Source organism: Phocoena phocoena, chromosome 2 (genome assembly GCF_963924675.1).
Source record: "Phocoena phocoena chromosome 2, mPhoPho1.1, whole genome shotgun sequence".
Taxonomy (NCBI): Eukaryota; Metazoa; Chordata; class Mammalia; order Artiodactyla; family Phocoenidae; genus Phocoena; species Phocoena phocoena.
This window is the reverse complement of record NC_089220.1, coordinates 134,539,269-134,683,447: the sequence shown is the minus strand read 5'-3', so window position 1 is coordinate 134,683,447 and position 144,179 is coordinate 134,539,269. Positions and strand designations below refer to the sequence as shown.

At 41.6% G+C, this 144,179-nt stretch overlaps 1 protein-coding gene across 3 annotated transcripts; it reads left to right on the top strand.

Moving 5' to 3' along the window:
• The first annotated feature begins 46,863 nt into the window (after positions 1-46,863).
• On the top strand, positions 46,864-128,963 carry SV2B (synaptic vesicle glycoprotein 2B). 3 transcript variants are annotated; one of them, XM_065871177.1, is made up of 12 exons: positions 46,864-47,314; positions 75,428-75,608; positions 75,956-76,107; positions 88,998-89,131; positions 90,585-90,674; positions 96,597-96,707; positions 97,503-97,591; positions 109,611-109,775; positions 117,638-117,771; positions 121,079-121,279; positions 125,318-125,477; positions 128,780-128,963. In XM_065871177.1, exons 1-12 carry the CDS (start codon positions 46,864-46,866, stop codon positions 128,961-128,963), a joined length of 2,052 nt encoding a protein of 683 aa, XP_065727249.1. The 3 variants fall into 3 exon arrangements, with proteins under 3 accessions (XP_065727249.1, XP_065727250.1, XP_065727251.1); XM_065871178.1 differs by lacking the exon at positions 121,079-121,279; XM_065871179.1 differs by lacking the exons at positions 75,428-75,608; positions 75,956-76,107.
• The last annotated feature ends 15,216 nt before the right edge of the window (positions 128,964-144,179 follow it).

The following is a 144,179-nucleotide window of genomic DNA, read 5'->3' as shown; positions in this document are numbered from 1 at the left end:
ACTGAGATGACTGGGTTTTTTCTTTTTTTTTCTCTGTAAACATAATTATTTTTATTTCTTTCGTTGAGGTATAGTTGATGTATGATATTGGCGTGGACATATATACACTACCAAATGACTGGGTTTTTAAGATACCATTGCCTCTTTGATCTACCTCCCTCTCCATGCCTGATGTAGGATCATCTTTCTGAAACACCCATCTGGTTGTGTCACTCTTTTGCTTGAAAATCTCCAGTGGTTGGTTGTGTCACTCTTTTGCTTGAAAATCTTCAGTGGTGAGGAAACTTTGGGGGGAGGTGATAGAAATCTTGATTATCATGCTTTCAGTGGTGGTTAAATGTCAAAACTCATCAAGCGCTATATTGACATCACATCATTAAAAGTGGTGCATTTGTATCACATGTAAACTACACCTCAATACAACAAAAGTAGTCAGGAGCTCCATCATTTGCATGTACTGTTCTTTCTTCTAGGAAAACTCTTCTCAGCCCTTCCCAGTGAGGGGATTTCCCTCTCTCCCTTCCTTTCCAGATCCCCTTTGTGCCAGGCTCTGTGCTGTGCCCAAGAGCCACAAAGGTGGAGACAACGCGGCTCAGCCTCCCTGGGTCACACTGAGCAAGCCGATTTCCTGCCCTTACAGAGAGTTTTTGTCTGAAGTGAGTCTTTTTTTTTTTTTCTACTTCTTCTGGCACATGGGATCTTCAGAACAAAGGGAAAGGAGGGGAGGCATAGGCAGGTAGAAGGGCCTGGATACTGGCAAGTGATGTAAATAAGCTCCCCAAAGCCTCTCTTTTGTGCCTTCTTAAGAAGTCTCCCATCATCCCTGTAACAAATAGAAGCAAGAGAGCAGAGGAGTTAAGAGTTTGGACTCTGGAGACAGTCTTTCCAGGTGGCCAGCTTGGTCCTTACTAACTGTGTGACTTTGGGCAAGTTACTTAACTTCTCTGTACCTTGGTTTCCTATCTGTAAGCTAAAGAGGACAATAATAGTTTTCACCTCAGAGGATTAAGTGAATTAATATATGTAAAGTACTAATTACAGTATGTAGCTCATAATAAAGGTTATATAAATCTTGCTTTTATCATTATTGTCCACCAAGTATACTGAGATGAGTAAGAGCCCTCCTTGAAGGGCCATTATTTTTCTAGTGAAGTTTAGATAATCAACAAGTGAACAAATCAATACCAAGATGAGGCCACATTGCAATAACTGCTATGAAAGGAACAAAGAAGTTAATATGCTTGGAAGTAGTTATTCTTGGAGGAGAGGAGGGACTCTTTGGTTGATGTGGTGGGGAGTGGGCCTCTGTGAAGTGGGTACATTTGGACTAACGCCTGAACAGTAGAAGATTCTGTGGTTGAGAAAGTTTGACTTGAGAGGTGAGAAACCTGGCTTTGAATCTCAGCTTCACTGACTATCTTTGTGGCTTTAGGCAAGTTACTTTCCTTCTTAGTGTGATGGTTCTGGTAAACTGTCTGATGGTGTGTAGTAGGTACTCTATACATTTTTTTTCCATTCCTAGCAGGAAATTGAATGTTGAGTGCTGTGCTATCACTTAATTTAGGGTGAAAATGACTTAATTTAAAGCCAAAGATCACATTCTCTTAATAGTTCAAGCCCACTGCACTATTGCATCCTTCTTTCCTTTATCTTCTCATTAAATCATATTCTTCATTAGATGGGATCCAGTATGCCTAAAGGTGCTGGCTAGCTCAGGTAGTTTATACCTTAGGGAGCAGCCCATGGAGAGGATTTTAATTCAGGGGGCAAAAGGAAGCTTACTGTAGTGATAATGGAAGAAAAGCTTTTTCTAAGATAGTTCTCCAAATTTTTGACACTTCTATGTAGCTCATTAAAAGATGGTTCAGGCCACTGGATGGGCCAGTCTCTCAGCCTTGAGACTTCTGAGCTGACTGATGTCCCCAGTGTAGGATTCAGCTTGAGTTGTAGATGCTGAGAAGAGTGAGGGTGGGTTCAGACCTAGCTGTCTCCATCTGGAGGTGGGGGAGAACTTTCCCATCTGTAATTTGTAGAAGAGATGCCAAGAGGAGGTGGATGGCCATGAAGTTCTCTGTGTTCATTGCATCAGAGAAGGTGAGAATAATGATGGGATAGGGCCTCTGAGACCATGGGTGTGTGGCATCCTCTCTATCAGCCCTGTAGCTTTGTCACCGTAGGGGAACACGTTTCAGGCATGAATATATAGTGTGCTGTTCTGGCATGAATGAAGCAAGTCTGGAAAAGAGTAACTTCCCAATATTATTTGTCATATCAAAAGTAACAGGATCTACTCCCTCATCTCACCTTGCTCCCACTAGTAAAAGTAAGATAAAAATTCCACATCACTGACATGCCACAAGCTGACCTATTGAATGGTTTAGTAAAGGAAAGAGAACACATTTCCTTATTTCCTAGTAAGTGCCGATGTTTTATGTGCATGATTTGGTTTGTTTCGTACCTTATCCCTGTGATGTTGGGGATACTTATCTCCACTTGATAGATGAGGAATCTAAGGTTTAGAAGATTTAAGCCATTTGTCCATGGTCCTGTGACTAGGAAACAGGGGTCGATTCAAAATCCCACCTGTTTGACTCCAGAGACCATGAATTTCCACTCACTGAATTACGCTTCCTACTCATGATAGGAACTTTGGCAAGTTGCTTTCCTGCTCAAGGGTTTTAGGGAGCATCTAGTTAATGGGACTTTGTGACTGGTCTGGGCTAGGTACTGGGGCTACAGAGATAAATGAGACATATATTCTTCAAATTTCTCTCATTCATTATGAGTTCACAATGTTGTGAATGGTAGGTGTTCTAGACACTTCATAAAAGATGAAGGTGGTAAATACAGTAACGTCTTAACAAGACCAGTGATTTAAAAAGTCCTGATGCTATTGCAGTTATTTTTTTGGCCCCAGACAGTTATTTAGGGTGTTAAGCAAGTTGCAACATAAGAGACGTAGAAATAATGAGCAGATGAAATGTCAGCATTTTCAAAGGCCAGGATGAAAATTCAGTTTGTGTTCCATCCTGTCCTTGGTAAATAGTCAGTTTCCTCCCCTTCCGTTTTCCTGTTAATCACAAGTGAATGTGAATCTGGCTTGTTTACTTCTTGGATCTGTTTGCTCACTGACATCCACACAGCTTTGGGACTGGAGTTTTCATTTCCTTTGTCATCTTGATGAATGCCCGCACAATTAATAGCAAAATGGCTGTGAAGTACAATGAAACCAATTCAGCAGTGGAGCTTAGTCTATGGGGAAGGCTAGTTGACATTCTACCAGCGAGCAAATAACCTATGATGGCATCTACCATGTTGTGCAAAGAGTTTTGAAGAAATTTGCCTCAGAGTTTTGACCTATAACAAGTCAAAAATCTTAAGCCGGATCTTAAAACCGGATGTAAGGGCACCAGCTGAGGTGGAGAACCTGAGAACTGTGCATACAGTTGCTGTTGAACTACGTTTCATGAAGAGTCTGTAAAATCAAGGAAAAAGTGTTTTCTGGATAATGGTTTGGTCAATTGCTTTGATTTTTTTCACTTGATATTTCAATAGTTCAGAATAGAAAATAAAATCTCAGTGTCTGGGTAATTCAAATGAAGGCTGACTTTCCCCAATTTATCTAAGCAATTTAATCCCAATTTGTATGGTCAGGAATACATGGCGATCATAGCTATTTGTTAGCTAATTTTCAGCCTTACCCAAAGCATACCTAAAGGCCACCTCCTCTGACTAGGTAGAGGCCTCATTTTTGATAATCCAAATGATGCCTTCTCCTTTGCTTTTGTAGCATTATATATTTGCAACGTCTATCTCTTCCCTAGAGTATGTACTCCTCGAGGACAGGGTCTGCAGTCTCTTCAGCCTTGTCACAGTGCCTGGCACATAGGTGCTCCACAGAGGCTGTTAAATGAGTGCCTGTGAAATGATCATGCACCTCTTAGAGCCCCTGGACATACATATGAGTGATACTTCTCCATGACAGTTTCCAAACTTGACAGTTCTATATGCTTTTGAGGTTGGTTTGTGGTTAACTAATATCCAGCAGAATTGTGGATTTTTTTCCCCTTCACAGATGGCATTTTTAAAGGTGGTAGGGAAAGAAACTTTGGATGAAGTCCTTGAAATGAAGGACCCAAAGAGATCCTCATGACCTCTGCCAGGAGAACAGACCCTTGGAATTGCTTATCCAGCTATGACTCAGTGCTGACCCATCTTAGATGTCCTTGTGATCAGTGGCATGCGTTGGAGACATGGCTGACGGGGCGTAGGGCACAGTGTGGCGGCTCAGAATAACCAAAACTGACTGGCCTCCAGGGGAGTCAAATTCGTGATCTTGGCCTGAAGACGTTCGTCGGTGCTATCATCATCCTTGGATTTATACTCAGGTTTATGATCTTATTTCAGACTCTTGAAATAGGAGCTTCTAGCTTTTGAGCTTTTTGAGACACCTTTTATTTGGTTATTCATGTATGCACGCATTCAACAAATATTAATTGAGCACTTGCTATGTGCCAGACACAAAGCAAGGCACTCCATTCACTGTAGGCGCTCCATCACTGTGGCAGTTAGGTGGATGGTCACACATCAGGTCTTGAGAGGTTTTTAAAAGGAAAGCTCTCCTTGCGTGAACTGATCCTTGCTTTAAATTATTCATAGGAAAAACATTCCTCTTCTGTTTTGTACAAGGCTTGTTTCTCCCACTTGAATTTATTTTGCAGTGTCAGTATGTTTTTCATTTGAATGCATTTTTTTATTAGAAGGCCAGTGATAATGTGGTTCTAGACAATCTAATATTTGAGATATGCAAGTATTTCAAAATAAAAAATGAAAGTGCACAATTCCAAGGGTCCATTTTCTCTCTGTCTTTAGACTTAAGCTCTTAAAAATACCTATGGTGTAAATATACATACACGTCTGCCTGTCTATCTATCATCTGTCATGTCTAGATATAGATTGCAGAGACCTACAGTCTAGTTTGGACTAAAATCTTTCTCCTTCTAAGAGACCAGATGCTACGAAGTTTCTTACGTTAATTTACAAATAACCCAATACAGGTTCAACCATGACGCCCACATGAAAGAAGTGACATGTGACAAGTCCTTTACTCAGGGAAGTGACAACCTCATGATGGTAATCAAACTGATTATTCCATTTGTTCATTGTTATCTAATTGGTTAATTGGGTGTCATTATTTAAAGACAATGAGCTGAAATAAAATAATTTTTAAAAACTTTAGGGTAGTAAGAAGTAGTGTTCCTTGCTTAATTTTGTTCTGAATTCTTGTTTCTTGCTTGTAAATGGCTTTTTTATGGTATAAAGTCAATGGAAATTGCTGTTTGTAAATAAAAATGCTGCTAGAGCAAAAAAAAAAAAAAAAAAAAGAAGTAGTATTCTTTTGTGTGTATAAAGAGGAAAAGGAGAAAACGCTACCTAGCTTAAGAAAGTTCCTGATTCTATGAAATTCTTATCCCCAAGGTTCTGGGACTCTCCTGTGATGTCAGTTCTGTTTTAAGCAAGGTATGGCTTGGTGAGAATTTGAATCAATCATCATATAATAAGATTTTATTACTGAAGGAAGAGGGGCTGCACATGGAATTCTTTCTTTTTCATTCCTTCATTGAGTTGTATGAATTTTTTTTTTAACTTTCAAGAAATGTATTCCATTGTGTATACAGAAGTGTAATTTTGAAGTTAAGAGCATGGACTCTGAGTTACATTTCCTGGTTCATACCTGGGCACCACCATTGACTTGCTACATGTCTTTAGGCAATTCACTTAATTTCTCAGAACTTTAGTTTTCTCATCTGAGAAATGGGGATGATATTGGCTCCCGTATCCTAAGATTAGAGAAGGCTTGTAAAATGCTTACTACAATGCTTAGCACGTAGTAACTTTTCAATAAATGCTACCCTATGCTATTGGGCATCACAAGTGGGTGTCAGATGTTGTGAGGGTTGGTGGTTACATACCAGTTATTTCTTGGGGGAAAAGTTTGACTTTGGTAATGTCCTAAAATGTCCCTTTCTCTTGGCGTCTTCCCAAAGATCCTGCTATTGGAACCTATACTGCCTTCTGATTCATCACCCAACACTTTCTGTTCCCCAATTTCTTTCTTCTTTACCTTGTTTTTTTCCATTGCTAGTCAGCTGTTTCTTTCTTTGTGAGCTTGAAAGTGACTGCTCAAGACTTATCTGTCACTTCAAAGCCATATGCTTCGTTTTATCATTGGGATCCAGCTTATGTATCTGATTTCACCACTTTATTCAGAATTCATGCAGTCAGAGCCACTGCCCTTCATCTCCTCAAATGATTGCTTAAAGTCAAAGTGTTATCATAGTATTTCTCAGACTATCTGGCTTAAATTTACACAAGAGGATCTGCACATATACTTGGTTGATTAATGGTAGTATAATAAAATTGTGATGAATCTACTTCAGTTAAGACAAATATGTATAAACAACTATATTCCAATAAAAATACTTAAAAAGGTAAATATTTATAAAGGTGTCTTTCATTTTTAAAGAGGTATGATATTGGAAATCATTTTATCCTGTCACTGGAACTTTCTTCTGAAACAGGTGTTCTGTCCATCCAGTTGAATATCAACTAAAAGACATTTGAGAAAAAAATTAACGTCTTCAAAATCAAATTTATTTTGTTTTCTAATCTACACAGATGTGCAACACATTTCTGTGTATGTCTGGGTGTGTGTGTCTGTTTGCAATTTTGAACTTTTGCAAAGTTCTTTCGCATCCATGATATGGGTGATATTTTCCTTCCTTCTGTTTAAACAGTCAGTGGGCACTGCTTAACCTATAAGGCACGCAGCTGTCTCCAGTACATTGATGATAAGTGTCTTGGTCTTGTTGGTCCAAAGCTTACAGCTATTTGAGAGAATATTATGATTTTCCCCAGCAAAGCATATGGGAAGAGGTGGAATGGAACGTAGATGTTTCTGCCCTTCACACCCACAGGTCGGTGTCCTTTGAGGTTTCCTGAAGAAAATAATACTGAGCACTTAAGAAGGTCACATTGCTGAACTGGAAAAGTGATATGATGATTAGGATTATGATAATGGCTAGCATTTGTTCAGTTCTTACCCTGTACTCAGGGACTCACTGAACTCTTAGAATACTCTGCAAGGTAGAGCTCATTATCTCCATTTTCCAGATGAAGAAACTTAAAGCTCGGGGGTAAAGTAACTTGCCCAAGGTCATGTTGCTGTGGCCTGGCTCTAAATCACACACTCATAACCGCTTCACCACTCTATGAGGTTGACCAGTGCTTTATCCTCAGTGTATCCTGACACCCCAATGGGTAGGACTAGACCCTTCCTGAGATGGGCTGCTAGCTGTCTGAGGCTGTCTTTGGACAGCCTGCTCCTTCTCTCTTCTCTCTTTATCATTATAAACAGGAGGATTCTTTATAAGAGATTACTGTATTACACCATGATATTTTTTCTTCTTTGAAAAAGGGTGTGGGTGTTGGCATAAAATTACGCATTTACTTTCTCAAAAAAATAGGCCCTGGCCAATCTGCTTATTAGTGAGATGTGTAATGAAGAAGGCTGAGACTGATTTCTTTTACACCCAAAGCCAGTAACTATAGATCCTTAGGAGACCTACTTGACAGATTACTGTCATAAACATGTTTTCTTTTATGTAAATAGAACTAATGATAGAGTTTAAATTTATTTCTTTATGTTTGTCTGTAAGTGAGATAAGCCACAGAGCAAACTTTATTTGTAAAACATTATAGTGGAGCAGCATTATGACAAGTAGGAAAAGCATAATTATACATGGGATCGGTCAAAGCTAGTTTCAAAGCCCAGCTCCACAATTTACTTGCTGTGCATTCTTTAGCAAGTCACTTGACCTCCCTGAGGCTTAGTTTGATAATTTTTTTTTTTTTCGGTACGCGGGCCTCTCACTGTTGTGGCCTCTCCCGTTGCGGAGCACAGGCTCTGGACGCGCAGGCTCAGCGGCCATGCCTCACGGGCCTAGCCGCTCCGCGGCATGTGGGATCTTCCCGGACTGGGGCACGAACCCGTGTCCCCTGCATCGGCAGGTGGACTCTCAACCACGGAGCCACCAGGGAAGCCCTGGTTTTCTAATTTTTAAGAGGAGGTAATCACATCTACCACTGGAGTTATTGAAAAAGCTGTAGAAATGTGAAAAGATCCTAAATGCTTAATAAACTTTAAAAAATAAGAGAGAATTCAAGCCTTTCTTAGGCAGTTAACTTGAAAGCATGATACATCAATCAAATACACAAAAGAGATTTATTTGGGGGAGCTTTATCTTTAAAAATTACACTGTTTTTTTGCATTAGAAAGAGAGGACAGTTTGAACACGCTCTATTCCTATAACGAGTGCAGGAGAAGACCTGAGTCACGCACAAGACATGTTTTTAACAAAAACTGACAAGAATGAATATTTCCCAGGCATCCTTCCCTGGACGCATGAACACTGCATTAAAACAAATCTACCAGCATTACATTTTATGGCATATTGTTGAAGGTGAATAGTTTTTCTGATGTGACTGCTCAAGGAAATATTTCTCCATATTTTGCAAGTGGATTCTTCTTTCTCATTTCTCAGTAGATTTATTGCATGGATAAAAAGAATTCTATAATGCTCTTAAATGTTTCTCAGTAAGAGATGAATTTCAGAGTCTCACATTTAGTCAATAATTTTTCACTTGGCAGCAGAGCGGAGCATTCCAACCAGCTTGGTCTCCAGCATAGGAAAACCGCAGGTAAAGGTCACTGTCCAATGTGCTGAAAAACTGCTCCCGCTTATGGGTTTGTTTTCTAGAAGGCACCTCATTCTAATATATAATCCAATATTTAAAAATACCTCAGAGTAATTAAAGTAAAGCTTCATGAGGCTTGTAGGATAACATCTGTCAACAGATACTGGTTTGATACCTAGAAAAATAGTGTTAATCCTGAAATCATTTGATTTTATCTATGTTTTTTATTGTGGCAACAAATGAAAATTTCTCCTTATTGCAAAGATAAGTGGATTTGTATAATTTTTACTGAGTGTAAATGATAACTAACAATAATTTTCTATATTCGTTTACTAGGAAGCAGCACTTGTGATTTGTGGATTTTCATTTTGCAAAACACTGACTATATTTCTTTTAAGACTGGTGTGCTGGTGCTTAGAGCTTTTGAGAAGAACTGAACCACATATTTGAAAGTTAAACTCGCTTTGATTTACTGTATTTGGATTTAATTTAAAGCTTCAATGCCATAATAAGCAATAATAATGAGGCTATCTTATACGCATAAAATATTCAAATACAAATTACTAAGACATTTGGGACTGAAAGCTTAACATATTTTATTAAGACTATATATTAGCTTTCATTTAATTATTTTATTTTATCAGTAAGTTTTCCTATACTCACCTTATTTAAAAAAGAATAATTACAGAGAGATCAATCAGAGACCAATTAATTAGAGTTCTACAACCTGCCTTCTACAGAGGCCAAGAGGGGTCCCGGGAAGAAGTCTGTCAGCTCACTATGTGCTTTAGCCTCTTGAATCCAGAGAATTTGGAAGCCAAATGAGTGCCTTTTCCTTTGAACATGGATGTGTGGTTTGAATAGTGAAAGTTATCTAAAGACTTTTTGGAAAAAAGTTAATTTGAAAGCTCTAACTTCTATGACCCATCGCATATTCTAGGTTTTCTTTCTTCTTGTTCTCATGATCTGATAGCTTCTAATACTAAGCCCTGGCTTATCTGCATTCTCTTACCTACCTTAGTTTTTTTGTTTTTTTCTGAAAATGTCTTTTTTCACCTCTATTCCTTTTATTGGACCATATTTAGTTCCTGGCATGCTGTCATAATTGATCCTTAGAAAGATGCTCTGTGTTTTGTGTTCATTTAGTCATTGCCAATTTTTTTTTCTAGCTCCATCCCTATTTACCTCCTCCCATAGGCATTCACTCCAACATGCTTAATAAGCCCATTTACATATATTCTTAAAATATATTGTTTTATTTATACATATTCTATACATGGATGACGTTACACCATAGTTTTGTTCTGTTTCTTGCATATATATACACATATATGTTTATATGTATTTCAATGCTTCTGACTTTATAAAGAAGTTAATTTTCTCCAAATTAACTTACCAACACAATCTAATTCTAAGAAAATTCTCCATTTATATATAATGTTGTAATCTCATTACAGGAATATAGTAAATCTCTCCATATAGTCAGATCTTTTAAAAGTTTTCTTTGACAAAGTTTTAGATTTTCTCCATACAGGCCTTGTACACTCATTTTTAGAATAACTCATTGATACTTTTTAAGATTTTTATTGCTATTGTGTCGGTTATCTTATTTCATATTTTATTTTCTTGTTAGTTATTGCTAATAAAGGGAAATGCTATTTATTATAGTATGTTGATCTTTTACCCATAAAAGATAAATTATTTTATCTTAAATAAAAGATAAATATGTAAATAAATTATTACATCTATATGAATAGTCTACATGAGTGATCATATCATTCATCAATAATAATTGTTATGCCTTTTCATTTCCAATGTTTTCTATTTTTTCCTTATTTCTTTTTCTTGCCTAGTTGCATTGGTGGGGACCTCCAGTACTGTGTTGTACAGTGGTGGTAAAAGTGTGCATTTTTTTTTCCTGTTCATGATGTTAAAGTGAATGCATGTAAAATTTTCTCAATAAGTATGATGTTTGCTGGAGGTTTTTAGCAATCAATGTTTATTTATAGTCAGAAATACATACCTCTAGTGCTTTCTTTTTCACCAGTTCTAACTAAGTATCTTCAACTTTGCATTATTTCTTCTTTCTCCTAAAGGCAGAGTATTTCTTAGTTTTCAGACATGTGCTATTGATTTCTAATTTTACTGTTTTATGGCCAGAAACTAATCTGTATTAAACTTCTATTGTGGCCTGGTACATTATAAATTTCTGCAAATGTTTCATAAGTGTCAACAAATGTATACACATGTGTAGCTCTTCTACAACATGATTTTTCTTTTTGTCTGCTTTATCTTTTTCTGAAAAGGAAGTATTAAAATCTCTAGCTACAATCGTTGATCTGTCTATTTCTCCCTATGGTTTTATCAATTATGCTTCATGTATTTTTTTTTTTTTTCGGTATGTGGGCCTCTCACTGTTGTGGCTTCTCCCATCGTGGAGCACAGGCTCCGGACACGCAGGCTCAGCAACCATGGCTCACGGGCCCAGCCGCTCCGCGGCATGAGGGATCCTCCCGGACCGGGGCACAAACCCGTGTCCCCTGCATCGGCAGGTGGACTCTCAACCACTGCGCCACCAGGGAAGCCCGCTTCATGTATTTTGATACTGTATTATTTAGAGCATTATGTTCATGATTGTTATAGTTTCATGATCTAGTGTTGCTTCTACCAGTATACATCATAGTCTTTTTCTTTATGATACTTTTTACCTTACATTCTATTTAGTCTGATATTAAGATTGTTACTCTGAATTTCTCTGGGTTCTTATTTTTCCATTACTTTATTTTCAACTGACAGACTCCCTCTTTGACCAAATTTTTGTCAGGCTCCTCTTAATCCTCTTCTTGACTAGACCTTGACCTTGGCCTGCTGAGTCCAGTTTCAGCAAAGAATCCTTCTAGGTGAGTTTAGGGAGAACCCCCTCCCCCCATCCTTCATATCTGATCAAGTTCCTCATCCTCCATCCTTGGTATCCAAGTCCTTGACCTGCCTTTATCAAGAATCCTGTTAAACCAGTTTAGCAAAAATCCCCCCACCCCTCTTATCTTGCTAGGTTCTTCTTAGTGATTTTCCATTAACTGATTCCCTCTCTCTGCTCTCTGGCTATCAAGCTTCAGCTGTCTTTGCTGCATTTGGAGTTGACCTCAGCTCTACACTGGAGTCTCTGCTCTACTGCAATACCTCAAATAACATTTCTCTTGCCATTGTTAACAAGTGGTGCAAAATACTTCTTTTACATGATCTCTCCCTGCACTTTTTTTTTTTTTTTTTTTTTTTTTTTTTAATTTATTTTTATTTTTTTTTTTGGCTGTGTTGGGTCTTTTGTTTCTGTGCAAGGGCTTTCTGTAGTTGCGGTGAGCGGGGGCCACTCTTCATCGCGGTGCGCGGGCCTCTCACTGTCGCGGCCTCTCCCGTTGCGGAGCACAGGCTCCAGACGCGCAGGCTCAGTAGTCGTGGCTCACGGGCCCAGTCGCTCCGTGGCATGTGGGATCTTCCCAGACCAGGGCTCGAACCCGTGTCCCCTGCATTGGCAGGCGGACTCTCAACCACTGCGCCACCAGGGAAGCCCCTCCCTGCACTTTTATTTTAAATAAATCTCTTATAGGCAACATTTTGCTGGATATTTTTCAAAATACAACCTGAGAATATTTTAATTGCTTTGTTCAACTTTTTACTTTAATTGTCGTTATTATTATATTAGTATATGTTGCTTTATCTTGTCTTCTGTTTTTAGTTTTGCATAGCTTTTGTCTTTTTTTCCTCCCTTCGTACTTTCTAATACATATGTTGAATTCTATTTTATAGATTTTCTTTTTTTTTTTTTGGATTTATTTATTTATTTTATTTTATTTATTTGGCTGCGTTGGGTCTTCGTTGCTGTGTGCGGGCTTTCTCTAGTTGCGGCGAGCAGGGGCTCCTCTTCGTTGTGGTGTGCAGGCTTCTCATTATGGTGGCTTCTCTCGTTGCAGAGCACAGGCTCTAGGCATACGGTCTTCAGTAGTTGTGGCTCATGGGCTCTAGAGCGCAGGCTCAGTAGTTGTGGCACATGGGCTTAGTTGCTCCGTGACATGTGGGATCTTCCCGGACCAGGGCTTGAACCCGTGTCCCCTGCATTGGCAGGTGAATTCTTAATTGCTGCACCACCAGGGAAGTCCCTTTACAGATTTTCAAGTTACAGTTTTAGTTTTCTGGTCGTTACCTCTAGATTATTAAAACTGCAGTTATCTTTACAAACAAATCAAATACATTATCATGGTCTCACCTCAATCTGGTATCACCTCACTCTGGTCAAAATATATATATTTTGAGTCATAATTTATTTAGAAAATAAAATTTGTTAGTATATTTACTCACTTTTCTTTCCTGTATCTAGCAGTGTCCCTCTAGAATTTATTTTCTCTTTTTGTAGCACTATTCCTCTTAAAACATATTTTCAAAGTGAGTCTTTGTGTAATAACCTTCTGAGGCCTTGAATGACTCACAATATCTTTTTTTACTTTTGCATTTAATTGAAAGTTTGGCTGACATAAGATTCTAAGCTGTCTTAGTTTCTTTCTCTAATAAGTCTTTGTCAATATGACTTAAAAAAAAAAATAATTAATTAATTTTAATTTTTGGCTGAGCTGGGTCTTCATTGCTGTGTGCAAGCTTTCTCTAGTTGTGGCGAGCGGGGGTTACTCTTCACTGTGGTGCGCGGGCTTCTCATTGCGGTGGCTTCTCTTGCTGCAGAGCACAGGCTCTAGGTGCATGGGCTTCAGCAGTTGTGGCTCTTCGGCTCTAGAGCTCAGGCTCAGTAGTTGCGGCGCACGGGCTTCATTGCTCCGCGGCATCTGGGGTCTTCCCAGGCCAGGGATTGAACCCATGTCCCCTGCATTGGCAGGTGGATTCTTAACCACTGCACCACCAGGGAAGTCCCAAATATGACTTCTTGAGTGTCTATTGTGAGGACTCAGGTCCACCTTGGAAGTGACCTTTGGTCACTCTGAACTTTAAGTAAAATGGTCACTGAGTTGCCTCTACTATGGCTTTAAAATTTTTGACAAAATTCTTCCCCTTTTAGAAAGGATGGGAAGAAAAGGGGGGAGTAGGTAACATTTCCTCCTGTTTCAAAAGGTCAGGGAATTCACTGAGATTTGTTTTTCCATTTTTAAAAATCACAGAAAGGTTTTCTTGCTGTGGACAGATTAATGGCTTTCAGCAGCTGCTTTTAATAAGGTGGGCCTTAGGGACTGGTGTGTGATTCCTACCTTGAAACCAAGCTGTGCTATTATCTAGGTATCTGCTGGCAGGCTCCGAGGCTGGGCAGGGTGGATGCTGCTCCTGAGGCAGTGAGCTGGCCTGAGCTGTCATTTTCAGTCTCGTGGCTGCTCTCATATCTTACACTATTCCCCCCACCCCCCCCCGTTTTCTTATTTAAAGTGCAAAAAAAGAGAAACAAATCGGGTCACTAATTCATTTTCTGTCTTGTTAAGGCATCTGTTTCTTAGGCATCTGTGATTGCTCAATATCGTACCCTGTTCAGCTCTTGGAAGTGATGGGGGTAGTCAGGAGAAGTGAGCCTGAGAGGGATGGAAAGGAGCCCCTGCAAGTATTGTGGGAGGGGAATCTGTACAGGGAGTATTCGCCATGCCTGCCTGGTACCCCGCCACATAGTAGTGCCTCAACAAACTTTTGTTGAAAAATGTACCTGTTGACCTTGAGGTATATGGTTAGCTTCTCATTTCCAAGGAAGCAGGGTTCACTTGGCTTTGCCCTGACATTTTCCAAATTGGAGATGAAAAAAACCCCCACAACATCAGAGCCAGGAAACCCCCTTAGGAAGACCCAGACTGTCTGTATTTCCTTCTCTTTCCTGGAGCAGAGAAGTTGGTGGCTTCACTTGCCAGGTCTAAGCAAGAGGCAGATCTAAGAGTAGACCCACCCTATGCATTTAAAAAATCTTAGGGCCTTTGAAGACCTCCAAATATGTGAGAAAAGTGCAAGGACGTTTTGCCAACACAGAATGAAAGCAGCTTTCATCTTCTCAATGCTCCTCGTTCTAGGGAGCACTCAGCTTTCATATCGTTCCATTTATATTAACTTGAGGATTAATTCTCAAGTGAAGTGCTCGTAAAATGACCACAAAAGAGATCAATGGAGTAGATTTAAATGCTCTGAATGTGCTTATTGTCTCAGAGACAGCAGGCCAGAAAAAGATTTTGTTTTCCTCTATCTTCCAGCATGTTTAGGTTTATCAAACCTAAATTATAACCATAAGGGCCCACAAAGGTTTCCCCTACTTTTACAGTGTAAATGTGGGAATTGCAAACCTGTGTTGGTATGTGCCAGCTAATCATCAGGGTATAGATGAATCAGAGGTCGTTCTTTCTTATAGGATCCTGGACAAGACACTGAGATGCTGCAGTGGATGGCCAGCACAGGAGAGATTGAATTTAGGCAAAGTCAGCTGGGATCAGTCAAGGGCAGTTTTGATTAGTGTCTTGTACTAGGGGAGCTCGAGAGAGAAGACAGTGTTTCAGTGAAGCAGAAATGGTAGGATGGGGAAGTGGGGAACTCTGGCTCAGTGACTTGAGGAGTGACGGATAGGGTGATGCACAAGTCACTCTGCCTCAATTCTACCTTGCAAAGGCATGACCTTGGGCCAGCCCACACATGTCTCTGGGCCTCATGAGCTTAATTTCCTGTTTTGATAAAGTAGGGATAATGCCTTTGGGTAGAATATATATGTTCCTTGGGTATGTAGGGCCCTGTGGAGTGTAGGGAGGCACAGTATATATATATATATATATATATATATATATATATATATATATATATATATATATATATATATACACATACACACACACACACACACAGGCATTGTTCAAGTTTTTTGAGAACCCTAATACATATATAGTATATATATGTTATATATGTGTATATATACTCTGTCTATATGCACAAACAGGTGGATACTATATCTATCATCTATATCTATCTATCTATTTCACCTATATCTATTTATCTATATCTGTCTATCTCACCTATATCTATCTGCCTATCTATCTATCTATCTATCATCTATCTATCGATTGATCAAATGATTGATGGAGAGAGAAGATTTATTATGAGGAATTAGCTCACAGAATTGTGGAGGCTGAGAAGTCCCATGATCTGCCATCTGTCTGCAAGCTGGAGACCCAGAAAAGTTGTTATAATTCTAGTCTGAGTCTGAAGGCCTGAGAGCCGGGAGAGCCAGTGGCGTAAATCCTAGTCCAAGGGTAGGAGAAGACTGATGTTCCAGCTCAAGCAGGCAGGCAGGAAAGGAATGATTCCTCTCTTCCTCCACTTTTTGTTCCATCCAGGCCCTCAGTGGATTGGATTGGATGGTGCCCACCCACACTGAGGAGGGCAGCTCTACTGAGTCCACTGATTCAGATACTCATCCCTTCTGGAAAAACCCTCACAGACACACCCAGAAGTAATGTTTAATGTGGGCACCCTGTGGTCCAGTCAAATTGACACATAAAATGATCCATCACACCTTATAGGGTGGTGGGCAGGTTAAATGCTGAAGTACAGATAAGGCTTAGCACAGTGCCTGACACGTATGTCCTGGATGAAGTTCGCTTGCTGTTGTTGCCACGGTTGTATTAAGGATGTCGATGTTATTATATAGATACCTTTTCTGTTGGCATCAGGATTGGAGGGCCTGGGGATCAAAGGGTCTAGGGGAGGGCTGGGATTCTGCAATTCTATTTTATTACAACTAGAACAAAATGTGTCTATCTTTTTAAAAAAATCTGCAGGCAGGGAAAATATCCATACGAGGGAAACTGCTTAAGTGCTTTAGACTTTGTGTTCATAATTATTTATTAAAGATCTGCTGCTGAAAGAGTCTTGTTTTTCAAAAATAAATCAATAGTTCACACACAGGCTAAGATACTAAAATTCTCTTCTTCTTGCTAGAAATTAGTCATGGAAAAAAATTACATTTGATGTGTTTGTGAAACATTTATTCACTCTATGTCCCGGGCAAGGCATGAGTATAAGATGAAGCATAAAGTAGGGCCCCTGTGCTGAGGTGCTTACAGTCTAGGAGATGAACACTGTGTACAAAGAATTAAAATAAGATGCTATAACATGGATGGACGTAGAGATTATCATATTAAGTGAAGTAAATCAGACAGAGAAAGACAGATATCATATGATATCATTTATATGTGAAATCTAAAAAAATGATACAAATGAACTAATTTACAAAACAGAAATAGACTCACAGACATAGAAAATAAACTTGTGGTCACCAAAGGGGATAGAAGTTGCGGGGGAGGGGAGGAATAAATTAGGAGTGTGGGAGTAACATGTACACTACTGTATATAAAATAAACAACAAAGACTTACTGTGTAGCACAGGGAACTATAGTCAATATCTTGTAATAACCTATAATAGAAAAGAATCTGAAAAAGAATATGTATATTATCTATCTATCTATGAATCATTTTGCGGTGTACCTGAAACTAACATAACATTGTAAATTAACTATACTTCAATTTAAAAATGATTATAAAAATAGAGTAGGAAAATGAAAAATGCATTTTATAGAATTTTAACAAGTAACCAGCATGACAATTAAAAAAAAAAAATTGGGATGTGGGATGTGGCTAAAGATGAGACGAAGAGCTGAGGTTGACTGTAAGGCCCTTTGCTACGTTGGGGAATTTGGATTTGATTCTGCAGGCAAAGGGGAGACACTGTGGGGAAATACGTATTTGGCAACTATGCCGTGGATAAACACCAGAGACAGAGAGGAAGGAAAATCAGCAAAGTTATGAATTATCCTCTGTTTATAGATCAAGGGAAGTTTCTTGCCTGCTGAATGAAATTGCACTGACATGAGTGCTGTGCCATTGGGCACTGTTAGTGAGTAAAAGTGTCACTGTGGGGTGAGTCTAAAGGGCAGACTGAGGAGGAAAGGGCTGGGATTCTAGCTAAGCACAGGGCCAGGCAGATGATAATAAGAATGATGACTGTTGTTTACATGGCACTAGTCACATGCCAGGCTGTGACAAAGGGCCCTACTTCAGAGGGAGGTTGATACCCAATCCCAGGGCTGTGGGACTTTGCCCTTCTTCTGCTCAACCTGTCAGCTGTGGCAGCCTTCAGCCCACAGATGCTGGTCTTAGATGGAAGCAAGGATATTTACCATAGGATATAACTTATATAAAGTTTAAAAAACACACAAAACATATTGGACATATACATTAATACATGGGAAGATATAAAAACTGGTGAATCTCTGGGAGGAAGAGAGAGAGAGACAACATGGGAAAGGTCTGCGGAGTGCCGGGGGGCACCTTCAAGTTCATCCATAGACCTCCCTTTGTTTTGAAAGCAAAAAGTCCACAAGGTCAATGTTAAAGTAAGATCAGATAAATCTGGGCTGTGAGTTCGTGGTTCTTCATTACGTTGTATCATTTTCTCTTCGTATTTCTGTATTTGAAGAGAAGTTTTATAACACGATTAAATTTTAAAAGGCAATGCTTTAATCAAGCCGCCCAGGCCTACTCCAACAAAGAGATTACTTTTGGCATTGAGTGAATATTCTAGTTGCTTTTTCTTCCCAGTTGACGGCTTTGGGTTTTCATCCACAATGCATGTGTGTGTGTAGGTGTGTGTTTGGAGGTCTGTTAGAGGAGGTGAGCACATTTGTTAAAAGGGAGTATTATCTTTGTATCAGAAACCTAAAAAATATATTTTCTTTACGTGAAATGCAGACTATGCTACCTTAATGATTAGAAGGGCTTATGTTATGGGTGACGGAGCCTAGACCACAGGAGATGAGGACAATTTAAGGGGTAAGTGGGGACGCCATGGGGGAAAGCAATCACTTGGCTGTGGTGGTATTGCCCAAGAAGGGTAGCTGGAGATCTTAATTATAATTTTTTTTTTTTTTTTTTTTTTTTTTTTTTTTTTTTTTTTTTTTTTTTTTTTTTTTTTTTTATGCGTTACGCGGGCCTCTCACTGTTGTGGCCTCTCCCGTTGCGGAGGACAGGCTCCGGACGCGCAGGCTCAGCGGCCATGGCTCACGGGCCCAGCCGCTCCGCGGCATGTGGGATCCTCCCAGACCGGGGCACGAACCCGTGTCCCCCGCATCGGCAGGCGGACTCTCAACCACTGCGCCACCAGGGAAGCCCAATTATAATTTTTAAAGCTATGTGGCCAACCTTGGTTTGACCCAGACTAGTCTTGCTGTGTGCACGTGGCCTGATCTGGTGGAGGGGACATAAACCACAGTGATTCTAATGACGTGGAGATGGTTCTCTAGGACTGGCAGAATCTCCTGTGGTTTTGCATGTGGATTTACAGTTTGAAACAGCATATTTGGCATTATAAAATGTATTTTCTGTATTGAATATAGAACCTTTTTTTTGGCCATGTAAACTACAGAGAGCTAAACTCAACAAATCTCAGGGGAAGAATTTTCAGAAAATAATTTGACTCTTAACTGAGCCATCACTCCCTAGGGGGAAGAATGAGGATTAGGAAATGAATGGCTGTGAGATTTGCTGAAGGAGGGGGAGCATAGGTGATAAAGGTTGATAACATTGCTCTAGGCTGGTGTGCTCAGGGGACCAGCATCTTGGTGGTGGTGATGAGTTTGACAAGCAAAGCATACGCTTCTATCTCCCCGAGATCTCCCCACCTGGAGTGGGAGTGAGTGGGCCTGGGCTCTATTTGTTGAAATCTGCAGTCCTGAACCCTAGTGCCTCTGGGGAGATGTTAGGCCCTCAGCTTCTTGGAGCAGAGTAAATGCTTTGAGAATCCCAGTTGCAGGCCGTGGTGGTGCTTGTTTGTTTCCAAACCTGTCAGTGTTGAATCGGGACCACGAGCAATAAGAGATGAGAGGAACCACCGATGCACCCAGGTTTCAGTGCCCAGGTGGGGCGATAGGTAAGCCAGGTAATGGAGCAGAGGCCCAGTCGAAGTTTCTGGACATTCACCGTGGGGATGAGAGCTTGGCAGGTTACTCTGGGCTAAAGGCTATTAATTTCAAGCCTACTTGCTGATGGGGAAGCAGCTTTAAACTGCAAAGGAGGAAAACTTTTCTTTTCTTCTACCCATTTTAGGTTCATTGGCTGGCGTCCTGTCAATTAGACTGACAAAAGACAGATTAACAAGAGAAACAAACTGAAGTTTAGTAACATGTGCAGAGCACATATACATGGGAACCCTCAGAGATGAGAAACTCCAAGGGGTGGTCAGAACTTGGGCTTCTATAGCTGTTCAACAAAAGAACAATAAATTTTTAGAGAAGTGACAGGACGAAGGAAAAGGACTTTCAGTTTCAAAGGTGGCAAATCGTGGAAAGGCAAATATATGGGGGAGACTAATGGAAGATAAGGGCTAGTTAGGAAGACTTGTTATGTAGGGTCCCCTGATCCTGCCTCTGTGCTCATAAGGGTCTAGAACTTGTCCTTCCTGGTAGAGAGGAGAGGGGGTCACCTTTACACATTTACGTCTTGCTTTCAGGGGATGGCAGAGAGCTTTTCTTATATCTGCTTCTTCTCAATTGTCTTCAGCTCAAAATAATTAGTATGCCAAAGTGATATATTCTGCTACCCTTCAGAACACATTGCTGTCAGGACGGTGTAGCAGCTGGATGGCTAAGTTTGTTTCTGTCTGACTGGGGACTAGCTGGGGCTACGCCTGCAGGCCAAGGGGCTTCAGATGGGTGGCCTATCCAGAGAGGCAAGCTCTGACAGCTCAGAGTCTGGCTTTCTTCTTAACTATCTGTCATCACTCGTTAAGATTTTCCATATTTATGTATCTAAGGTGTATTAAAAAATCCAAGAAGTGCCTTGATCCCACACAAGTTCAAGCCTCTCTCCTGTTGCTTATGTTCTTATATTTGATCATTTACCAAGAGGGAAGGTTTCTGCTGAGGGAATCAGATGCCTTCCTTCTGTGTCTGGTCTTTGTGGTCCATTTCACTGAGATCCAGACAGAACTGCTCTGCCCAAATCAAGCTTTTGACCTTAGAAATGATATTTCTCCAGCAGGATTGATAGGAATGGTAAGGGACAGAGAGTTTCGGGATATTTACTGAGCCATATGGCCTTGAAATCTGTTCACATATAATTAGAAGAAAGGCAAATGCCAGCCCCTGTTGGTTACTTTTTGAACACACTTGCCTGGGGGCTAAGGAAGGAAACTTCCTGCCCCTGTGTAGACAGGGGCCACTGGGTAGCTGTTGGAAGCTCTAACATGTCAACACAGGCTTTCATGTGGCCAGTGGTGCCAGCCCACCACTCAGCAAAGACAGATGCACGAGAAGGTCAGAGGGACTGTACTAGAGTTTATTTATTTTGCATAAATAAACTGAAAGCCATTCTCATTCTCTTTAGACATATGGTGGATTATACAGTGTCAGGGAGAAGGATTGACATAGGTGGCATAAGATAACCATTTCACATTTCACTTTTACTGCATATCAGCTATATTTTCAGGGAAATGGACATGCTGGCCCTTCTGTCTTGAATGCTCCCACTCTTTCCACCCTTTGTCTCCCTGGCTACTTCCTATGCATTTTTCAAAGTCAAGCCCAGGCTTCACCTCCTCAGGGGAGCAAGTCTTCAGATACAGTGAATCACTCCTCCTGGGTACCAACATGTACCTGATGGGGTTCAGGACATGCTCCCCCCAGATATGGCACCTTGGCATGTTGAGTATTTTTAAGCTGAAGGAGTCTGAGTAAAATGGCAGAAGCAGGGAGGTGACTCTGACCATCTGCTGCCTTGCTCTTGTCCCCTGAAATGGGCGATAAAAATCTCTCACGTGAGAGATGTCCTCTCTATACCCAGAGGAAAGGAGCATCCTTATCTCTTAAGGCAAAGGGACCCCAAGAATAATCCCAACAAGCAGGCCTTGCTGAGTTTCCCCCAGTTTACTGCACTCATCTCATACTCCTTAACCTGTCATATTCCTCCATGACCACATACTCTTCATCAAATCCAGTATAGGTCTATGTAGGTCTAACTGTTTCTTTGGGTTTTCATTTCCTTACAAGGGCTCCTGTGTTACCTAAAACTTATATTAAATAAATTTGCTTGCTTGTCTTCTGTTCATGTCTTTGTCATTTTAATTTTCAGACCCAGTCAGGGACCCTAAGAGGGTTGAGGACAACTTTTTTCTCCACTACATATTATATAATTCTCAACTTTGATATTGATTGAAGGCCTAGTTTTTACTTTTAAGCACTAATACGGTGTTTATGAGTCCTTCACACTTGTACATATCTTTCCTCATTTAAGTCTTATAGCAGCCATATGAGGTAAATACAGATATTCTCCCTGTATTACAGATAAGATTAATGATACTCAGAGAGGTGCAGTTAAGTACCCAAAGTCACACAGCTAATAGTAGTAGAGCTAAGACTCAACTCTGGGTAGTCTGGCTCTAGAATATGTGTTCATAACCAGTGTTGGGGAGGAAGACGTTTCCTTTCTTTTCTTCCAGGTTCTATGGCTGGTCTAATAATTAAATAGACATAAAAGAGATTAACAGGAGAAAAATACATTTAATTTCATATGTACCGGAAACCATAAAAAAAAAAGATAGAGAGAGAGACTCAAAGAAGTGGCCAAAACAAGCAGCTTTTATGCCTTTTTAGACAAAGAAACAATAAATTTGTGAAGAATTGACAAGACAAAGGGGTTTGGGGCAGAGTAGTAAATTAGTGAAGAAGTAGCAAGGTTTGTTTACACAGCCTTCTTGGCCTTGAATTCCCTATCTCTGGTGATAAGGATTTCTCTCTTCCTTCTGGTACAGGGAGGGCACCTTTCACGTGGGAGGTTTATTTCCTGCTTTCAGGGGGACAAAGGAGGGTCAGAGTGCTCTTTTTGCCCCAGCTGTTTCTTAAATAACATTAATTCATTAATGCCAAACATTGATGCCAAAGTGCCATATTTTGGGGCAGGCCTGCCCTGAATTCCATCACCAGCATTCCATATTGTCTCTCCCTAAAGGCTTCTGTCTAATCATAGCTAACTTGCATCAATCCACATCTCCTGATCCTGCCCCATCTTCAGCCAAAGCTGCAACTCCTGTAGGTTTTTTTTTTTTCCCACCTCAGTTCATGGCTACTCCATCCTTCCAACTGCTCAGGCCCCAGATCTTGGAGTCATCTGACTCTTCTCTTGCTGTCACACCCCACATCTGATCCATCTGCAAATCCAGATGGCTCTACCTCCAGCATGGAGCCAGGTCTGACAGTTCCTACGACTTCCATCCTAACCATCTCAGCCTAAAGTACTGCTGCTGCTCTGGATTACGGCAAAAGGCCCCTTCCTCTGTGGCTTCCCTGCTCCCTTCCTTGTCTGCCCATCCCAAGTCTATTCTCAACACAGCAGCAGCCAGAGTGATCCTTTTAAAATCTGTCAGATCATGTCACACCTCTGCTCAGTATCTTTCACTGTTCCTGACTTTACACTTGCCCTCTTTATTTGAAATACTTTCTGCAACTACAGTTGTTCCTCAAAATCTGCAGGGGATTGGTTCCAGGACGCTCCGTGGATATGAAAATCCGAGGATGCTCAAGTTCCTTGTACTATAAAATGGTGTAGTATAGCCAGCCCTCCTATATCTGTGAGTTCTGCATCCATGGATGTGGACCCTCCGGATATGGGAGCGCTGACTGTATTTACACAGCTCACTCCTTTACCCCCTTCTATTCTTTACTCAAATGTCAACTTATCAATGAGTTCTTCCCTATTTCTCTACCTAAAATAGCCCATTTTCACTGCTGTAGTCTCCTGTTGCTTTTAACCTGCCTTGGTTTGTATACATGGCACTGTTAAATAACAAAAATTCAACTGAGTAAATATGAAGACCTAATTGGCTTTATTAAAAACAATTCAATTGTTTTTTTTACTGGTTATTTTTTAAAAAATTCTGTCAGTGAGCAGCATTTCCCAGTTGTACACTCCCCGCCCCCAAAGTAAGTTCTTGGCAGCTCCATCAGGTGGCATTGCGGGTCGCTTCTGTGATTAGGGTCCTTGCAGGATGGATATCAGTTGAGCACACTGGAGGGTCAGGAAGGCTGCGTCTGTCCAGTGTCTTGAAGCAGCTGTTGCAGGGGCTCTCCCAGCTAGCCCTGACAGCTTCAATATCACTCACCAGATTCCAGGCCAGGCACATCCCCCAAATGTGTAGCAATGCAATACCTACGAAAGTACCAGCCATGATGATCAAGTTATCCTGCAACCACGTCTCAAACTGGGCCGCACAGCCTTTCGTGTAGATTACAAACTGCTGATCGACTTCTGTTTTTTGCCTGGCATCATAGCCACACTGAGCGTTGATGACACCTTCTGTGGGGTCTTTAGTACAGCAGGAGAATGGCATGCTGCATCGCTCTCGACTTGCATTGGAATCTGTGCAGCTGAAGTAAATATTTAGGTTCCAATCATCAGCTCCAAAAGGCCCGCAGCACTGAATTGGTCAACATCTCATCGAGCAATAGAAAGGAGCAACACTGAGATGCAGAAAAGGAGAGGTTTATAAATGTAGAGAGGGAGGGTGTGGTGGGGTGGGGGGATAGAAATTAGCAAAGAATTCATTGCTTTAGGCAAGGTTGCCCTCCTAAGAGGGGTGGAGGGAGTCTATCAGAGGATTTCCTAGTGCCGATCAGGAAATTCCAGGTCGGCTGGTTAAGGGGCACGTTCCTGGGGAAGGTTGAAACTGTAATTAGGTTAGGTATTAACTCTTGGTGGGGTCTAGCATAAGTGACTCCATTTTGGGCTTCTTTCTTTTTTAACAGCACTCACATGACATTTACATTTACTTGTTTATTTGTATATTTCTTGCCCCTCCCACTAGAATGCTAGCTCTGTGAGGGCAGAGACTTGGACTCTTCTGCTCAGTGGTGTATCTGTAGTGCCAAGAAGAGCACTTGGCATATAGTAGATGCTCAATAAATATTTACAGAATGAATGAAAAACAGTAATGAATGAAGTGAATACTCACTCCGTGCTAGTCACTATTATAAGCATGTTTACATGCATCATTTCTTAATCTTCACAAGATCTCCCAAGGCTACCTGGGTGTCTTGGAAACATTACTTATCCCTGTTTGACTTCAGTTTCTTTATCTTTAAAAAGAGGATAATAACAGTGCTTACTTCTGAGAGTAAGTACATGTTAGTCCTGAGGACAGTGTTTGGCACACAGGACCTATTGCAGGGGGGTTTCCTGGGAAGTGGAGAGAGATTGGTATGCAGAATTAGTGCTCTTGGGAGCAGCACCTAAAGGAGTAAAAGAAGCAGGATTGGCCAGAGGGAGAAGGTGGGCTGCAGTCTCATCTCTCCAGGGAGTGCAGGAGCTGGAAAGACCCATAGAGTTGGCCTGCCCTGCGGCAGGTGGGCCTGGCCTTTGTATGCCCATGTCACTTGGTCATTGGCTTCAGGTGTCTCTGGGAAAAGGGCATGGCCGTGGGTGAGGCCAGTCTCTAGGGAGAAGCGGGGAAATGAAGGCTGCAGACCAGTTGTGAGTGGAGACTTGGGTGGAGCGTGCCAGCACCCCTACAGTAAACTTCAGTAAATGCTGGGAATCACACCTTCTTACTGCACTGCCTTAACCCAGGAATCAGTTCCTTCTAAGCACCTCTAGCTATTCTAGTGCCCATTGAGAACAGAGCACATACTCTTCTTTGAGAATCTTGGCTTGCTTGTAAAGATTCAGGATTGGATTTGGTCTATAAGCTTTTCTCCCTATGGATTTGGTGGTGGTGGTGGGGAGCCTTTACCCAGCTGGCCAGTTTGCTTAGACCATGGTTGAGGTGTCAGCGGGTTCTACCCTATTTCCTGTGATCCAGGTGATTCAGAACAAAATAAGGCTATTTTTAGTTTTTGGAGAAACCTCCATACTGTTTCCCAAAAAACTAAAAATAGAACTACCATATGCCCCAGCAATTCCACTCCTGGGTTTATAGCTGAAAAAAACAACAATAGTAAATTCGAAAAGATACATGCATCTCAATGTTCATAGCAGCACAATTTACTATAACCAAGATATGGAAGCAACCTAAGTGCCCATCAACAGATGAAATGATAAAGAAGATGTGGTATATATATATATATATATATATATATATATATATATATATATATACATACACACACAATGGAAACCTACTCAGCCATAAAAAAGAACAAAATTTTGCCATCTGTAGCAACTTGGATGGACTTGGAGGGCATTATGCTCAAATGTCAGACAGAGAAAGACATATCGTATGGTATCACTTATACGTGGAATCTAAAAAATACAACAAACGAGTGAATATAACAGAAAAGAAGCAGACACAGATACAGACAACAAACTAGTGGTTACCATTTTGGGGGGGCGTGCATTATAAGGGTAGAGGAGTGGGAGGTTTAAACTACTGGGTATAAGGTAGGCTACAAGGATGTATTTATTGTACAATACAAGGAATATAGCCAATATTTTGTAATAACTGTAAGTGGAGTGTAACCCTTAAAAATTATATAAAAAATATATGTAGAGGAAAAACAAGGAAATCAATTTAAAAAAATAAACAAACAGGGCTAGCCTTCCGAGTAGTCTAGGTAACCAGGCAAGTGCACAGTTCCACTTAAAGGCAATTCCCCCACCGCCTGGAGTCCTACTGTTACAATTCCATTCTGTATTGAAGCATTTTAAAGAAGCGTGAGAGTGTTCCGTTGAAACGCAAATAACTCTGTAAAAGTGAGAGACTTAAGCCTCTGTGATGAAATGCCTTTCTATCTTTATTCAAAAACACTATTAACTTTTTTATTTTAAAGTATCCTAAATGTGGTCATCCTGTTATGGTCCAACTTGGGTTTCACATGCCTTTCAGTGAAAACAGTCCAGATGTCTTCAATTTCTTTGAGAAGAGTTGAGATGCAGTAGAAGCAGGGCTTGGGTCTGGGGAGCTGGAGTCTAGTGTGAGGTCTCTTCTAACAAACCGAGAACGTCTATCTAGTCCTCACTGTCTGGGAACTCATTACCCTCTTGGTGAAAGCGGGGTACCTCTAGATCTGCGCTGTCCAACACCAGCCAAATTTAATTCAGTTCCTCAGTCACACTAACCACAGTTCCTGCTTTCAATAGCCATGCGTGGCTGGTGGCTATGTCGTGGGCAGCCCAGAAAGTTCTACTGGACAGCGCATGAAGGTTCTGCCTTCATTTCTTTTAAATATCTAACTTGTTTTAGTTTTGAGTAGGGTTATTTATTTTGAAGAAAAATTAACTCACATTTGTGATGTGTTGAGAGTTACGGTAATAGATCAATCATAGTTATGGAGGTTTACACACATCTGCTGTGCTTATTTATCTACCCACTTACTTTCTTCTATTCCTCACTACCGCCCTATAAGGTAGGAAACACTGAGGTTGAGAGGGGTTAAATAAACTTGCAGGAGATCTGGACTTGGATTCAAACCCAAGTTGGCCTAAGGCTGAAGTGTGGACCCCAGTTTTCATTTTCCGGAAGAAGCATACACTAAAATATTGCCAACTCACTATGCTTCAGAAAGAAGCTCACAAGTCCCTTATTGCTGCTGCTCCCTTTCCTTCTCTTCTTCTAGAAAGTTTCATTGTCTGGGTACAGTGTACCTGATTTCCCTTTCCCAGAGGTAACTACTGTTAATATTTTGTTAAGGAAGTTCACCCTTGCAGAAGGTTCCCCATGCATAGAGCCATATGTAGACTGTTTTCGTATATGTATGGTGCACCGATCCACATAGGGGTGCTCTCCGAAGGCCTCACTATGGTTGCTACTTTGAATTTCAATTCAGTAAAAGTCAGAAACCCCCTCAGGAATTTCTGTGGATTAGAATCAGATGGAACACTTTCAGTTTGCTTGGGACTTGAGGAGAGCTGTCCATCTGGGGGGGTTGTGGGCAAGGCCTGCTTGAAAGCGAATAATCACACAATCATTTTGAGGTAGTGGGGGTGGGAGTGAGGGGGCCCATTCTCACCCCCATCTTCTGGTTTGCTGGCCGATGGGCTCATAAGGATATAAATGTTATCTTTCCTCTTGACTTGCTTGTATTATAGACAGAGTGAGTTTAAAGTCAGGGGTGTCCAGAGGAGGGAAAATGGATCTTCTGATCCATTTAGAAGTTTGAAAGGCTAGTGTTCTGATGTTAGGATCTCTTATTTAACAACATCACCCCAAACAGGAAAGAAGGCTCTGATCCAGCCCTGGGTGTGTGCATCTTCCAGAGAGACCTGAGACAGTGAGAAGGGAGCATTTGGTGGAGGCCCAGGGCAAGACGCTAACTCTATAAAAGTTGTGAAATTGCACCATAAGCAGTTTTCTTTAAAACATTTTTTCTGCTGAAGATTTTAAAAGGTGGGACTGAAGAATTCCTCTGTGGAAAGCCTCCTGTGTCTAAAGCAAAGTATTGCTTCTGTAAGGAATCTTTTTAGTCCCTGTCCCTGAAAATGGCCTGTGTGTACTGTGAGGTGCTCACCAGGGAAGCGATTCATCCAGTTCATGCAGACTGAGAGCTAATTTTTTCGCGGCATGTCCATCAAGTCTGTTTGGCCTGATTGGTATCACCAGTCAAGCCAGGGTCCCTGAGCTCACAGGAAGCAATGGCAACGTTTCTGATGTAGTACAAACTGACTGGTGGCTGAACAGCTGGTTTCCAATACCCCATTTTGCAAAAACCTTTGTATGTACACTTCTATTTATATGCACAACAGCTTGCAAATTACCTCTTTTTTTCCTTAGATCTCTAGGGCAAATCATGACTGTGTGGTTTTTGAAGAAGAGGAAAGTATTTTTATTTTTCCTTCTGAAAGAAAACAACACTGGGTTAGCTGATTTCAGAGGTGAAAGTTTCCAAAGATCATTTTGCTAGGGACAGTCCCATATTCACGGAACACAGAGAGACATGGTGTCTTTGGTTTCAAGGCTCCCAATGGCGGCAGCCGGCAGCTCTGGGGGTGGATCCCGGATGACACCTGAGCAGGAACTGTCCTTCACACAGCATGTCGCAGTGACGCGCCATCTGTTTCTAGGATGATTCCAATAGCTGTTGAGGAGCCCATGAAAATATCCCTGCCAGGTCTTCTTAAAATTCATCTTTTCCCTGTAGACGGTATATGATAACAACCCTCTAAGTAATAAGGTAATTTAGAAACAGGAAGGAAGATACATCTTTTAAAAAAATAAGCTTCCTGTTACCTAGTTTGGTTCCCTCCTACCCACCTCCTCCCTTCTTCTGTCCTGCTCAGGACTCCAGGACATAGCTCTCTCAGAGTTCATTTTGGTATCCAAGGACAGATGAAAGGATGCTCCGATGGGTTATTTGGGTTTCCACTGCCCTGGGCTTCAGTGGGGCAGGAGTCCAATCTTCTCTTTATTTTTCTTTTGTAATAAAGTATTTATTAAGTGCCTTTAGTGCAAAGTCCTGCAACCTACCACCTGGGAGACAAATACAAGGTGGATCCTGCCCTCAAGGTGCTGACGATCTAGGCAGTCAGCTGCAAGAGTGCGTGAGTGTGGCAATACTGCTTCGAATAGCTTAAGCAGAGTTCTTTAAGATGTTGACATCATTTGAAATCTCTCCTTACCAAATAGGTAGGAGTAATTTCAACAGGAAAGCCAAACAGTGGAAAGAGGCATGTGAAGGAATTTCATCACACAAGTAGCCAGGCTTGTCAGGTATCAAACTGAGATAATCTGTGACATTCAGTAATACAGTGGAGAAGCCCAAAGACCACAGCAGAGGCTGCCAGGGATAGACCTGGGTGTGAGTCTGACTCTGCCTCTCTCCAGGTTTGTGACCTTGGGCGATTCTCTTGGCCTCACTTAGCTCCTGTTACCTAAACCCACCTCTTAGGTCTTTGAAAGGATTAAATGAGCTTGTGTGTGAGAAAGCTCCTGACATGTACTACAAGCTCGTTAAAGGGTCCCTTTCTTTCCCCTTTTCTTTCGCTGTTACTCTAGGATTTGGAGTGTAGCCCAGAACTGTACAAAACTCTAGGCTCTAGCACTAAATGTGTTTGCATTCCTGGCAACATTTGAGCTCTTTCTAATTACAAAGTTTATACTTTGCCAAAGCTGAATTAGAGGCGAGGATGGAGAGAAGGAGGACACTAATTACAGAGATGTCATACATTGGAGTGGGGGGCAGAGGAGAACCATAGGGACAGTCACACCCAGAGACTGAGTCACTCCAGGATAATTAGGAGGCGAAGACAAGAATTAGAACGTACTGGGGTAAATTAAAAAATATATATTATTTCAGGGAACTACAGGGGACTGGTAAGAGCAAGATAATCTGGGAGGCCTCTACTTATAGTTTCTTCAAAGTGAGAAACGTGGGGAAGGTTTCCAGGGGCTGGGAGAGCAGCGGGCTGATGGGATGCAGGGTGGAGCCATAACTGGGCAGCAGAAATCAGGGGCCCCTAGCTGAGCAGCGTGTGGTAAGTCCATAGGCCTGAGCTGCAGAAGCTGCTACCTGCAGGCAACCCTAGAGGAGGGATGCTTCCGTGGCTGGGTTATTGCAAGGCTGGAATGTAGCAAAGAGCAGGCTAGTTTTTGGGGTTTTTTTAACTTGTTATTTTATATTGGAGCATAGTTGATTAACAATGTTGTGATAGTTTCAGGTGCACAGCAAAGTGATTCAGTTATACATATACCTGTATCTAATCTTTTTCAAATTCTTCTCCCATTTAGTTTGTTACAGAATATTGAGCAGAGTTCCCTGTACTGTACAGTAGGTCCTTGTTGGTTATCCATTTTAAATATAGCAGTGTGTACATGTCAATCCCAAACTCCCTAACTATCCCTTCCCCACATCCTTCTCCCCCTTCCTGTAACCATAAATTCTTTCTCTAAGTCTGTGAGTCTGTTTCTGTTTTGTAACTAAGTTCATTTGTATCATTTCTTTGTAGATTCTGCATATAAGCATAACATACAATATTTCTCTTTCTCTGTCTGACTTACTTCACTCAGTAGGTCAATCTCTAGGTCCATCCATATTGCTGGAAATGGCATTATTTCATTCTTTTTAATGGCTGAGTAATATCCAATTGTGTATATGTGCTACATCTTCTTTATCCATTCATCTGTCAATGGACAGTTAGGTTGCTTCCATGTCCTGGCTATTGTAAATAGAGCTGCAGTGAACATTGGGGTACATGTATCCTTTCAGACCATGTTTTTCTCTGGATATATGCACAGGAGTGGCATTACAGGATCATATGGTAGAAGAGCAGGCTCGTTTTAAGAAAAAAAACGGACGAGGGCTAAGATGAGAGAAGAGGTAAATAAAGACATGAAGAAGAATTCCTTTAGCCCTGCCAATGGTCCTCAGACTTGCCTTTGGGGCACGATGGGGAGGTCTTGGATCCTCCTGGATATCAACTATATTAATCTGTCCACGCCACTCTTCATTTTCCTCATAGATCTGTATCCACAAAGTTTTCAGTCTTTTAGGAAGAGACCCGAGTTTTCAACCAATGCCCCCTCCCCCAGTGGAGTATCAAACCATTTAAGTTTAATGCCATTTCTGTATTTTTTTTGCGGGGGGGGGGGGATTGTAACACACCAGAAGATGGAGACTATCTTATGTGTGAAGAAAGGACCCTCTTCTTACAGAAATCTGTTGTTCTTAGGGTTAGTAAAATGTCTATGAACTAGACTATCAGGGACATGAGGGCAGGAGCTTGTTATATCCCCCTTGGTGTCCCCAGCACCTGATACAGGACCTGCTGTGTAGTTGGTATGCCTCCCCCGCGAAGTATTTGTGGAACACGAGTGACTATAATGATGACAATTCAGTAAGGCTAGTCCCCTAGGAGGACTCATCAGAAAAGGAGAAAATACAGCTGGGGAGGTGGAGTGGGCATTGTTTAGCGAGGGTCCTTCAAGGCCAAATTTGAGGACAGTGGTTTGAAGAAACCACTAGGAGATGTTAGGCTGTGAGGAAGTGTGCTGACCATGTTGGGGTGATTCAGGTGAGGGATGCTCTGAGGTAGTGTCAGTTGGATGAAGACTTGTCTCCAGACCTTATTTCTTTGGCATAGTGTCAAGATGTAAAGTCTAGTAGGCTCAGCGGGCAAAATCTGTAAACCACACAAGAAGGGGGTCCTGGGTGTTTGGCTTTCTTGATGATGGCCACTGCAGTCTTCAAGCTTATATTCAATTCTGTTATTGGCATAGTGCTCTAAACAATTTGTTTCTTATCTTTAAGCTGCATTTTCAACCAGTAGAACTATTTTTGAATCAAATCTATTTTGAGAAGGAAAATAAAGTGTATTTTAAATGCCCAGCAGGTTCTAATATCTCTTCTTGCTCTGGGAGATGGAAGTCCACCAGCAGTGGGACCGATCTTTAAATGTTCCCTTAGATAAGCCTGTGCTGTGTTCTATGAGTTTCCAGGTAGATGTGGGCAGCACAGAGGGCTCCATTTTAATAGCTCTTACTTTTCGTTCCAAAGGAAATATTGCTTCTCAGAAAAAAACAAAACAAAAATTTTCCAAAAAGCAAAAAGCTTGACCCCATTCCTTTCCTTTCCTCCAGGTTAGTCTAAAATGTACCTGTGCTTCTTCACTCCTCAAACTTCGAGGTGTCAATGAGTTCAACACCCTCTGTTGTCACTCAAGGTCCTTCCTAATCTGGCTCTACCTTCCTTTCCACATATATCTCCAGCTATCCTCCCAAAGTCTCCCTTAACTTCCTCTGGACTCACTGGCCTCCATGGAGATCCCATCATTAGAAAATCTGACATTGCTGAAAGGAAGCAGAATATGCCATGCCAAAAGATTCCACTTTGGCATATTGATTATGTTGAATTAAAGTTACTTAAGAAACAGTCGGTACAAGAAGAACACTATGATCTTCCTTTGTTCCCCTGAAATCAGGAAATAAATCTCCCTCATGAAAGGTTCCTACCCTGTAACAGGAGGGTAGAGAGCATCCTTGTCACAAGAGATAGGGAATTTAGAGCCAAGAAGTCTGTATAAACGAAACTTGCTACTTCTTTATTAATTTACTACCTGAAGTCCAATCCCCTTTGTCTTGGCAATTTTTCATATATTTGTTGTTTCTTTGTCTAGAAGGTATAAAAGCTGCCTGTGTTAGTCATCTCTTTGAGTCTCGTATTTTTTTGAGACTCCTGTATGTATAAAGTTAAATCTGTTTTTCTCCTGTTCACTTGTACTGTGGCAATTTAACTATTAGGCCAGCCAAAGAACCTAGGGAAGAAGAGAACATTTTTCTGCCCCTATGTTACCCAAATTTGCTGTGTAATTTTGTCTGTCTGTGAATTGACTTAGGGCACATCTGTTCCCAAGTGAACATACAGGGATGTTTTCAGTTGTTGCTTACAGTGTACAGTCTTTGTTGAGTGTATTTGACTGTAAGGTAAAGTGGGATTGTGGAGGAATAGAGGATCCCAGGGCCTGGTTTGGAGGGTCTGTGTTATCTGGCAGACAGGCCCTCTCAGTGGTAGTCAACATTTAATTTTTCTTCAAGCTAGCATTGGTTTCTGAGAGGTACCCATCTGGCAGCAGGAGAGGCAACAAGGGTGTGGGGGAGGAAGCTTAGTAAAGATTGAGAGTTTGAATCCTGACTCTCAAACTTACTAGCTGTGTGACCCTGGCAAGTGACTTGACCTCTCTGAGTCTGTTTTCTTATCTATGGAATAGAAAAACAAGCATAACTATAACCCAAAGTGGGATCCGGCTGCTCGCTGCTCAAAAGCCAATAAAGAGGCAAGGTTGGTGGAAAGGAAAGTTTTCTTTATTTTGGAGGCCGGCAACTGTGGGGGTGGGGAGGGCAGACTCCTGTCCAAAGGCCGACTACCCGCCTCCGTCCCCCGCTGACAACCAGGGCACAAGAGCTTTTATAGGCAGAGGGAGGGGCTAGATGCAGAAACAGCACAGTCAGCTCTGACCGTCATCTTGAGATCGGTCATCAGTGGCCTGACCAGCGTCATCTTGATTGCTTTAAGTACAGTTAGCCTTCAGTTCCAGGGTCGGTTTGTTCCATTTCTTTGAGGCCAGTTCTCGGAATTGTGGCAGCTTACATCATGGCTACAGTCTGGTCATCGTGTAGCTAACTTCTTCCACCTGGTGGGAGTTTCAGTATCTACAAGCACACAGGATATGGCTCAGAATATTGTCTATAGCCCTTGAGGAGGAACTAAAGATCCTTGAGTTTGCTTCATGACTAAACTATTATTTGGTCTCCTTCTACTGTTTTCCTTTGTTTCTGCATTTTCTCACTTCTCTGATTAAACTTATTCTTTGGCTAAAGTTTTTCCACAGGCAAAAGGCAGGTGGAGGGCAGAGGGGAATGACTATAGGGTCCTGCTCTGTTTCGTAACTATCTCATAGTGTGGTGAAGTTGAAATGAGATGATAGATCTGAAGTACTCAGATAAGAAAATGTTGCTTTCATTCTGCCTTGAAGGCAGTGTTTTCTGTCTGGGTGGTATTTGTCAAGCTTGCATCATTCATGCATGATCCTCAAGATTTTTACCATATCCCTGGCAAAGATCATACTCTTACTTAATTTTTAAAGAACAGTCAACTCACTCTTATTAAAGGAATACATTTATTTAGGCAGGAAACTATACCACTCTTGTAAATATAGGGTAACTGTAAAAACAAACACAGTGAAAGCAATACAATGTTATGTTGTTGATGTTTAGCCAGATACCGTGCCTTGCTAAAAGCTCGGAATCTAAGGCTTGTTTTCACTTTGTTAAAAAGGGCAGTTAGCAAGTCAGCAACTAGGAGGTAGAGCTGTGCTGGCCCCCCAAAGGAGACTTTTCCTTTGACAATTGAAAGGGATTGAAAGAACATTAAAAATGCACTTTTTCTTTATGTGATTCAATGTTATTTAATGCGATGCTCGAACATATCTTGAAATCATGTCGGATACCAAGAAATGTAGCATCACCCATTCTGGGAAATTGGCCTTGGGCATCAGTCATTTGGAAGTGTCGGGGAAGGGGAAATTTCCCCCTCAATCCCTCTTGAGTCCTTGTGGCTGGACTAATAATAAAAGTGACACACGACAGATGAACAGGAAAAAAAGAAACAAATTTTAATTTGTGCATAAGGGAGTCTGGTAGAAATGCGACCTAAGAAGTGGCCAAAGCAGGCGGCCTTTATACTTTTTAGACAAGAAAACAATGCATTTGTGAGGAATATACAGGACATAAAGACTTAGGTTTTGGGTGCTGAATTAGTGAAGAACCTAGAGTTTGGGCTTGGAGTAGTGACAAGGTTGTTTTACGTAGGCTTCTCAGCCTGAATTCCCTGTCTCTGGCAATAAGGGTATTCTTCTACCTCCAGATATAGGGAGTGTACTTTTTACATGAGAGATTTATTTCCTGCTTTCAGAGAGATAGAAAGGAGGATCAGAGTGACCCTCCAGCATTGGTTGTTTTTTAAGTAACTGTAATTCAAAGTAATCAATATGCCATTGTGGTGTATTTTGGGGGGCCCACCCTGAACCCCAACAGGAGCAAAATATCTGGTGATTACAGGGATGTTTGTCAGGGTTGGGGTCTCCAGAGAGAGGAGCTGGTACAGAGTGATGGGGAGAGGTGGTCAGGACACTGGCCCAGGGGTAAGGATTCAGGGCAGGGCTCCAGCAGACTGGGATGACATAAATCACAGCAAGATGCTTTTTGACCCACCTCCTAGAGAAATGGAAATAAAAACAAAAATAAACAAATGGGACCTAATGAAACTTCAAAGCTTTTGCATAGCAAAGGAAACCATAAACAAGACCAAAAGACAACCCTCAGAATGGGAGAAAATATTTACAAATGAAGCAAATGACAAAGGATTAATCTCCAAAATTAATAAGCAGCTCATGCAGCTCAATAACAAAAAAAGAAACAACCCAATCCAAAAATGGGCAGAAGACCTAAATAGACATTTCCTCAAAGAAGATATGCAGACTGCCAACAAACACATGAAAGAATGCTCAACATCATTAACCATTAGAGAAATGCAAATCAAAACTACAATGAGATATCATCTCACACCAGTCAGAATGGCCATCATCAAAAAATCTAGAAACAGTAAGTGCTGGAGAGGGTGTGGAGAAAAGGGAACACTCTTGCACTGCTGGTGGGAATGTGAATTGGTACAGCCACTATGGAGAACAGTATGGAGGTTCCTCAAAAATCTACAAATAGAACTACCATATGACCCAGCAATGCCACTACTGGGCATATACCCTGAGAAAACCATAATTCAAAAAGAGTCATGTACCAAAATGTTCATTGCAGCTCTATTTACAATAGCCCGGAGATGGAAACAACCTAAGTGCCCATCATCGGATGAATGGATAAAGAAGATGTGGCACATATACACAATGGAATATTACTCAGCCATAAAAAGAAACGAAATTGAGCTATTTGTAATGAGGTGGATAGACCTAGAGTCTGTCATACAGAGTGAAGTAAGTCAGAAAGAGAAAGACAAATACCATATGCTAACACATATATATGGAATTTAAGAAAAAAAAATGTCATGAAGAACCTAGGGGTAAAACAGAAATAAAGACACAGACCTACTAGAGAATGAACTTGAGGATATGGGGAGGGGGAAGGGTAAGCTGTGGCAAAATGAGAGAGAGGCATGGACATATATACACTACCAAACGTAGTAAGGTAGATAGCTAGTGGGAAGCAGACGCATAGCACAGGAAGATCAGCTCAGTGCTTTGTGACCACCTGGAGGGGTAGGATAGGGAGGGTGGGAGGGAGAGAGATGCAAGAGGGAAGAGATATGGGAACATATGTATATGTATAACTGTTTCACTTTGTTATAAAGCAGAAACTAACACACCATTGTAAAGCAATTATACTCCAATAAAGATGTAAAAAAAAAAAAAAACTAGAGAACCGTGCCTCAAAGGCTGCAGATTTGCTGCTTGTGGGATGAGGCAAAGGCTCTTATTGTCCTTCTGGCTCTGTTAGGCATTGCTACAGAGGTTAGTGAGTATGTAGAAATGCATATCCTGTGTGTCAGTCATTTATATAATAATGGCTATTTTTATTGAGCTCTTCCTTGGTGATAGGCACTGTACTGAGCTTTTTGAACGTATTAACTCATTTAATTCTCATAACAACCCAATGAATAGGAACCCATATTCTCTTCATTTCACACATGAGGAAACTGAAGCTTGAAGGTTAAACAGCTTGCTCAGATTCTCAGAGCTTGTAAGGAGCAGAGCTGGAATCTGCAGATATACGCAGGGGGCAAGAATTTGCTTTACAATATCACTGCTAGGCAAGAAATACCATTAAAAATGTTGCTCATAATCAAATTACAGTAGGGTTGATAAGATGGCAATTAGTCTTTTTTTAGGGCTCCCTTCCCCACTCCATTGGACCAATTAAGTGGTCCCCCAAATGGCGGGGATGCTTGGCTCTTGGTCCATTGGCTGTAGCCACAGTGGTTCTGGTTCTTTCTGCTACTCAGTGCTGCCTATGGGAACAGGCTTTCTGCCACCTACGAGTCCCCCTCTCTCAGGGCTTGTGTACCTCCCCTAGAAGTCAAAGCACCAGCTCCTCTTCCCCTTCCCTTCTAGCTTAGCTCCTGGAAGGGTCTAATTTTCTGAAGACTTGGTTGAGGGCTTCTGTGGATTTGCCCTTGAATCACAAAGGAATTAACTGCTTTGCTTTTTCTTTTTTTTCCAAGCTAGAGAAGGGGGTTGTGAGTTCCCTGAGAGAAGACAGAGCCCTGTCCCTCCTGCAGGCAGCACTCTGGGTGAAGTGCAGGCTGTGGGTGCCCATGGAGGCTATTAACCCTGCAGTCCCAGGAGCAGCAACAAGGGTCTCATGCTAGCACATATATATGGAATCTTAAAAAAAAAAAAAAAAGGTTCTGAAGAACCTAGGGGCAGGACAGGAATAAAGAGGCAGATATAGAGAATGGACTTGAGGACACGGGGCGGGGGAAGGGTAAGCTGGGACGAAGTGAGAGTGGCATGGACATATATACACTACCAAATGTAAAACGGATAGCTGGCGGGAAGCAGCTGCATAGCACAGGGAGATCAGCTCGGTGCTTTGTGACCACCTGGAGGGGTGGGATAGGGAAGGTGGGAGGGAGACACAAGAGGGAGGAGATATGGGGATATATGTATATGTATAGCTGATTCACTTTGTTTTAAAGCAGAAACTGCAGAAACTAACACACCATTGTAAAGCAATTATACTCCAGTAAACTTGTTAAAAAAAAAAAAAAGAAATTAACTGCTTCTTGGGGTAAGAAGAGCATCAACCAGAGGTTCTTGACTTTGAGTGATCACAAGAATTACCTGGAGAGCTTGCTAATAAAACAGATTTCTTTCCCCCTTCTGTGTCAGAAGGTTTGGAATGGGGTCCAAGAATCTGTGTTTAATTGATACCGAGTGATCCTCCTGTAGGTGATTTGAGGACCGCACTGTGAAAAACCCTGACCTGGCATTAGAACACAGAGGAGCAGAGAGGGAGAGAATTAGTATTTCAGGGATTACTAGGTCAACATTAACATCTTAACAGATCATCCCACCAAATACATTTGTGTAGGATAAATAAATACATATTTACAATATATAATATTACAGAAACTATTGGTATAATGATGTAATATATGATTTACCTATATTTTCACCTACTATTATAGTGTGATCATTTTTTTTCTTAATAAGTCCTTCAAAACCCATAGTATTTAACTATATAAGTATGTAGCTGCATTTACCTAGCCCCTATTACTTAACATATGGGTTGTTTTCTGGGCTTGATGTCCTAAATGATGCTTTGATTGATGTACTTCTCCATAAATTGTTATTTTGCTTTTGTAGTTTAAAATAAAGAACCATTCTGAACAGTCAAATTAAGGCTGGCCTTCCTTTAAAGTATTTGTTTTTTCCTCCAACAAAAAGACGATGTAGTTTGGGTCTTGTTTAATAACTAATACACCTTGGAAACTGGCTTTCTGTTTTAACACAATAGAACAGCTGGGTGCTTCAGCTAAGAAGAGAGAAGTACTTTTAATGTCACACTAATGAGCCCACACTGTGTTAAGTGGGACATCTGAGGTTGGAAGCCTCGGAGAACACATCTTCCGATACTAGCCAGATTAAGCCTTGTTATTTTTGGCTCACGGTAGATGTAACCTACTCCAGAAACATCAAGCAGTGTATTTCAGGAAGCATAGCAGGTGGTTAAAACATATTTTATAGTCTGAAAGTTGATAACAAATAACTCAAGTAGTCCTTAGGACCATTGCACCAAGCCGGGACCTCGGTGTCAATGAAGGGCCAGTAGGGAAGTAAAAGAGTGAATGACTCCTTGTAAAAGGTGGCGTCTTCAGGATGTCGGCTGATCCGACTTTTTTTTGGTAAATAAAGATAAACCAATTGGTCTATTTACAGCCAGGGCAGGGACACTCTGGCCCAGATGCCATTTTGACTTGCTTTCAAGCAGGCACTGAATAGCTATTAACCTCCTTTATCGAGCAAGGATTTTCAAGGAACTTCTATGTTTAAAGACTCTGTATTTGGTTCTAGAGATTAAAAAATTAGTAAAATCCCATGTTTTACCTATCCTAGAATTACTCACAATCTCCTGGCAGAGAGACACATAAACAGTCACAGTATAATGTGATTATAGAGATATGTGCAGAATGCCATGGGACCTCTTGGAGTAATTCTAAATGTTTAAGAATAAAGAGTCATCACATTGCCAGAAAATGGTTAATCAGTTTGGAAATTGTTGCTCTTAGCTTAAAATGGACACTATCCCAGATATTAAAATAATAATAATAATGTTTTATATATTACTTAGATGGTTCAAAGCATTGTCACAGATATAGAAGAAAATATTGAATCAGAGAGCTGGAAAGGACCTTAAGAAGTCATCCAGTACAGCCTGTCATTTAGACGCATGGAACTGAGGGCTGCATCCAGGGTCCCACCCTGACTCGATGGCAGGCATAGGGCTGTAGTTCACATCCTCTATCTAGTGGTCCAGCGGTCTTTCTCTTAAACAACTGACAATATTTCGTACTGAGCCCTCTTGTCCTATCTTTGGACTCATTATTAGCATGACCTGCACAATTAGGCTGGGAACTGAAGTAAGAGGTGTCTGCAAAGCTAACTGACACATCGGCTATCTCATTAGTGCCTATCTGAGTTTGCTGACCTTCCTATCTCTTCTTCATGTGAAATAGAATTACACTAAGGTTCTAAATACGATCTTCTCAGGCTTTGCCCCTCTATGCCTCAGTTCCTCCTTAATTCCTGCCAAATAGTTTCAGGAGTACCCAAGGCCATCTCCTGTGTTGGTGCACTAGCCTTTCTAAGTGTAGGTTATCTGCCATGTTCTTCTGCCCTGACTCTTTGGGGTGAATGTCTCATCAAGGCCAATTGCCGCTGAAGCCACAGCTGCTACTGACTCCTGCCAAGGAGGCCAACGAGTGCGCTCAGCTTTCTCGGAGTGGGTCTGAATCTACTGGCATCTTTGCTAAGGGGACCATCTTCCATTATTGTTTGCACCCAACTTGCCACATTCTGGGCTCTTGATATACCACCAAGATTTGATCGAATCTGGTGGAAAATCTCAGAATTATCTTTCCCTCCACCTGTGGCCCATTGGGCTACGACCAGGCTGTTTTCTCTAATTCTCACTTCTAATGGGTCCTGCATGCAAATAGACTCCGTGATGCTGGCCAAATTGGCTTTCAAGACATGACAAAATCCTAGGTTGAATAAAGCTTAGACTCTAAATCAGTACTTCACTATTTAGAAGAGCCTAATGTTAATACGGGTTCCAAGGAAAAAGAGGTCCATAATCACGGGTAACACTGGTTTCCACCAGTTAAATAGATTTTGGGGGGAAGAAAGAGGGGAAGAACAGCAGCTTTATTATATAATATAAATGATAAAATTATTTAAAATAATAATTTATTATTAAAATATGCATGGCATAAAATCCACTCATTAGAGTAAATGATTTTTAGTAAATGTATAGAATTGTGCGACAACCATCACTATAATCCAGTTTTAGACCACTCACAGCACTTCTCTCAAATTTAATTACAGTCATTCCCCACTCCCAGCCTGGCCCCAGGCAACCACTTATCTGCTTTCCGTCTCTATGGATTTGCCTGTTCTGGAGAATGTCATATAATGGAGTCATACGCTACACGACCCTTTGTGTTTGCCTTCTTTTACTTGGTGTAATGGTTTTGACGTTCCTCCATGTTGTAGTATGCACCCATAGTTTGTTCCTTTTTCTTGCTGGTTATTCTTCCATTGCATGGATATACCACCTTCTGTTCATCCATTCATTAGTTGATGGACATTTGTATTGTTCTCAGTTTGGGGCCATTGTAAATTATGTTGTTATTTACAGTCACGTATTAGTCTTTGTGTGGGCATGTGTTTTTATTTCTCTTAGGTTGGAATTGTTCGGTAAGTGTACGTTTAACGTTTTAAGAACGTGCCAAACTGTTTTCCAAAGTGGCTGAACCATGTCTTATTCCTACCAACAATGTCTGAGGGTTCTAGTTCATAATATCCTAGTCAGCACTCGCTATCGTCTGTCTGTTGATTGTAACTATTCTGATGGGTGTGTGGTGGTAGCTCATTGTGGTGTGAAATAGGTTTTTATTCAGGTCTTCTCAACATAGCTTTTAACATAGCCATGTGCGTTATGAATCTCTGAAAGAAAATGGTGAAGAGAGTATGCAACATTTCCTAAACTTATTTGCTCTTGAAATTCTTTTTTTTCCCCTTAAATGAGCATATTAAAAGGCCTAATGTCCTGCAGAACACATTTTGGGAAGCATTACATCATTTGATTATAACATTATTTTTAGCTTCGTTCTATGTGATATTTAATCATGAACAAGTGTTTGCCGCGCGGTGATTTTGAATCAGATAGCATAGACGCAGAGGTTAACAGAATGTAAGAGTTAAAGGAGGATGCTTAAGAGATTTGTGCTGGGTCATTTTGGAGAAGCAGTGGTTTTCATGAATAACTAAATGTCAGTTTGTTTTTCTCTGTGTTTTGTTCTTCAGCCCAGTCCAGATGGGCCCCAGGTCTCAAGTGGAGTTAGGCAAGGCTCAAGCTGAGATCCTGGCTACATTTTCCTTATCAATCCTCAGATAATAATCATAACAGCAACAACGATCCTAATAAAAAATCCAATTTATATTGATCACATCCGTGCCAGGCACTGTGCTAAGCACTCTTCCCCGATCCTCAGCGTAGGTACTAGTATTACGACCATTTTACAGGTGAGGAAACTGAGGCACAGAGTCGCCAGTAGCTTGCGCACAGGTAGCAGGAAGTGGCAGAGTCAGGATTTGAACCTGGGGCCTTAACACTAGGGGTTGTGTTCTTGAGCCATTCTGCTATATAGCCTACCACCCTCCAAAAAGGCAGATCAGCCTGAAAAAAGACTTGTCTGTCTGTCTTTCTTTTTTAAATTTATTTATTTTGGCTGCACTGGGTCTTAGTTGCAGCATGAGGCATCTTCGTTGCGGCATGCAATATCTTCAGTTACACACACACACACACACACACACACACACACACACACACACGAAAACTTCTACCTGGTTTTGTTGTCTCTAGGTTTTCACTTGAAAACCAGGACACGCGTTCCCACCGGGAAAATCTTTCCAGATCCCTGATCTGCATGACGCTACTTTACTCACTTCAACAACAATTTCAGGGCTTCCCTTGCTCAAAGGAAAATTCTCAGTCCCTGAGCAGGGCATTCAGACTGATTGCTATTTCCCTCCCCAGTCTGTCTCCCATAATCGCCCCTTCTTGGATCCTCTGCTGTGGGCAGATGCTTCATTGCTGCCAAAACAAGTGAAGCCATTCCTACCTCTGTGCCTTTGCTTCTCCCTGTTCTCCAGCCTGTAGTGCCCTCCTCTCTGTTGTTTGCTTGTCTGAGCCCTTTCCTGCCCTTGAAAATCCCCCAATCTCTAAGATGCTATTTCAGCAGAACTCAGCTCAGAGCGATCCTTCCCTTCTCTGAACCTCCTTGGAGAACCTACAACCTGTGACCCTGGTCATCTGTCCAACCTCTTCAGCCTCAGACTTGTTTATTGTAAACTGAGTATAAAAACAGCCCCTGCCTCATAGGGTTCTTGTCCCAGTTGGAATATGTAGAGCACACGATAAACTTAGCATTGTACTTGGCTCAAAGCCACAAGGCAAGTGCCCAATAAATGAAAGATAATATTAATGAGAGTTAATATTAACATTTAATTTTTATGACTGCATGATGCTTTGTGTTGTTTGACTCTCTCATGAGGGGTAGACCTCTTGAGAATGGGGATCAAGTCATGTCAAAACTAATACAATGCCTTAAGCACCAAAGATCCTGGGGAATGTTTGTTGAGGATGGGCAAACAAACTTCAACCTGGGAGTCAGAAGCCCAATGTCAGTCCTAGCTCTGCAGGCAGCTCCTTGTCTGACCCTGACTTGTCTCCTTGGACTCCTAAGTTTCTTCCACTGTACATCATCCCCAACATTCTCTCTGAAGCTGGCTTCAAATCCAAGCCCTGAAATTGATTCTCTGTGCTACGTCGGGCACATTCTTTAACCCTCTTAGCCCTCAGTTTCTTCATCTGTGAAATGGAGAGCATAACATTGCTTCACTATTGGCTGTGAGGATAAATGAGGTAATGCTTGTAACATGCTCATCTTAGTCCGCAGTTAACAGCTGCTCTTCTGGTTGTTTTATTATTGCTGTTTAGCTCATAATCATTAGACTTGCTGATGTTTTTGAATATATGAGTTTCCTGGTGCTGCCATAACAAAGGAATACAAACTGGGTGGCTTAAAGAAAGAAATGTATCGTTTCACAGTTGTGAAGTCTAGAAATCCAAAGGCAAGGTGTTGGTTTTGATTGATCCTGATGAGAGTTGATTCCTTCCGAGGGCTGTGAAGGAGAATCTGTTCCAGGCCTCTCTCCTTGCTTCTGGTGGCCTCAGACATCCCTTGTCTTGTCAATGGTGCCCTCCCTGTGTCTCCACATCATCTTTTCTCTATGTGTGTCTGTCTCTGCATCCAAATTTCCCCTTTTTATAAGTCACCAGTCATATTGCATTAGAGCCCACCCTAATGACCTCATCTTAATTTGATTACCCTTATAAAGACATAGTTGCAAATAAGGTCACATTATGAGGTACTGGAAGTTAGGGTTTCAATATACCTTTTTTTTAGGGGGGTGGGGTCCCAATTCAACCCATAAGGGATTAATAACTGTACTCTCTAGAAAATACTTTGCTGAAAAAATGAGTTGGCATTTCTCAATGAAAGAGAAAAAAACCCCACAGCACTTGACAGTGAGTCTTCCCGACTCCACGACACCTGACATTCACAGCAGTTCATTTAACTGGATCAGACGAGTGGAATTTGTTTTGACAAAGATCTGCTTCTTTCCACAAAGCAAGTCCCAGGACCTTTGCCCCGAGTGGTATTTCCCACATGTGCTTTTGGAATTGCAAATCTATCATTTTTAGTTCATGACATTTTTTGCAGAACCCCCAGGATGGAAATAACACACCAGATCTCAGGCAGTTGGCGCGTTCTTTCTCCATTTTTTATAGCACTCTGCAAAGCTCTCATGCTGTTTACATGTGATTTATATTCCTCCTGTGGTCCTAAATGCATATAATAAAAACAGATTTAGAATATTAATTTGACATGGTTCAGGCCAGCATGGCCTAATACAAATTTATTTACTGGGGATGGTGAAAAATCTGAAAGGATGAAGTGAGAATCAGTTCTCAGTAAATATTTCTTGCCGACTTTTTACCTCACTGTTTCTCAAAGCGTAGTCCACTGGATTCCTTATGATGTTTGCCGAAGTTGCAGATGTCCAGGCCCCATCCCAGCTCTGCGGGTTCAGAGTCTTTGGGGGAGGGGTGCTGAGATTTGCATTTCTAATGAGCCCCTCATGCCCTGACTGGCTCTGGCCCACCCTGCATTTGAGAACCACTAGTGTCTGGCATCCCCCAGTAGATATCCCTTGTGTTTTCGGAGTCAAATGAGTTCCAGAGCTGGAGTCTGTCCAGGGCTGAGGGCGAGGAGAGCCAGGCAGACAGGTGTAGGGCAGGGGGTCCAGGGATACCCTGTGGGCATGGCGAGGGCAAGTGTGTCCAGTCCTCTGTGGAGTGGTGTCTGCTGAGCTTGGTGAAAGGACAATGTGGGTTTCGGGTGTGACAGGGAGGCCTGGAACGGTTGAGGGAACGAGTATGTACTTCACAGCAGGTGGGTTGAGCTGGGGAGTGGATTTCTGGCAGCCCTGATGAAGAGATCTGAGCATCCATCTTAGTCCGAGGGTCTGGCAGTGGGGAGAGTTGAAGTGAGTTAAGGTGTCCAGGAGGGGTCTGGCCTCCACCCGGGGGGGCTGCTCAGTAAGAAGCTGGGCCTCAGAGCCACTCGGGGAACCGTGTGAAAACTCACTTTCTGAGTTTGAACCAGTCCCTCTGCATGCATTCTAGAATCTGTTTTCTAAACTCCCCGGGGGATCTAGTGTGACAGGCCCTTGGAACAGCATTTGGGAAGCACGACAGCCATGGAAAGAACTGACTTTGGGGATCAGTGGACCTGGTTGAGTCCTGGTTCTGTGACCTTGATCTAACTCCACCTGAGACACAGTTTCTTTATCTGTAAGATAAGGAGGCAAACACATTTTCTTTCTTTTTCTGATTGTTGTAGGAATTAGGGATAAGGGATGTGACACATTTAACACAGTTTCTGGTACCCAGGAGGCATTGTTAAATGGTGACTCCAGACCTTGTGAGAACTGGAATTCTAGGGATGTAATTAGGACAGGGTCTGTTGGGCATGGAAATCAACAGATGGACCCACTGATTGGAATTGGGATATAAGGTAGGGTCTTGGCTCTGACAATACTGGGTCTTGGTTTCCAGAACTGGAGCTAGAAAAAAAAAGAGCAAAATAACATCAATGCTTAAACAGTGTTTACCAAGCAGGTCAGACACTGTTCTAAGTACTTTATGCACAGCCTTACGGGTTAAGTACTATTATTATCTCCATCTTACAGATGAGAAAATTGAGGCTTAGAAAAATATGTGCATGATCACATGGACATTATGTGGCAGAATCAAATTTCAGGCACAAGCTCTCTGGTTCTGGGTCTTTAGCAACTATTCTTGCCTATTTAAGACAAGTACAAGGTCAGAGTGGCCCTGGAACCACAATGCTGAGTTTCAAAAGTAAGCTGAGCCCTGGGAAAAATGGTCCTGGATATTTCTTTGCCATACATTTCTAGATGTAAGATTGTACAGCCACTTCATGCCAAAGTTAGAAAAGCTGGCCTCCTCATAACAGAAGCTGAGCCGTAATAAACCTGCCCTGTTGCCAAAAGCTTGATCTACTCTAACAGAAAACCCATAACACAAAATCGTCTTATATTGAAAATCTCTTGCTCGCTTTATATTTCATTCTTGTATAAGACTTGACCCCTTTCATGGGTTAATCAACGCTTCCAAGGGCCTCTCTGACCACTGCTCTTTTTCACCGGTTTAAGGCTCCTTCATTTGGTATGAATCTGATGTCTAACCAAGATTTCCTCCACATTACACATGAAGCACTGGCACTAATAAACTTATTTGTTTAATTCTGAGAGTATTTTGTCAGAATTTCCACATTTCATAACATTCTTCTCTTTCCTTTCTCTGTACTCCAGGGTATAACCTTCAGTAGCAGAACAAACCAGGCCAGTCAGCAAGTTGCCAAGTCCTGCAGACTCCTTGTCAAGGAGAACAGCTGGACCCATTTCTAATCAACGTCTCCAACACAATACCCTTGGATTGCTGCAGGAGACCAGACCAGAATTTGAAACTTTCCAAAGACTTCCAATAGACATTGAGTGCACATGGATACTTAGGTTGCCTTTGAGACCAAGGCAAAGAATACAGGTGTCACATTCACCCAAGAAGTCTACATTTCAACCTCTGTACACAGAATGGATGATGTTTATTGAAACAGCCCAAACCTCTTTCACACTGCAGGGGATATAGCTCAAGAGGCAAGCAGGCAGTCCCAGAACCAAGGAATGGATGACTACAAATATCATGACAACTATGAGGGCTATGCCCCCAGTGATGGCTATTATCGTGGTAATGAATCCAATCCAGAAGAAGATGCACAGAGTGATGTTACAGAAGGCCATGATGAAGAGGATGAGATCTATGAGGGCGAGTACCAGGGCATCCCTCACCCAGATGACATCAAGGCCAAGCAGACCAAGATGGCGCCCTCCAGGGTGGATGGTCTTCGGGGCCAGGCAGACCTGATGGCCGAGAGGATGGAAGAAGAAGAGCAGCTGGCCCACCAGTACGAGACCATCATTGATGAGTGTGGCCACGGACGCTTCCAGTGGACCCTCTTTTTTGTTTTGGGTTTGGCCCTGATGGCTGATGGCGTGGAAGTGTTTGTGGTGAGTTTTGCCCTGCCCAGTGCAGAGAAGGACATGTGTCTGTCTAGTTCCAAGAAAGGAATGCTTGGTAAGTAGAAATTTTCAAAGGTCATTCTCTTTGTGGCATTAAAATCTGAAGGGGAAAGAGCAGTAAAATTTGTATAGCACCTATCACTGTTAGGTATCTTAAATCTATCATAGTGTCCTTGCAACACTATCATTTTACATCCATTTTGTCACTAAGGTATTTTTATCTCAGAGAAATTAATAGGCACAGGTTTACAAAGCTAGTAAGTATTGGAGCTTGGGTGCCTACCCAGATCTGTCTGAGTCCCAAGCTCTTAGTTCTTCTTTCCAAGTCTTTTTTTTTTCAAATTGAAGTATAATTAATGTACAATATTGTATGTTACGGGTGTACAACATAGTGATTCACAATTTTTGAAGGTTATGTTCTTTTTTCCAAGTCTTGTTGCCTCCTTGAGAGTCTGATTTCTCTCTTTTTCGTGTTAAACCATCTTCCATATCCAAATGACAAATTCATTTTGTGTGTGGCAAGCCAGGGGTCTCTTCCACTCAGTACTTCTCTCTATGTCTTTCCAGAACCTGATAGCATCTGCTCCTGGTTTCTCTTGTGTATAAGTGTTAGTGGGCTGAATGCCCATGTGCCTTGGCGATGAATACTGGTCTGAGCCACCCACAGAGCCCCTTCAGGCTGTTGGGGATCATGCTGTGAAGCACAGATGGATTCCATGGGATGGAGGAGCAGCTTTGCAAATCATTGATGAGACTAGCACCATCAGAGCCAAACATCAGATATCAGGGCTTGCGGCACAGAGGATTCTGTGAAGTTAGAGAGAGGATGGGCATAAATTGTGTGACATAGAAGAGATTCATCAAAATATAGACAAAATAGTCTTGGTCATTAAATGTCCTGCAAAACATATTCATTCTCTAATTTCAGAGTCCATGCAATTGATTGTTTAGCAAATATACAGCTACAGAGAACTTACTGTGAGTCAGGTTCTTCCTCAAGACGGAGACATAGTTATGACCCACAAGAACTCAAAATCCATCTAACAGCTTAGTTCATTCACTCAAAAGATATCTCTTACTTGTGTACCATGTTTTGGTCTTTGTGCTCAGGCCCTGGGGAGAAAATATTGAACAAGGTAGATGTAGTCCTTGACTCTCAAAGAACTTACATAAAGTAGGACAAACAAGCATTAACGAACATAGAGAATTATTTGATTATGGTAGGGATACCTGCTATGAAACACTTTGTGCCATTCTGGTCCCAATGCCTGCTTTAGAGCAGGGATTGACAAACATTTTCTCTAAAGCTCCAGATGGCCTCTGTCACCACTACTCAACTTTGCCTCTAGCACAAAAGCAGCCATAGACCATTTGTAAACTAATGGGCACAACTGGTTCCAATAAAACTTTATTTACAAGAAAAGGCAGTAGGCTGAATTTAGCTTATGGGCTATAGTTTGTTGGCCCCTGATTTCGAGCCACAATAAATAAGATTGGGATATAATATAAAGAAAATATCTGCATAGAGAATTGTCCCTGGAGGCTCTTAAAAATGGTTTTACAGGCTCACAGGTATAGAGATCAGACTTGTGGTTGCCAAGGAAGGGGAGTAGGGGAGGGAAGGAATGGGAGTTTGGGATTAGCAGAGGCAAACTATTATATATAGGATGGATAAACAGCAAGATCCTACTGTATAGCACAGGGAACAGTATTCAATATCCTGTGATAAACCATAATGGAAAAAAATATGAAAAGAATATATATATAACAGAGTCACTTTCCTGTACAGAAGAAATTAACACAACACTGCAAATCAACTATACTTCAATAAAATTTGAAAAAAAAGAAAAAAGAAAAATACGGGCCAATATCCTTAATGAATATAAATACCCCCCCCCCAAAATCAGCCTTAAAGAAGTAAATTCTGACACATGCTAAAACATGGATGAAACTTGAATTATGATAAGTGAAATATACTACTCACAAACACACACACACACAAATGGTTTTATCCATTCTTGCTTAATTAAAGAGACATTTAAAATGATGAGAACTCTGTCAGATATGGCCATCCAGAAACCAGAAGAGACCAAGTATATGCAAACAAAAGAAATGACTCAATAAGCAAGACGTCACCCAGAGTTTTTAAACACCAACAAAATTTTATTTTTTAAAAATTATTTTTATTATTTTTTTATCAACAAAATTCTGCTGTGTTTCTCTAAGTTTCAACAGATTTTTTAAAAAGGGCAAAAACCAAACCAAAACAAACCCCAACCTCCTGATCAAACCAAACCATCCCCAATTGATCTAAATATTTCCAAGACCATTATTTTGTTTTGTGACATTCTCAACTGAAACCTTGGGCCCCTATTAGTCCAAATTGGTATGTTAGTAACGCTTTCACTCCCTCTTGTTCTCTCTGCCACCTGGTGCCCAGTAACCTCATTAACAGCATGGTAACAGCTCTTGCTGGCTCCCAGGGCAAATGCTAGGAGTTGAGGGAACATGGTCCCAATCTGGAGAGCCAACATTTGTGCAATTTTACTTTCAGTGTTTATCATGAAGATGCTATGACTCAGCCCAAGAGGGGCAGGCAGACCCCTGAGCAGAGATGGACTCCCGATGCACTTGTGGGGCCCCCTTTATGGATCCAGGGAGGTGGGTGTTTGGAGGGTCTCGTGAGGCCGGCTTTTCCATGTGCTGTCTCATGTCAGCTTCGTAGTCACCATGGTGCTTATAGGATTTTTATCCCATTTGTACACATCAGAAAACAGGCTCAGAGAGCTGTATTTAATGTCACATAGTAATTGCTGGAGCTGGGATTTCAACCCAGATCTTTCTGATTTCAGGGTCTGTGTTCATTCTGCTATACCATACCGCCTTTCTTTCACACATGGTCTTTAGGAAGGAGGTCATGCCATGGGGCAGACTTCTTTCCAGTCATCAAGCATCCCATAGATTACTTGAGCACCATGGATTGCTTCCAACAGAGACATAGCATGGTGTGGGGAATAGTGGTGTGGACACTGGTGTCTGGCCACTAGGGTTTGGCAACTGGCTATATCATTTATTTTCCAATGACCTTGGGCAAGTCATCACTTCTTTAATTATCAGTTTTCCAATATATGGAATAGGGTAATGATACATCTGTTGTGAAGATTCAGTGAGATAAAGCTGGTAAAGCAATCAGCTCTCCATGCCCCTAAACTACTGTTTGTTCTTGTTACTTTGTATTATGACAGTCTCCCTTCAGCATTTACAGTGAATTATAGTTGCAGTGAGACAAGGGAGCAGCCTGGACCCTGCAGCCAGGTGGCCTGGGTATGAGCCCTTGCTCTGTCAATTCTTAGGAGGGTGACTTTGGGAATTACTTAGCTTCTCTGTGCCTTGGTTTCCTTCTCTGCAAAATGGAGATACTAATGGTATCTTACCTCATAGGGTTTTTGAGGGCTAAATGGATTTAATGCATTTAACTTGCCTGAAACAGTGCCTGCCCATAATAGGTGCTCATTTTAGTTATTATTGTTGAGGTTGTTATTATTACTAAGCTGATTGCTTGATAATGATGACTCATCCAAATTCAGGACTAGATTTTCTCAGGTGACATTGCATATTTCTTTAACCCAAAGTTATTTATAATAGGCTTTTAAGGTCAAGCTTCCCTACCTTGGCTGGTGAAAAGGCCTTTTCTGTTCAAGTGCTAACCCAGTTCTTTCTTTCCCCTTCCTAGCTGTTTTTTTTTTTTTAAGACAATATTTTTTTGAGAAGTTTTAGGTTCACAGACAAATTGAGAGGAAGGTACAGAGGTTTTCTTTATGCCCCTTCCCCACACACATACATCGTCTCCTCCTATTATCAACATCCTCTAGTAGATGTACATTGTTACCGTTGATGAACCTACATTGACACATCATAATCACCCAAAGTCCATAGTTTATTTTTACTATAGGGTTCAATCTTGCTGTTACACATTCAATGGGCCAGACAAATGTGTAATGACATATATCCATCATTACAGTATCATACAGAGAATTTTCACTGCCCTAAAATTCTTTGTGCTCTGCCTATTCATCTCTCCCCCCTTCCCCAACCCCTGGAAACAACTGATTTTTTTTTTTTTTACTGTCTGCATAAGGTTTTTTCTTTTCCAGAATTTCATATAATTGGACTCATATAGTATGTAGCCTTTTCAAATTGCTTTCTTTTGCTTAGTAATATGCATTTAAGTTTCCTCCATGTCTTTTCATGGATTAATAGCTCATGCCTTTTTAGTGTTGAATAATATTCCATTGTCTGGATGTACCACAGATTATTTGTCCAGTCACCTACTGAAGGACATCTTGGTTGCTTCCAAGTTTTGACAATTATGAATAAAACTGCTATAAATGTCCACGTGCAGGTTTTTGTATGGACATAGTTTTCAATTCCTTTGGGAAAGTATCAAGGAGTGTGATTGCTGGATTGCATGGTAAGAAAAAGTTTGGTTTTGTAAGAAACTGCCGAAGTCTCCTAAAGTGGCTGCGCCATTTTGCTTTCCCACCAGCAATGAACGAGAGTTCCTGTTGCTCCACATCCTCGCCAGTATTTGGTGTCTTCAGTGTTCTGGATTTGGTCATTCTGATAGGTGTGAAGTGATATCCCGTTTTTTTTTCTTTTTTCTTTTTTTTCTTTGTGGTACGCGGGCCTCTCACTGTTGTGGCCTCTCCCGTTGCGGAGCACAGGCTCCGGACGCGCAGGCTCAGCGGCCGTGGCTCACGGGCCCAGTCGCTCTGCGGCATGTGGGATCTTCCCGGACCGGGGCATGAACCCGCGTCCCCTGCATCGGCAGGCGGACTCTCAACCACTGCGCCACCAGAGAAGCCCTATCCCGTTGTTTTAATTTGCATTACTCTGATGACATATGGTGTGGAGCATCTTTCCATATATTTATTTGCCATCTGTATACCTTCTTTGGTGAAGTGTTTATTAAGGTCTTTGACCCATTTTTAAAGAAGTATTTTGTTTTCTTATTGTTGAGTTTTAAGAGTTCTTTGTAGGTTTTGGATAACAGTCCTTTATCAGATGTATCTTTTGCAAATATTTTCTACCAGTCTGCGACCTGTCTTCTCATTCTCTTAACTCTCTTTTATTTTAAAAAGAAACTGGGGGAGTTCCTTGGTGGTCTAGTGGTTAGGACTCGGTGCTTTCACTGCCGTGGCCTGGGTTCAATCCCTTGTGGGGGAACTGAGATCCCTCAAGACCTGAAGCTCAGCAAAAAAAAAAAAAAAAAAGGAAACTGAAAGTGATATGCCTCTGGACTTGACTCCTAGTTGATGTTCCAGGGAAAAAATTCAGAAGGAGAACTCTTCCTACCCCCAAATACGGGCCTCAAATTATAGATTATTTTGTTATTTTCTTCCTGGAAATGGATGAACCATTCAGAAAATAAAAGAAGCATCCCCAGGCCGGGTAACAAAAATATCTGGGTACCGCTGTGCCACTTTGCTGAGGTTTTAGAAAGATGAAAGTTTGCTTCCTTGAAGGGTTGTGTTTTAGTGAGTCACTTGTCTAGAACTGTCTCAGTTGGGGAAGAAGAAGTCCTGTGAAAATGTTGTTAGCATTGAAGGGTCAGCCCTGCTTCTTATAAAGTGGTTGGTCCCCTTTAAGACAAAAAGAATGCATTCATTTGTTAATTAGACTCTTTATTCTTATTTTTAAAAGAATTGCTGAAAAAAAAAAAAAAAGAATTGCTGGACATTTCCGCATGCCTGTATTCCCTCTATGGCAATGCAAGACAGGCAGGTCCCAGCACTCAGTGTGTTTTATTCTAATGGTGAAAATAGAGTTCATACGAGAAATATAAAATACCAAGCAGCACTATGCAATTATGCAATGCAATTTTCAGTCTTATCCCTGTTATTCAAATATGAAGAAAACAGAGACAGTGTGAGGGGTAGAACTTGAGGTTGGCAGGTTGTAGAGTTAAGTGGCTTGTTTTTATATCTGCTTGCTGTTTAGTGGTTGTGTGACCTTGTGCTGATCTGAATTCTTCCTCTCAGAGTCTTCCATGATTTTAGGTGGTTGATGAATGAATCTATCAATATGTTTCTTTTTAATCCCCTTCAGGTATCAATATTATTCATGTATTTTCTAGCTATATGTAGAAAAAAATCATTTAAAATGACTTAAAGATAGGAAGTTTAGGACTGTCTGGCATGACATTTGCTTTTTCAAATGACATCAAATTGTTGGCATCCCTAATCATTGCTTCCTTATAGCTAGGATACCACTTAGTATTGATGACACATGGAACAAAGCAACAGCATCCTTCTCTGCCTGCATTTGGTAAATTGCCACCAAAGTTTTCTCGTAATTGTAAAAATACCCCTTAGGCTGCAACTGTGGGTGATTCCTACCTTCATGCTGATCAAAAGAAAGAGAGCCTCATTTTTAGGTAAGAGTTCCCCTTTTGCCTTCAGAATTTTGACTTCCTGGAAGGGTCTAGTGGCTCAGTGGGTATTTTGTTGGCTGTTAGTTTTTCTTGCTATCTGCAGCAGGAAGGCTCAGGGAGTCCTACGCTTCAGATAGTGATTTAGAACGTAACAGGGGACCCCTGGGGCTTGGTGTCATTATGAGCTAAGGGAGGACATGGAGCAATGTCAGATGGAGTGGATTCATTAGAATAAATTGCGTGTTGAATTTCCATAGCAGCTAGGAGATGGATGTATTACTCTGCTGTCATGAAAGATTATCCTTTAATTGTTTTATATGCAAGTTCGAAGTGAACATCAGGGCAGAGCACTTGATTTATGAGCCACTTTTTCTTTAGCCCTGAATTCAGAGTGTCAGTTCCTGAAAGGAGGGGCCACCTGTACCCCAGAGCCTGGCACAAAATACGTGCTCAATAAATACTTACTTAGCCTCATGGAAACAAATACTCATGATGGTGAAATCCATCACTAAGAATTTTCATATAATCTTTTTGTGTTGGATTATATCAGTTGTCCTTATTTATATTTTTTAGATCATGGGATTCTTCAGAATAGAATGAAAGCCAAGGCCTCCCTTAATAGAGTCTACACTGATTGCCATATTTAGGAGTGTGGACTTGGTTCCACAGGCAATGCAAGAGCTATTAAATGGGGAGCTATTAAATGGTTTTGAGGAAGGGAGTGACAAGGTGGTTTAGGATGATGACTCTACTCCTGTGATTTTGGTACTGGGAGTGGTTCTAGAGGAACAGAATCTTAAGAATGAGTTTACTGAATTGGTTCTGGAGCTTCTGGAATCAGTTCTCTAATCTGGTTAGATTTAAAGACACTATTGACTCTATTTCCCATAGTAAAGAGAGCACTTCCTGTTCACAACATGATGTGGCAATAGGGATACACAAGATATCATCATTGGATACTCCTATTCAAATACTTACAAGAGGCAAGGATCTAGGTGAGCATTTTTGTCAAACTAACTGCTGTCAAAGTAACGAATATGAGATTGGCTGGTTGCTCCTAATATCATTGACAAAGTGGGAAAAGAAATTAATGAACTGAGGACTTGAATTCCCAGCACAAGCACTGCATAAATGACCCAAAATCTTCTATGTCTGCCCTGAAGGATACCTTTATCTCCTGAGATTGCTGACAACCAAACCCAGTATCTCATCCTCTGAATGGCTGAATTACCGTGCAGGTTGAATTCCCAGCCTCACAGCAGGTCTACTGTTAAAGTAAAGGCATTGATAAGGAAGAAATAGGATCCTGGAAGTTGGCATGGGGATGTGTGGGAAGACCCTGATGCAGATGGGGACATTGAACTCCTAAATTTTGATCAGTTCTCTTCGCCAATAGAAGCAGGCCCTCCACTCGTCTTGAGGGGATTAACCTTGCGTTGATGAGGAAGCTGTAATGGCCTCCCCTTAAGGCACCTGCCTTGCAAGACATTGTTGATTCTCCTCAGGACCCCCACCCCTCTTTTCTTCTGGACTTACAACTAAACTCAAGTCCCTGCAGGTCCCTAAAAGTGAGGGTCAAAATGTGACCCATGAGGAGTTCTGCTACACTGCAAAAGAACTACTTGGTTTTTCTAATTTACACAGAAGTTCAGGGAATATGTGTGGGAATGGATATTAGGGGGGTGGGGTAATGGTGGAAGGAATATAAATTTGGATTGGGCCCCATTAATTGATATGGACCTGATAAACAGAGATTTCTGCATTTAATGTTGAAGCTCGGGGAGTTAGAAAGGGCTCTACTAGTTTGGTTGGTTGGTTGGCTAAAACATGGACCAAAAGTTGGCCCACAGTAAATGAACTTGAATGCCAGACCTGCCTTGGTTTAATGTAGAGGAAGAGATTCAAAGGCTTAGGGAGATTGGAATGTTAGAGTGAATTTGTCATTTAAAACCTACTCACCTGCCTTGGGGGGTTACACAGGACACACCTTTCACCATGACTATGAGAAATAAATTTGTGAGGGGACCCCCAGCATCCTTGAAGAGCTCTGTGATCACTCTTAGATGTAAGCCAGACCTCACAGTGGGGACTTCAGTCACTGAAGTGAGAAACCTAAATGCAGAGTAATTGGACCCTGGGTGGCAGGGGCCAAGTGACAGTACTTAACCACCAAAGTCAAGGTGGACGTGATTACTGTAACGGACAGCAGAGTCAAAGCAGTACCTGACTCTAAGAGACTGTGGTATTCCCAAAAGTGAAATACATAGGAAGCCTACTAAATTTTTATTTGATCTGTATGAGCAGAAAAATTCCAGGTCAAGTGAACAAAAGTCTAACCTGTCTCATAAAAAGTCACTGCCCCTCAACTGATTCCCAGATTTGAACCAGTTTATAGACCCAAAATCCATGAGTGAAGGGGAGGCTGGGTCCCCTTGAGGAAGGATCCCAGGCCGCTGCCAAAAATTTATACTGGTTCATCTTTCTCCCAGTCTTCCCCAAGGGACCTTTGGCTTTTTACCAGCGTGACTGCACGTTGGAGAAAAGGAAATAATCAGACCTTTTGAGGATTACCAGACACTGGATCTGGACTGGCACTAATTCCAGGAGATTCAAAACATCACTGTGTTCTATCAGTCAGATTAGGGACTAATGGAGGCCAGGTGATCAATGGAGTTGTGGCTCAGGCCCATCTCACAGAGGGCCCGGTAGGTCCCCAAATCCACCCTGTGGTTATTTCCCCAGTTCTGGAGTGCTTAACCGGAGTAGACATATTTAGCAACTGGCAAAATCCCCACATTGACGAAAAATGGATTGTCAGGGAGAGAGACTAAGGTGGGAGATCTGACAGAAGTTTACTGGAGTACTCCAAGGGAGAAATATGCAATTCCTGGACTACTACATCGAGGAAACAGTAGAAGCTGTTTGAGTGTTTTGAAAAATTGAGATTTTTTTAATATAGAGCTTCAAAATATTTCTGCTATAAGCACCTTTTTTTTCCTTATTTAATATATGCAAGAAAGAAAACCGATGACTTATGCAAAGAAGACAACCCTTCCTAACTTCAAGAGATTGACATTTTTACACAGCTGGCTGTGTTTATTGCAATAAAATCAGTGAATTCATAGTCAGAGGGTTGACTATGACAAAGCTGATGAGTAAATTCAATTTTCTGTAACAAACATAAAGGAAGAAAAACAATTTCCTATACAACCAACCAACCCACCAGCTAACCAAGCAACCAAAAAACCAGCATCGTAATTTCAAGATTAAAAGTTATTTCACAATTAACCATTGGGGTTAAGAAAAATCTTGCAAGGAGACCTTCTTGAAACAAAACCGTCAGTTTTATGATGCGGGCTACATGTTAAGTACGGATTTAGCTTTGAGTGAGACACTTTTCCCATTTGTCTACAGCTGTTTTTTAATTTTGTGCCTTTCAACTTAGTCCTACATTGAAGGATAGAGCCTACCTCAGTCTGAAAGCATTTGTGTCAAAAACTATTAACCACTTATTCGAACTTATGGATCCTGGATTTCTACTCTGATTTTCGTCAAGATTGAATCTAAGCTATTTGGAGCTCTATGTGTGTAGGTTTTAGTTTTACATGGAGTAAATAGCATTGTCTGGAAAAAGAGGGGGAGGGGGAGGGGGAGAGGAGTACTTAGCTCCTGTTGGGAGAATTGAATGAGATCACCCTTCTAACTGTCCAGCTCAGGGTCTGCACACAGTATGTCCTCAGTTAATACTCATTCTGCTCTTCTGATCCATCTGATCCATCTGTTGGATCTTCTGATCCAACAACCTGATGATGTTCAGCTTCTAACTTGTTTGAACTTTCATTGTAGCAGAGATGTCTCAGTACATTCTGTCTGCACTGCTTGCAGAACGTCTTTGGCCATGAGACCTTCAAAGACTTGAAGGTTTTTTGTTTTTGCTTTTGTTTTTCTCCACAGTTGTAAGCACACTCCTTGAGACCCAAATAAAAGATGTTTGGTAACTAATGATTTATTAATTTGGGGAATAAAAATGTGCTAGTTACTTATTTATATGTATTCCCCTATATTTGTCCCCACCATGGAAAACTTTAGTGAATTAGATAAAGCTCATAGGGCTGTTAATCCACATATTTGAAAATATAATCTTCAGGCCATGGAAAATACAGCAGGAATGAATGGGAGAAATCCTTAAGTAAACTGTTACATTTACTGGGAATGGAGGGGAAGTTGCAGGGTTGGGCATGTCTCCAGATATTGCAGAATATCCCCTGGAGGGACAAAGTCACCTCCAGTTGAGAACCACTGCTCCAGGTGAGGGGTTCTCCCCTCTATCTGCCCATTTGAGTCACCTGAGGAGCTGTTAAAAAAAAAAACAGGCCCTGGGACTTCCCTGATGGTCCAGTGGTTAAGACTCCTCACTCCCAATGCAGGGGGCCCTGGTTCGATCCCTGGTCAGGGAACTAGAGCCTGAATGCTGCAACTAAAGATCCCGCATGTTGCAATGAAGATCCTGCACGAGGCAACGAAGATCCCATGTGCTGCAACTAAGACCCAGCTCAGCCAAATAAATAAATAAATATTATTTAAAAAACAAAACAAAACAAAAACAGGTCTTGCTGTAGAATAATGCTGTCAGGGACTCTGTGAGTGAGGTATGGCATAGGCACTTTTTCACAGCTGCCTGGTGATTCTGTTTTGCAGCCGGGCTAGAAAACTAGGTAGTTTACACAGAGACTCAGGGTTATTAGGAGCTACTGAGTTGTCAGGGTTTTTTTATTGTGCTACCTAGGAATTCTCCCCAGGTGGCTTCCTTCTTGAGTTTGTGGTGATGGATGGGATATTTGCATACACCTTGACCAGTGTAAGGAAAATGGGGCTGTACCCAAAAATCTTGTTTACATTTGCAAACAAGATTATCAATGGATTTTGATATCCAAGAGATTATCAATGATTTTCATAGATACTCACATTTGATCTTGAAGTGAAACTGTGAGGTGGTCAGAGTGGTAATCCCAAGTTTATAGGATGAAGGAAGTGCTGCTTGAAGACCGTAAGTGATGCATATGGTTCCTAAGGTAGTTTTCTTGTCTTGCGTTGTCACTCATTGCCACTCGTGTTCACTGTGGGTTACTTTATAGTAATGAGGTTGGAAGGTTTATTTTTTCATGTATGGATTTCTTCATAAAAAGCAAAGAACTAATGCTTAAGGGTTCATTATTTACCAGGGCTGGTACAACCTCTGTTACCTTTCTTTTAAATTAAAATCAAATTATAATAATTATATTACTACCACCACCAAAAATTACAGTTTGATAAACTCTTTTATACTAAGCATTTTATATGTGACATTTCTGATCCTTATAACAACCTGCAAGGGAAGCATTATTTTCACTGTTTTACAAATGAGAAAACTTAGTCTCTAAGAGGTTAATGTAACTTGTCAAAACTAGTTAGTGATGGCTCTAGTAGTTGAAACCAGTTATGTCTGCCTGCAAAGTCTACTGCTGCTCCTTTACCTTGCTGTCCCATCTATGGAAGATGTCTCTAGGTGACCGTTACATAAGTAACCTTGAGCAACCTTTACACTAAATGCATGACTCTGATAAGATACAGTTGCCAAGTAGGCACTGGGCCTCCATCAGAGTGCTAGAGTCAGTTACAGCTTATCTCTGTAGGTGAGAGTATGATGTAGTCCACGTCCCAGCCAGCTGGACCAGAAAGGCCAGGTGCCGATTTCACCAGGGACTTGCAGTGATCTGAGGCATAGATTGTGAGCCCAGAATAGGCTGTCATATTGCTGAAGAGCAACACTGCCATCCACCCGTGAAAAGGGTCCCAAGGAATGCTCCATCACCTTTTTAGACCAGAGCAGCAGAGGCACAAAGGACTTCCCCACCCTCCTTCTGCCAGGAACCACATCAGACAATGGAACATTCTTGTCCAATGTGGAGTTCATGACTATACAGCTATCATGGCCCTTTGCAGGCCAGCAGGTGTAAAATCTCTCTGTATTTATAACCCTTGTGTAGCACAAGCCCAGATGAGTTGGGTTTTTCTTTGGAAAGGATTGATTTCGTTTCCAGAGAAGTCTCAGATATTAGCAGCGCAGGGAGGAGGGAAGGGAGAGTCAGATAGATGGTCTTGGAAATGTAATAGCCTTTGACATGCCCCCTGGGGTCCACTGAACAGATTGAATGTGAACACTCTTTTCTCCGTTCGGACGGGCCCAGGCTGCTCAAATGTGCAGAGTGAGCATCATCTGTTTCAACACCAGAGATTTTGCTGACTCAGGGGCATATATCAGTCTCCACTGGAGACATGCAGCAAATAGCCTAAAGAAGTCGCATCCTTTCCTTGGCCTCTCTGCCTCACCTCTCCTTGGGTCCTAGAAAGGAAAGTCTTATCCTTCAAAGGAGATGTAACAACAGATTATAAGGCATAAGCCATTACTTACAACATTATAGAATCGTCTAATATTAGAAGTGAAAGGGATAAAGGAGAACTCCTAACATGCCTTTCATTTCTAACTGGAGAAAACTGAGCCCCAAGGAGGAAGCGAGTTCTTCAAGGTCGTAAGCTCTGAGAGCAGGACCTGGGCCCCTGACAACTGGCACAGGGGTCTTTCCTCTACACAGAGTTGTCTTGCCTTTTGTTCTTAAGGAATGACTATGTAAATCAATCAGATGATCTGTCATCTGTATGCTTTCTTTTTTAGGAGGCGATATGTGTCTAGGATGTATTCAACTGCCGGTAACAATGACTTTGAATCATGAAGATGTTTATTCTTTACTTATCAAGAATTCTTAAAGTAGGTGGTTCCAGGGTTGGGTCAATGGCTTACTGATTAGGCAAGGACATTCTTCTGGCCTTTCTGTCATGGTCGTAAGCTGACCACCATAGCTCTATGCTCTACATCCTCCCATGATGGCTTTCCAAGCAGGAAGTGAGAGCGATGGTGGCAAGAAAGTGCCTCTTCTGCAATGTTCTCTCTTTTATTGCACAAAAACATTGCCTAGTAGCCTTTGACAGACATCCCTGTATGTCTTATTGCTCTCCCTCAATTAAGAGTTGGATTCAGAGGACCATCTTAAGTTAACTATGCTTCATCCCCTAGGGGTGTGTGTGTGTGTGTGTGTGTGTGTGTGTGTGTTTGTGTGTGTGTGTGAATTTCTCTGAACACATTTTAATACCTAACAAAACCACGCTTCCTTTAATAAGGAAGAAGAGAGAAAACGTCCTGTTGGGAATGTGACCAACAGAGTCTACCATATGTGTAAACACTTTAAAGGTGGACAGTCTGACTTAATATTTTGGCTCTATCACTAACTACCTCTACCATCTTAGACAAGTCACTTAGCCTCCCTGAACTTTGGTTTCATTATCTATAAGATTAAGATATTATTAGTACCTTCCTCACAGAACTATTGTGAGGGGTGATAAGATAGTGTACATCAAGGGCTCATCAAAGTGCCAATAAGGACCCAATAAGTATGATCTTGCTTTGTATATATATATTTTTTATCTTATTGAATAACTCTTTAAGGAATCAATTATTTATTGAGTGGCTCATTGATGAATGACATACAAGTGCCTCCCTCATGGAGGTAACGTTTTAGGGGGAAACAGACAATAAATGAGATGATTCTACCACCCCCCCACACCTTTCTAAACTCCATTCTTCCATTGGCAGGAGCAGGGGGTGATCCAGAACTCAGGGTGCTCTAGGTAGGTCCTTCAGTACTTCTTTTCCCCTTAATACTACCAACCGTGCTACCAAAATTGGTTTTGAGACCTTCGGGAGCATATTTACACCCTTTGTCACTGTACGTGTTGGTTACCATGAGAGGTCCATGTCTCCCAAGATGTTCATTATCACCCAGACTTTCATCCCCCTATGGCACTGTGCATCCTTTTTTTTTCCCTGTCTCATCTCCCACCTCTTCCCTTAATGTCATTTGCCTTTTTGCTACAACTGAAATGTATTCTCCTCTGAGGATGTTACTTAGCCCTGCAGTCTTAGTGGGTGGCTGTTTCCTTTTTCATATTCCACACCCCTGTACCATTGCTCCTCCTGGCTCCCCCATGACATTTCCAGACCATTCTCCCTTCCTCCTCCTTAAAACATTCCTCATTTGCATCTCCTGCCCTCAGAGGGTATCACCTAGCATGCATCCTTGTTGCAGTCATCTACTGGCCCCCTGTGTCATGCCCCCTCATTCCTTGAGGAATTTAGTGCCAGGTTTACTGTCACTATTTCCATTATAATTCTTGGTGATTTCAGTAAGCACTTTCCAATATCCTAGTTTCTTTCCTTAAAGTCTTCTGCAATGATATCCCCCCCTCCTAATCACCTGCTGTCCTGGTCTTACCCTAGGTCTTATTGTTATCGATTACTCCAACCCCTCCACAATCCCAATGTCAAGCACCCCTTCTTCTGTCTTTCTAGCTCACTCTATCCAGTCCTCCAGCTTCCACAATTGTTCAACCTCATGAGACCTACAGCCTTTTGGTCTGTCACTCACCACGCTTTTGTCCTCATCCCATTCTTCACTGAACTTAAATTCTGTGAGCCAGAATCATAACCGCCATCAACTTCCTTGTGCCTCTCTTTTTCGTCGTGTCCCTCAGCTCTGGTTACATCTCACTCTTCATCAGTCTGTCCCTGTACCCTGTAGCTGAACACGGCTGGTGAGATACACACCATGTCGTCCACTGGTCTCACTTTAAATTTATTATCAATAACCTCAAGGGCGCCCTTGTGCTGCCAGCCATCATCCTTCATTCCCCTGAATTATTCAGTTTCCCAGTCTCCTTGATGACAATTTCATGCCTCATCCTCTGTTTTCCAGTTCCCAGCGCCTCCTCCCCATCTTTACCCTCAGCATAATGAACTCAGTTCCTCTTTCACTGAGAAAACAGAAGCAACCAGAAAAGAACTCCCACAGTGCCTACCTCCACACTTACGTTCCTATCTGTCCCTGGGCTTACATCTTATTCCTGTTGCTGTGGAGGAGCTGCGAGGCTCACCTGTCTACTCTCAGGCTAGATTCTCATCCACTCTCACTTCCCCAGGGTACCACTTTCATAATTCTCACCTTCCTCTCCCTCATCTATTTTTCTGTCTATCTCAAGTCATTCCCATCAGCACACAAACATGATACAGTTTCTCTAATCCTGACTTCACACACATCTCTTCTGTTTTCAGTAAAACTCACTAAATCCAAGTCCTCACTTTCCATTTTTGCTCAATTTTGAGCAGAATTTAGTCCCCAACACTTCAGAAAACTGTTCTTGTCTAGATCACTAGTGACCCCCACTTGGTCAATCGAGTGGTCCAATCTCAGTCCTCCACATTCCGGACCTGTCAGCAGCAACTGTAAGAGTTCAGCCCTCCCGCCTCCTTGAAACACTTTCTTTATTGGATGTCTAGGCTACCCCTGCCTCCAGTTTCCCTGCTGTTCCACTGGCCACTCCTTCTCATTTTCCATTGCTGGTTTCTCTATATCTTCCTGACCCTTAAACACTGGAACATTTCAGTACTCAGCCAAGGAAGCTCCTCTCTATTGCCACTCACTTCTTTGGAGAGCTGATGCAATCTCTGCTTTATATACCATCCATTCTCTTGACTCAACCTTTAAAATACAACCAGAATCCAGCCACTTCTTACCATTTCCACTGCCACCAATCACTCCACTCCAAGCTGTCAGTGTCACTCACTTGGGATATAATGGCCTTCTAACTGAGCTTTGTGATTCCACCTGTCAGAGGGAGACACCACTGTGGATGGTGTGGATGGGTGGTCATGGAAGCTTTGGAAGGAGCCAGCCATGCAAAGATCTGAACAAAGAGCATGCCAGATGGAGAAACAAGTAATGTGAAGACAGACAAGAAAGAGCATAGAACATCACTATCCAGGGGGTACTCAATACCTGATACAAAGGTAAAGAGAAAATTAAGAGTAATTGTCATAGGAATAAAAAAATTGAGATCTGACCCACGAGATACATTTTATTTCAACAAAAGTGTGAATACCCACTTTCCTAACATACTAATATTAAAACCTGTGCCGATCTCTGTCACATAGGGTTTGCAAACAATGGATGAAAATAATTGTTTTGTTAGTAGAGTGTTTTAAAAAGCAAGGAATTTTATTTAGAAATCAGATTTCCGGCTCTTTTTGAAACTCTAGGAATAGAGTGTATATTCGATAACACAACAACTGGCTGAAGTTAAGTATGGCTGCTCCCTTTAGATGGGCCCGTATTCCCCCATTCCTACCATTCTCCATTAAATATGCCTGCTCAACTTCACTCATTTGCATTTACTGCTTGGCCCCTGTAGGCATCTGATTTTGAAATCCTTGGGCTAAGAGGTGAAAAGATTTCATCAGTTTGGATATTTGAGAGGACTCACAAGACTCCTCTGAGTATAGTCACATAGGCTCTTATTTAAAGGGAGAAAGAGAGAAAGAGATTGTAGACAAGAACTGGACATTCAAAGGACATTCAGGCACACTCCCCAAGGTCCTTCTTGTTCTCATATGGGCTTGTCTCCAGATAAAACCACCAAGATCTGTGCAAGAAATCTTCACTTTAGGAGACCTCAATGCAGAAGTTCCCAGAGGCATTTTCTTGTCCCTCTGATTGTGTGGTAGAGCCAGGTTGACTAACCAGTTATGACACTGAAAACCATGAGTAAACAAATTGGCTCTAGGGATCACCAGGGGAGTTTCAGACTTTAAACAGCACATCACAAATCTCATTACTCTTATCTTAGCCATGAGTCAGAGCCAGATGTCTAGGTGTCCCAGAGAGAAAGACAGATCTTTTCCAGTCTGGCTTTAAATCAACTCTATGCTAATATAGAAGATAATGTTCTTTGAAGACAAGGTAGCCTGTTCAGAGTCATTGTACCAAAAGGCATCCAAGTTTTGTAAGGTCGTGAGTTTGACCTCTGCCAATAACCAGCCTCGTCACCTTCTGATCCCTGTGTGAGGCTCAGTCCTGCTGTCCCCATCCAACCATTCCTTTACCACCCCCAACCATCTGCTTGTTCTAAGATAGCAAAGCTTGGCCCCCACCCTCTTTCTAGTCATCAGCTTGCCAGAGTTCTTGCTGTGGCCTTTCTCTGGCCCCTGCCCTGCTCTACCACTTCATTTGTTTCCACCTATTTATTTCTGTTATATTGTGAGTGTTTTTGAAAGCGGAGGACGGGGCTGGACTTATTTAATCTCTATGCCCCTTTCCCACACTCGCTGATACATAGAGCATGGGGCTGAGCAAATTTCCTTGTAAAGATTTTGGTTTCCATTCTTGATTTTATGTCAACTACTCCTGTCTCAGCTATTAACTCTGAGCCATACTCTGCAATTAATTAGCACTACCGTGATTCTCCTGGACTGGTCCTAGATGTCATCAGATACATCATTCCATCCTCTAGAAGTGACCACAATGGCAGCCTCAACTTGGGCTTTAGTGGAATGGTTGAGGGATTGCTGAGGCTCACTGGGTAATGGTCATATCTGAGATGCCCACGGTGTCCAGGAGAGCTATCAGAGATGTCACACCTCTACTGGTTTTAGTCCAGGTGACACCTCTTCTTACCTGCACTGAGAGGTACCAAAAGGAAATCTCTGCTTTTCTAAGATGGCTCTAGTGTGGTGGTATGTGGACAAGGCAATTTCAGGGTTCTCACAACATCCTGAGAGAAGATTAAGGGACATGCCAGATACCCCTTTGCCCCAGGGCTAGCCCAGGGCAGAAACCTCACTAGTGTCCTGAAAGTTTTCTGTTACAGTTGCTTCCACAATGACTGTAGGCCTATCTTCTACTCACCAAAGACATGGCTAGAGATCTGGGGTCTGGGTATACTTCCAGGCTCACTGCTTGGCTCAGAATATTGCCTTGTGGCTTGAGCTTGGTTATGCGTCACCTGGGTTGATAAAGTCTCTGGGCTGCCTTACAGGGTCTCTAATTTCCTTTAAGTATTGCTGGAGAAAGAACCTCTTCCTGGTTTAAGACCCTATCCTTACACTATGTTGCTGAAGCAAGTGGCCCTGTCTCTGATTCCCCAATCCATCTGCAGACCCCTACCTCTGGATCTATTGGCCACAAGCTGAACCTAGACCTTCCAGGAAGGATGATTCTGCTCTTCCATAACATTGTGGCTTCTCTCGAGCTGAAGGACCAAGCATGAGTGAATGTATTGCATCCTCAGGCAGAGTGACAAATACCTCCAACCCTGGTGTCCTTGAATAGTATTAGTGCACCTTTTCTCATGAGCTACTCCATAATTTGGGGCATTGATGAATCACCCAACTGTAAACGTGGATTTCTTCTATCAGACATTAGAACAGTTTACTCAGATATTTCAATAATTGTGGTCAGAGAGGAAAACTCCTAACCTCATCTATTAAATGAGAACATTAATACTTCCCTCACAGGGTTGGAATGACAAATTAAAATTATTCTATATATCACCTAGCATAGTATCTAACACATGGTAGGGTCTTAAAAGATGCTAATTCCTTTGTCCCTTCCTTTCTCTTCTCCACACTTGTGTCCAAATATCTTATGTGACCTTTTGGAGAGCTCCAACTTTCAGTAGACTGGGAAAGTTAACCTACTTCCAAAGATTCATTCACTTGAGTTTATCGGACACATAAAGTACTAGAAGAGTCCAATACAGTGACTGCCAGGTTGGTTTCCACTAGACATACTGTTAAAACCAAACCTTTTCTGTGCTAAATGCTTTAGACCCAAAAGGAAGTATTTACTTATCCCAGAAGTTTCCAAGCATCCAGATGTTATATAAACAAAGCACTTGGCCAAACTACCCAAGGCATCTGATTTCATAGGGGTATGCAGATAGATACCCTGATGTTCTTCCATGACTTAGTACCAAAGTGAGACTTCTCCCAGGGGTTCACTTATGTGTTCAACCTTTATCACGTTTACCACGTGATAAAGCAGTAAACTTTATAGATCTGTGACTCCCAGACCCTAGTCCAAGAGAACATTACCCTTCAAGAAAGTATATTTGGATGAATAATAAAGAAGTGGAATAGAAATGGTTCCATCTGGAGATGCTGATTTTTATTCTTGCAAGGCACATGCATGCAGTCAAATAAATACTGGAGTGGCTGCAGAGAAAGGGAGCTCAGAAGTTTCCTAGGATATTAATGCATTTAATTTCTATGTATTCAAGTGAAAAAAATGTGAGAAATGCTTTCTTTGTCCTTGGTTAATTGCTAGATAAAGAAGATTATCCTGCAGGAGCCTCTTCTTTCCCATCACATATAAGCCAGCACATTCTGATTGTTTATCTCCTCAACGTGCTGCCCCTGGTGCTGCGGGTGTATTCTGTCTGTGTGAAGAGCATCTCTAGAGACGGCAAGAGGTTTGTGTTACATACCAGCTCTCTGGAAGGAAATTCAGCGCTGGGTCTCAAGAAACCCTTTGACCTCATGATTTCATTTCTAGGAATCAATTCTGAGCAGATAACTAGCAATGCAGACAAGGACATATGCACAAAGATGTTCTTTGCTGAGTTACTTACCAAGTGGAAAAAATAGGTTATGGAACTTCCAAGACAGAATGGTCTCCACCATGTAATTGTATGTGTACAAATACAAACACAAAGAATAAAGTACGCGAATAACAGCTGTCTTTGAGTGGTGGTATGATAGTTTTGACTTTACCTTTTATACATTTTTAATGTATTTTTCAGAGTTTTCTACAGTGGGTGTGAATTATTTTAATATTATTTTGTTTATTTCTTGAAAAAATATTAATGGAGTGCTTACAAGGTGTCATTCTCTGCGCTGGGTGCTAGAGACACAGTGGGAACTCCACTCGGACAGAACTGACAGGTCCCCTCCTCCCTCCCCCTCCTCTGGGACATGGCAGTCAAAGGCATCTGACAAACGTTGAGCCAATAAATACATAATAACAAATAGACATATGTTATATGAAGGAATGGTAGTATGGTGCCGAAAGACCAGCAGAGATGACAGAATTTCATATGGAACAGGACAGGAGTCAGAAAACTATGGACTACAGGTCTGTGGCCTACAGTAAGTCCCCTACATACGAACGTTCAAGTTCTCGAACGTGTGTGAAGTTGCAGCTTGCCCTCCGTCTCCTGTTGCTGACAATCCTTCAGCTCTACCATCTCCCACCTCCTCCCCCTCCTCCAGTCAGTAACCCTTCTTGCCTGTTCACTCGATGCCAGCCCCTGGATGCCAGCTGTTGTACCGTACTGCTGTACTTCTCAAGGTTCTGTCCTGTAAGATTAAAAGTGTTTTCTTTATTTATTGTGTTTGTTTTTTATGAATTAGTTGCGTGAAAAGTATTACTATAAACCCATTACAGTACAGTACTCTATAGCCGATTGTGTTAGTTGGGTCCCTAGGCTAACTTTGTTGGACTTATGAACAAATTGGACTTACAAACACGCTTTTGGAATGGAACTTGTTTGTGTGGAGGAGACTTACCGTATTTTTGTTTTACATTTTTAAAGGATTATAAAGAAAAAAGGAAGAATATGTCACAGAGACCACAAGACTTCTGCAGAGTAAATTATTTGCAAGTGAAATATTTATTCTCTGGCCCTTTACAGAAAAAGTTTGTTGAGTCCTAGTTTGGGACATCAGGGGTGCCTCTCTCAGGAGATGACATTTAATCTGGGAACTTAAGAAACAGAAGAGTTAGGGGAAAAAAGTACCCCCCCCCACACCACTGCCACCAAAGTCTTGTTAGAAGAAACTTGAAAAAACTTTAGTCCAAAAAAGCTTTTTGTTGGAAGTTGGCTTCCTTTTCAGGTAAGGATAGAGGGAGGTACATTTGAAGGGAATAAATACATGAGTTTTTAAAAAAAACTCCTATAAATAAGTTTCTTAGGCTTGTCTTGATCCTCTTTTCTCAAATTCTTATATATGGTTGATTTGATTTTAAAATACCACCAACTTATTGTCATTTTTCCAATCCTGTGGCTTTCTCAGGTACCAGCCCATTCTAAGCTGCATTGCTCATAACAACAGTAGCAACTTTGATCAGTCATGTAATTACTTTCGAGCCAGGCATCCTGCTACGTACTTTCAACGCAACGTCCTACATAATCCTAACAGCTCTGCAAGATGATCACTAGTATCTGAATTTTACAAAGAAGGAGCAATGATCAGAGAAGCTGAGTGGGGAGCCCATGGTCATGCTGCTGGTAACCCATGGAGCCAGGACTGTGACCATGACAAGCTCAAGTCTTGTGTCTCAAGACTGGGCTCTTCCTTTTATGGGCACCTATCAGTGTGGGTTCCTCCCTCTTCTCCATTTTATTTGTGGTGTTACCACCAGTTGAAAGCCCTTCTCACCCCACCACATCCCCCTCCTTTCACCTCCATGCCCCTGCTCTGCAAGTAGCAGAGTGCTTTTGCTACCAAACTTCACTGTCCAAGGCAAAAGAGGAACTAGATAGAACAAGAAGAGCTTTTCAAAATGCTGTCGTAGGGGGTCAGAATATGTGGCCTCCAAATGTGCCACTTTGATATAAGGATTATTTTGAGCTGAAGACAGTTGAGAAAGAGCAGAGTTGAAAAAAAAAAGCTCTCTGCCCTACCCCACATTTGCCTAAAAGCAGGCTTAGACTCTAAATCATGGTTTTTAATTACCTCAAAAACCGTGGTGTTATTAGGGGGGACATTGCCTCAAGATGCCACTGAGCTTGTTGAATAGCATTGAAGGAGGGTAGACTTCCTAGCTTTCTCACTAGTCCCTTATCAGCTTCATGCTAAAGTAATTTTCCTTGGATAGGCTCATCTTTCTTCCATTCTTCCTTTTCATGGCGTCCCAAAACAGTACAGGGGAGGAGAAACTTTTTCCCTCTATCCTCCTAGGTTTGGTGGCTGGGGACCCTTCGAATTAAACTGACAAAAGACAGATTAACAAGAGAAAAACAGACTTTATTGCCATGCACAGTGCATATACTTGTGAGTAACTCTAAGGATGGTTAGAATCTGGGCTTAGATAGCCTCTTCACAAAGAACAATACATTTGTAGAGAAGTGACAAGACAAACAGAGTTTTAGGCTTCCTAGAGTGGCAAACTGTGGGAAGGTAAATCAATCTGTGGGGCAAACTAATATAGAGTTGCTTTAGTGAGGTTTGTTATGTAGATTCCTCTTTGTGCAGCACTATGTTGATAAGAGTCTCTGGTGATTTAGAGTCTAAGCCTGCTTTTAGGCAAATGTGAGGGAGGGTTTTGGGTCTGCTCTTTCTAACTGTCTTCAGCTCAAAATAATCCTTATGTCAAAGTGGCACATTTGGAGGCCGCATATTCTGATCCCTCTACGACAGCATTTTGAGAAGCCCTTCTTGTTCTTTCTAGGTCTTCCTTTGCCTTGGACAGTGAGGTTTGGTAGCAAAAGCACCCGGCCTGGAGCTAGGAGACCAGAGTGTAGTGTCAGCAGATCCCGGGCCAGCAGAGAGCTTCCGAGAGAGTCCCTGACCTCTGGTATTCAGTCTCCTCATCGAGTACAGCTAAGGGATTGAACTCAATGTCTAATCTCTAAGATTCATCCATTTGCTTATGTGTCTGGATCAGTCAGGGTGTAGTCAGGAGACAGAAATCATGGCAATTATTGAAACAGAGAGAATTTAATGTAAAAAATTATTAACTGGGTAAGTGAAATGTTTGTAAAAAGTATACTGTGGTAGTGAAGGCAAGGAGCAGCTGCCACCCTTAGGACCTGGGGGAATAAGTTAGAATTATGATAACTTAGAAGCTCAGGGAAAGGGGGCCCTATGGAGCTAGCTCAGATCTCTGGAGAGAGGGCCCAGGCTGGCTGGTGCTGCTCTGGAAGGGGAGGGGAGGGGAGGCGGGATGTGTCTGGTTCTGCTTTTTGGATTCAGCTGCTGCTGCTGTGGAAGGGAATTGCTGCAGCCAGAGAGAAAAAGTGTTGCACAGGTGAAACGACAGGAGCGAAAAGCAGAGGTCCCCTCCTTGAAGCCTCCCTCTAGTGCCCCCTACTGGCAGGGCCTCGCAGGGAGCAGCCTGCAAAGTACTTGTATTAGTTTGTGGACAAACTAGGGGCTAGAAGGATGGCTTTGGAGCTGAGAGATAACAGCTCAATAACTGGCACAAAGTTCACTGCTGGGATTGCAGACTGGTGGCCCAGAAGCCACTTAGGGCCGCATCTGATCCATAAACATGTCTTGTGTGACTATCACAAAAGTTAATCAAGCATCTGTGTCTGGGTTTGTTTTTTTTAGTCTGACAATCTTCTTCCTGAGAAATTCCACAGAATTTCATCCTTCATGATTTATACTTTTTAGAAACAAACAAATGGGAAGGCAGCTTGGAGATTAGCTATCTCAATAATCAGTTTACAGATGTGAAGGTCAGGCCCTTACAGGGTGAGAGGATTTTCTCCCAAATTACACAACCAGTGAATGAGATCTTTGGATTCCAAAGTCAGGATTCTTACCACTTCCCCTCCCTGTCTTGTCCTGAAACTGGGTGTGCTCTAGCCTCTTGCCACTCAGAGTATGGTCTGTGGACCAGCAGCACAAGTCTTGTTAGAAATGCGGACTCTCAGGCCCCAACTCAGACCTACCAAACTGGAGAATCAGAATCTGATTTTAAAAAGATACCTCCATGGTTTTTGTACATAGTGAAATTCGAGAAGTGCTGAAGATAGCTTTATTGAAGTAAGAAAAAAATAGAACATTTATTGGACGCTAGTGTTTTTCTCTGGGGTGGGACCAGGGTATGGGGCGTGCAGATTGGTTCTTAGCAAATGTCCTGACCATTCCTCTGATTCTTATCTTCTCTTCCCCCAATTTGTAGGCCCACATATAGGCATGCAAACACCACATGTGCACGCACTAATACATGTGCATGCATGTGCTCCCTCTCTCTCTCTCTCTCTCTCACACACACACACACACACACACATTCATACATGCACACACACCCTCTGAGCCATTTATGATCTGGCCTCTGTCCTAACCTCCAGCCCCAATCCCTCACCAGGTGTCCCACGAGTACTGTGTTCTACTCACACTGAACTACTTGCAGGGAGTTGCCCAAACACATCAGTTGTTCTTTCAGCCTCCCTGTCTTTGCACGTGCTGTCTGCTGCTGCCTGCGATACACCCCCGTCACCAAGATGGAGACCTGACTGACTTCTATGTGTCCTTCAACAACAGCTCAATGTCTTTCTCTTGGAAGCCTTCCCATGTTGTGTGAGGTGTATCCAGGCTGTGCTCCTCCTCTGTGATTTTAAAATACCTGACATATACCTTTATTGGAGCACTGTTTCTCACCAGGAGATAATCACAGATTTTGTGGTTTATCTCCTTGAATGGAAAGAGCCATGCCCCACTGAGCAAGCCATCCTGGGGACAAGCAATGAAGAAAGAATGAACTGATGCAGAGCTACGAAGTCTGACCAATGCTTATCCATAAAGAGCAGTGAAATGTAGTAGTTGAAGCAGGGACTCTGAGGTCAGAAGTACTGGTCCCAAATCTTGATACTTCCATCAGTTGTTGACACTGGGGAGCTACTTTATCTCTCTGTGGATCAGTTTCCTCCTGTATAAAATAAGGATAATAACAGTATCTCCCTCACTGGATTGTTGTAAACATGAAAGGGGATCAACAATGCCTGTGAAATGCTTATCACAGAGCCTGTCTAGTGGCTAGTGCTCACCCCGTGTTTGCCATTTTGCTGCTATTATATGATATATTAGGCTCCTTAAGTTTGTTCAGCACTTACTGTCCCATTATTTATTGCTGTATGACTCAGTGGCCTAAAGCAACCATGGCATCTATTTTGCTCATGGAGCTGCAATTTGAGTGGGACTTCCCTCCTCCCTCCCTTTTCCCCCTTCTTCCTTCTTCCCTTTCAATATGTTTTTTTTTTTTTATTCCAAATGTTTACTGACCAAGTATCATGAGAGAAACACAAGTTTTCTGTTGGCTGAATGGGATGTTGGAAATTCTTGGCAGGGAGTTGCACTAAACGGAGGCCAAAATATGCTGGAAGCCTAACAGACCTAACTGGGGAAAAAAGTTCCCTCTCTGCTCTGGTCTAGAAGTCTGAATTACCAAGTATAAGGAATTGTGTGAAACTCCAGTGTGAACTGGACTGGTGGTGAGCTCCCAGGGGTCTAACTGGGAGTGGGGAGGAAGGGCAGGGCATCTCAGATGTGGGGCCCTTGGCCGTGGTCAAGGTGTTAGGTGGGTTGTCTAAGTTTGAGGAAGTAGAACCCAGTTCTTTCCTGGGGAAAGCCTGGGTGGACACACACAGGGTTTGGGACTTTTCCAATTGGTTGGGGCATCAGATGCTGGTAGGAAACTAGCATGGGGACCAAACACAAAGCCAGTCTTGCAAACTAGTACCACTTGGTGTGAATAATAGGGAAGCTACAGCCTGAGGCTCACCCAAGCACCTGACCGAATTCATTCTTGCTGGAGATAGGTCATGGCAACAGAAGATGGTTTTAAGACACCCTCATCAGTGAGTAAGGCAATCCCACTTAACACCCGATGGCCAAGAACCGGGCAAGATTAAGTCTGCTGGGAACCAGATGCTGAAAGCCCTTGGCCAGTCAGGGCTGGATCAGGCAGATAAACTCACAGGCTAACGGGAAGACTAACCCAGACGTTATTACAGTACAGCATGACCCAGGCCTGAGTTGGGTTTGCAAATCTTGACTCATTTTCTCAAACACAAGTGTCAGTGACCTAATACAGTGGGAAATTGCTCACTGCATTTTCTGAGCTATGGGCTGAGAAACTGGTAAAATTGTAATGGAGAGAAACCTTGGGTCCAGGAGCACAGGTCCAGCAATTTCCCCTAGACATCCCCATGTTTGACTCCCTGCAGATCTTTGCCAAAATGTCCCATTTCCCTGAGGGCTTCCTGAACCATCTTATTTAGAACTGTCACCTCCCACCCTGACTCTCCTTTTCCCTGCCTCTGTGTTACTTTTCTCTATAACACTTATCAGCATCCCACTTACTGTATCTTTTACTCATTTATAATCTCTTTTCCCCAACTAGAATGTAAGTGCCATGAAGGCAGGGATTTTCATGTGTTTGTACCCTGCTGTATCCCCATTAACAAAAATAGCACTTACCTAATAAGAGGCATTTAATGAATGCTTATAGACTCAGGCATATTTCATGAAGTGACATATACGGAAAAGAAAAATGAAATAACATATTTCATGACTTTGAGCGATGTAGAGGTGAAAAGTTACAATTCACACAAGGGAAGGGAATCCTAGTTAGTGAAAACCATTGACAGCACCAAAGTTATCATTTCTTTTCATCTCATGGAATAAAAATAATAAAAGAAGGAAATCTGCCACTGGGAAGATAAAGCAGAGCATAGTTGAATTGCTCCTTTTGGGGACCTACCTGCCAGTTGATTAACCAGCTAATGAAGCTCTTTGCTTTACGTGGGCCCTTCCCAGCACACATCTGCATAAATAAAGCATCCTCAGGTCAGGAGAAGCTTCCTTTCTGTGAAAGACAAATGATGTTCTTCGTTTGATTTACAGTCAAGGCTGAGCAAAAGAACACTTACCTAATTCGTATTCAGTATTTCCACTTCATGAAAGACATTCTCCAAAATTTGCTTCTTGGGTTTAGTAAATGATGTACTAGCACAGTCGTTGATAATTAGTAAGTACTCAATATTTAGTAGGAAAGAATTATCCATGTGCTTCTGGAGATTTGCCACCTCTATGAGGATGCTTGCTGGCTTCATTGGAATTCCATAAATGTGTGTACAGCACTGTATTTAAATGATATCATAAATTAACTGATTCTATTACAAGGCACATAGTAGTTACATGTGTTGAGGAAAGGATAGCTCATTGCGACTCTCTTCCACATTCCCCTAAGAAATCTGAACGTTGGCTGTGGCTTGGAAAAGGTCCTTCTTGGGTGTTTAATAAAATAAGCTGTCTTGTTGGGAATTGCTGTTTTCACTTGCACCATGTTTTTCCTTCCCATTGCTCCCCATACCTGCTTGGCCACAGTTTTCCCTGGAAAATTCCTCTAACCATAACCCCACAAGGACTTTTGTGGCACCAACACTTTTTTTTTTAAATTTTTTATTTATTTATTTATTTTTGGCTGTGTTGGGTCTTCGTTTCTGTGCGAGGGCTTCCTCTAGTTGTGGCGAGCAGGGGCCACTCTTCAACGCGGTGCGCGGGCCTCTCACTGTCGCGGCCTCTCTTGTTGCGGAGCACAAGCTCCAGACGCGCAGGCTCAGTAGTTGTGGCTCACGGGCCCAGTTCCTCCGTGGCATGTGGGATCTTCCCAGACCAGGGCTCGAACCTGTGTCCCCTGCATTGACAGGCAGATTCTCAACCACTGCGCCACCAGGGAAGCCCACCAACAGTTTTTTGCTTAAAAATAAAACGACAGAATTTCCCTCATCTGAAGCTTATGCATCTGAAAAAAGATACATCAAACTCAGCTATGGTTGATCTATTTTAATATGTAAACCTGGTGAGACTATTATTTTTTGAATACCATTCCTAAGAAGTCACATTTGTCCAACATTTCTAATTGGCCACCAACATCTGTCACATTCCACCTTTTATGTCTGTGACACAGAATTTCTAGGATGCATTAAAATGGGCATCAGATTTTCTAAAATGTTGCATGGTCTCTAATCACTTGTATTCTCTCTCCACCCTCTCCTCTCTCTTTCTCCTCCTCACAGGGCTGATAGTCTACCTAGGAATGATGGGGGGAGCCTTCATCCTGGGGGGCCTGGCTGATAAGCTGGGGAGGAAGCGAGTTCTCAGCATGTCCCTGGCCGTCAACGCCTCTTTCGCCTCCCTCTCTTCCTTCGTACAGGGATATGGAGCCTTCCTCTTCTGCAGACTCATCTCAGGCATAGGGTGCGTAATTACAGAGGTTCAGCTGGACCTCCCCCGAAACCAACCCCAAGACCAGTGGTCCATCATCCATCCTGATACCCTGACTCTGAGTGGTACCTCCAGAAAACTTGGAACTGAGTTTTTGTTTGACTTCCAAGATACTGTGTTAAAGTTGAACCTTAGAAAGGGGTTAGGTTGTAAAGTCAGTCATAAGGTCAAAATAATCCGACACTGCCTTGGCCGGTCTTTCGAATTCACTGGGTTATTTCACCACTGAGCCTAAGGGTGGGACAAGGCAATTGGGTTCCTGCTACGACCATTTTTAGTGTCTGACTTGGTTCTTACTTTCTGTCATTTTCTCTCTGCAGTATTGGGGGTTCTCTGCCCATTGTTTTTGCCTATTTTTCTGAATTCTTGTCCCGGGAGAAACGAGGAGAGCATCTCAGTTGGTTAGGCATCTTCTGGATGACTGGAGGCATCTATGCATCTGCCATGGCCTGGAGCATCATTCCACACTATGGTGAGTGCACTGGCTTAAAAGAACCCAGGGGCCCTTGTTACTATGACACCTGCATCCGAACAACATTCCCTGTCCTCAGCCTTATTCCCACACTCACTGGCAGTTCCTGTGTATGACCTTGATCTTTCTAAAAAAAATTCTAACACTGGAGACACATGGCTAATTTCAGTACACATGTCTTCCTGGAAATAATACAGTCTACCCTCCCTCACTTCCTCCCTCCTTCTCTCCTTTCCTTCCTTTTCTTTGAAAGGACTTCAACCTTCATCTCCTCCACCCCTCCTCCTCACAGCAAGTGAGGCTCAGTAACCCCATTTTATAGATGTTGTAACAGAAGCCAAGAAGTTGGTGACTTGGCCAAATTGATGACTTGGCCCTGGCCTGACCTTGGATCATCATGCCCCCTCCCTCGCAGTGTGGTGCTCTCATATACCTTCCATTTTAGTGCCTGCTGTCACTCTTTCAGCTGCAAACGTGGAGCAGCCCTTACAGACAAGGTCTTGGTTTCAGCTGAGACAATTTTATTATCTTGGATAATTGCAAAAACTGGATTTTCTGGGCAGGGACTTGGCAACATTAACTTTCACTATTGGATTTTATTAAGAGTAAAGTAGGGAGAAGGCAGCAGTTTTGAATTTGATTATGCCTTTTGAGTATCCTGGGTAATATCATCATTACCCTTCAAAATTATGTTTGGTGAACCACTGATTATGGGTGTAGGCTTTGCCATCATCCAGAATCCTGCAGACCATAGGAAGGAACAGAAACTGCCCCTGAAACTGACCAACAATTCTCTACCCATTCCCTTCCTTGGTGTGTGTGTATTTATTGAAGTATAGTTGACTTACAATGTTGTGTTAGTTTCAGATGTACAGCAAAGAGATAGTTATTCTTATTTATTTATTTATTGGAGTAAAATTGCTTTACAATGTTGTGTTAGTTTCTGCTGTACAATGAAGTGAATCAGCTATATGTATATCTATATCCCCTCCCTCTTGGACCTCCCTCCCACCCTTCCTAACCCACCCATCTAGGTTGTCACAGAGCACCGAGCTGAGCTCCCTGTGCTATACAGCAGGTTCCCACTAGCTATCTATTTTACACATGGTAGTGTATTTATGTCAAACCTAATCTCCCAATTTGTCCCACCCTCCTCTTCCCCCTCTGTGTCCACATGTCTGTTCTCTACATCTATGTCTCAATCCCTACCCTACAAATAATTTCATCTCTAACATTTTTCTAGATTCCACATATATGCATTAATATATGATATTTGTTTTTCTCTTTCTGGCTTATTTCACTCTGTATGACAGACTCTAGGTCCATCTACATCTCTACAAATGATCCAGTCACTTTCCATTTTTATGGCTGAGTAATATTTCATTGTATATATGTACCACATCTTCTTTAACCATTCATCTGTCGTTGGACATTTAGGTTGTTTCCATGTCCTGGCTATTGTAAATGGTGCTGCAGTGAACATTGGGGTACATGTGTCCTTTTGAATTATGGTTTTCTCAGGGTATATGCCCAGTAGTGGGATTGCTGGGTCATATGGTAGTTCTATTTTTAGTTTTTTAAGGAACTCCCATACTGTTCTCCATAGTGGCTCTATCAACTTACATTCCTACCGACAGTGCAAGAGGATTCCCTTTTCTCCACACCCGCTCCAGCGTTTACTGTTTGTAGATTTTTTGATGATGGCCATTCTGACCAGTGTGAGGTGATACTTCACTGTAGTTTTGAACTGCATTTCTCTAATAATTAGTGATGTTGAGCATCTGTTCATGTGCCTCTTGGCCATCTGTATGTTTTCTTTGGTGAAATGTCTATTTAGGTCTGCCACCCATTTTTTAGTTGGGTTGTTTGTTTTTTTGATATTGAGCTGTATGAGCTGTTTGTATATTTTGGAGATTATACATTTGTCCATTGCTTCATTTGCAAATATTTTCTCGCATTCTAGGGTTATCTTTTCCTCTTGTTTACGGTTTCCTTTGCTGTGCAAAAGCTTTTAATTTTAATTAGGTCCATTTGTTTATTTTTGTTTTTATTTTCATCACTCTAGGAGGTGGGTTAAAAAAGATCTTGCTGTGGTTTATGTCAAAGAGTGTTTTTCCTACGTTTTCCTCTAAGAGTTTAATAGTGTCTGGCCTTACATTTAGGTCTTTAATCCATTTTGAGTTTATTTTTCTGTGTGGTGTTAGGGAGTGTTCTAATTTCATCCTTTTACATGTAGCTGTCCAGTTTTCCCAGCACCACTTATTGAAGAGGTTGCCTTTTCTCCATTGTATGTTCTTGCCTCCTTTGTCATAGATTAGGTGACCATAGGTGAGTGGGTTTATCTCTGGGCTTTCTATCCTGTAACATTGATCTATATTTCTGCTTTTGTGCCAGTATCATACTGTCTTGATTACTGTAGCTTTGTAGTATAGTTTGAAGTTGGGGAGCCTGATTCCTCCACCTCCATTTTTCTTTCTCAGGATTGCTTTGGCTATTCGGGGTCTTTTGTGTTTCCATACAAATTGTAAAGTTTTTTGTTCTAATTCTGTGAAGGATGCCATTGGTAGTTTGATAGGGATTGCACTGAATCTGTAGATTGCTTTGGGTAGTATAGTCATTTTCACAATATTGATTCTTCCAATCCACGAACATGGTATATTTCTCCATTTGTTTATGTTATCTTTGATTTCTTTCATCAGTGAGTATAAGTCTTTTTCCTTCTTAGGTAGGTTTATTCCTAGTTATTTTATTCTTTTTGTTGCCATGGTAAATGGGATTGTTTCCTTAATTTCTCTGATTTTTCATTGTTAGTGTATAGGAATGCGAGAGATTTCTGTGCCTTAATTTTGTATCCTGCAACCTTACCAAATTCACTGATTAGCTCTGGTAGTTTTCTAGTAGCATCTTTAGGAATTTCTGTGTATAGTATCATGTCATCTGCAAACAGTGACAGTTTTACTTATTCTTTTCCAATTTGTATTCTTTTTATTTCTTATTCTTTTCTGATTACCATGGCTAGGCCTTCGAAAACTATGTTGAATAAGAGTGGCGAGAGTGGACATCCTTGTCTTGTTCTTAAGCTTAGTGGAAATGCTTTCAATTTTTCACCATTGAGTATGATGTGTGCTGTGGGTTTGTCATATATGGCCTTTATTATGTTGAGGTAGGTTCTGTTTATGCCCATTTCCTGGAGAGTCTTTATCATAAATTGGTGTTGGATTTTGTCAAAAGCTTTTACTGCATCTATTGAGATGATCATATGGTTTTTATTCCTTAATTTGTCAATATGGTGTATCACATTGATTGATTAGCATATACTGAAGAATTCTTGCATTCCTGGGATAAATCCCACTTGATCATGGTGTATGATCTTTTTAATGTGTTGTTGGATTCTGTTTACTAGTATTTTGTTCAGATTTTTGCATCTATGTTCATCAGTGATATTGGTCTGTGATATTTTTGTCTGGTTTTGGTATCAGGGTGATGGTGGCTTCATAGAATGAATTAGGGAGTGTTCCTCCCTCTGCAGTTTTTTGGAAGAGTTTGAGAAGGGTAGGTGTTAGCTCTTCTCTAAATGTTTGATAGAATTCACCTGTGAAGCCATCTGGTCCTGGACTTTTGTTTTTTGGAAGATTTTAAATTACAGTTTCAATTTCATTACTTGTGATAGGTCTGTTTATATTTCTAATTCTTCCTGGTTCAGTTTTGGGAAATTTTACCTTTCCAAGAATTTGTCCATTTCTTTGTGGTTGTCTGTTTTATTGGCATATAGTTGTTTGTAGTAGTCTCTTATAATCCCTTGTATTTCTGTGGTGTCAGTTGTGATTTCTCCTTTTTCATTTCTAATTTTACTGATTTGCACCCTCTCCCTTTTTTTCTTGTTGAGTCTGACTAAAGTTTTATCAATTTTGTTTATCTTCTCAAAGAACAAACTTTTAGTTTTATTGATCTTTGCTATTGTTTTCTTCATTTCTATTTCATTCATTTCTGCTCTGATCTTTATGATTTCTTTCCTTCTACTGACTTTAGGTTTTCTTTGTTCATCTTTCTCTTGTAGCTTTAGGTGTAAGGTTAGATAATTTATTTGAGTTTTTCTTGTTTCTTGAGGTGAAATTGAATTGCTATAAACTTCCCTCTTTGAACTGCTTTTGCAGCATCCCATAGGTTTTGGGTCATCATGTTTTCATTGTCACTTGTTTCTATGTATTTTTAAATTTCTTCTTTGATTTTTTCAGTGATCTCTTGGTTATTTAGTAGGGCACTGTTTAGTCTCCATGTATTTGTGTTTTTTACAGTTTTTTTCCTGTAATTGATTTCCAATCTCATAGCGTTGTGGTCAGAAAAAATGCTTGATATGATTTCAATTTTCCTAAATTTTCTGAGGCTTGATTTGTGACCCAAGATGTGATCTATCCTGGAACATGTTCCATGTGCACTTGAGAAGAAAGTGTATTCTGCCACTTATGGGTGGAATGTCCTATAAATATCAATTAAATCTATCTGGTCTGTTGTGTCATTTAAAGCTTGTGTTTCCTTATTTATTTTCTGTTTGGATGATCTATCCATTGGTGTAAGTGAGGTGTTAAAGTCGCCTACTATTATTGTGTTACTGTCAATTTCCTCTTTTAGAGCTGTTAGCAGTTGCCTTATGTATTGAGGTGCTCCTATGTTGGGTGCATATATGTTTATAATTGTTATATCTTCTTCTTGGATTGATCCCTTGTTCATTATGTAGTGTCCTTCCTCGTCTCTTGTAACATTCTTTATTTTAAAGTCTATTTTATCTGATATGAATATTGCTACTGCAGCTTTCTTTTGATTTCCATTTGCATGGAATATCTTTTTCGATCTCCTCACTTTTAGTCTGTATGTGTCCCTAGGTCTGAATTGGGTCTCTTGTAGACAGCATATATATGGGTCTTGTTTTTGTATCCAGTCAGCCAGCCTGTGTCTTTTGTTTGGAGCATTTAATCCATTTACATTCAAGGTTATTATCAATATGTATGTTCCTATTACCATTTTCTTAATTGTTTTGTGTTTGTTTTTGCAGGTCCTTTTCTTCTCTTGTGTTTCCCACCTAGGGAAGTTCCTTTAGCATTTGTTGTAAAACTGGTTTGGTGGTGCTGAATTCTCTTAGCTTTTGCTTGTCTGAAAAGCTTTTGATTTTTCTATCGAACCTGAATGAGATCCTTGCTGGGTAGAGTAATCTTGGTTGTAGGTTTTTCTCTTTCATCACTAAGTATATCCTCCCACTCCTTTCTGGCCTGCAGAGTTTCTGTTGAAAAATCAGTTGATAATCCTATGGAGATTCCTTTGTATGTTATTTTTTGCCTTTTCCTTGCTGCTTTTAATATTTTTTCTTTGAATTTAATTTTTGTTAGTTTGATTAATATGTGTCTTGGTGTGTTTCTCTTCGGATTTATCCTGTATGGGACTCTCTACACTTCCTGGACTTGGGTGACTATTTCCTTTCCCATGTTAGGGAAGTTTTCCACTATAATCTCTTTAAATATTTTCTCAGACCTTTTCTTTTTATATTCTTCTTCTGGGAGCCCTATAATTGAAATGTTGGTACATTTAGTGTTGTCCCAGAGGTCTCTTAAGCTGTCTTCACTTCTTTTCATTTTTTTCTTTATTCTGTCTTGTGCAGTGAATTCCACCATTCTGTCTTCCAGCTCACTTATTCGTTATTCTGCCTCAGTTATGCTGTTATTGAGTCCTTCTAGTGTATTATTTTATTTTAATTTTTTGCATTACATGGGCCTCTCACCGCTGTGGCCTCTCCTGCTGTGGAGCACAGGCTCCGGACACGCAGGCCCAGTGGCCATGGTTCATGGGCCCAGCCGCTCCGCAGCACGTGGGACCCTCCCAGACCAGGGCACGAACCCGCGTCCCCCGTGTTGGCAGGCAGACTCCCAACCGCTGCGCCACCAGGGAAGCCCTTCTAGTGTATTTTTGATTTCAGTATTGTGTTGTTCATCTCTGTTTGTTTGTTCTTTAGTTCTTCTAGATCTTTGTTAAACATTTCTTGTATTTTCTCAATCTGTGCCTCCATTCTATTTATGAGATTTTGGATCATGTTTACTATCACTACTCTGAATCCTTTTTTCAGGTAGGTTTCCTATTTCTTCTTCATTTATTTACTCTTGTAAGTTTTTATCCTACAAGACTTGCTCCTTTATCTTGACATATTTTTTTGTCGTTTAATTTTTTTTTTCTTTTTTTGATGGGTGGGATTGTGTTCCTGTCTTTCTGGTTGTTTCACCTGAGGCTTCCAGCACTGGAGTTTGTAGGCTGTTGGGTAGAGCTGGGTTTTGGTACCAAGATGAGGACCTCCTGGAGACCTCACTCCAATGAATATTCCCTGGGATCTGAGGTTCTCTGTTCGTCCAGTGGTTCAGACTCAGAGCTCCCACCACAGGAGCTCTGGCCCAACCCCCAGCTTGTGAACCAAGATCCTGCAAGCCATGTGGGGAGGCAAAATAAAAAGAAAAAAAAAAGAAAGAAGGAAAAAGAAGAAAGAAAAAAAATGAGAGCAATAACAAAGAGTAAAAAATAAAAACTAACATATGTTAGAAAGAAAAAATATATATATATAGATGAAGCAACAACTGGAAGGTAAAACAGACCCTAAATAGTAAAAATGAGGAGGAAAAAAAAAGCCAGAAAAGGCCTCGGCTGTGGGGGGGGGTGGGGCTTAGGCAGGGGCAGGGTTTAGGTGGTGGGCGTGGCCTATGCTTAGGACTGGAAAAGGCTCTGGGGGGTGGGGGATGGGGCTTAGGCTCAACGCAGCAGGAGGGGCCCAGGAGTGCCTCTGGCCTTGGAGGTCTGAGGACCAGGTCCAGGACCCCAGCAGGCTCACTGGGCCCGAGTGGGTGGGGGAAACGCTAGGTGCATTCTCCCCATCCTCTGATCCTTGAGGGCCCCACCCCATTGGCCTCTCTTCTTCTTCCCCCACTCCTTCCCTCCTATGTCCCTAGGACCCCAACAGCCAGAGGGGGCCTCAGAGAATGGAGGACCAGACCTGGGAGCCCAGCAGGCATCCCAGGGCTTGAGGGAAACAGCTGCCATGCCTCCCCTGATCCTCCAGTCCTGGAGGGTTCCCCCTCCGTCTGCCTCTCCTCTTTTGCACCACCCCCCACATTTCCCTCCTATGCCCCTAGGACCAGTGCGGCCTGGAGGGGGCCTTGGAGGGTGGAGTAACCAGTTTGGGAGCCCTTCAGGATTCCCAGGGACCGATTGGGCAGGGGAAATGCTAGGCATGCTCACCCCGATCCTCCAAGCCCCCAAGGGTCCCTCCAGGCATGTGAATCCCATCCCCTCCCAGCCACTCCTCAGGGGCACAGGTCCTGTCTGGCCTCCACTTCTCCTTCCCCCTCACTGTCCCCACATCCTACCCAGTCACTCAGGGGTTCCTCCCGTCTCCTTAGGCATTGAGGTCCCCCACCAGCGTCTGGCAGGCGCCCTAGTTGTGGGAAGATGTGAACTCCGTGTCTTCCCACACCGCCATCTTCCACTGTGCAACTCAATTCTTCTTTTCAGATTCTTTTCCCTTATAGGTTATTACAAAATATTGGGTGGCCAAAAAGTTCATTTAGGTTTTTCCATAACATTTTACAGAAAACCCCAAACGAACTTTTTGGCCAACCCAATATTGAATATAGTTCCTGTGCTATACAGTAGGTCCTTATTGGTTATTTTATATTCAGTAGTGTGTATATGTTAATCCCAGACTTCTAATTTATCACTCCCCCCTCTTTCCCCTTTGGTAACCATAAGTTTTTTCTACGTCTGTGGGTTTATTTCTGTTTTGGAAGTTCATTTGTATCATTTTTTAGATTCCACATATAAGTGATATCATACGATAATTGTCTTTGTCTGTCTTATTTCACTTAGTATGACAATCTCTGGGTCCATCCATGTTGCTGCAAATGGCAGTATTTCATTCTTTTCAATCGCTGAGTAATATTCCATCTTATATATGTACCACATCTTCTTCATCCATTCATCTGTCCATGGACGTTTAGGTTGCTTCCATGTCTTGGCTGTTGTAAATAGTGCTGCTATGAACATAGGGGTGCATGCATCTTTTTGAATTAGAGTTTTGTCCAGATATATGCCCACAGGTGGGATTGCTGGATCATATAGCAACTCTATTTTTAGTTCTTTAAGGAACCTCCATAATGTTCTCCATAGTGACTTCACCAATTTACATCCCCACCAAGAGTGTAGCAGGGTTCCTTTTTCTCCTGGTATGCTTGTTTTAAATCTGACCCTCTCTGATGTGTGTTCTGGGTTAATGGAGGCTTCTGTATTATCTTTTTAAGAAGAAGCTTTGGTATAGACAATCCCATTTTATTAGTTAAGGGGATGCTGGGTGTATTACCCTGAGAACCTGATAAACCCTGAAATCTTAGTGGTTTAATACCAAAGAAGTTTTCCCCTCCTGCAAAGCCCGGCTGGTGTTTCTGATCTGCAGGCAGCTCTGCTCTATCAGTAATCCCAGGGCTCAGGTTCCCTCCAGCATGTGAACTACCCTTTTCAACAGGTAACCTACATGTTGGTTCGGTGAAAGAGCATGGACAGTTGTATGTGGGTGCTTTTGAAGGGCAGGCTAGGAATTGGATCACATCTTCTTTGCTCACATCCCATTGGCCCCAAATCTGTAATATGACCACACACTACAGCAAAGGACACTAGGAAATGTGACCTAGCTGTGTGCCCACAAGGTAGAGGAAATGGGTTTGGGACCATCATGTTACCTTTGCCATATCCCACTGGATTTTTGTATCAGAAACAGAGAAGAAATACGAACAAAAATAATGAAATAAAGAGTTGAAGGGTTTTCCAGATATTTTGTTACCATAGGTAATTCTACATAATTTTAGATACAAAATTGTATTACTCCTGATATCAGGCTCTGCATTCTACCCTTCCCCAAAATGCATACATTAATTATCCAGGCCGTTGGTTATATGGGTCCAAGGAGTTGCTTTTGTCCCCACAATTCTTGCTATAATATCATTTCCCCTGTTAATTGATCCAAATGTGTTAACACTAAGAAACTACTTCTACATATAAGTTGAGTTAGACAATTTTGTTGGGGTGGGGGGAAACAAATAGACTCTGGATAAAAGCTGAGTCAAAATAGTGGTTCTATGTAATTTGGGACAGGTCACCTAGCTTGTCCAGCCTTGGTTCCTTTATCTATAAAATGGAGAGAAGGAAGCAAAGAGAATAGACTGTAGAGATCCGATCTGTGCCAGCCCTAAGATCCAGCAGTTCTTGGGAGGCAAATAATGGTGAGAAAATTTTGGAGACGATTCTAGTATTTGGGCTGGTTTCCCTCCAAGCCGCATTAGCAATTCTAGCCCTATTTTCAGACTGCTTGTTCCACAAGGGAACTGCCCTCACAACCAACCAATGAGCAAAGGTCCTTGGCTTCCCTCTGATTGGATCAACTTAAGTCATGTGCTCACCTCAGCCAATCACTAAACCCCAGAGGATGCCAGGTCCTGGGCGTTTCATATACTTTCTTCTCCATCCCTGGCACTGGGGATGGGGTCAGTCCCACCCAAACCACAAGTCTGCAACCCAGTGGAGAGGAAGGATGGGAAGGATGTTGTGAGGGGAGCAACCCACAATAGTCACTACAAACTGCATCATTTTTTCACTTCACTTTGCACACACAAACACACAATGTCTGGGTGTCTGGTTTCTAAAAAAGCAATAAAAGAATTCAGGCTGGGGACACATTGACCAAGACTAAGTGGGATGCCCATGGCAGAGGGGCCACATAGCTCCTGGCTGATAGCAGGGCTTGTGGTTAAGTATCTTACTCCAAATGGATAGGATATTTTCCTATTTGTATGCCTATAAGAAATCTATGGCTTTTATATTCCATTTAAAAATACCAGCCTCTTGGATGATTAGGCTTAATTGAAACAGGCATTAACTTGAGGGCAACCCATCCTAGAAATATGGCGGACTAGAATCACAGTGCAACAGGAGTGATTATTTATTTTAAACCTCATTTTACCAGGACCAGATGTTCTGTCCACAGTGAACAGAGACATTTGATGATATTTCCCAACAGACCTAAGACATTAATCCTCTAAAACCCCCTCCCACTCAGCAGGGACAAATGCAAGGGTGATCCGGAAAGGAGACTTGATGTTTGTACGTAGCTTGTGCAAACCATTTAACTGGTTTTGCGGGAATGAAGTGATGGGAGGTCTTGGCACCAGCAATTTGGGTGACTGAGTCATTGAGAAAGAAAGTTACAAACCTCAGAATGTTTTTCTGGGAACTCATGGGCATAGCCCCCTCAAAATGGATATATTATGGAAGATTAATTCCCACTGTAGTCAACAGCACCAGCTGTTTGAGAAATCCTGATGGAGAAAAGTAGGGCAAGCTGAAAGATCAGTGACCAGAACAATCCCTGTCTCCAAATTAATAGTAGTCTTATATATTTGGAAGCAGTTCACTGTTTAATTTTAATTGATTTAAGGCCCCAAAGGTGTGCCTAATGAATGTGATAAGTGCAGATTACTAAAATCACCATAAAAACCAGAGAGGCATGAGGGAATAATGGATTTTGGATAATTTGCATATATTTTCATTAAGAAAAAAAAATATCTCTGAGGCAGAATACTTTCTAAACATACCTGCTTCTGCCCTTCTTCTCTTGTTACCCACCTGAGTTTGACTGCTATGTAGCTTTGGTCAGCTTTATTTCTGATTATGCCACAGTGGTTTTTGGACATGAGCTGAGGATGTGGAAATCTTACTATGGTTTTGCCTTCTTCTCTCTGTTGTCACTCTCAAGAGAGGAAAGACTTCTTAATTAAAATTAAAATGAACAAACAGGGACTTCCCTGGTGGAGCAGTGGTTAAGAATCCGCCTGCCAATGCAGGGGACACGGGTTCGAGACCTGGCCCAGGAAGATCCCACATGCCTCGGAACAGCTAAACCCGTGCATCACAACTACTGAGCCCACACGCCGCAACAACTGAAGCCCATGCGCCTAAAGCCCCTCCTCCGCAACAAGAGAAGCCACCACAATGAGAAACCCATGCACCGCAACGAAGAGCAGCCGCCGCTCACCGCAACTAGAGAAAGCCCGTGCGCAGCAACGAAGACCCAAAGCAGCCAAAAATAAATAAATAAATTTATAAAAGAAAAAACTCCTGTGAGATGGAAGGAGAACAGGACAGGCTGTGCAAAAAAGAGATTTGATTGTGATTGAGAATGTTGGATGTCTTATGTGTATTATGTTCTGTGGCCATTGTGTAAAAGCGGCCACAGCCCCATGTGTTTTTCACCTGGGATTCCCTCCGGCCAGTCATTCCATTGTGCAAATAGAGTTCGAAATATCTGCAGAAACAGCAGATATTGGTTAGGAGTCCCCTGCAAGTAGAACAAATTGAACCGCGATGGTAAGCGAGAATTCAAGACATAAACTGCCCACCTCCGGAGTTGGCCATATAGTGTATTTTCAAGTAAATGGAATAGAGATTTTACAGCCGAATAATGTTCACCGTTTGAACTTTAGAAATCAATATATTTATTTATAAAGTTTGGCCTTTTGCAGAAATGCTGTTGGAATTGTCTTCAGAGATCGTTTTGAGTGACATGAGAGAACCAGTCTATTTCATAACCTTGGCTTTAAAAGAAAATAATCCTTTGGCTGATATTCATCTATTTTACTCAACATCTTTGGCACTAACTGTCATGTAACTATTTCGAAACAAATCAAATCTACCCTCAAAGCAGGTGAATTACTTTTGGTTGCCAGGAGCTTTCACACACAGCAAATCTGTGGAAGTACCATTACGTGCCTTCTACAGCTGTGAAAACCCACCAACATAACAATCACGATGTGAGAAAGCCAGGATTTGAACTCTGATCTACGTGACTGCAAAAGTCCAGGCACTTTTCATTGTGTTATCGTCCTTTGCAAGAGGGAAATTTTCTCTCTTACGAAGATATTTGAAGGAATGTTTTGTAGATCCTGAAGGCAATTTCTGAAAATGAATTTTAGAAATGTTTTGAATAATGAAAGCTGAGTAGGAGCTATTCACCTCTCCATTTCAATGATGGTAGAATTCATCTGAATGTAGAAGCTCAGTTTCTTTAAAAAAAATTAGTATTATCACTGACAGTTTTTTCAAAGTGTGGTCCTGAACCCTGTGCATTGGAATCACCTAGAGCTGGTATTGCCCTTTGACTTAGGTAAGACTAATGCCCCATCAAAACTCTGGGTCACATAAGGCCCTGCTCTGGCTTTCCTCCAGCTGTACCTCTTCCCATGAGGCAACGTGCATCCCTAAGGCCACAACCCCACTCCATCCAGATCATGCTCTGGCTACTCAGGACCTAGGACTCCCCACTAAACTCAAGGGATCATGACAAGGACACCCACTCTTACCACGGTGGTGTGTGTGGTGTGACCACACGTGTTGGCATGAGGCCCCTCATTCTACAGGAGGGGCTGGTCGGGGGACAGAAGGGGGTCCTGTAAAGGTGGGTCTTGGGCAGGTCAGGGCTTGGCCTTCCAGCTCCTTATTTGTTGAGCAGGAGGATGGAGCATCTGTTATCTAACCGTTTAACTGAAATTTTAATGAATATATAGAAATATGGGATGGTGCCTCTATTTGTACTCCTACCCAAGGCCCCATAAGTGTCAGGCCAGGCCTGCCTCTGGGGTTGACAAGATGCAGATTCCCAGCGCCTTTCAGAATCAGAGGCTTTGGGGGCACAGCCGGGGAGTCTGCATGCTAACCTGCTCCCCAGGTGATGCTCTTGTCCCCCATGGTTTGAAAGCCAGTTCTTGAAGGTCACTCTAAGACCGTGTGTCAGAGATCCTCTGACTGCTTCTTCACAGGCTGGGGCTTCAGCATGGGCACCAATTACCACTTCCACAGCTGGAGAGTGTTTGTCATCGTCTGCGCTCTGCCCTGCACTGTGTCCATGGTGGCCCTGAAGTTCATGCCAGAGAGCCCGAGGTTTCTGCTAGAGGTGAGTCAGCGCCCCCAACCCGTGTGAGGGCAATGGAACAGCGACAGGAGCTAGCCCTGCTGCTCCAGCCCCTTGGTCCCATGTTGGCTGACCTGGCCCATCATTAAATCCATCGTGATGGTTGCACGCCTGGGATTCAAGGACAGCCAGAGCCGGAGGGACTCAGGAGCTCACTGAGCACAGAGCAGCAGCACTGCTCCCGGAGGCTGGGTGGAGCTGGAGGGGGCTCTGCTGAGGATGCTTCTGGCACCCACTCTCCCCAGAGGTCCTGATTATGAGGCTCTTCAAAGCTGCATGCAGTTTTTCCATGTTACGGCTGTGAGCTGGGTTGTAAATCTGTCACTGCTCCCAAGCCCTTCAAGACTCTTGGCTTTGCAGGACCTCTCTCCTCCAGAAAGCTGCTCCCGGAGTCCTGTGAGGTTTCCAGCTTGGTGGTGGTGGTGGTGAGGCTCTCGTGCTTGCGGTGGTCAGACAGGCAGGGCTGGTGGAGGGGTGATAGGACTTGAAGGCTCTTTATAGCCCCAATTCTCAGAGTCTACTTATAAGCCTCCTTCTGGCTTTCTGCAGACTGACCCTCCTTGTTGAATTTCTTCTTTCATCCCATTGATCAGGTTCCAGATGCAGCAAAAAGTTTTTTTATCCATGCTTATCTCAAAAGCTACCCTTCATTGTGTATGAGTTTCCTAGGGCTGCTCTAACAAAGGCACACAAACCGAGGGGCTCATAGTAAGAGAAATTTATTGTCTCACAGGTCTGTTGGCTAAAAGTCCCCACCCAAGGTGTTGGCAGGGCCACACTCCCTTGGAAGCCCTTAGGGCAAGCTTTACTTGCCTCTTTCAACTTCTGGTGGGTTGCTTGCATTTTTTGGCATTCCTTGGCTTGCAGCTGTTTCACTCCAGGCTCTGCCTTTGTCACCACACGGTGTTCTCTCTATGTGTCTCTGGGTCTTCCCATGGGCTTCTTCTTATAGGGACACCAGTCATGTTGGATTAGGGGTGCACCCTACCCCAGTATGACCTCATCTTAATTAATTACATCTGCAGCAACCCTGCTTCCAAATAAGGTCACATTCTGGGGTACTGGCAGCTAGAACTTCAACATATTTTTAGGGCTGGGGACATAGTTCAACCCATCGCATGTTGTGTCTTTGCTTTGTCCTGCCGGGGAGGAACATGGCTACCACCCTGCAGTCTATTCAACCTTAAACTACGAGTAGTTACTCACAGCCTATAATGATAACAGTACCCAGCATTTACACCTTGAAGGTACAACCTCACTATCCTTCCAAGATGGGCTGTGACAGAAACTTGTCCTAGTCTTTCACAAGCCCTAGATAGTAACACATCCATGGCCAATTGCCTCAGACTTGGGTATCAGCACCTGTTGGGCTTGTAGGGTTTTCCACCCCTAATCAGCAAAAGACTGTTCATGTCTCTCTCCTTGGTTTTACCAGATGGGCAAACACGATGAAGCCTGGATGATTCTCAAGCACGTTCACGACACCAACATGAGGGCTAAGGGGGCCCCAGAGAAGGTGTTCACGGTGAGTGCATGGTCACCTATGCCAACAGGAGGGGGCCTCTCCTCTTCACTGCTTTGGTTTGCTAAAAAATAATTTTATTATATAAGCATATCCCAGAAAATTTGTCAAAAGGGGAATAAAGCCCCTGACACTCCTATTACTGCATCATAATTATTCTTTGCATTTTGATGGATACCTTCTTGGTACTGCTAAGTGTTCAAATGTGGCAAAGGGAAAAACTAGCTATATTCATATGGGGATAACCATATGTACATATATTTACATCTATCAATGCATATAGATTATTTAGGAGTACTTATCGGCATTCTATATGTGCCTCATAGTATTCAGAATCATCCTTTTAACGGACTTTAATATTAGAAACATTAACACAGTTTTCGTAAACATGTCCCCAATGTTAGAGATGCATATGCCCTGTTTTATTACCTTGTTCCTGCAAATATTGCTGCAATGAACCTTTTCCTGCACATAGTTCCTTTCATGTTCTGGGTTTGTTTTCTAAGAGTAGACTCCTAGAAATAAAATGAGTGGCTCAAACAGCATGAGTATTTTTATAGCTCTTGAGATGCATTGCAAATTACATTTCAGTAGGGTTGCAATGATCTGTGATACCTCCAATGATAGGATACCTGTTTCTCAGCATCCTTACCAGCATTGGCTGTTAGCCTGGATTTTCTTTCTCACTAGTTTAAAAAATGAAAAACTAGCCAATGGCAGTTTCCATGGGGAGGTCCTGTTAGTTACCATGAACTGTGCTCTTCCCACCAAGCTGTGGCCAACCACGAGGAATACCCACGGCAGGGTCCCTGTGCACCTGTCTGCATGACCCCCTTTTAGACCAACTCCAAATCCATTTCTGCAAGGAAGCCTTCCTGAGTTAACTCCCACCTACTCCAATTCACTGCTTTTACTTCTTTGGCTTCCATAATTTGAGTCTGGAGTAAAACACTTTTTCTTGTTAACCTGTTACTTGAAACCCCTGATTCTCAGGCAGGACCCCATAGCAGCTAAGAATCTACAACCTGAAGCCAGACCAGTTTGGGTCCAAATCCTGGTTTTAACATGTTCTAGCTGTGTGGCCTTAGGCAAGGTACTGTCTGTGCCTTATTTTCTTCATTGGGAAAAGAGGGATAGCAACGTCTATGAATGCAGTTATGGTAAGGATTAAAATCAAGCACCTAAACTGTGCCTGGCTTAGAGTAAATACTACACAGATGTTAACTATTATCCAAATATTTTATGTCATATTTTTTAATAAATAAACTCAAATAATAGATTTTATAGAAAGTTGTCCAGTGGCCTATTTCCCCAATTCCAACACTCCTAAAATTATCTAAAATATGGGACCAGTCCTTTTATCACAAACATTTATTAAGAAGCACCATTAACAATATTTATAGACTTTCCGGTTGGATAAACGAAATGTAATTGAAAATAGAACTTTTAGCTTGTTCATTTTCTTAATCCTTCCTCAATTACCTTTCTTATTAAAAATTTCCCACACTTAAAAAAAAAGGGAAGAAGAAGCACAATTAGTAGAGCTACTCCAAATGAAAGATGATAAGGGAACTGGTGGTTCTCCCAACCTCCCATCCCCGCCGCTCCCTGTGATGGGTTTTCATTGCTGCAGCTGGACTGCAGGTCTGGACCCCAGATGCTAGCAGGAGTGCCCTGTCCCCTGGGGTCTGGGTATGCTTGGTTCAGTCCTGCCTCCCACCCCCACCCATTCTATAGCCTTCTCTCCAAGCTCCTGCTTATTCCTAGGAGATGTTACTGAGTCTTTGGGTATAACCTCTGCTTTTAGTAGATTTCACCCTTTCTCAGGAAAAGGGAATTTAAAAGGTCACGGGCTCAGTATTTCCAAACTGACTTGATGATCATAGTAATTTTGTAGAAGAGGATGACTGGATGGGCCAGGAAAAAAAAAAAAAAAGAAAAGGGGGCTTCCCTGGTGGCGCGGTGGTTGGGAGTCTGCCTGTCGATGCGGGGGACGCGGGTTTGTGCCCCGGTCTGGGAGGATCCCGCGTGTCGCGGGGCGGCTGGGTCCGTGCGCCATGGCCGCTGAGTCTGGGCGTCCGGAGCCTGTGCTCCGCGACGGGAGAGGCCACGGCAGTGAGAGGCCCGCGTACCGAAAAAAAAAAAAAAAAAAGAAAGAAAAGAAAAGAAAAACAGCCTGAAAGTGTTCCTGACCTCAGACAGCTGGGCAGTGGCTGGAGTCAGGAGTGATACTCAGCCCTGCCGAATGGGGTCATCTGCTATGATCCTGTGCGCTCCCCTCTGTAGACGGTACTCACAGTAAACATGCTCAGGGGCCTGGAGGAAGAGCTTAGGGTAGGCCAGGCTCTTAGTGTTCATGGTGAGCCCTGGATGTGGCCCTCCTTACATCCACCTTGGAGCTGATGGGGTTCAGGACATGATACCCCAAGATATGGCACCTTGGCGTATTGAATATGGTAAGCTGAAGGAGTTTGAGAAAACAGCAGAAGTAGAAATGTCACTCTGACCTCCCCCTGCTCCCCCTTCTTTCCTGAAACAGGCCATAAATCTCCCACATGGAAGGTACTCTCCGGGCACCAGGAGGAAAGAAGACATTGTTCTCAGCAGAGATGGGGAACTTAGGGCCAAGAAGGGCGTATCAACAAACCTTGTTAAACTAACCCTTATCGTCCTAATTACTTCTTCACCATTTCTTCACCCTAGCCCAAATCCCTTTGTCTTGTCAGTTCTTCACAAATCTACTGTTTCTACAAGGTATAAAAACTTCCTGGGCTGGTCACTTCTTTGGGGCTTCATTCTCTTGTGAAGGCTCCCACGGACATGTAAAAACTCAGTAAAATGTGGATGCTTTACTCCTGTTAATCTCTCTTTGCCAGTTTAACTTCCAGACCCAGCCAGGGAGCCTAAGAGGGTAGAGGAATACTTTCCCCTCCCCTACAGAGCCCTGGCTTTCACCAGCCCCTGTCGCTACCTCACAAGCTTCTGAACAGCCCCCTGGCAGGTGTCCACTGAAACACCTTTGGAAAGGGGGTGGGTTGAAGTATTCACTTGAGAACCCATGCTCTGCAAGGCTGGGGTGAGCACAGACCGCACAGACTGTATTCTACTTTAGACTGAAGCAAAGCCAAGTATCCTAGTTGATTGTAAATTAGAGTAATTATGCTTGCAAGTTGTCAACACACCCACTCCCAAGATCCCTAGGGAATAGGGTGTTATTTTCCTCAGGAGCAAAGCAAAGACAGAATTTGCATTTCCTTCCCCCCTCCCCCACCCGCACCTCAGGCACGTGGGATCTTAGTTCCCTGACCAGGTATTGAACCCGCGCCGCCTGTGGTGCAAGCACAGAGTCTTAACCACTGGACCTCCGGGAAGTCCCATTTAGTGAGATTCTTAACGTGCTTCCTGACTTGGGGTCAACCTTCTCCTCGGCCTCTTTCGGCCGCAGCTGGGTTCTTGGTCTCCCTGGGATACCTAATAACACAAAGACCAGTTCCAGCCAAGAGTCACACTGGAGGGCCTGCTGCGTTCTCTCTCCTGTGTCCCTGTGTGGGCCTGGGCAGAAGAGCATTTGCAAAGGCCACACACCCAGGAATGGCAGGACCAGCCCAGGAGGCTCTGGCATGCTTATATACCTGTGATTTTTAGGAAGAGCACCTATGCTTTTACCAGGTTCTCAAAAGGGTATCCGGCCCTCCCAAGAGAAGAACCACTGTTTTCAGTGTTTAGAAAAACAAAGCCGAGCCATCCCAGGCTCAGGGCTTGGGAATTAAAGAAACAATTGTCCCTAATCCAGGGACTGTATTTTCCCCTGTGGATATCCAGCCTCATCTCTCTCTCTGTCTCCTCACATTCTCAGTCCCTTGGCTGAAGAAAGAGGTGGAGACACTTACGACTAAAGCCTTTTCTCCCTAGAAAGAAAGGTTTGTTGGAGGAGGTGATAGAAGCTGGTTTTGAATTTTTTGAGTACACTCTTCTATTTTCCTCTGAATTGGTCTGCGTGCACGGACCTTGATAACTTGGCTAAGAGTTTGTGTGGTCAGGAATCTCCTTAACATGATGGTTAGTTATAGAATGCAGTGGTTGTCTTAAACATTGATTAAACTGAAAATCACTGTCGTAATGAGTCAGGATTGCTCCCTGGGGCTACCTGCTGACATTGGACAAATTAACACTTTCCGGGGCCCTTGGTGGAGCCCTGAGATATACAGCCTTATTTCCATTCCCTATCTCTTTGATTTCCTCCAGGAAAACCAGGGGTAGCAAGGAAGACATAATTTCTCTCTCTTTCTAAAAATTAAGGTATAATTGACAGATAGCATTACATTAGTTGCAGGTGTACCACATAATGATTCAGTTATTTGTATACATTGCAAAATGATCACCACAATAAGTCTCGTTACCATCTGTCACCACACATTTACAAACATTTTTTTTCTTGTGATGAGGACTTTTAAGATTTACTTTCTTAGCAACTTTCAAGTGATGAATACTGTATTATTAACTATAGTCACCATGCTCTACGTACATCCCCATGACTTATTTTATAACTGAAAATTTGTACCTTTGATGCCTTTCTCCTATTTTATCCACCCCCACCCCCTCTCCCCTCTGGTAACCACCAGTCTGTTCGCTGTATCTATGAGATTGGTTTTCTGTTTTGTTTTGTTTGTTTGTTTGATTCCGAATATAAATGGGGTCATAGGGTATTTGTCTTTCTCTGTCTGACTTATTTCACTTATGTAATGCCCTCGATGTCCATCTATGTTGTCGCAAATGGCAAGATTTTTTTTTTTAATTTTTTGTGGCTGGGTAGTATTCCATTGTGTGTGTGTTTGCGTGGGTGGGTGTGTGTCACATTGTTATCCATTCACCTGTTGATGGCCACTTAGTTTGTTTCCATATCTTCACTTTTATAAATAATACTGCAGTGAACATGGGAATGCAGATATCTTTTCGAGTTAGTGTTTTCACTTCCTTCAGATAAATACCCAGAAGTGGAATTGCTGGATCATATGGTAGTTCCATTTTTAATTTTGGGGGGAACCTCTATACTACTTCCCATAGTGGCTGCACCAATTTACATCCCCACCAACAACGCAGAAGGATTTCCTTTTCCCCACATCCTTGTCAACGCTTGTTATTTCTTGTCTTTTTGATAATAACCATTCTAGCAGGTGTGAGGTGATATCTCATTGTAGTTTTGATTTGCAGTTCCCTGATGATTAGTGATGTTGAGCATTTTTTTCACGTACCTGTTGGCCATCTGTATGTCTTCTTTGGAAATCTGTCTATTCAGATCCTCTGTCCATTTTTTAATTGGATCTTTTTTTTTTTTTTTTGCTATTGAGTTGCATGAGTTCTTTTTATATTTTGGATATTAGTCTCTTATCAGATATATGATTTGCAAGTATCTTCTCCCATTCAGTAAGTTGCCTTTTCATTTTGTTGATGATTTCCTTTGCTGTGCAGAAGGAGGACATAATGTCTTTTATTCTGCTGTGTTTTAAAAATGTCTTGCATAGCAAACCCCCTTTCCTAACACACACACACAAACACACACACACACTGTTGCCTATATGGGTTCTAGACTTCTGTGATGTTAATATCCATTAAGGACAGACTTGTGAATTTTAAGGTGGAGTCAACTCTACTATGGGCAAATCAGATATAAACAGGATTTCAGTGTATTTCCCAAAGCCATAATTGAGTGAAAAAACTCTGATTCATTTTGTCTGCAGTGGGACATAGCCACCTGAGAAAGATCCCTAAGAGATGCTATGTACAATTTTGGCTAAGAATTACTGAACTGTAGGGTCACCGAAAGCTCCTCTAGCCCTAAGTAAGTTAATAAAGTCAGTTACATTAAACTAAAAATTGAAAAGTCAACGTGGGGTTAAGATTCTCTAGCCAATCTTTGCTTTACAGGTTTCCAACATTAAAACTCCCAAGCAAATGGATGAATTCATTGAGATCCAAAGTTCAACAGGGACTTGGTACCAGCGCTGGCTAGTCAGATTCAAGACCACTTTCAAGCAGGTACAGCTGGGGACCTGGGGTTGTTGAGAGGGAGGCTCTATGGAAATCTGTAACGTCAGTGGGTGAAGAATAGAGATCCTGAACACCCCCATCAACCCAAGACAGTGTGGTGGGCAGGAAGCTACCTTGGATAGGGACTTTCGGGTCCTAGCCCATGCTTATCTGTGAGCCCTTGAGCCACAAACTATAAACCTTCGTTTCTTTTCTTTGTTCTTCCTTTCCAAGGCAGAGATTTTGAATGTAGGTGCAATGTCTAGTCTGAGTAAAAACCTTTCTCTCTAGCACCTTCTCATTAAATAATCCATAGGAAGAAAGGAGTGTGTTAAAGAAATGACCCCTTTGAGATTTGTTGGTGATTTCTGAGAAAGCCTTCTTGAAGGGCAAGGCTCCTGTGAGGTGAATCAACTATTGAACACTGAGGCAGTCAATGGCCAGAGTCTCCTGAGCCTGGATAACCTTCTTGGTGTAAAAGGTGGTTCAATGTTTAGAATATCACCCATTCCCACTGGCGGGGAGCAGAACTCACTGCTCAAGGCTATTCACTGCCTTGACATCTCCACTCCGTGTGCTTTTTGTCACATGCATGGAGCATTGTTGTGTTCCCAGATGCTATAGGACTGTTAGAAGTTGAGACCAGCCAGTAAGAAGAGAAGAGGCTTTCCTTGTTATTTGAGCAGAATTGCTGCTTCTGGAAGATAATGGATTCCTAGGCAATTTAATAGAAAATATTAAAAATGAGCTCTTCCAAGTCACAAGTTTCTGCCTTTAACAACCCATCTCTTCTGTGTGTTATAGGTCTGGGAAAACGCTCTGTACTGTGTGATGGGGCCCTACAGGATGAACACACTGATTCTGGCCGTGGTCTGGTTCACCATGGCTTTAAGGTAAGCCCTGTCTTCCTTAAGTTCATTAATTTCCTCGTGCTTCAGGTGCCTCATCTATACACTGAGGGTTACAGTTGGTTCTAACTTACAGAGTCTGTGTCAGATTGGATGATTTTGGCTCTAAGTAACAGGCAACCAACTCTAGTGGCTTCTACAACTAGGAAATTTCTGATCCTTTTTTAAAAATTTTGTATTTTATTAAAATTTTTTATTATTATTATTCTTTTATATCTTTATTGGAGTATAATTGCTTTACATTGTTGTGTTAGTTGCTGCTGTATAACAAAGTTAATCAGCTATACATATACATATATCCCCATATCTCCTCCCTCTTGCGTCTCCCTCCCATACTCCCTATCCCACCCCTCTAGGTGGTCACAAAGCACCGAGATGATCTCCCTGTACTATGCGGCTGCTTGCCACTAGCTATCTGTTTTACATGTGGTAGTGCATATATGTCAATGCCACTCTCTCACTTCATCCCAGCTTACCCTTCCCCCTCTCTGTGTCCTCAAGTACATTCCCTACATCTGTGTCTTTATTCCTATCATGCTGCTAGGTTTTTCAGAACGATTTTTTTTTTTTAGATTCCATATATATGTGTTAGCATACACTATTTGTCTTTCTCTTTCTGACTTACTTCACTCTGTATGACAGACTCTAGGTCCACCCACTTCACTACAAATAACTCAATTTCATTTCTTTTTATGGCTGAGTAATATTCCATTGTATATATGTGTCACATCTTCTTTATCCATTCATCTGTCAATGGACACTTAGGTTGCTTCCATATCCTGGCTATTGTAAATAGTGCCGCAATGAACATTGTGGTACATGACTCTTTTTGAATTATGGTTTTCTCAGGGCATATGCCCAGGAGTGGGATTGCTGGGTCGTATGGTAGTTCTATTTTTAGTTTTTTAAGGAACGTCCATACTGTTCTCCATAGTAGCTGCATCAATTTACATTCCCACCAACAGTGCAAGAGGGTTCCCTTTTCTCCACACCCTCTCCAGCAGTTATTGTTTGTAGAGTTTTTGATGATGGCCATTCTCACTGGTGTGAGGTGATACCTCATTGTAGTTTTGATTTGCATTTCTCTAATGATTAGTGATGTTGAGCAGCTTTTCATATGTTTGTTGGCAATCTGTATATCTTCTTTGTAGAAATGTCTATTTAGGTCTTCTGACCATTTTTGGATTGGGTTGTTTGTTTTCTTGATATTGAGCTATATGAGTTACTTGTATATTTTGAAGATTAATCCTTTGTCAGTTGCTTCATTTGCAAGTATTTTCTACCATTCTGAGGGTTGTCTTAAGTTTCACTAGGTACTATTTGTTTATTCTTGCTTTTATTTCCATTTCTCCAGGAGGTGGGTCAAAAAGGATCTTGCTGTGATTTATGTCATAGAGTATTCTGCCTATGTTTTTCTCTAAGAGTTTGGTAGTGTCTGGCCTTACATTTAGGTCTTTAATCCATTTTGAGTTTATTTTTGTGTATTGTGTTAGGAAGTGTTCTAATTTCATTCCTTTACATGTAGCTGTCCAGTTTTCCCAGCACCACTTATTGAAGAAGGCTGTCTTTTCTCCACTGTATATTCTTGCCTCCTTTATCAAAGATAAGGTGACCATATATGTGTGGGTTTATCTCTGGTCTTTCTATCCTGTTCCATTGATCTATATTTCTGTTTTTGTATCAGTACCATACTGTCTTGTAGCTTTGTACTATAGTCTGAAATCTGGGAGCCTGATTCCTCCAGCTGCATTTATCTTTCTCAAGATTGCTTTGGCTATTCAGGGTCTTTTGTGTTTCCATACAAATTGTGAAATTCTTTGTTCTAGTTCTGTGAAAAATGCTGTTGGTAGTTTGATAGGGATTGCATTAAATCTATATATTGCTTTGGATAGTATAGTCATTTTCACAATGTTGATTCTTCCAATCCAAGATCATGGTATATCTCTCCATCTGTTGGTATCATCTTTAATTTCTTTCATCAGTGTCTTATAGTTTCCTGCATAGATGTCTTTTGTCTCCTCAGGTAGGTTTATTCCTAGGTATTTTATTCTTTTTGTTGCAATGGTAAATGGGAGTGATTCCTTAATTTCTCTTTCAGATATTTCATCATTAGTGTATAGGAATGCAAGAGATTTCTGTGCATTAATTTTGTATCCTGCTACTTTACCAAATTCACTGATTAGCTCTAGTAGTTTTCTGGGAGCATCTTTAGAATTCTCTGTGTATAGTATCATGTCATCTGCAAACAGGACAGTTTTACTTCTTCTCTTCTGATTTGGATTCCTTTTATTTCTTTTTCGTCTCTGATTGCTGTGGCTACAACTTCCAAAACTATGTTGAATAATAGTGGTGAAAGTGGGCAAACTTGTTTTGTTCCTGATCTTAGTGGAAATGGTTTCAGTTTTTCACCATTGAGAACGATGTTGGCTGTGGGTTTGTAATATATGGCTTTTATTATGTTGAGGTAAGTTGCCTCTATGCCCACTTTCTGGAGAGTTTTTCTCATAAATGTGTGTTGAATTTTTTCAAAAGCTTTTTCTGCATCTACTAAGATGATCATATGGTTTTTATCCTTCAATTTTGTTAATATGGTGTATCACATTGATTGTTTTATGTATATTGAAGAATCCTTGCATTCCTGGGGTAAACACCACTTGATCATGGTGTATGATCCTTTTAATGTGCTGGTGTATTCTGTTTGCTGGTATTTTGTTGAGGATTTTTGCATCTATGTTCATCAATTATATTGGCCTGTAGTATTCTTTTTTTGTGACATCTTTGTCTGGTTTTGGTTTTAGGGTGATGGTGGCCTCGTAGAATGACTGTTCTTCCTTCTGCTATATTTTGGAAGAGTTTGAGAATGATAGGTGTTAGCTCTTGTCTAAATGTTTGATAGAATTTGCATGTGAAGCCATGTGGTCCTGGACTTTTGTTTGTTGGAAGATTTTTATTCACAGTTTCAATTTCAGTGTTTGTGATTTTTCTGTTCCTATTTTCTATTTCTTCCTGTTTCAGTCTCAGAAGGTTGTGCTTTTCTAAGAATTTGTCCATTTCTTCCAGGTTGTCCATTTTATTGGCATATAGTTGCTTGTAATAATCTCTAATGATCCTTTGTATTTCTGCAGTGTCAGTTGTTACTTCTCCTTTTTCATTTCTAATTCTGTTGAGTCTTCTCCCTTTTTTCCTTGATGGTTCTGGCTAATGGTTTATCAATTTTGTTTAACTTCTCAAAACCAGCTTTTAGTTTTATTGATCTTTTCTATCATTTCCTTCATTTATTTCTGATCTGATCTTTATGATTTCTTTCCTTCTGCTAACTTTGGGGGTTTTTTGGTCTTTCTCTAATTGCTTTAGGTGTAAGGTTAGGTTGTGTATTTGAGATTTTTCTTGTTTCTTGAGGTAGGATTGTATTGCTATAAACTTCCCTCTTAGAACTGCTTTTGCTGCATCCCATAGGTTTGGGGTCATCGTGTTTTCATTGTCATTTGTTTCTAGGTAATTTTTGCTTTCCTCTTTGATTTTTCAGTGATCTATTTGTTGTTTAGTAGCATATTGTTTAGCTTCCATGTGTTTGTACTTTTTACAGTTTTTTTCCTGTAATTGATATCTAGACTGATAGTGTTGTGGTCAGAAAGTATACTTGATATGATTTCAGTTTTCTTCCATTTACTAAGGCTTGATTTGTGATCCAAGGTATGATCTATCCTGGAGAATGTTCCATGAGCACTCGAGAAGAAAGTGTATTCTGTTGTTTTTGGATGGAATGTCCTATAAATATCAATTAAGTCCATCTTGTTTAATGTATCATTTAAAGCTTGTGTTTTCCTACTTATTTTCATTTCGGTTGATCTGTCCACTGGTGAAAGTGGAGTGTTAAAGTCCCTACTATAATTGTGCTACTGTTGATTTCCCCTTTTATGGCTGTTAGCATTGGCCTTATGTATTGAAGTGCTCCTATATTCGGTGCATAAATATTTACAATTGTTTTGTCTTTTTCTTGATCCCTTGATCATTATGTAGTGTCCTTCTTTGTCTCTTGTAATAGTCTTTACTTTAAAGTCTATTTTGTCTGATATGAGAATTGCTACTCCAGCTTTCTTTTGATTTCCATTTTCATGGATTATCATTTTCCATCCCCTCACTTTCAGTCTGTATGTGTCCCTAGGTCTGAAATGGGTCTCTTGTAGACAGCATATATATGGGTCTTGTTTTTGTATCCATTCAGCCAGTCTATGTCTTTTGGTTGGAGCATTTAATCCATTTACATTTAAGGTAATTATCAATATGTATGTTCCTATTACCATTTTCTTAATTGTGTTGAGTTTGTTACTGTAGGTCTTTTCCTTGTCTTGTGTTTCCTGCCTAGAGAAGTTCCTTCAGCATTTGTTGTAAAGCTGGTTTGGTGGTGCTAAATTCTCTTAGCTTTTGCTTGTCTGTAAAGGTTTTAATTTCTCCATCAAATCTGAATGAGATCCTTGATGGATTATCTTGGTTGTAGGTTTTTCCCTTTCATCACTTTAAATATGTCCTGCCACTTCCTTTTGGCTTGCAGAGTTTCTGCTGAAAGATCAGCTGTTAACCTTATAGGGATTCCCTTGGGTGTTATTTGCTGCTTTTAATATATTTTTTTGTATTTAATTTTGATAGTCTGATTAATATGTGTCTTGGCATTTTTCTCCTTGGATTTATCCTGTATGGGACTTTCTGCACTTCCTGGACTTGATTGACTATTTCCTTTCCCATATTAGGGAAGTCTTCAACTATAATCTCTTCAAATATTTTCTCAGTCCCTTTCTTTTTCTCTTCTTCTTCTGGGACCCCTATAATTCGAATGTTGGTGCATTTCATGTTGTCCCAGAGGCCTCTGAGACTGTCCTCAATTCTTTTCATTCCTTTTCTTTATTCTGCTCTGTGGTAGTTATTTCCACTATTTTTATCTTCCAGGTCATTTATCTGTTCTTCTGCCTCAGTTATTCTGCTATTGATTCCTTCTAGAGAATTTTTAATTTCATTTACTGTGATTTTCATCTTTGTTTGTTTGCTCTTAAGTGTTTGTAAGTCCTTGTTGAATGCTTCCTGTATTTTCTCCAGTCTATTTCCAAGATTTTGGATCATCTTTACTCTCATTATTCTGAATTCCTTTTCAGGTAGACTGCCTATTTCCTCTTCATTTGTTTGGTCTGGTGGGTTTTTACCTTGTTCCTTCCTCTGCTGTGTGTTTCTCTGTCTTCTCATTTTGCTTAACTTACTGTGTTTGGGATCTCCTTTTCACAGGCTGCAGGTTTGTAGTTCCCATTGTTTTTGGTGTCTGTCCCCAGCGTGTAAGGTTGGTTCAGTGGCTTGTGTACGCTTCCTGCTGGACGGGACTGGTGACTATGTTCTGGTGGATGAGGCTGGATCTTGTCTTTCTGGTGGGCAGGACCACATATGGTGGTGTGTTTTGTGGCGTCTGTGAACTTAGTATGATTTTAGGCAGCTTCTCTGCTAATGGGTGGGGTTGTGTTCCTGTGTTGCTAGTTGTTTGGTGTGGGTGTCCAGCACTGGAGTTTGCTGGTCATTGAGTGGAGCTGGGTCTTAGCATTGAGACAGAGATCTCTGGGAGAGTGCTCGGTGATTGATGTTACATGGGGGCAAGAGGTCTCTGGTCACCCAGTGTCCTGAACTTGGCTCTCCCACATAAGAGGCTCAGGCCTGACACCTGGCCAGAGCACCAAGACCCTGTCAGCCACATGGACAGGTATGTGGGGGAGTTTCTAGCCTTTTGGAAAGTCATTGGTCTTCTGCCAGCATTCAGTAGGTGTTCTGTAGGAGTTGTTCCACATGTAGATGTATTCTTGATGTATTTGTGGGGCAGAAGGTGATCTCCATGTCTTACTCCTCCACCATCTTGAAGGTCCTCTATCTCTGATCCTTTGTAACAAGAATTCCACAGGGAGGCAACTTCCAGATGAAGTCTCAGCCTCATGCTAGTTTTCATACAATGGCCAGATGCCTGAGTTGCTCTGGGCATCCTGTAGATACAGGAAAATGTCCCAACGAGAAAGATGGCTGCCTTTGTCTCAGCTTCACTTTTTAACAGCAAGGAAGCTTTTCTCAGAAGCCCCCAGCAGACTCCCCCACCAGATTAGCCAGATGTGTGTCACATGCTTAGGGCTAAACTAGCCACTGGTGAAGGGGATGTGATTTCCCAGTGATTTTAGACTAATCAGGATTTGCCTCTCAGCTGATGATACCATCAGCTTTCCTGAGCATTGATACCCAAACAAAGTCAATTTCCTGTTCCCAAGGAAGAAGCAGGGAATGAGTGCTAACATCAGTGTCCTTGTGAATATTAAATGGAGAAAACAGTGAAACTTTGCAATAATGTGCCTGGCAATAAAAAAAATAAATATAACATAATTGGTTTTTAGCTGGCTCCTCTCTTGAACAGTAGACTTTCACCCCAGTCATTTCATTCACTTCCAGATAACATGACCCTTCTTTCTATGCAAGTTTTGGGGCCCACTTACAGCATTAAGAGGCTGTTTTACTGTACATATAAAGTGCTTGCAATTGTTTCTGACACATCCTAAGTGCTTAATAAATTGCTATTATTAACTAGGACCTTTCACTGAGATTTTAAACTTCCATCTATGAAATTACTTTGTTTACTACTGCCCATGCCCAAAGGCACACTCCCTCAACCCAGGGAATTAAATTGGCTTTAGTGACCTCTTGGATTATGGGAGGAACATGGGGAGACCTACTTTTTCCAATATCTTACCAAATATCTTCCAATAGCTATTGATGGAGACCCAAACAGGTCCAGGTAGAGAGGAAGTTGGACCCTGCTCCCTCCACCTGTTCCATCTAAACTAGGAGAGAATATTTCAGAAGCTAAAAATGGTAAACCCAAGATCCAATTCACTGATATTTTTAAGATATATTTTACTTATATTTGCTTATGTCTAATTTAATTTTGTCGAATACGTGATGCATTTCAAATCTTGGAACCACAGAGAAATCTGGACTCCCTTCCTTCCCCCTCTACTTATTCCCTTCTGCCTTCTCTGTGTAATTATATTTTATTTTCCTATTTATCATTCCAGTGTTTCTTTTTGAAAATTTAAGCAAATATACGTATATTTACAAGTTTCTTCATCGTTTTCTTATGCAAAGGAACTGCAAAAAGCAGCTTTGCAACTGCTTTTTGCATTCAAAAATACATTCTGGCAATCTATCATACCAGTAAGTCGAGATTTTTTTTCCCATTCTTCTTTACAGCAGCATTAGAATGTGTGCATAGCTCTCCACAGTACACAACAGCATGTCATTCAACACAGGGCCTTGTTGCTAGACTGTTGGGAAGTTTTCAGACTTACATTATTGCAGACAATGCCACAATGAGTAACTGTAGGCTACTTTGTATTGGACAAGTTAATCAGTGGAATAGATTCCTAGAAAGGGGATTTTGGAGTCAAAAGGACGTAAATCCATCAGTAATTATTTTAGACATTGACTAATTCTCCTCTGCATGGTATTGTAAAATGTTGTCCTTTTTCCAGCAATGTATGAGAGCACCTGCTTACCTATAGCCTCACCAGCAGAGTTTTGGCAAACTTCAAAGTTTTCACAGTCTGGTAGGCGAAAATGGTAACAGAGTGGTTTTAATTTGCACTTTTCTTATCAGTGGGATTGAGCATCAGTTTTATATGTTTAATGGCCATTTCTTGGAGTTGATGATTTTGAGTTTTTTTCAGGTATAAAATCATGTCATCTGCAAATAGAGACAGTTTTACCTCTTTTTTTTTTTTCTAGGAACTTTCTTTATATTTCTACTCAACTTTTATGTATTTTTTTCTTATTAGTCATCCATTTTATACACATCAGTGTATACATGTCAAACCCAATCTTCCAGTTCATCACAACCCCCCACAACCCCTGCCGCTTCCCCCCTTGGTGTCCATACGTTTTTTCTCTACTTCTGTGTCTCAATTTCTGCTCTGCAATGAGATTCATCTGTACCATTTTCTAGGTTCCACATATATGCATTAATAAACAATATTCGTTTTTCTTTTTCTGACTTATTTCACTCTGTATGACTGTCTCTAGATGCATCTAGGTCTACAAATGACCCAATTTCGTTACTTTTTATGGCTGAGTAGTATTCCATTGTAGATATGTGCAACATCTTTTTTATCCAGTCATCTGTTGATGGGCATTTAGGTTGTTTCCATGACCTGGCTACTGTAAATAGTGCTGCAATGAACATTGGGGTACATGTGTCTTTTTGAATTATGGTTTTCTCTGTGTATATGCCCAGTAGTGGGGTTGCTGGGTCATATGGTAATTCTATTTTTAGTTCTTTAAGGAACCTCCATACTCTTCTTCATAGTGGCTATATCAATTTACATTCCCAGTAACAGTGCAAGAGGGTTCCCTTTTCTTCACACCCTCTCCAGCATTTGTTGTTTGTAGATTTTCTGATGATGCCCATTCTAACTGGTGTGAGGTGATACCTCATTGTAGTTTTGATTTGCATTTCTCTAATAATTAGTGATGTTGAGCAGCTTTTTGTGCTTCTTGGCCATCTGTATGTCTTCTTTGGAGAAATGTCTATTTAGGTCTTCTTCCCATTTTTGTATTGGGTTGTTTGTTTTTTTAATATTGAGCTGCATGAGCTGTTTATATATTTTGGAGATCAATTAGTCCGATGATTCATTTGCAAATATTTTCTCCTGTTCTGAGGGTTGTCTTTTCGTCTTGTTTATGGTTTCCTTTGCTGTGCAAAAGCTTTTAAGTTTCATTAGGTCCCATTTGTTTATTTTTGTTTTTATTTCCATTACTCTAGGAGGTGGATCAAAAAAGATCTTGCTATGATTTATGTCAAAGAGTGTTCCTCCTATGTTTTCCTCTAAGAGTTTTATAGTGTCTGGTCTTACATTTAGGTCTCTAATCCATTTTGAGTTTATTTTTGTGTATGATGTTAGGGAGTGTTCTAATTTCATTATTTTACATGTAGCTGTCCAGTTTTCCCAGCACAACTTATTGAAGAGACTGTCTTTTCTCCATTGTATATCCTTGCCTCCTTTGTCATAGATTAGTTGACCATAGGTGTGTGGGTTTATCTCTGGGCTTTCTATCTTGTTCCATTGATCTATGTTTCTGTTTTTGTGCCGGTACCATATTGTCTTGATTACTGTAGCTTTGTAGTATAGTCTGAAGTCAGGGAGTCTGATTCCTCCAGCTCTGTTTTTTTCCCTCAAGACTGCTTTGGCTATTTGGGGTCTTTTGTGTCTCCATACAAATTTTAAGATTTTTTGTTCCAGTTCCATAAAAAATGCCATTGGTAATTTGATAGGGATTGCATTGAATCTGTAGATTGCTTTGGGCAGTATAGTCATTTTCACAATATTGATTCTTCCCATCCAAGAACATGGTATATCTCTCCATCTGTTGGCATCATCTTTAACTTCTTTCATCCGTGTCTTATAGTTTCCTGCATAGAGGTCTTTTGTCTCCTCCGGTAGATTTATTCCTAGGTATTTTATTCTTTTTGTTGCAATGGTAAATGGGAGTGATTCCTTAATTTCTCTTACAGATTTTTCATCATTAGTGTACAGGAATGCAAGAGATTTCTGTGTATTAATTTTGTATCCTGCAACTTTACCAAATTCATTGATTAGCTCTCGTAGTTTTCTGGTGGTGTCTTTAGGATTTTCTATGTGTAGTATCATGTGATCTGCAAACAGTGACAGTTTTACTTCTTCTTTTCCAATTTGTATTCTTTTATTTCTTTTTCTTCTCTGATTGCTGTGGCTAGGACTTCCAAACGTATGTTGAATAATAGTGGTGCGAGTGGACATCCTTGTCTTGTTCCTGATCTTAGAGGAAATGCTTTCAGTTTTTCACCATTGAGAATGATGTTTGCTGTGGGCTTGTCGTATATGACCTTTATCATGTTGAGGTAGGCTCCCTCTGTGCCCACTTTCTGGAGAGTTTTTATCATAAATGGGTGTTGAATTTTGTCAAAAGCTTTTTCTGCATCTATTGAGATGATCATATGGTTTTTATTCTTCAGTTTGTTAATATGGTATATCACATTGTTTGATTTACGTATATTGAAGAATCCTTGCATCCCTGGGATAAATCCCACTTGATCATGGTGTATGATCCTTTAAATGTGTTTTTGGATTCTGATTGCTAGTATTTTGTTGAGGGTTTTTGTATCTATATTCATCAGTGATATTGGTCTGTAATTTTCTTTTTTTGTAGTATATTTGTCTGGTTTTGGTATCAGGGTGATGGTGGACATATAGAATGAGTTTTGGAGTGTTCCTTCATCCGCAATTTTTTGGAAGAGTTTGAGAAGGATGGGTGTCAGCTGTTGTCTAAATGTTTGATAGAATTTGCCTGTGAAGCCATCTGGTCCCTGACTTTTGTTTGTTGGAAAAATTTTAATCACAGTTTCAATTTCATTACTTGTGATTGGTTTGTTCATATTTTCTATTTCCTCCTGGTTCAGTCTTGGAAGGTTATACCTTTCTAAGAATTTGTCCATTTCTTCCGGGTTTTCCATTTTATTGGCACAGAGTTGCTTATAGTAGTCTCATAGGATGCTTTGTATTTCTGTGGTGTCTGTTTTAACTTCTCCTTTTTCATTTCTAATTTTATTGATTTGAGTCCTCTCCCTCTTTTTCTTGATGAGTCTGGCTAATGGTTTATCAATTTTGTGTATCTTCTCAAAGAATCAGCTTTTAGTTTTATTGATCTTTGCTATTGTTTTTGTTTCTATTTCATTTATTTCTGCTCTGATCTTTATGATTTCTTTGCTTCTGCTAACTTTGGGTTTTGTTTGTTCTTCTTTCTCTAGTTCCTTTAGGTATAAGGTTAGATTGTTTATTTGAGATTTTTCTTGTTTCTTGAGGTAGGATGTATAGCTATAAACTTCCCGCTTCATCTTGTCTATCTTCCTTCCCTGAAGTTTTCAAATATAATCTCTTCAAATATTTTCTCGGGTCCTTTCTCTCTCTCTTCTCCTTCTGGGACCCCTATAATGTGAATGTTGTTGTATTTAATGTTGTCCCAGAGGTCTCTTAGGCTGTCTTCATTTCTTTTCATTCTTTTCTCTTTATTCTCTTCCACAGCAGTGAATTCCACCATTCTGTCTTCCAGGTCACTTATCCGTTCTTATGCCTCAGTTATTCTGCTATTGATTCCCTCTAGCGTATTTTTCATTTCAGTTATTATATTGTTCATCTTTGTTTGTTTGTTCTTTAATTCTTCTAAGTCTTTGTTAAACATTTCTTGCATCTTCTCAGTCTTTGCCTCCATTCTTTTTCTGAGGTCCTGGATCATCTTTACTATCATTATTGTGAATTCTTTTTCTGGAAGATTGCCTATCTCCATTTCATGTCGTTGTTTTTCTGGGGTTTTATCTTGTTCCTTCATCTGGTACATAGCCCTCTGCCTTTTCATCTTGTATATCTTCCTGTGAATGCGGTTTTCGTTCCACAGGCTGTAGGATTGTAGTTCTTCTTGCCTCTGCTGTCTGCCCTCCAGATAGTTTTACCTCTTGCTTTGCAACTTTATATTCCTATGTTCTTTCTCATGAGTAGCTGAGTTAGCTAAGACCTGCAACATAGTGTTAAACAGTAGTGCTGATAATGCATATCCTGGTCTTGTTTCTTATGTTAGTGGTAATGACTGCAGTGTTTCCTCATTAAGAAAGATCCTGACTTTTGAGCTGAGATATATATTTTTTTACATGCTAAGGAAGCATCCATGAATTCCTAATCTATTGTTTTTATTGGGAATGAATGTCATTTTTTATCAAATACGTTTTTGGCACTTATGGATGTAGTCATGATTTTTTTCCCTTAGATCTATTAATATGATGAGTTATATTATTAGATATTTCTAATGAACCATACTGATACATTTAAAATGGGCTTGATTTACATCAAGTCCTGAATGCAGTCTCTGATGGTGTTGCTGTTCAAATATTCTGTCTTCTGTATTACAGTTACTATGGACTGACAGTTTGGTTCCCTGATATGATCCGGTATTTTCAAGATGAAGCATACAAGTCCAAAATGAAGGTGTTTCACGATGAGCACGTGTATGGTGTCACAATCAACTTCACAATGGAAAATCAGATTCACCAACGTGGGAAACTTGTGAATGACAAGTAAGTGGGAGACCATGGGCTTTCCTCAGATCAAGGGGACTGTGTGTGGGGACTGTCTTGGGGAGAGAGCCATTGGGAAGATAAGAATTCAGTATGGCGAGGATTGAGCTCCAAGGCTGGTGGAGCATCACAGCTTACCATGGCTGCCAGAGACTCGACAGTGCCCCTGGTGGCTCTGTCTGTACTGTGCCGTCCCCTGTCATCCTGCCTAAGGTTGATTCATCCAAGGAGGGTCAACCGAATGATCTCTCCTGAGACCTCGCATCTTTAATGGTGATGTGCAGAGAGCCCCTCAGTGATGCCTGCCTGGAGAGAGGTCCCAGAGCTCTCACCAGTGAGGTCCTGCACCAACTCACAGCCTGGCTGTTGAGCTTTTTCTTTGATTCTGGATGCTTCTTCAGAAGCAAATCCAGAGGCCAATATAACACTATCTTATGTTATTCTTTCGCCTAACATTACCTCCAAGCGTCGATTGGCATGGCCCATTGTCATCAAGAATGTTGTTGTGCTTTGGGGCAAAAATGAGTGGAGTGTTAGAAAAGTCCCGCCCACATCCTCCTCAATCTGTTTGACTCCTCCTCTTCCTACTCCTGGGACCCTGAGGTGGATAGTCCAGCCTGTTGGGCTTTCAGAACACCGCTTTGAGGTTGCCCTCTGAAGGCCCCAAATGGGTCAGGGCAGGACAGAGTTTCCTCCAGGCCACATGCTCCACTAAACTGAGCATTTTCACCTCTGCTGTTTCCCTCCTTGAATTATCCTTAGCAAGTTCACTGGGTCAGGCGAGGGCATGATACACCAGAAACACCACAGCCCAGTGTCAGTGGTATAAACTGCCCCCAGGTTAATGTGTCTGTGCAAGAATTATCACCATGAATTTTCTCCTCCGACTCGGTTCTACTTCCCCAGCCTGCACCCACATGTGTGTCTAAGTGGCCATGCCCGTGACTGTGAGAAAGAAGTGTATGTCTGGGTGAAGTCCAAGGAAGTTGGCTTGGGCAGTCTAGTCCATATGTTCTTAGCGGCCAGACCTTAGCAAATGTTCACTGTTATTTAGGATGAGAAAGGAAGTGTGACCAAAAAAAGGGGAATGTTATTTCTACAAATATAAGGCCTTTGGGACAGGAAAGTTAGGACCGACTATCCGTGGACCTGGAATTCAGATTTTCAGATGATTTTTTAAAATGCCGAGGCTCAGTCACAAACATCTCCACTTTCACGTGCCCATGTATGCACATGCTCTCTTTGGGGACACTTCGGTTCCTGGAATCTGCTGAGAGTGGCCACTCCAGGGATGGCAGCTCGAAGGCTAGTGGTTGGTGGATGGCAACTCTCCCCAGTATTTCTCACCATCAGGGCTCTTCAATATAAGCCCAGAGATCTTGCGTTGGCATTGCCAAGGAAGAAATGTTGCCCTTCTTTATTAGAACGCTTTGGAAATGTTGAAAACTAAGGGACATTATGGATGGCTAGATGTCACCCATGATATGTTGTTATTCCCTGCAGAGACGAATTCACTAAAAGAGACCTTATCTATGAAGTTTCCAATGTTCAGTGATACTCTATTGTGGTGTTAGTAATAATAACGATGGTAATGACACTTCTGTGTGCCAGGTGCTTCCTTAAGTGCCTTTCAGAGATTATCTCGTTTAATCCTCACAAAAACTCCAGGAGGCAAGAAATGTGCTTTCTCTCTTACAGGTCGGGAAACAAGCTTAGAGAGGTTGAGTTGCTTGCCCACATCACACAGCTAACGTAAATAGATTAGAAATATCTCTCACCAATTCATGCATTAGGACTCCAACCTATGACCTTGACAACTACAAATACCGTCTCACTGGGAAACTCTGCATTCCCACAAAGGCCCTGTTTTACATGGTGCTTTCTACATTAAAAAGTTAATTGCAATGCCAGAGCTGTTAGGATTTTTAAAAGTAGGTTTTGGAGTTCTAAGACTTAGCTACACAGAAAATGGGAACTTCTGCTCCACTCTGTCCTTTTAAAAGATCCCAGCCTCCCAAAGCTTAAGGCTTGAGGAAGGCGGTGGCCTCATCTGTGGAAGCAGGACCCCAGGGAACAATAGAGTTATTGTTAAGGGTCTGCAAATGCATAAGCAGGCCAGTGATTGTCTGGGAGTGGATGTAAATATTCTGCACACACAGGTGTTCTGCCATGTTTCTGTGTTTCAAATGCATACAAATGTTTTTGTGTGATTATTAAAGTATAAATTCCTTCAGAAGTTGCAATGAGTTCATTTTAATTTGTCATATATATGTAATTCAGTTTTTTAACCAGGGGATACCACTGTCACTTGAAGCTCATAATTTTTACCCCAGCAATTTATTTGAACAAAAATGGTGTTTTTCTCCTTGGAAAAAGATTAGGAACTTTTGAAACTAACCTGAGGAATTGAACCTGGTTTCTTTTCTTGAGTTATGCTGTCATCTGCTGGTCATAAACTAGAAAACATGCCACCTTTGGAAAAGCTTGAGCCTCTTTGGAGAGTTAAATTCTTTAAGTTCTTTAGCTTGGATGGGGCATTGTCCCCATTCGTACCAGTATTCCCCCTCAGACTTTATCCACTCTTTGCTGATTAAAAATTTAAATAAAATTATTTACTTTATTGACTATCACACATGGGGGAAGATTACTTTTAGCAGGGAGAGCAGAGAGAAAGAAAGCAAATGCGTATCTAGAAGAGAGAAGGTTGATTTCACACATCACAATGAAATGCTACCCACACTGTTAAAAGCATTTTTTAGTGGGGCATCAGTAGGAATTTTCCTCATCTGCAGTGGGTGTGTTTCAGGACAGTAAATCTCTGTGAAGCTGGCAAGGGTGGGAAATGTGTTAAATGTACCTTTTGGCTTCAGGTCTGAGGAAGTAGCCAAGGCTTGAGGGACTTGGGTTCCAAGCCTTGATGGGTCAGTAAACAGCTGAGCCACCTCTGACCGACCTGTTTAAGCCTCTGATTCCACATCTGAAAGTCATAATATTAATATGTAATGTCCATCAGGCTTCAGAGTTAATAAAATATCTCAGCAAAATTTTGTAATTTAATCTAGGTCCGGCATAGGTCTTATAGAGCCTCTTCCTGAATATTTTACAACTAATTGGCTACTGAAAATGGGATTGCTGTTCCTCCATCAGACATTTACCCAGGTTATTGCAGATCAATAGAAATCCTGTTGATTTGGGGATGTTTGTTTTGTCTCTAACCGAGCTCTTTTATTAGTTCTAATAGTTTCCCCTTGTTATTGTTATACCAGCCTATCACCTGCCCATAACAATTGTTTTGTCTCCTTTCTTTTCCTTTTCATTCCATCATGAAATATATCCAATACGTGGAGAATAGAGAATAACACCAACAGCCCTATTCAGAGCACCTAGCTTTGTAAAACCATAAACGATGCTACATTGACTTCAGATTTTAATATAGATTAAACGTCACTCACTCCGTTGCCCTTCTTGATGCTCTTCTTCTTCCTCCTGAGGAGTGATGATCACCACCGTCATAAATTTGGTGTTTTACATTCATGTGTGTTTTTATACTTTTCCAATATATTTATGTATCAGTAAACATCGTACAGCATTCTTTTGTGTGCTTTAAAGTTTAGGTAAATATCATACTAGGTTATAGATGTGAATGTGTAATTCTCATACTATAAATGTTTCAACTGGTTTTGTTACTTTGAGGCTATTTACTTCTTTTAACTACTTTTAATTGAGGTGTAGCTGATTGTGCTGATTATGACATCCGGTTTGGTGGTGGATAGAAGCCATGCTAATGGGTATCCTGACTTCAGCGGGGGCATTTGGGGTGTCTTCCTTTTAAGTATGACATTTGCTATATGTTTTTGATTGGCCTCCTTTATAAAGTTAAGGAAATTCTTTTTTGTTTTAAGTATGCTGAGAGTTTTTATCATGAAAGTGTATTGAATCTGTCAAACGTTTTTCTGCATCTATTATGATCATCATATTGTTTTCTCCCTGGACCTATTAATATGATATATTAAAATAATATTTGTTTTTCAGTATTCAACCGTACTTGATTCCTGGGATATATCTTAATCATTCAGTGTGATCTTTTTTTTTTAAATAAATTTATTTATTTACTTTTGGGTATGTTGGGTCTTCGTTTCTGTGCGAGGGCTTTCTCTAGTTGCAGCGAGCGGGGGGCCACCCTTCATCGCGGTGTGCGGGCCTCTCACTGTCGCGGCTTCTCTTGTTGCGGAGCACAGGCTCCAGACATGCAGGCTCAGTAGTTGTGGCTCACGGGCCTAGTTGCTCCGCGGCATGTGGGATCTTTCCAAACCAGGGCTCGAACCCGTGTCCCCTGTTGGCAGGCAGATTCTCAACCACTGCGCCACCAGGGAAGTCCCCAGTGTGAATTTTTTAAAATGGCAATCAATACATTGACAAATTTGATTTACTAATTTTGTGTTTGTTTAGATGTTTATAGCAGTTTTATTCATAATTGCCAAAACTTGGAGGCAAGGTACATGTCCTTTATTTTTTACAAAATACTTGTGCAAATATTTCAAATTGGGTTTCAACTTATTATTTTGTTAAGACTATTTTTAGAACAGTTTAGGTTCACAGCAAAATTGAGAGGAAGACACAGAGATTTCCCATATACCCTCTGCCAGAACTACCATATTATCTATCCAGTGATGATCCAAGATGTCCTTGAGTAGGTGAATGGATAAATAAACTGTGGTACATACTGACCATGGAGTATTATTCAGGGCCAAAGAAGTAAGCTATGAAGTCATAAAAAGACATTGAGGAACCTGAAATGCACATTCTTAAGTGAAAGAAACCCCTCTAAAAAAGGCTACCTCTGTATAATTTCAACTATATGACATTCTGGAAAAGGCAAAACTATGAAGATCAGTGGCTGTCAGAGGTTAGGGGAGAGGGATGGATAAATAAGCAGAGCATAGAGGATTTTTAGGGCAGGGAAAATAGTCTGCATGAGACCATGACGATGGATACATCTCATCATACGTTTGCTAAAACCCATGGAACTAAGGTTCTATTTAGGATTTTTGCATCTACGTGAGATTGGTGTATATTTCGCTTATACTGTTCTTTTTTTTTTTTTTTTTTTTTTTTTTTGCGGTACGCGGGCCTCTCACTGCTGTGGCCTCTCCCGTTGCGGAGCACAGGCTCCGGACGCGCAGGCTCAGCGGCCATGGCTCATGAGCCCAGCTGTTCCGTGGCATGTGGGATCCTCCCGGACCGGGGCACGAACCCGTGTCCCCTGCATCGGCAGGTGGACTCTCAACCATTGCGCCACCAGGGAAACCCCCTTATACTGTTCTTATTCAACTCTGGTATCAATCTTATATTCTGAGGCACAAGAACATATGTCCTTAGAGAGTCTGTTTGGTTGACATGAGCACCAGTATTTCCCAGCCTATAAATCTGCTTCTCCATGAAATAATATTTCAACTGTTTGGAGATATAAGATGGCCATGTCCTAAGTCCACCCTTTTATTTCTTTCGCCAATAGCTTCTGCTTCCTTAAAGGAAAAGTTCCACAAGATACTTTTGTTAACTTTTCCTTCAGCCTTTGAAATCTCCTGAATGAAGAATCTTGGACCAGTTTAGTATATAAATTAGAGATTGGAGGAGATGATTTATGTAAAAGACTCATAAAATATGCCTTGGCCCTTTCTCCTTTTATCTCTTCTTTTATGATTTTGGCTTTTTATAACTTACTTGGAGATACATTTTAAGGTCTGTCTGTGTCAGACCTATTATGATTTATGGCTCTGCTTTCTCACCCACTTTTGGTAGAACATTAAAATACCACCGAAGGCCACATCACCAGCCTATCACTGTATTAAAGAGAAGGATATATTAAGAAGGGCAAAGACCTGAGACAGTCTCCAGGAATAGCTTTCCTGAATAAATACATTCAGCATACAAATTACATTAATTTTGACATCAGAGCCATCTTCCTGTAACAAAGGCTCACGGATTAGTTTTTCCATGGAAATATGAAGAGTCCAGTGATAACTTTTGGAGGCTGCTGTTTAAAAGTCTGCAGCAAATTTAAACGTAAGAAAAATTGTTGAAAACACTTTGGCTTCCTAGATCAGTGACTCTCACATTTTCTAAAGTATAATAATCTGGCATCTTCCTCTGGTGGTCTTAGTTCAAGAGGTCCAGGATGGAATGTAGAAAACTGTGTCTTTCACAATAACCTTCCATTTTATTCTGATGCAAGGGGTCTGGGGACTTCTCTTTGAGAAGCACTGACCCAGGCTTTCTTATTGGGTGGGAGGCCTTTTGGCAGAAGCTAATGAGAGGTGGCTCTAGGTTAGCGTTCTCAGCAGAACACAACAGAGCATAAAGGGTAAAGGGCACTGCGCATTGCATGTGGTCATGGATTGAATGATCTGGTGGCTGTAAAGAGGAACAATGACTCTCAGCACCCTGTGCTACCTTTGTCACTGTGATTCCCACTGACTTGTAGTTGCCTGTTTGCTTATTTTTTTCCCATTAGATTTGAGGGCAGGGACCATGTCTTTCTCCTCTGTACTCATAACACCTAAAGCTATGTAAGTATTTGCTGAAGACTGAATATCTACATAAATGAATAGACAGATGAATGAACGGGTTGTAATTCTTCATAAATGAAGACATAGCCAAAGGTTTCTTGCTTAAAAGTTTAACCAAGCTTGGTAAATATAACCAATAGGGGATGATGTTAATGTATGTCAGTGTATGTTTTTAAATGTAATATTGTTCTTTTCTTTTAAGTTTATGTAGGAGTTGGCGTCTTGCAGCTCCTAAATGTGGCTGCACCTCGTAATCATCTAGGGGTTTTTACCTCTTATTGACTGTTTTATTTTTAAGTAAAAAAGTATTATGTACACTTGATATAAAGAAAAAATTACGTTTGTCTCATGCCCAACCCCCATTGTACCTCCTCAGGGCCAACCACATCTGCCAGTGTCTTGTGTCACTCTCCAGGTATATGCTATGCATTTACAGGCATATGTGCCATATCCTTTCTTACATGAATGGTCACATGCAATAAACGCCATATTGTATTTAATTTTTTCAGTTAACAATATATCTTGAAGATGGTTTCCATATTAAGACATACAGATCTACCTAATAATTATAATGGCTATGTGGTATTCTACTGTATGGTATCTATCTATTATCTCTCTATCTCTCTATCTATCATCTATCTATCTGTTATCTATCTATCTAGTAATCCATTGCTGTTATCAGCAATGTTGCAATGAAGATCAGTGAATGTGTCTCTTTGAATGCGTGAGCAAGTATGTGTACGATGAGTTTTTAGAGGTGGTATTCCTAGGTCAAAGGGATTGTACATTTTAAATTTTGCAAAACTACTCTCCAAAGAGGCTGCACCAATTATGTTCTACCAACAATGTGGATGAAAGTGCCCATTTCCCCACTTTTTTTGGTTCAACAAAGATTCTGAGGTCCTCACACATCTACTGCCTTTAAACCTTCTAAGACCATCTGAGGGGTATTCATGTTTTTAAAACTCCTATAGTGAGATGTTATTAACATTTTCATTTCACACTGTTTCACATTTCTGTGATTCTGATGTAGGAGGTCCATGAACCTGCATATGGGAACCACAGGCTGTGTACCTGGACTAGACATCAGCTTCCACTGTCCTGAGGCCCCTCCCCATTTATAAACACACAGTGAAGAAATGGGGAACTAGTCTGGGTTGAAAATAACGTTCCAGCACCTTTGGGTTTGCAGTTCTCCTTTTTTCTGCCTTTCTGTGTTTTCCATCTGAGTCTCAAGTCTCCTTTTTTTTTTTTTCCTGGATGAATCATTCAGGGGCTAATTTTTTCCCACAGGTTCACAAAGATGTACTTTAAACATGTACTCTTTGAGGACACTTTATTTGACGAGTGCTATTTTGAAGACGTTACATCGACTGATACCTATTTCAAAAACTGCACCATTGAATCGACCATCTTTTATAACACAGGTAAGGACACGAACAGGGTGGGCTTGTTGTCTAGAATCAAACTGTTCAGTCATAAGCTTTAGGAGTAGTAAAGTATTCACAGATATTCATGTGGAGAAATGGGTTCCAGCCCCACATTGGGGCTTCTTTGTGCAACAAAGAAGTTTGCACAGCCTTTACCAAGGCATTTAGTTTATCTGTGTCTCAGTTTGATCACATGTAAAATGGAAATAAAAGTACTGGACAAGTGTTCTGATCTCAACGAGACTGATGCTATATGCTAAGGATCTTTGGTAGGAACAAAGTATGACCCATATTTTAAAAAAAAAAGAAAAAAACAGCATTCCAGGAGGGCTGCGTTTTATACCTGGAGTGCATTCTTGAAGACCTAGCATAATTTGAAACAAAATTCAAGACATATGTTCTCACAATAATAAATGAAAAGGGAAAACTGCATCTTTTCAAGCTTCGTGCGTGAAATGAGATGATAAGAATATTTTAAAATTACACCATTTCAGATTTGCATGATTAAAAAAAAATCACAAAATTCCACGACTCTCTCACTCCTCATTATTTTTACTGCTCTCATTATAAATTAATACCAAGTGGAGTTGGGTTATAAGGAAACTAATTGAGTTTTACCAGGGGCTTCACCAATATTGCCTCAAGTAAGAAATGTACTATCATTCCCATCTTACAACTAAGGAAACAGGGGCTTAAGCAACTTGTCCAAGGCCACAGCTAGCAAGTTGGAGGAACTTTGGTTCATCTCATAATTTGTTTAGCTCTGAAGTCTGTGAGCTTTCCACTGAGATACTTGCATTATGTCCAGATCAATGCTTTCTCCCTGGCATTGGCACCAAGGCACAGTTTATGCAAGAACATCTTTTTCCTCCATGATATCAGCCTCAAAAGGTTCAATATCTGGTCTCTAAATATCCCTTGGTCTTTAAATAGTCAATTATGGGATTTATCTTCCTAATTTATGTTTATCCTGAACTTAAAAAAATATCAGTGCGTTCTATACACTTACTCTTTGGCATATCTTTTATTTTCTTCTTTCAAGTTTCATTGATGCCTCTTTGCTTGAACACTCTTTTTATTTTATTTGAGTAAAATTGCTTTACAATGTTGTGTTAGTTTCTACTGTACAGTGAAGTGAATCAGCTATATGCATACCTATATCCACTCCCTCTTGGACCTCCCTCCCCAACTTCCCCCCGCATCTAGGTCATCACAGAGCACTGAGCTGAGCTCCCTGTGCTATACAGCAGGTTCCCACTAGCTATGTATTTTACATATGGTAGTGTATTTATGTCAAACCCAACCTCCCAATTTGTCCCACCCTCCCCTTCCCCCCTGTGTCCACATGTCTGTCCTCTACATCTACGTCTCTATTCCTGCCCTACAAATAAGTTCATCTGTACCATTTTTTTTTAGATTCCACATATGTGTGTTAACATACGATATTTGTTTTTCTCTTTATGGCTTACTTCGCTCTGTATGAGTCTCTAGAACCATCCACGTCTCAACAAATGACCCAATTTCGTTCCTTTTTATGGCTGAGTAATATTCCATTGTATATATGTGCCACATCTTCTTTATCCATTCATCTGTCGACGGACACTTAGGTTGCTTCCATGTCCTGGCTATTGTAAATAGAGCTGCAATGAACATTGTGGTACATGACACTTTTTGAATTATGGTTTTCTCGGGATATATGCCCAGGAGTGGGATTGCTGGGCCATATGGTAATTCTATTTTTAGTTTTTTAAGGAACTCCATACTGTTCTCCATAGTGGCTGTAATCAATTTTCATTCCCACCAACAGTGCAAAGGGGTTCCCTTTTCTCTACACCCTCTCCAGCATTTATTGTTTGTAGATTTTTTGATGATGGCCATTCTGACTGGTATGAGGTGATACCTCATTGTGGTTTTGATTTGCATTTCTCTAATGATTAGTGATGTTGAGCATCCTTCCGTGTGTTTGTTGGCAATCTGTATATCTTCTTTGGAGAAATGTCTATTGAGGTCTTTTGCAAACACTTGCAGTCATGAAATGTCAGAGCTGGGAAGCAGTGGAGATCATTAGGTGTTTTCCTCTAACTTCATAGGTAGAAGCTCAGGGAGGTTAAAGTGGGTCAGCCACAGAGCCGGTTCCCAAACCTAGGTTTCCTGAGAGCCTATATAGTGACCTTTTTGCTAGAATAGCTGATGTTAGAAGGTATCAGAAAACATGGAACTGGTTCCGAAGCAAATGGTTATTCTTATTTTTTAAGACATTATTTTTTTAGAGAAGTTTTAGGTTCACAACAAAATTGGAAGAAAGATACAGGGATTTCCATATGCTGCCTGCTCCCATGCCATAGCCTCCTCCATTATCATCATCCCCCACCAGAGCGGTACATTTGTTATAATTAATGAACCTAGGCATCATCATCACCCAAACTAGCTTTCTCTAGTTGCTGCGAGTGGAGGCTAGTCTTCGTTGAGGTGCACAAGCTTCTCATTGCGGTGGCTTCCCTTTGTTGTGGAGCATAGGCGCGTGGGCTTCAGTAATTGTGGCACGTGGGCTCAGTAGTTGTGGCTCACAGGCTCTAGAACACAGGCTCAGTAGGTGTGGCGCACGGGCTTAGTTGCTCCGTGACATGTGGGATCTTCCCAGACCAGGGCTCGAACCCATTTCCCCTGCCTTGGCAGGCGGATTCTTAACCACTGCGCCACCAGGGAAGCCCTAATGTTTATTCTTGCTGTTGTACCTTCTATGGGCTTGGACACATGGATAAGAGTCATCATCATAATATCATACAGAGTGTTTTTACTGCCCTAAAAACCCACTGTACTCTACTTAGTCATCCCTTTCCCTCCTCCACAACCAAGGAGCAAATGGTTTTTATTCTGAAGCATGTTCAGGTTTCTGCATGGGCTTTGGAGTGATTGGTTCAATCTGGATCCGATTCTCTGGTCATTTCCCTCGTATACACTGGGTAGCCTCAGAGGAGTAGCCCAGGTACGGTGGCCCTCAATGCCATCTTGTTGATACAAACAGAACTATTATCTGGCTTGAAAGATGCTGTACTTAAACATGTCCCTCAGTGAATGTTCATTTCCCCTTGCTTATAGGAGCTTGAACAGGTCGTTACATTTTTAAAGGTTTCCCACTTCATCCATACCTGGCCACGCATCACCTGGATTTTTAGACTGTCTGATTGCCAGGGGGCGGTGCCACCTGCCCAAGGAAGGGGCATAACTTTATCCCTGTTTCTGCCCCAAATCTCCCCAGCCTCCCTCCATTTCACGTGAACCAAACGTTTCCGTCTCTCCGCAGACCTCTACCAGCATAAGTTCATCAACTGTCATTTTATCAATGTCACCTTTCTGGAGCAGAAGGAGGGCTGCCACATGGACTTAGAGCAAGATAACGACTTCTTGATTTACCTCGTCAGCTTCCTTGGCAGTCTGTCTGTCTTGCCTGGGAACATCATATCTGCCCTTCTCATGGATAGAGTCGGAAGGCTCAAGATGATCGGTGAGTTGTTAGGGACGCCGCATTTGTGCTCTAGTGGGCTAAGGCAGCGGCTTAAAGTGTATGAAAGCAGTGGAATTTTTCTTAAGGAAATCTCACACAGGAAACCACACAGGTAAGATGGAATCTGCTGATGTAGAACCAAGGAGGCACATCTGCAAAACCCCAGGGCCCCGTGGAGGTCTGGTCCATGCCAGGGACACATCTTCATTTCCTGACTCAGCAATTCTGCGACAGTTACTTATGTTATTAGCGCTTCAATAGGATATTAAATACATCCACTGTACCCACTCTGTAAAATGTTCTTAAATGAGCATTGGTTTCATTTGATGATTTAAAATAAATCCTATTACTTATGATTATTTAATAGTGATAACATTTTGGGCTTTGGAGTTGGATAGGCTCATGTTGGAATCCTATCACCTAAAGGCTGTTTGACTGGACACGTTCCTTTACGTCTCTGGGCCTTATCTTATAGATGAGGAGACCTATAATGAGCTGGTAGGGGTTTGTGAGATCGAGCATAATGTACCCAAAGCATCTCATAGTGCTTGGTGCATTGCAGGTTCTCATGTCTGCCTTGCTTCACTCAGCAGTTTGTTACTGAAACACATGCCAGGCATAGTGAACAAGAAACAAAATATATACACCCAGGGCCAGGGAAATTGTACACCCATTAGAATATGAGTCAAGGCCAAGAAAGGGGAAGCAGACCATAGGCTAATAAACATGCCATGGGTTCTGCCCCAGGGATATAGCTGATCAGTAAAAATCAATTCCAAGGTCCTAGCAGCAAAGCTCAAAGGAAACAAGATAAATCACATGATCATTTTGTCAATAAGTAGTAGCATGAATATTTAGAATGGTGAGCCCAAGACATGCCTGTGATTTCTGCTTTTTAATCTTGTGGTGAGGACGGTCATCTCTCAGGCATGGCAGATTGAGCTGTGTCCCCTGTTAGCGGCGATGCCCTGGTTAGACCTGAAACCTGATGACGGAAGATGGTGGCTTATTAACTTCTGTGACACTCGTGCCCAGCACGGTGCCTGCCACTGAGTTGCCACTTAGTAATGCTGTGGGACTGACCTGAGCCAGCGAAGATGACCTCTTTCCTAGATGAGTTGGAAGCACAGTGGTTAAAATAATACCTCTGTTTGCTCCAGTGAGACAAGGACTGTGAGAGTAGATGTGTGACACTTCTGCCATTCTGTCACTGGCCCTTTTTTAAAAAATTTATTTTGGAAATATTAATATGTAATGAGCTAGACAAATAGTGTGTTTGGAGCAGTCTCTCCAACCTGTCTAGTCAACGTAGAGAAGAAAAGCAGGTGACCGAACCCAAACATTTTTACTTGGCACTTGAACTAAATCACTTGGAGCAGCTCTGACAAGCCTATTTTTATGGGAAAAAAACACAATTTTGGAGGAGAAAAGAGCAATCTTCATACCAGAAAGTAAATTTCTGTCTCTGGTCTTTTAAGTCCCAGGGTTGAACAGTGAATTCTGTGGTCAGGTCCTGGAGTAGCTGAGGAAGTTCTTGGGAGGTGAGGGTCGATGAAGGGTGGGGTGGGTGCATCTGTGAAGAAGAATGGACAGCCCCCCTCGACCAGGGACAGAGGGAGGGCGGGGCGCAGGGAGCAGGCAGGGCAGGGAGAGAGTAGACAGCCTCTTCTTCGCCATTGAAGCCCTTCTTGTCATCATGAATGTATCCCAGATAAAAATTGATTTCTCTAATGCTAAATAAAGCCATACCCCCCAAACTGGATATCTGGAACTACTATTTATTGTTCTTTATATCTTGCTTTTTTATTAATGCCTGTATTTTGTTTCCGAGCCAGATGGTTTAAAGCTCGGACAGCGCCCCCTTTGTATCTTTAGTAAAAGGTCTGGCACACAGTGCATCCGCTGTGATATTCTCAGGGCCCAGTAAGTACTAGGTGCTCAATAAAGGTCGCGATGGGATGTGGGTGACCTGTTTGGAAACTGCCTCTCCCCTGACCCTTAGACAAATCCCCTATCGAGTCTGCTGGAGAATCATTTATCCTGCTTTCTCTGCTGCTGTGCCCTTTCCTGGGCAGAAGTCGTGCCTTGTTAACAGCAGAGAAGAAGGTTTTGCCGATGAGCCTGCTACTCTTCATTTCTTCATTCAATAAACATTAATTTATGCAGCATAATTCTCCGCCAGGCTGTATGGTTGGCAATGGGAATACAGCAATAATTGACACAGACAGCACCCTTGTGCTTAAGGGAAAAATGATCTAATGGGAGAGACAGATGTAAACTAGAAATTTCATTTAACTAACACTTAGGAAGTGCTTATTATAGGTCAGGTTTTTTCCCAAGCGTTTTGTAAATATCAGCATATTTAACCCTCACCATAGCCCTGTGATGGGGAAAGTGAGACAGCCCAGGGAGGTTGTGACCTCACTCAAGGTCACACAGGGGGAGCTGGGATTTGACCTCAGGCCTCTCCATCACAAGGGGAATAAGAACTAATGATGAGAGTGGAAGAACTGGGCACCAGAGGGACCTATAGTGGGAAGACCTAACATAGTTGAGGGGTCAGTTCCCTATCACTGAATTTATTTGATGATAATATTTTGTATTCAACAAACATTGTACGCCAAGCCCCATGGCTGGCCACTTTGAGGGATGCATGCATGTCGATGATACAGTTCTCAGGGCACTTGTGGTCCACTAGATGCCAGTCTCCTCCCATTCTAGCTCTCTTCTTGCTGTTGGAAAGAGGCTACCAGGCTACCCAGTCACAGCCCTAGCCCTTCTCAGAATCAATAGACATAAAGCAGACAGTTACCATTCCCCAGCTCTTCAGCAGGGTTTGGCACCAGTCTCGGCAGCTCCAGGTCTGAGGGTGAGATTCCAGGTGGAGGCCCCACAGGAGGCACTTGTGGGTGAGGCCAGACCAGCCTTCTGGTTTCTTGGCAACCTGAAGACCTCCCTCCTCCAGGGTTCTGATGCCTGGGTGGGACTCTTGCCCTGTTTTCTAGCTGGTTGTTTGGGACCTGCTTCCTTCCTTCTTTTCTGCTAACTAGTCCCACTGCACTTCCAGACATCCTCTTGTTCTGTGCCCTGCACTCACTCCAGGCTTCCCAAGCTCTTCTGGGCTGGACGTATTGGATTTCAGTAGAATTTGACATAGCCTTCTTTCAGTGGGATCTCTTATCATTAGCTGTATCACCCAGGGTCCTGGTGGGAAAAGGAATTTACTCGAGAGTTCTAGGGAAGAGACTGTGTGATGGGGCAGGTTTTAGAGGTGTGGGCAGGGTTATGGGAACAAATGAGGCAGATGAGACACCCGGATACTAGCAAAAGTGGGCAGCAGGCTCTACCTCCAGGGCTGCAGGGACAAAGGGAGAAAACAGCAGTAACCGAGCCCAGGGAGAGCTGGAACCAAGGAGCAGGCGGTGTCCGGGAGGAACTGTTGTCCTGGGGGGAAGCAGCCTTTGCCAATAAAGGGCTTATAAAGCAGGATGGGAATTAGGAAGAAGTATGCCAAGCCCTTTCTCCTCACAACTGACAAGGAACCCCCAGGTATGCAGTCCATGGGGGTTAGCTTCCCGGGGCACAGAGCAGAGCTGAGAAGGGCAGCTCAGATATCTGGGGTGGAGATGGGCATACATGAAAATAAGCAGCATGGCCCTTGATCAGGTGTTCTTCTGTTGCCCGTTTGCAGCTGTGTTCTCAGTGGAACGTGAGCTCCATGAGAGTAGAGTCTTTTGATACTGATGTATCTCGGGCACCTCAGAACAATGTCTGGAGCATAATAAATTCTCTACTAATACCCACACCCTCTGCCTTGTTCTCAGTTATTCTGGGCTGGACAGCACCATAGGGTGAGGTTTTCGAAATCCTTCCTGGAGGCTAATTCTGGTGATATGACCCACATAGAAGTCTCTAATCCCGTGGCTGGGGTACCATGTACGGGGTCCACATCTTTCTTTGTGTAGAGATGAATCTGTTTTTTCAGGTGTTGTCTGCCACGGGCTTCATGTTTCTTTCTGCCCTGATCTCCCTCTGCAGGTGGCTCCATGCTCATCTCGGCTGTCTGCTGCTTCTTCCTATTTTTTGGCAACAGTGAGTCGGCGATGATTGGCTGGCAGTGCCTGTTCTGTGGGACAAGCATTGCTGCCTGGAATGCTCTGGATGTGATCACGGTGGAGCTGTATCCCACCAACCAGAGGTCAGTTCCTCTCTGGGCTTCCCTCTGGGACTTTCTTGGACTTCTTTGGCCAGAAAGAAGTCCATCTGCCCCAAGATCCTCCACCATGGCCATCTTGGGCTTCTTCTTCTTCTTCTTTTTTTTTTTTTTTAGCTAAACATTTTATTTTGGAATAATTTTAAGTTTACAGAAAGGTCCAAAAGACAGTACAGAACGTTTCTGCATACACTTCACCTAGCTTCCCCTAATATTAGCATCTTACATAACTATGGTACATTTGTCAGAACTAAGAGATTAACATTGGTACATTATTAGACTCTGACTTTATTTGGTTTTCACCAGTTCTTCCACTAATGTCCTTTTTTTTCTGTTTCAGGATCCAACCCAATATACCACATTGCATTTAGGGTGTTTTTTGTTTTGTTTTTTTTAACATCTTTGTTGGAGTATAATTGCTTTACAATGGTGTATTAGTTTCTGCTTTATAACAAAGTGAATCAGTTATACATATACATATGTTCCCATATCCCCTCCCTCTTGCATCGCCCTCCCATCCTCCTTATCCCACCCCTCTAGGTGGTCGCAAAGCACCGAGCTGATCTCCCTGTGCTATGCGGCTGCTTCCCACTAGCCATTTATATAACACTTGGTAGTGTATATATGTCCATGCCACTCTCTCACTTCATCCCAGCTTACCCTTCCCCCTCCCCGTGTCCTCAAGTCCATTCTCTACATCTGTGTCTTTATTCCTGTCTTGCCCCTAGGTGCATCAGAACCTTTTTTTTTTTTTTTAGATTCCATATATATGTGTTAGCATACGGTATTTGTTTTTCTCTTTCTGACTTACTTCACTCTGTATGACAGACTCTAGGTCCATCCACCTCACTACAAATAACTCAATTTCGTTTCTTTTTATGGCTGAGGAATATTCCATTGTATATATGTGCCACATCTTCTTTATCCTTTCATCCGATGATGGACACTTAGGTTGCTTCCATGTCCTGGCTATTGTAAATAGAGCTGCAATTAACATTTTGGTACATGACTCTTTTTGAATTTTGGTTTTCTCAGGGTATATGCCCAGTAGTGGGATTGCTGGGTCGTATGGTAGTTCTGTTTTTAGTTTTTTAAGCAACCTCCATACTGTTCTCCATAGTGGCTGTACCAATTTACATTCCCACCAACAGTGCAAGAGGGTTCCCTTTTCTCCACACCCTCTCCAGCAGCTATTGTTTGTAGATTTTTTGATGATGGCCACAACTTGGTCTTCTTGGTGTTCCATGGACCAAATGTCTTTTAGATTGTTGTGTTTCTCCTGCCTGGGGGCTGGCATAGGCCGGGAGTGGGAAGGCTAAGGCTTGGTAGGGTGGGGTGGATGGCAAGATGCAAAGGATAAGGGCAAACCTTGTCCCAGAGAGAAGAACTAGGACTAAACCATATGTATCGTGCAATCCAAAGGGAGGTGAGAACAGGCCTGCCAATGGGAAATGAAGTGAAAAGGTGCAGAACTAGACAAACAAAGGGTGGGGCAGAAATAAAGGTGGGTATGAGGCATGATGGTCTAGGGCATTTGTGGAGAATGGGGCAGGGATGCCCAGGGTTTCCTTTTATTTTGTGCATGCCCTATGGGAAGAGGCCTGGTTTAAAGGCATAGGGTCAAGGCCATTGCTTAAAAGTTATTTCTCCTCTTGAAGGAGGAATTTTCAGGACAGCAGATAAGTGGCTCTTTGGCCAGAAAGGAATGTGAAGTGGTGTGGAAGGCAGGTAAATGCAATTCTGCATCAAATCTTAATGATATTCCCAAGATTGATGACAGAGGTATTGGGATAGAGGTAGCTATGGAAAAGCACAGAATAGTGAATTTGGAGCCTTTTCTGTGAATCAAAGAACTTCTAAGTTTTACAAGAAATAAGAGGAGGAAAAGTTATCATTAGTTCAATGGTATGTGATTTTAAACCCAGGAAACCTAAGAGAATTAAAGCGACTACCAGAAACAATAAAATAATTTGGTAAAGTGGTCAATAATAAAACTAATTTAATAATTTATAGATTTTAAAATATATCAAAAAATTAAAATTGAAATCCATCTAATAATAGAAGAAATCATAAAATATATAGGAATCAATTTGATGAGAAAGGTGAAACACTTATGTGAAGAAAACCATAAAGCTTTACTGAGAGATATAAAAGAAGACTCAACTATATGTCAAGATATATCTTACTGAACTCTACGAAAGTTTAATCTTACAAAAATGTCAAGTATTCTCTAGTTTTTAAAGAGTCTATTCAAAACTCCATGAGATTTTTCCACACTCTGGGAACTTGAAAAAATGAGTCTAAAGTTTATTTGGAAAAATACACGTGAAAATATCTAAGAAAATTCAGAAAACAAAAGGATTGGGATTGGGGCTGGTGAAAATGGATAAAGGTATAGTGTAGTATAGTTACAGAAAAAATGTAAAAAGAATTTAAAGTACAAAAATATAGCCATATTCTTCATAAACTAGTGGTGTGAAATAGAGATATTTTGCTTAATCTGAGGAGGACTAGTGCTGGGAATATTGTCTCTGTATATAGATGGAGTCAGAAAAGGATTGATGGTTAACAGTAGTTATCACTGGGAAGTGTGATTAATAACAATTAAGATTAGCTTCTGCCATGGGTGACACAGACCCCAAATAACTGCACACTTAGGAAGATAGGCACTAAAGGCTCTTTTTATCTTCTTCTTCCTCTTTCATGGCCTCAGCTATGGTCCAAGATGAGACCATTTATATTCCAGGAAGCAGGATGGGAGGAAAAAGGATAAAAGAAGAGAGCAAAAGGACCACTCTTGACATCTCTTAAGGGAGTTTCTCAGGAGCTGCTGGGAGTACTTACATCCCGTTGGCCTAAACTTAGTCACGTGGCCAGACTCAGAAACAAGGGAATCTGGGAAATGTAGTCTTACGTTTGGAGAAATGCTATTTAGGGAGAACTAGCAGTCTCTGCCACAAGAGGGTTGAAGTGTTATTAATAGGGAACACTTACACTTTCTGCTTCATCCTTCTTCATTCTTTCAAGTTGGGGAAGGAGATACTCCAAAATGTTAATAATGGTGATTACTTTCAGTGGTGAAGTTATATATTCCTGCATCTTTATGTTATTCTGTACTTCCACATTTCTAAAATAAGAATGTGTTACTTTTACATTTAGGAAGAAAAATTCCCTCCCACACCTTCACCATACTTCTTTAATAAGAGAAAGAAAGAACCCAGTCCCACATATCTAAGGAGGTCTAGTTTGCATCTCCCAGAATGATTTACTTTCTTCTTCTTTTACAGGGCAACAGCCTTTGGCATCCTCAATGGATTATGCAAATTTGGTGCCATCTTGGGAAACACCATCTTTGCTTCTTTTGTTGGGATCACCAAAGTGGTCCCCATCCTTCTGGCTGCTACTTCTCTCGTTGGGGGTGGCCTGATTGCTCTACGACTGCCAGAGACTCGAGAACAGGTCCTGATGTGAACAACCTACGGGGAAAGGAAATGTTGGAAGAACCTCGTCCAGGAACCTCAACTGCACCTACACTTCCTGTCCATCACTGTCCAGAGGACACCTGGATAGCACAGGAAGAGAAGTTGAATTTGTGACCCCTAGTCTAGCACCCATTTCAGCTGTCTATATGTTTGTAACTCAGGTGACTGATTTGAGGGTGTCCTGAGCTGTCCTCCCTTAGAGTCCCAGAACTGTGTGCTTGGCTAATGGCGTCCCCAGCCCAGGGTGAGGGAGGAGGGATCACGCCCTCCAAACTAAGTAAGGGGTATTTCCACAAGTGAGGTGCAAGGACTTTTTTCATTCATTTCAAAATGAATTTGAGAAACACTCAATGTCCTCCATAAAGTTCCTCGGAGCCCGAGGACCTGACAAATTGACTTGGCAGGAAAGTTGAGTCATCCTATGAATACTGAAGTACAGGATACATATATTTTTGCATTTAAAGTATTACTTATCATAGTTTCCATTTGAAAATTGGCACAATAGCATTGAAGATACTCTGATATAGAAAACCAAATATGTGAGCAATATCTGTAGAAATCTACTTTACCCCCTCGAAGGGTCCTAAGTTTTCCATGATGATTAGGTGGTGAGCTTAAGGATAACATTTATTCCTATTTTGATCTCGTCAAAGAAACTTAGTGAGATAGCTTTCTGTAAACTAACTTTGTACATAACTGTCTTTGGGTTTCATTTGCAGAAATGATATCTGCACATATTTGCCAGCATTTAGCCATATTTTGAGAGGACATGGTGTTTGAGTTTCCAGAAAATTGGGGCTGATGGAATGAAGTGCAAGCACAACTTCTTACAGCCGTTTAACTTGCTGTCGAGAGGATGCACTTAGCAAACTCACGTTGTACAGTTCCTTTCATCCAGGCGCTTTTCTTCATGTGGGGGGAGGAGTTACTTTCCTTTCTTACACAGATCACTGGTGAAACGCAAGCTCACCATCTTCCATCCTGGCATTTGACGTTGCTGCTCACCCAGAAGAAACACGGGAAGTCTTCCGTGACCTCTGGCACCCTCTTTGTAGGCGAGAATAAAACACGGTGGACCACGTGGGGGATTGAGGGAGGGATGGGGAAGTGTAGCCACAGATCTTCAAAGTGTAAATTTAGCAGTAAAACACAACCCGTATTTGTTATAATGGTCAGGTCCAATGAAAAATCTACCTGATATGTCTCGGTTCAGGGTTTTTGAAGCAGTCATTGGCATGGGAGTTAGGGAGTGTAGTGGATGTCACATATGTTTACCTTCAGTGTTCCAAGAGAACACTTTCCTCAGATCCAGTTTGAAACATGAATGGGGGTAGGGGTGGGGGTGGGGTGAGGAACCCAGGACAAACTGTTTGGCAAAGGTCAGTAATAGACTGAAGTCTTGACTCCATAGAAAAAGAACAATGTTTCATCCATCAGAACTGTCCTGCATGGAAGGGACAGTGAGCTGTAAAACCCCTGCCACCAGAGGTGAACTTGCTGAGGCCAGGTGAACACCAGTCACCAAGAACTAGTTCTTTGAATTGATTTGCGATCCTCTCAATTCTGTAAAGTGCCACACTTTCTCTACCAGAAACCTCAAAAATTTAAAGAAAATGATGGCTGCATTGAGTGTATTTTCTGTTTTGGAGAAACACCAAGTCCTGTGATAACTTCAGGCCATCTTTTGGTTATTCTCTGGAGTAGAAGAAGGTAGACAGGAGGAAAGAGTATATTCTATAACACATTTCTACCCAGGATTTGAGATCAATTTTAATGGTTAAAAGGTTTTCTCTGCTTCTCATGTTGCCCACCTCTTTACTGGCCATTTTTTTTTTTTTTTCTGTGCAGGGAAGGAAGACATATCAACTCTGATTTGACATCCTGATTCCCCCAAATATATAAATATACCATTGTGTGTTAGTGTTTCTCTCAGTGTTTTACAGGAGTTACCTAACATCAGTGCTACATCAGTAATGAGAGAGCCAATGTAATATAGCTGTAATATACTTGCTTGTGATACAAAATACACTGGCTAGGTTCATAAAACAGAATTGTGTAAACTGGGATTACCACATCCCTTATAACATTATTCTTCAATGGGATAATACAATTCGATGAGCCATTACTGCTTAAGAAGTTTACAAGGCAGTGAGGGTCTGCATTTCTAGTTATGATGGATCTTGCAAATCTAAAACCTGATTAATTTTTGAGCATTGGAATGGCTGCAACGATATGGGGTAAACTCCATTTGATTCCTAAGTTCTAACTTCTGCATTATCTTTATGGCTCCTTTATACCAACAACCTAACCAATCAAGGGCAATTCGCATCCCATCAATCATTCAGGCCTTTGTAAAGGTACAGCCATGCTCGCAGCCTCTTCCCACAAAGGATTGTCTGGCAGTGGGACCTGGCCACTTCTTAAGTGCTGTCACTCTTGCTGAGATAAATGCTTCTTTAAAAATAGTCTCTGTGGCAGGTCATTGGGGGATAATGTACAGCATTCCTGGGCAGGTGCTTCTTTTTCATTTCATGTTCTACCCTGAGAAATTCCCTATGGCATCCGTGGAGAATTAAAGGGATGAGGCTCTCCCTCATTGAGTAAATCTGTTTGCAGTTCATGATGTATTTTATGATGCCCAGTTTGGGAGTAGTTACTTTTAATGGTCTCAGCTGTATTGTGTCATCCCTTGATGCTGATTTTTTGATCTTTTGTTTTACTGGAAATAAATAGTGAAAGGGGTGTGCCTATTTGTGACGTTTATAGCACACAACCCAGAGGTCATGTAATAAATAACCCCATTCCCAGGGTTCCCTGGCACCTTGTATTAGTTCATTAAAAATAATAATAAAAATAATTGTAAGCAAACCTTAAAGAACTGAGACTAGAGATTATTTCCAGATGCTACAGTCTATTCTGGATTCTTAGATTGATTGGATCAGCTGGGAGGAATGTTGACAATCATTTCCTTCATCTTCCTTATTTTGCATAGGGGGACCTTGAGCGGTTAAATGATGTGACCAAGGTGACATGTAGTTCTTAGAGTGGGTTACAAGTCCTACGATGATGCTGTCCGTCTAGTTCTGGACTAATCTTTCAGTCACTGATATGTTACTACAAGGTCTCCCATAGTCTTTGAGGAAAGGGAAAATGTGACCAACACTTACCTGTGACCATTCATTGAAAGCTCACATGATTGGTTTACATAGAGTAAGTTGAGGGTCCAGTATAAACACGAAAGGATTAGTATGTATGCATCCATTCAGTCAGCCATTCATTTGTTTATTCAACAAACCCTGATGGGAGGAAGATGGTGGAAGAGTAAGACGCAGAGATCACCTTCCTCCCCACAGATACACCAAAAATACATCTACACGTGGAACAACTCCTACAGAACACCTACTGAACACTGGCAGAAGACCTCAGACCTCCCAAAAGGCAAGAAACTCCCCACGTACCTGGGTAGGGCAAAAGAAAAAAGAATAAACAGAGACAAAAGAATAGGGACGGGACCTGCACCAGTGGGAGGGAGCCGTGAAGGAGGAAAGTTTCCACACACTAGGAAGCCCCTTTGCGGGCGGAGACAGCGGGTGGCGGAGGGGAGAAGCGGTTTCGGAACCGCCGAGGAGAGCACAGCAACAGGGGTGCGGAGGGCAAAGCGGAGAGATTCCCGCACAGAGGATCGGTGCTGACCGGCACTCACCAGCCCGAGAGGCTTGTCTGCTCACCTGCCAGGGCGGGCGGGGCTGAGAGGTGAGTCTCGCGCTTCGGGCGAGGGAGAGGACTGGGGTTGGCGGCTCGAACAGAGCCTGCAGGGGAGTAGTGCACCAAGGCTAGCCGGGAGGGAGTCCGGGAAAAGGTCTGGAGCTGCCGAAGAGGCAAGAGACTTTTTCTTCCCTCTTTGTTTCCTGGTGCGCGAGGAGAGGGGATTAAGAGCGCTGCTTAAACAAGCTCCAGAGACTGGTGTGAGCCGCAGCTAAAAGCGCAGACCCCAGAGACGGGTAAGAGACGTTAAGGCCGCTGCTGCCCCCACCAAGAAGCCTGTGTGCGAGCACAGGTTACTATCCACACACACCTCCCCCCCCTTTCCGGGGAGCCTGTGCAACCTGCCACTGCCAGGGTCCTGGGATCCAGGGACAACTTCCCCGGGAGAACGCAAGGCGCGCCTCAGGATGGTGCAACGTCATGCCGGCCTCTGCCGCCGCAGGCTCGCCCCGCATCCGCACCCCTCCCTCCTCGCGGCCTGATTGAGCCAGAGCCCCCAAATCAGCTGCTCCTTTAACCCCGTCCTGTCTGAGTGAAGAACAAACACCCTCCGGCAGCCTACACGCAGGGGCGGGTCCAAATCCAAAGCTGAACCCTGGGAGCTGTGCGAGCACAGAAGAGAAAGGGAAATCTCTCCCAGCAGCCTCAGGAGCAGCGGATTAAACCTCCACAATCAACTTGATGTACCCTGCATCTGTGGAATACCTGAAGAGACAACGAATCATCCCAAATTGAGGAGGTGGACTTTGGGAGCAAGATATATTACTTTTTCCCCTTTTCCTCTTTTTGTGAGTGTGTATGTGTATGCTTGTGTGTGAGATTTTGTCTGTATAGCTTTGCTTTCACCATTTGTCCTAGGGTTCTGTCCGTTCGGTTTTTTTTTTTTTTTTAACTTTTTAAAAAAATTTGTTGCTTAATAATTTTTTATTTTATTGTATCTTACTTTATTTTATTTTATCATTTTTCTTTCTTTCTACCTTTTCTCCCTTTTATTCTGAGCCTTGTGAAGGACAGTCTCTTGGTGTCCCAGCCAGGAGTCAGGACTGTGTGTCTGAAGTGGGAGAGCCAACTTCAGGACACTGGTCCACAAGAGACCTCCGAGCTCCATGTAATATCAAATGGCAGAAATCTCCCAGAGATCTCCATCTCAACACCAAGACCCAGCTTCACTCAACGACCAGCAAGCTACAGTGCTGGACACGCTATGCCAAACAACTAGCAAGACAGGAACACAAGCCCACCCATTAGCAGAGAGGCTGCCTAAAATCATAAGGCCACAGACCTCAAAACACACCATCAGACGTGGACCTGCCCCCCAGAAAGACAAGATCCAGCCTCATCCACTAGAACATAGGCACTAGTACCCTCCATCAGGAAGCCTACACAACCCACTGAACCAACTTTAGCCACTGGGAACAGACATCAAAAACAACAGGAACTACAGACCTGCAGCCTGCAAAAAGGAGACCCCAAACACATTAAGATAAGCAAAATGAGAAGACAGAAAAACACACAGCAGATGAAGGAGCAAGGTAAAAACCCACCAGACCTAACAAATGAAAGGAAATAGGCAGTCTACCTGAAAAAGAATTCAGAATAATGATAGTAAAGATGATCCCAAATCTTGGACACAGAATACAGAAAATGCAAGAAACATTTACAAGGACCTAGAAGAACTAAAGAGGAAACAAGCAACAATGAACAACACAATAAATGAAATTAAAAATACTCTAGAAGGGGTCAATAGCAGAATAACTGAGGCAGAAGAACGGATAAGTGACCTGGAAGATAAAATAGTGGAAATAACTACTGCAGAGCAGAATAAAGAAAAAAGAATGAAAAGAATTCAGGACAGTCTCAGAGACCTCTGGGACAACATTAAAAACACCAACATTCGAATTATAGGGGTCCCAGAAGAAGAAGAGAAAAAAAAAGGGACTAAGAAAATATTTGAAGAGATTATAGTTGAAAACTTCCTTAACATGGGAAAGGAAATAGTTAATCAAGTCCAGGAAGCACAGAGAGTCCCATACAGGATAAATCCAAGGAGAAACACGCCAAGACACATAGTAATCAAACTATCAAAAATTAAATACAAAGAAAACATATTAAAAGCAGCAAGCAAAAAACAACAAATAACACACAAGGGAAGCCCCATAAGGTTAACAGCTGATCTTTCAGCAGAAACTCTGCAAGCCAGAAGGGAGTAGCAGGACATAATTAAAGTGATGAAGGAGAAAAACCTACAACCAAGATTACTCTACCCAGCAAAGATCTCACTCAGATTTTATGGAGAAATTAAAACCTTTACAGACAAGCAAAAGCTGAGAGAGTTCAGCACCACCAAACCAGCTTTACAACAAATGCTGAAGGAACTTCTCTAGGCAAGAAACACAAGAGAAGGAAAAGACCTACAATAACAAACCCAAAACAATTAAGAAAATGGTAATAGGAACATACATATCGATAATTACCTTAAATGAAAATGGATTAAATACTCCCACTAAAAGACACAGACTGGCTGAATGGGTACCAAAAGAAGACCCATATATACACTGTCTACAAGAGACCCATTTCAGACCTAGGGACACATACAGACTGAAAGTGAGGGGATGGAAAAAGATATTCCATGCAAAGGGAAATCAAAAGAAAGCTGGAGTAGCAATTCTCAGATCAGACAAGATAGACTTTAAAGTAAAGACTATTACAAGAGACAAAGAAGGACACTACATAATGATCAAGGGATCGATCCAAGAAAAAGATATAACAACTGTAAATATTTATGCACCCAACATAGGAGCACCTCAATACATAAGGCCAATGCTAACCACCATAAAAGGGGAAATCAACAGTAACACAATCATAGTAGGGGACTTTAACAACCCACTTTCACCAATGGACAGATCATCCAAAATAAAAATAAATAAGGAAACACAAGCTTTAAATGATACATTAAACAAGATGGGCTTAATTGATATTTATAGGACATTCCATCCAAAAACAACAGAATACACATTTTTCTCAAGTGCTCATGGAAAAAATTCTCCAGGATAGATCATATCTTGGGTCACAAATGAAGCCTGGTAAATTTAAGAAAATTGAAATTGTATCAAGTATCATTTCCAACCACAAGGCTATGGGACTAGATATCAATTACAGAAAAATATCTGTAAAAAATACAAACACTTGGAGGCTAAACAATATATTACTTAATAACCAAGAGATCACTGAAGAAATCAAAGAGGAAATCAAGAAATACCTAGAAACAAATGACAATGGAGACACGACGACCCAAAACCTATGGGATGCAGCAAAAGCAGTACTAAGAGGGAAGTTATAGCAATACATTCCTACCTTAAGAAACAGGAAATATCTCAAATAAACAACCTAACCTAGCACCTAAAACAATTAGAGAAAGAAGAACCAAAAAAAACCCAAAGTTAGAAGAGGGAAAGAAATCATAAAGATCGGATCAGAAATAAATGAAAAAGGAATGAAGGAAATGATAACAAAGATCAATAAAACTAAAAGCTGGTTCTTTGAGAAGATAAACAAAATTGATAAACCATTAGCCAGACTCATCAAGAAAAAAAGGGAGAACACTCAAATCAATAGAATTAGAAATGAAAAAGGAGAAGTAACAATTGACACTGCAGAAATACAAAGGATCCTGAGAGATTACTGCTAGCAACTCTATGCCAATAAAATGGACAACCTTGGAAGAAATGGACAAATTCTTAGAAATGAACAACCTGCTGAGACTGAACCAGGAAGAAATAGAAAATATGAACAGACCAATCACAAGCACTGAAATTGAAACTGTGATTAAAAATCTTCCAAAAAATGAAAGCCCAGGACCAGATGGCTTCACAGGCGAATTCTATCAAATATTTAGAGAAAAGCTAACACCTATCCTTCTCAAACTCTTCCAGAATATAGCAGAGGGAGGAACACTCCCAAACTCATTTTGTGAGGCCACCATCACCCTGATACCAAAACCAGAAAAAGATGTCACAAAGAAAGAAAACTACAGGCCAATATCACTGATGAACATAGATGCAAAAATCCTCAACAAAATACTAGCAAACAGAATCCAACAGCACATTAAAAGGATCATACACCATGATCAAGTGGGGTTTATTCCAGGAATGCAAGGATTCTTCAATATATGCAAATCAATCAATGTGATACACCATATTAACAAATTGAAGGAGAAAAACCATATGATCATCTCAATAGATGCAGAGAAAGCTTTTGACAAAATTCAACACCCACTTATAATAAAAACCCTGCAGAAAGTAGGCATAGAGGGAACTTTCCTCAACATAATAGAGGCCATATATAACAAACCCACAGCCAACATCGTCCTCAATGGTGAAAAACTGAAAGCATTTCCACTAAGATCAGGAACAAGACAAGGCTGCCCACTCTCACCACTATTATTCAACATAATTTTGGAAGTTGTAGCCACAGCACTCAGAGAAGAAAAAGAAATAAAGGGAATCCAAATCAGAAAAGAAGAAGTAAAGCTGTCACTGTTTGCAGATGACATGATACTCTACATGGAGAATCCTAAACATGCTACCAGAAAACTACTAGAGCTAATCAGTGAATTTGGTAAAGTAGCAGGATACAAAATTAATGCACAGAAATCTCTTGCATTCCTATACACTAATGATGAAAAATCTGAATGTGAAATTAAGAAAACTTTCCCATTTACAATGCAGCAAAAAGAATAAAATATCTAGGAATAAACCTACCTAAGGAGACAAAAGACCTTTATGCAGAAAATTATAAGACACTGATGAAAGAAATTAAAGATGATACAAATAGATGGAGAGCTATACCATGTTCTTGGATTGGAAGAATCAACATTGTGAAAATTACTATGCCCTCCAAAGCAATCTACAGATTCAATGCTATCCCTATCAAACTACCACTGGCATTTTTCACAGAACTAGAACAAAAAAATTTCACAATTTGTATGGAAACACAAAAGACCCCGAATAGCCAAAGCAATCTTGAGAACGAGAAGTGGAGCTGGAGGAATCATGCTCCCTGACTTCAGACTATACTACAAAGCTACAGTAATCAAGACAGTATGGTACTGGCACAAAAACAGAAATATAGATCAGAGGAACATGATAGAAAGCCCAGAGATAAACACACACATATGGTCACCTTATCTTTGATAAAGGAGGCAAGAATATGCAGTGGAGAAAAGACAGCCTCTTCAATAAGTGCTGGGATCCCACTACTGGCAATCCCACTACTGGGCATATACCCTGAGAAAACCATAATTCAAAAAGAGTCATGTACCAAAATGTTCATTGCAGCTCTATTTACGGTAGCCAGGACATGGAAGCAATCTAAGTGTCCATTGACAGGTGAATGGTTAAAGAAGATGTGGCTCATATATACAATGGAATATTCCTCAGCCATAAAAAGAAATGAAATTGATTTATTTGTAGTGAGGTGGATGTACCTAGAGTCTGTCATACAGAGTGAAGTAAGTCAGAAAGAGAAAAACAAATACTGTGTGCTAACACATATATATGGAATCTAAGAAAAAAAAAAAGAATGGTCATGAAGAACCTAGGGGTAAGATGGAAATAAAGACACAGACCTACTACAGAATGGACTTGAGGATATGGGGAGGGGGAAGGGTAAGCTGTGACAAAGCGAGAGAGTGGCATGGACATATATACACTACCAAACGTAAGGTAGATAGCTAGTGGGAAGCAGCTGCATAGCACAGGGAAATCAGCTCAGTGCTTTGTGACCGCCTGGAGGGGTGGGATAGGGAGGGTGGGAGGGAGGGAGATACAAGAGGGAAGAGATATGGGAACATATGTATATGTATAACTGATTCACTTTGTTATAAAGCAGAAACTAACATACCATTGTAAAGCAATTATACTCCAATAAAGATGTTAAAAAAAACAAAACAAAGAAACAAAAATAAACAAATCCTTACTGAGTCCCTATTGTGTTCCAGTCTCCACACTCAGTTCTGGGGATACAGAGGTGAAAAAAGTTCCTGCCTCCTGCTTTGTTCTGCTTACAGCGAGTGGGCAAGATGGATATTAAATTGGCAAAAACAAACCCCCCTCCAAAAAAACAAATCCAAAGTGCAATGATCTTACAATCAGTAAAATGCACCTTTTGTTTGTAAGAGGATTCTTCTTTACCAGTCAAGTCCCTGTCCACCTTCTCTTTTCCTCAAGGAATGTGCCAATCTCTTCTCTTTATATACCAGGTAAGGGAAAAGGCACACTTGCTCATTTTCTATAGAACTTAATCAGTTTTTGCTTAATCGACTTGCAAGAACGTTTTAGATGGAAGAGGGATGGGGGCAAGGAATTCAGCCAGGACATTTGTTAGTGGGACGAGGCTCCCAGTAGTCCTGGAAAGGCATTTCTACCTCCACGTTTGGCTTTTCTAGGGGGCAGCTGAGTAACACTCTCTCAACATTTGGGATTTAGTTAGGATTTGGTTGGGTGACGTATAACTGAAAATTCAAACAAGCAGGTTTAGAATATGTCTATAATAAGTTAAGATTTATTTCTCTCTCATATGAAGGGAATCTGGAGGAGAGAAAGCCATGGCCAGTGTGACTGCTTTGTCATCTGATTATTGGGAACAGAATCCTGCCTTTTGGCTCCTCAGTTTTTAGTGCTGTTTCCATGGTCAAGGCTGCCTCATGGACTGAGATGGCTGTTGGAGCACCAGTCCTTACATCCACAGTTCATCAGGAAGCAGAAATAAGGGCAAGAGGCAAAGGGGCTGCACCTCCCAGCTTAGCCAGCCTCCCTTGAAACTGCTCTCTTGGCTGCCCCTTCTGGTTGCTTCCACATGTATATCATCCACCTCCCTTTGTTGCAGCAGAGGCTGGGATTACCTGGGAGCATTGTCAGCCTTCCTCTAAATTAAGGATCTTGGCGCTAATGGAGAAAGGGAGAAAGGAGAGGTGGACCATGCTTCTTAAACCTTAGCATATGTCAGAATCACCTGGGAGGGTGTGTTAAAACCCACACTGCTAGGCTGCATCCCATCTGGGGTGGGATCTGAGAATCTGCATTTTTAACAAGCTCCCGGGTGGTGTGATGATGTCAGTTCTTGCGTCATATTTTGAGCAGCACCAACAATCTGCCAGTTTGACTTGTTGGAGAAGTTCTATTGCCTGGATAATTTCAAACTTGCCCAATCAGAAAGAAATTTACAAAAAAGGGCAGTCCATGAAAAACAATCACCATCTTCCTCAAGTTCAGAGACAATCAACTAGGGGCAGTGCATCAGTGACTAAAGAGTGTCAATGAAGATACGGCTAGGTGTGAATCTGACCTGCTGACAGGCAACTTGAACTTGGCGTGGAAATGTGTTTTGAAAAGGGTGAAAAGATGTTTTCCTTTGAAAAGAGAAAGGCGGAGTACAAAAATTCCTCCGCTTAGATCTCATTCAACACGTATTTACAGAATGGCTACTTGTGTCCCATGCTGTCCAAGGTCCCCACCTCTACGTGATTGTACCCCTGTTCAAAGTTTGGGCTTTTGTGGGTAGCTGAGTCATGCTTCGGCTCAGCCCTAAAAACAGTGTGGAAATAAATCACACGGAGCCTTTGCGTTTGAGGCAAGCTTAAAGCACATTTTATTTAATTTGCAGAAGCACGGTGGGGAGATTTATATGCATGGCTCTTGTGACAGCACTGACACAATTTTTGATTTCCAAAAAGATTAATGATGAACTGAAACAGAGACAAGAGCTATCCACAAAGGTAAATGGAGAAATAAAAGTTGCTAATTACAGGAAGAACAGGGTATCTGCTGAGCAGGACCATACTACACCCTCCAGAAGGTTCAAGCCATGAGCTGAGGAATAAGGAGTCCTGCTGGCTTCAAATGTCTTCAAATTTCAGAGGCCATAAATACGTATTCCTCTAGAAAGCAAAGGTCTTTCAGGAGCTGTCCCCTACCCCAAGTTAATGTGGTCTCCACGTTTGGTCCTTTCACTGGGTAGGGAGATCTGTTTAATCTCAGTGACTGTTGCCCAGGAGAGCAAACTACTCAAAAGCAACTGTCTTGTTTACGTCCCACCTACAATATATAATCTCTGTAATTCAGATTTCTCTAAATCAGCATATGTGACTTCAATAGGGAGTGAACAAAAGGCCGACAAAAATGGCTTTCCAGGAAAATTAGACCTTGAACTATCTCACAAAGAATTACTTTAAAAAAGCTCAGAGGGCTTCCCTGGTGGCGCAGTGGTTGAGGGTCTGCCTGCTGATGCAGGGGACACGGGTTCGTGCCCCGGTCCGGGAAAATCCCACATACCGCAGAGCGGCTGGGCCCGTGAGCCATGGCCACTGAGCCTGCGCGTCCGGAGCCTGTGCTCTGCAATGGGAGAGGCCACAACAGTGAGAGGCCCGCGTACAGCAAAAAAAAAAAAAAACTCAGAAAAAAATGGTAAGCAATTGATGAGCAAAGTTATAAATGACTCTCATTTATAAACGTGTTTCTCCCGAAGAATCAGACAGCAAATTTTTTCCAACCTCAAAAATTTTTGGAAGTGACAAAACTCTACTTACTTAAAGTGTGTTTTATAATAACGCCTTGCTTTCCAATTTGAAGTTTGTCTGGATGAGTCAAGAAAACTCAGCAAGTGTTTAGACTGGATTGCAAATAGCTAATTTGCTAGTATTTGTACTAATGATTTTTAATAAGGATAATTTCAGAAACCTGTATTCTACATATTTTACAGTTGAAATATCAAATGATAGGCTGAAGATTTGCTATCAGAATATAGGTGGTACATTGCTGAGATGTATGTTAGAACCTAGGCTGTAACAAGGGAGGCAGGACAAGAGCATTTTATTGGTAGTCCTGAATAGACATATGCGTGTCTAGTAACTTAAATTGATGATTTTGAAAGGTAGCTCAAGTTTTATTATATACATTAAAAAATACGCATCACAACATATAGATAGTAAAATGATTTTATTGTTTAATACACACACCATGAATTAGCCAGTTTTGATTCAGGCTATTTTTACTTTATGTGATAAAACCCAAAAGATATTTTGAAATTTAAAAGTGTGGAATATTATGTAGTTAAACACAGATTTGTCAATTCTGCTGCATTTTGAATAGGGCAAACATTAAAACAGCTGATCTGTGCGTTTCCACTTGGTCCCAACTTTTTGGTCTGTCTGACTCCCAGAGGTCCCCAGCCCTAACAGACTAAGAGAGTATATCTTTTGTTATTCCTTCTCTTTTCTTGACATGATAGGTTAAGTATGTAAAGCAGGTTGAGTTGTTAGGAAGAGAACTTCAAGATTTTTTGGTCCATCTTTCCATCTGACTTATGCTTATGAATCTTTTAAAACAAATTCCAAAGTAGTAGGTTAAATTTAGAAAGTCCAAACTAAGCCTCTGGGCTCCAATAAGAAATGCTGGGGGATTAAGAGGTTTTATTCCCTCTGGAGGGGGGCTAATAAGGGGCCATTGTGGGAGGGAGAGGTCAAAAGTATCCATATGTGAGTCCATTCACACAGTCTTCCTTGAATATTTGACCGGTAGTTTTGAACATTTTTTATAGTCACTGCTACAAACATGGCTATCTCAGTCCTTTGATTGGATGGGGGCACTTCTAGCTTTTCAAATGTGAGAAGTTGCGTAGTAATGTCCACTATGGCATTTGCTCCTGAATGGGTGTCTGGGAACAAAGTTAATAAAGACAATCTTGCCAAGTCTCTGTTGTGGGCCTGTGAAGTGCTCTAAGATTTGTAAAGAATTCTTCATAGGTATAGAAGGAATTTATAGAAAGGCATACATAGAAAGCAGTACTATTGCATAAAGCAATACTAATACATACATAGAAAGCAGTACTATTGTAATTGATGAAATGTGCTGATAGACAGCCTGTGGAGGAAGGAGCTGTTTCTTCAGAAGCCTGCCGTCTTTCTTTGGAAGCACCTGCAAGTGGAGATGACGAAAAGTCAGTTTGTTTCACGGTCGTGAATTACACTGACCAGTCCTTGGTCCCATGGACTACGGTCCCATGGACCATGAGCTACGAAAGGGAAGTCTGCAGATGATGGGCAAAGGGACTCATTGCCTGGTTTACTATGACTTGACAGCTGGCTGGATAAAGCTTTGCTGTATGTCCATTTAGGGCTGTCTGGATAAGTCTGTAAATAATACCATATGTAGTGAATGCACCTACAGAATGATTAAACCGATGCGGTGAATGTGAAATGACCAAAGTCAGTTTTGTTTTCTCTTCGTATTTTTCATGCTTTAGTTTCCCTTTTCCTTTAAGTGTTTTTTCCATCTCACTGTCTCTGGAAAGTAGAATTGCTCTGACAACCTAAGCTTTTTTGTTCTTTAGTGTAGTAAAGTAGTAGAAACATTTGATTTGGCTAATAAATTTTTAACTGTTAATATTTTGTGATCCAAATATTAGCAAACACATATGGAAAGCTTGCTCTATGACACAAGCCGTGTTAAATACTATCTCCCTTAATACTCACAATAATCTAGTGATCTAAGTGTTGTTTTCTTCCCTTTAGAGATGGGGAACCTGAAATCTAGAAAGATAAAGAGCTATTAAGAGGTGGAGGCAAAGTCTGGCCCCTCATCACCTGGCATATACTATAGTGTAATCACCCAAAGAAGCCTGGATGTAGATTAGTAATTGGCTGCAGAGGTTTCCAGGCCACTAAGACAATATTAACCAAATTAGATGTCTTTTTTAAGTTCAGAGGATTCCACAGGACTGCAATCTAATAGAATCTTCCTTTTCCCCCCATGCGTTGTGATTAACATGGTGTCTGGGACATAGCAGGTGTCGATAAATGATGAATGGATGGATGAATGAACATGCTAGTTGAATGGAGAAGAGCAATTAAGTGTCACATTCAGAATGTTTCATCACTGGATTGATTCGAATGCTGACCTAACACTGCAGCCGTGTCTCTGGATCAGGGTCTTGGAGGTCCTTGCTTGGCCAAGCAGTAAAGCTTTAGTTATTGGGTGGTGGAGAACCCTGGGGAGTGCAGGGGAAGGCTCTGGTTCTGGAGCGCCGGTGTGGGTACTCAGGGAATTTAGGATAGTGGCTTTCTGCCTAGTGGTACGGAAGCATTTCAGTATTTTAACGAGCATGGAAGTACCACTGTGAGTTGGCTGAATAGAAACCTTGGGAGCCACACCTGGTCAATCCCAATGCAGCATCCTTGTTTTCTAAGGACCTACTAAGGTGACTGGTGACTGAGACATATCATTAATTGAAAAACTTTGTGAAGTTGGCTTAGATTCTACCAGGTATACTTTTTGCTGTACTCCCAGAACACTAGAGGGCAGTAGCTACCTTGAAGATGTAAAGCAGGTTTGTACTCTGAGGGTGGTTAGCCTTTGGTCCTGCTCTGTCAAGTGGAACTGAGACA

Bases quoted from the DNA above. Each gene is read 5' to 3' on its own strand.
- SV2B (XM_065871177.1), top strand. From the start codon at position 46,864: ATGGATGACTACAAATATCATGACAACTATGAGGGCTATGCCCCCAGT. The intron at 117,772-121,078 runs GTAAGGACACGA...GTCTCTCCGCAG, and splicing joins GACCATCTTTTATAACACAG to ACCTCTACCAGCATAAGTTC. The intron at 121,280-125,317 runs GTGAGTTGTTAG...CTCCCTCTGCAG, and splicing joins CGGAAGGCTCAAGATGATCG to GTGGCTCCATGCTCATCTCG.